This window comes from Falco cherrug, chromosome 7, assembly GCF_023634085.1.
Source record: "Falco cherrug isolate bFalChe1 chromosome 7, bFalChe1.pri, whole genome shotgun sequence".
NCBI lineage: Eukaryota > Metazoa > Chordata > Aves > Falconiformes > Falconidae > Falco > Falco cherrug.
This window is the reverse complement of record NC_073703.1, coordinates 41346578-41490756: the sequence shown is the minus strand read 5'-3', so window position 1 is coordinate 41490756 and position 144179 is coordinate 41346578. Positions and strand designations below refer to the sequence as shown.

Below are 144179 nucleotides of genomic sequence, written 5' to 3'. Positions count from 1 at the left end.
CTGGGGGGAGGGGCTGATCACTGCTTGGGGACTGCTGGGCATCAGTAAGCAGGTGGTGAGCACTTGTGTTGTGCATCACTTGTTTGGGGCATTTTTCCCCCTTGGGTTTAATTCCTCTCTCTCTTTCTCTCTCTTTTTCATTACAATTGTTGTTATTTGTTGTTGTTGTATTTATTTATTTATTTATTTCAGTTATTAAATTGTTCTTAACCCATGAGTTTTACCTTTTTTCCTATTCTCCTCCCCATGGGATCGGGGGGCTGAGCAAGCAGCTGTGTAGTACTTAGTTGCTGGCAGGGGCTAAACCATGACAATAATGCAGAAGCACAAAGCAGGCATATTACTTATAAAGTGCTTCCTATATCACATAGGCATCCATATTATAGAAGAATGACCTTATCGCCTTACACTGTGAAAGTAAATTGCTGACTTAAAGCTGCTGATTTGGAGGGCTAATTGACTCCAGTCATATTTAAACTCTATTGCACAAACTCAATAACAACTTCAAGTTAAAAAAAAATCCTATGTCCAAAAATATTAAATGGTCACAGCCTTTGGAAGCAATTAAGCAACAACACAAAAGAAAAAAATGTAAAAGAATATTAACAGTATAGTAACAGGAAGAAGAGTCTTCCATCCAGGTGGTGGCATTGCCAGCTTCCAAGGTGCCCGGAATAGCTAAGTGGAGGTGTGACTTTTGGCTGTGCCAGAGAATAACAGTGAGCGCCGCAAATAAAACCATGGTTTTAAGGGCTGTATACCTAAAGGAAAAGAAAACCTAGACAGGAATATCAGTTAACCTCAGATCTGCCAAGCTAAGGTAGAACAAAATAATCCATTTACTGGCAATAAAGGCAATGTTCTAATTGATAATTTTTTACTGAAGTTGAGGCAGCTTGACAGGTCGTGGCCACAGCACAGGTGCTCCTGACACCCACCCTGGGGCTGATGGACCCCGATGTGCCAGCGGGTCTGCCCCAGCGTGGGGATTTGGAGAGCCTCCTGCAGCTGCTTGGGGCACTGACAGATGCTGTTAGCAGTGGAATCGACAAGTCTGTCAGTTCCAGCCAGCCACACCACAGACTGTGGAGGTTTCAGTTTGCTGAAAATTCGCAAAAGTGTTGGTTCCCACCCAATTTGGATCACGACCAGGTTTTTAAGAAAAAGAAATTAAAAAATTTCCCACGACCTCACTTTTGGCTGGTTCTGCTTACTACTTATATGCATAGCGCTTCATGCAGGGACCCTACGCTGGAGAGAGGTCAAAGGCATTCAGTAATATACAGAATACTAAGCCCAAGATCCAAGAAAGAGACAAATGCAGATTTGCCTTAAATCAAGCAATTCAAATCTTGGTTTATACTGTTGAAACTTAATCTGTAGCTCACTCAGTATTAGAGCAATGGGGTCAAATAATTGAAGTTTTATATTTTTTAAGCAAGACTGAATTTGTTAAATATAAAAAGCCATCAGGAATATTTGAATCCTAAACAAGATTTTGAATAACATCTATCAATTTAATTGCTTAATGAAAAAGGCCTCAGCAAGAAGACTGTGCTTTATTTTTACACTAATAAAAAGACATCAACTGGTGGGATAGCAATCTGATGAAGTTATATCTATTTCCAAAACTATCTGCTTTAAAAAAAAAAAAAAGGTTGTAATCATGAGGCAAGATCATCATGCTCAAAAGAGATTTTTCCCATCACGTACCGTGTTCTGCGTGGAACAGCGATATCTCTTCCACCCGAAACATGTTCTCCAGGGACAAGGGAAAGAGAAGGACAGGAATGGGAAGAGAATAGGATAAAAATCAATCTCTCATGAAGTACACAGATGTTAAGAACATTGTGTTTCAAATATTACTCCAATCTCTAACTTCTGGGATCAGTACGAGACCTCTAGGGAGGACTCTTTAACCCACATCTGCCTGTTGCCAGTTGTTGGTATTTTTGCAATATTCCTTCTCAACAGCTGCTTCTGACTGCTGTCAGAGATGGAACCTGGTCTACTGCTGCAATCTGCAATGGCAATTCCTACATTTCACAAATCACCCAGTTGCCAAACGGCTGCATGCCCTCGGCAGCTACGGAACTGGTACATGCGTATCTCATTAAAACAAGATTCTTATCACATCAACATTATAGGATTAAATATGTGGAATCATAGTTCAGTTCAGTTTCCTAGTTGAAGAAACATCTTTGTGGTTTTGACTGTCACTCAGTGAGTATCTTGCTTTCAGTGTTAGAATTAAATCTGGACAGTGTTTGATGTCACCGATTGAATTAAATCCAGCCTACTTTTGATTTATACTTTCACTCCTTTATAGGAACCTGAGAAGGAATTGTAAACTTGTAAGTAGGGCTTCTGCCCTACAAACTGGGAAAATTACTGAAAACACTGAATACTGACAGAGAGAGAAGTCCTTGCTAGGATGGAATTAAAGGACAATTGTGATCATCGTCTCTAGGACTGAACAGACACAGACCAACACGAGTGCACAAGAGCAAAATGGATGCAAAATGCTGAGGATTTAAATGAAGCTTAACTACGGTGTGTTTCATGTTCTTTTTTTGCTGAGATAAATGAGTTACCAAAACCCAGTAAGTTTGGGCAAGTAAAAGAGGCAGTGCAAATATCCGAAATATCCGATGCTCATAATTTCACCCATGAACCACGCAGAGGAACATTTACAGATATACTTGGCCTGTGACACCCCTAGCAGAGGCTAACGAAGCAGGGGCTGCTGCAGTGACGGTTCACAGTGTCCCAGGCCAGCCCCTGTGTCCCGTCCCCCCGCCCCGGGTGCGTGGCTGCAAGGGGGGGGGGGGAGGGGCTGGGCCCGAGACGGCGCGGGGGGGGGGGGATGCCCAGCCCAGTCCAGCCCAGCCCAGCCCAGCCTCCTCCTGCTTCGCAAGGCATCTGTGCCATCTAGCGCCTGCTCTGCCTCGCTACCCAAACGTCCCACTAGGAGCATCCCGTGGTTGTGGGAAAGACATTCTGGGAACTAGTTAGCTGGGTAACGCTGATGAGTTTAGCTGGGTAAAGATATACCTGAGGCAGGAGATGCACAAAGTCTGTGGCATCCATAGGCACGCAATCATCGAGTCATTAAACATCAGGGAGAGACGAACGCAGGTAAGTTACTTCTTTCTCCCCTTTCTGCTCTCTTTTCTTGATACATGTGAAAAAGAAAGTGCTGCAGTTTTGCCCTCTGGGAACTATGCAATGAAATTCCACTCAGAAGGCATTCAAAAATCCCTCAATGTCTTTTTAAGTGCCTCAGAGTGCTTGGATGTGTCCCTCTGGAGAGAAAGTACAAAGATTCATTAAAACAGATGTTAGAGTTGTTACTCCAGAGGTAAATCAAGCATGAAGTGCCTTAATGTTTGCCTTTTCTCTAATTAAGCCCCTACTTAATCACATCATAAGGCTCTATTCAGATGGGTCTTCAAGAGCAACATGGCCAATGGCCTCTGCTTATCAGAGCCCCCAAAACCCTTACTCACATATTTGTAGCATACTGGGGGTCTTCAGTACAAGATGTCAAAACTATGTGACCAGAAGAGAGCGAAGGAAAATGGGCATCTTCAGTGCTGGTGGTTCCTGCTGTAGCAGAGAATTTTGTAAGGGTCATCTAGATGTTTTCATCTAAAAAGTCACCATAGTTCACAACACAGAGGAAGGCAAAACCAAAAAAAAATAAATAATCCCCCCAACCCATCATTGCCAGTTAGCCTGACTTCAGTATAGCTGTTCAAGCAAGACACCAGAGTTCCGATTTTTTCCCCCCAAGCCAATAGAAATAATAGAGCATTTTATCTGACATCACATCTGTATGGCTTCAGAAGACACAAAAAGGCTTCTGGATTACAGAAAAGTCCTTCCTTGATGTTTTCAGAGGACCAGTACACTCTCTGAAGCATGCAGCCTGCTGCCTCCTATGGGAGACAGGATCCCAGCCCGGGCAGGTCTTTGACCTGGCCAGACCAGCTGTCCCTGCGCCCTGCCTGACATGTGCAGGACAGGAGAGTCACTTGCCGAGTGAAACTCCTGCAGGCAGCACTGACATTTTCATGGGAACCTAAAGATCTTATCGAAGCTGCTATGTGCAACAGCCTGAAACTTCTTTAATGTCACGTGATGTTTTTAGTATGGCTGAAAAAAGCCCCACCAGGCAGCCGTGTGCCAGGCCAGAGCAGCTGAGCACATCTGCAGGGCAGCAAGCAATGCGGCAGAGATGCTGAAGGTGAGCACTCCGGCCAGATGTGGCAGAGATGCTGAAGGTGAGCACTCCGGCCAGATGCGTTTCCCCATGCTGCTGCCACATGCCTGCAGGCTGCGGCTCCCTGTTACAGCAGGATGGATCAGCTGCTTGACCAGACACTGTTCCCTGCATAGAAACAAGCGAAGGAGCAACAGGCAGTTGCAGGAAATGGGGTAAAATGTGGGCAAAGGGAATACTCTGAGAAATCTGCGAGTCTCGAGGAAACTTTCCTGCTGGCAACTATGACCATGGCTAGCAGAGCACAATGTAGAGCAGAAACAAACCCGACTGCCCCAGAAAACCCCCTCCTCTCTCGTTTTCTGCCAGTGTTTGGGTCTGTCCCAAGCCTTTCCCCGGCTCTGCCTCCGGGTGCGGGTGCGGCGGAGCCCAGCGGCTGCCAGCGGTGCGGCCAGCTCAGGCGCGCAGCTACCGCCTGTGTGCTCGCTGTCCAGCGGGGAAACCTCAGCAGAGCTGCTGCCTTAACTCTGGATTGACAGGAGGAAAGGCCAAGCTTCGGGCCTCTCGGCTCCCCTAAGGTGCTCCTGCGTGCTTGGGAAAAGGGCTGTGCGGGAGGCTCTTTGCACAGACAAGCTGACAGGCAGGTCGAGAGAATTTTGCTTGGAAGGGGAAGATACTGAAGGGAAATACCCAAACTAGGAACCCCCTAGCATTAGTGACTTGAACAGCATTGCCTCATTGTGAGATTTTTTTATATATATCATGTTAACTAGAGACATTTTAACAATTTAGATTTTGCTCCATTAGTGTTTCCAAAAAGTGAATTATCAGCAATGTAGTTACTGTGAGTATTTAATTGTCTTTTAGGAGCTCTCCTTGTCTTCTCAATCGCTGCAATACAAATGACACCTGGCAAGACTTGGGTTTAGTGCAATAGCTGAAAAAAAGAAATATGCAGAAATCTTCAAATGTAAAAAGAAGAGAGGGACTGAGAGGGATTTATATATTCAGCCATGGTAGGAACCAACAAGAGACAGTGATAACTCATGCTCTATTATTGTGATAATGCCTAGGGGAGCGGGGCAGAAAGGTGGAATGCTAACTGTAGCCAGAGGTGAGGGACTTGGATTCTGAAGTAGAACTAAGAGGAAAGCAAGGCTCTTACCATATTTAATTTCCTTCTTGCAAGGAAGAGGTAGGATTGCACAAGGAGAATAACCACCGCTTGTGCAGCACCATCACTCTGGTTAAGTTTTGTACATGGGACAAAACAGTATCTCCTTGAGAGACCTCTGTATGAAACTAATACAGGAGTTAATCCCTGTACCAGCTCATCCCTCAATGTGTCCACTGCTGCAATGTGCTGTGCACTACATAAATTAACAGCAAAGTGAATTTGTTTACTGAAAATTCAGCACTGGCTAAGAAAAGATGTACTAGCAGTTTTGCCAGAATGGGTAAAGCCAATGGCTAAAGCAGAGACCTGCTTACTTCTCACAACAGCAGCAGCCTTTTGAATTTGAAGGCCTTCTTCCAGAACCTGAGAAAAGTTTTTGAATGATCGTGGCAATTTTGTGCAAGGGCCAAACAAATGCAATGCCTGATATTCACCATTCAACAGATAAAGCCAGGATCTTTTAATGTTTTAATGAGAAAGATGTCTGCCTATTACCTAGGCGGAACACCGCCTGCTGAACTCTCAGGGTTTTAAAATGACAAATTATTTGACCCCCAAAGGGGCTCAGGCTTATGTGGGTTGGACAATCTCTTGCTTGATGCTTGTTAAGCAACCGGCACACAGGAGCCTGGTCTGCATCTGGTGGTTCTGGCTATATTAATAGTATTGGACCAGTAACTAATGAGAGCTGTCAGAAACTGGCAAGCACCGCTTGTAAAGCTGCCGCTTGAACCCAGTCCCCCATGCCCCAACACTCTAAGGTATTTGATCACTTTTTCTAAATGAGTGTTTACTTTTCACATTAACTCACCTGAAAAGTTATGTTGATTGCTTAAAAACAAAGCAGAGAGAGAACATGTAGTTCTAGCAATTGCAAGGCTACAGATGTTTTTTTCCCTGAACTCCCTCCTCCCTAACTCCTCCGCTTTGGCCATTTGGTAGAGCAAAGCACATTCACCAGCCCTGTGTGTGCCTGTGCATTAGTCCTCTGCTGGGGAAATGATGCCATATATTCAAGAGCCTGACTTGCTCTTCAGAGCATACAAAATGGTCATAAATATAAGTACGCTAAAGAGCAGGAATGTTTATTTATGGCATTGTTTGCCCAGCAGTGGAACCAGTGTCCTATGGCTGTTTGTTCTTGCACCATAGCCCTGCTCTGGGAGGCTGTAATTCATCGTGAACTGAATTCTAGTTTCACCCTCTCAGTATGAGGAACAGTTTAATTAAAAATGCAGGAATAACAAAGACAGCTGCCATTGACATACAGTAAATAAACCTTTCTCAGTCAGACCAATGCCTTACAAGAGGCAGTTTTCCCAGCCTACGTTTTTACTTTGTTGTTTGGTTTTTTAAAAATAATAAGCCCCTCTAGTATAATGAAGTATAATGGAAAATGCAAACATGTTCATCATTGCAAGCAGAAAGCTGCCCCTGGCTATTGGTAACACGCAGCCTTCTGTGTACAGAAGAGTGCTGGGATAAATGATGGTACCCTTTTCTAATAAAACAGCTCCTGATAAATGTTACTCAATGTTTATTTTTGTGCTATTGTCAATCATATTTTAAATAGGAGAAAACAACATGGGATTTCAATTTGATAAAGCTGTCCTGGTTTTTATGCTCCAAATATCAGGTCTTGATTCCCTTCTTTTTCTTTTTTTGCCAATGAACAAATGTAATTTTTGTTGTCCTTGGGTGGAAACTAAGAAGAAGAAGGGTAAGTCAATATCAGAGATCCTGTTTCAAGGCTTAAAGGAGGGTGCATTTTTTTTGGCTGACATTTAATTGAGATTTTCTTGTTTCTTTTGAAATGTGTGATGACAATGTTTTTTCCAGCTCACATTTATTTATCATTTGGTAAGTGTATACTTCATTTCTTTAATGAATGAGACAACTCCTGGAGGAAGAGCTAATGACAGTACTTTGTTCTTATATAAATATATGTAATTGTATTAGCTAAAAGCTAGGTCACATTGTGTATACTTGTATACACATATATAATTGAATGATGCAGTAGAAAATAGACTTCTGAAAACTTCTATGATGGAAAGGACATATTTTCCAATCAAGTTTATACATGTATATATGTGCAAGAATAAACTTTTACCCCATCCAGAACTCGGGAGATTTTGAGAATCTAGGAAAACAAGGAAGAAAAACAGCGAGAAGTATTTCAGCAAATTTAATTCTTGCATTTTTTTTACCTTGCCAAGAAAACCACACTGTGAGGTCACCTCAGAATTGAGAGGATGGAAATGACCTCACTTGAGTCAGCTTAAAAGTAACACTATAAGAAACAGTCTGAAATGACTGTGCCTTATACCTTGCACCTCACAACACTGTTATTACCAATACCGGTACAGAAATCTAACAGGGTTATGTTTCTCATGTTATAGAAGAAATCTGATTAACTATTCTTCGGTCTGAATAGTCTTGTTTAGCATTGTTAGCTCAGCACTAGTAGCTAAAGTAGGTGAAGCCTCAGGCTTCAAAAGCTGACCGAGAGTAAACTTTCTAATAAAACTAATGCTGCTAACACAGAACTAGCCGAATCCAGCAGATACGAGTGGAATGAAGAAGAATAAGGAATGAAGAAGATAAAACTTGCTGAAAGCTCATCCAAAACTCCTGGGGTTTCACCTGACCTTATTAAAATGTCAAAATTGTGGAGCTCCTTCAGAAGGGATGTGAGTTTATTGAAATAGTCATAACCAGTCACCATAAAAACAAAGGGAGGAAAGCTCATAGCAATCAAGTATTAAATTCCCAAGGAGGCATAAAAAAGTATTCAGAAACAAATTGATCCATTTGAAAACAGGAGTTTTATGATAATGCAGTGTCCCGTATAATACCCCTATTTTATGTGTATGCAAAAATAGGTTAGGCAACAGAGATCCAGAATATTGGTTTGTACAGGACATCAGAGCAATAAATGAACATGTGTTTGTACCTCATTTGGTGGTTCCAGACCCATCAACAATATTATTACAAATTCCAGCCTGGGCAAAATACTTCACTGTTATTGATTTAATAACTGCATTTTTTAGTATTCCTATAGCAGAAGACATCCAGCATCTGCTTGCATTTATGTGGAAAGGCCAACAACTAATGTGGACCCACTTGCTCTAAGGGATCACTGGGTCTCCTATGATATTCTGTCATTTGCATGAAGGCAGCTTGGAAGATACTACATTACCTGGAGGTTCTATACTTGCACGATATGTAGATGATTTGTTACTTGCTAGCAATACATGTGATAATTGCTTGAAAGATGCTATTTGCCCATGTACTGCTTTAGCAGGAAAAGGTCACTGTGCATCTTCCAAGCTTCAGCTGTGTCAGCAGGAAGTAAAATACTTTGGATTCATATTAAAAGGACAAAGATTAGCAGACCCAGAGCAGGTCCAGGCTATTGTAGAAATACCTCGGCTGGTAACAAGAAAACAACTGCAAGGATTTTTAGGTGCAGCAGGGTGCTGCAGACCCTGGATACTGGGGCTGGAGGGCTTAAGGAAGCCATGGACAGAAGCTACCAAGGCAGAGGAAGCGGAGCCCGTACAGTGGTGTCCGGAGAGAGCAAAGGCTTTCCAAACTGTAACATGAATTTTAGCTTTAGCTCCAGCGGGTGAATTGCTGGATTACGCCAGGTCCCGCAGCTGTCAGCGCGGGCGGGCAGGGGCGCGGGCGGGCAGGGGCGCGGGCGGGCAGGGGCGCGGGCGGGCAGGGGCGCGGGCGGGCAGGGGCGCGGGCGGGCAGGGGCGCGGGCGGGCAGGGGCGCGGGCGGGCAGGGGCGCGGGCGGGCAGGGGCGCGCTGCGCAAAGCTGGGCGCACAGCGCCCCCCCGTGGCTGCGCGCTCAGCGCAGCGGCGCCCTGTGGCGCAGGGACTCCCTCCGGCCTGAAAGCGATAGCAGCCACAGGGCCTGTCACAGAAGGCAGCAGACCGTTAGTCCTGGGTCACCCAACAACCCGTGTGTGTACTGCATGAAGGACAGCTGATCCTTAAGCAACGAGCTACACCAGCATTGTCCCCAGAAAGAGCGCATCGCTACGGATTACTGATTTTAAACGCAGCTAATACTACTTTGAAAAGATGTCACGTTTTGAATGCAGCAACCTTACTGTCTGTTCCCTCTGATCGCGACTGTGCTAAGGCAGTGTTTCACCCCAGCTGCCTACAGCAAGACCTGCAGGATCAGCCTCGAGAGAACCTAGATCTAACCCTGTTCTCTGATGGATCTTCACACTACGCAAATGGAAAACACCACACAGGCTGTGCAGTGGTGAGAAACGTAGAGGTACTTGTAGCAGAACCCCTACAACCCTTGGTGAGTGCCTGAGGGGCTGAATTAACTGCATTGGCCAGGGCAGCCTGGTGACATCACCAGCAGGTTACTACTTATACTTACTCTAAATATGCTTTTGGAGTGTGTCATGCAATGGGTACGCCATGGAAAGAACAAGGGGGTTCCTTACCTCATGGGGAAAGAATATTTCTGAAAGAACAGAAATCCAGATGCTGTTGGAAGCTGTTAAGCTTCCAAGGGAAATGGCTGTAGTACCCTGTCTAGCTCAAGCCAACGGATCCAGCAAAATTTAAATAAATAATGAATTGGCAGATAAAGCAACTAAAGCTGCTGCCCGCCAATGTATACGTGAGTGTCTACTGTAACAGCTCACTCTGATGATGATTGGCCAGAGATCAATAATCCAGCCCAAACACAGGCACAGATTACTCAGGAAGAACGAGCTCAATGGGAAAGTTGGGAAGCTGAGAAAGATGAAACTGGAATTTGGACTATTGGGGGAAAACCCTTTTTATCAAGAAACTATTTCATGACTTTGGCTAGGTGGTTTCATGATAAAACACACCAAGGAATGACAGCAATTGTTAGCTAGATTGAAAAAGTGTGGGCAGCCCCCAGAATACATACGGCAGTAAAAAGGATTGTGAATTTTTGTTCCACGTGTTGGAAGTTTTCCAACGCAAAACCCAAACAGGAGGTGGGAGGACAACCATAAGCATACTTCCCATTCCAAAGATTGCAAATCGATCATGCTGACATGCCTCCTGCGAGTAGATTTAAGCACCTGCTAGTAATCGTGGATCAACTCTCAGGACGGGTAAAAGCTTTTCCCACCAGGAAAACTGATACTGCAGGAATTGTCAAAGCACTCATAGGAAATCATTCCTGGATATGGAATACCTGAAACCATAGAATCCAATAGAGGTTCTCATTTTTCAGTGGGAATACTAAACGCTATCTATGAAAGTTTACTAATACAGCAACAACTACACATTCCATATCATCTGCAGTCCTCAGGAGAGGTGGAAAGAATGAATAGGACTCTCAAAACTAAATTTGCTTGAACTTGTAGTCAGGTAGGTTTGAAATGGCCTGAAGTTTTAGGAATAGTGCTACAGGATATTACAAAGACCCCTCGCCAACATTTAGGGTTGTCATCAGCAGAGTGTTTGGGCAGGCACTTAGCTGTACCTGGGACCTTTGTCCCTGCTAGGACCAGCCTCTAAGTTTGAGATGAATGAGTCACCAAATTTGTATTTGGGATACAAAAATATCTACAAGAAAAGAGGGCACAAGCCAGATGGTTTCAACCAGTATGAGCTGGAATGGCAGCGTATGACATCCAGTCTGGAGATGCAGTAATGATAAAAGTCCACTTTTGCAAAACAAAGCTGCACCCTAAATGAGGGGGTCTGTATTGTGTTACGAACTTCTTACTTTGCTGTAAAGCTTTCAGAAAAGGATAACTGGATTCACGACTCTCATGCTAACTGCCAAAAGGTTATCAGTTAGATAGACCATCATCAACCCTGTGGGACTTTGTCAATCCTACCTCAGAGACTGAAACTGGAACCATTTGAGTTCATAAAGGCTGAAGGAAATCCCAGAACCACATCATTTTTGTTTTCCTTCTAGAACAAACTGGACCAGGGAGTCGCCTGCTTCTTGACCTAGCGGACCATCAGATACTGGAAATCAAGGACAGTGTCCTGTTTGGTGTTTCCACCATCCTTACAGACTGGAAATCACCCCAGGCTCAGTTCCAAGAGGGAAGGATTTGAGATGGCATTAGCATGTCTTGCTTTCATTATCCTGCAATAGTTGTGGCCCATGTCGTCCTGGGTGGTGTATTAATAACTGTTATAGAGGTCATTGGGAAAACCGTCATTGAGGATGGAGTTGGGGAAATATAACCAGAAGAGGCACAGCCAGATACATAAGCTGCTGCTGTGTATGCAGGTGGCACCAAGTGCCCAGTGAAGAAGTGTTAGCCATAAAGCTCAATTTTTTATTATTAGATTATCTTCTATAGCTTCTTAAATAGGAAATAGAGTGCTTACCCTAGTTCTGGCATTAACCCTTCTTTGTATAGATGTTCTGATTCTTTTTCTTTTCTAGAAACTCAAGGACCAAGGAAACAATGAAAAGAGAATGAGGTAACTTCAGAAGGTTGTCAGCCCAGTGACAGTGAAAACCAGTGAGAAATCAAGAGACCACCAACAAGAACTAAGTGATTGGACTTGGGGATCGGTTGCTGGGTGGTATGAATATAATTGAGGGGCACGATCTGGGGTAGGGGTCCCTCTCTTGAAGCACCCAGCTTGAGTTGTAACCTAAGAACGAGTAAAGAGGAATTAGAAACCTTCATTCAACTTTACATTAATCAGCAGAACCCTAGTGTCGGACCTGTTACGGCGGCCGGTGCGCTCAGATCCATAACACCTGTCAATACTAAAATTGCTTATACTGGTGTAGGCACTCTCATAAGGAAAGGAAAATAAACTCTACTCCTACAAAAGCATCAACAGTACTGATTTATTATTGATGTAATTATATCAGTCTAAAGACCATCAGACCTCTACTTAGCCCAGTGGTACCAAAGCCCATTTATACTTTGCAGTGCCCTTTCCCCTTTTCCAACCCAGGATTTGGGTCTGTGTTCTGTAACTGCAGCCTTCGCCTACAGAAACTTGGCAGTTCGTAAAATCTAAAGTTGGTTGCTCTGGAAACAGACTGCAATTTCTTCCAGCTTCACAGCAAGAGCTGCTGAACTCCAAGACAAGCGTAGCATCTCTGCTCAGTTGCTTCCCCAGGCCGATGATTTTTCCTCAGGAGTCACAGATCATTTCCTCCTTCTTACCCATCTATAAGGCCAGCCCCAGGAGGAGCTTTTGATTGACTTGAGGAAACACTGAAGCCTTGAAGTACCTTTCACAAAAGGAAGCTGGCACAGGACATCTCACACGGGCCCAAAAAATACCAGACAACATCTGCCCGAGTATCAGAAGGAGGCATGGAAGGGATCTATAGAGGATTATAGAATCAGGACCATTTCCTAAAAGAGAGCCCTTCTGCTTGGCACCTCCCTTCTCCCCATCCTATGACCTCTGACAACATCCTACGTTTCTATGAGGACTATTGGATATTACTTACATGTTGCCTGCTTGTCAGTCTGTTACTAGTCACTGAACTCTGGTCTTCCGAGCTCCATCCTTTACCCAGCCATCATCAAAATATTTGGAATTGCTCGGGCACCCAAAACACACCCCGCTGGCACAGGACAAAGCTGTGGGTGTTTAACACCCAAGAAAGCACCCCCGTTTCTTACCAGATTTTCCTCCTAGTGTCAGGCAGTATGAGGTGAGATCATCAGAAAGCATCCTTTTCCCATCTTCTCTCCCGCTTGGGGACCTGGATGCAGAGTGACCACAGTACGCACGTAGTACCCAGCTCTTTCTCAGTAAGGTGCAGATTACCTTCCCTACGGCACGGCAAGGCAGCACTCCTGCTTCGGCTTTGCTAACTTGCTGTTCTACTAACGCACAGGGGAAGAGAGAAAGAAAAGACTAGGGAAACATCAGGAAACTGCTGTCTTACCTGCAAGATCCTGCCCAAACCATCTCCTCAGCAGATGTCTTGAACAACATGGACTCTTTATTCTCTTGATCGGAGTATAACAGACCAGGAACTCTGTGTCAAGGATGAGGTCAACCGGCCCCATGTATTCACAAAATAAAAACGAAGGCTCAGAAGCTATTAGGTTTCCGTTTTCTGGTATGTAGTACTGGTTTCTCTGTATCAGCTTGGCCCCTACCAACACTGCTGAACTCACGCTTTTATTATTGGAAGTTGCTGTGACAGCCTAAATAGACTTAATTAGTCCTTTAATTAATGCGTATTTTAGTAGATATAAGCTGTCACAAAACACCAGATTACTTGAGGCCTTAGCATAACTGCTGTGCCAGCAGAGCATTATAGAAACCATTCAATACTATGTATTTCATTAAATACTAGAATGAAATTGCCCATATGTACTTGATGTAGAAAACTTCATCTCTAATTTGCACCAGTGATACACATGCAAATGATCAGAGCTGGAGAAAACATTCTCCTTTGCCTTCCTCTCTTCCTGCAGTAACCTAGTTCACATTAAAGGAGGGCAGCCAAGCAGTAATATTTTCCAGTTTCCATTTAATAATTTGTTTAAGTTAGCTAAAGCAAATATAAGGTTTTTCCTCTAGGTAGAAGACTCAGTATCCTAGTAAGATAAAGACAAGGCAAAGAAGACAGTCACAAGAGAGCTTTCAGTGCTAGACAAGTATTCTTTTTAAGACACGGAGATATTTTTAGGGTCCAAGCTCTGCTTGAGCTCCTGTGGGGGTGCAGCATCAGCAGATTAAGCAGTGAGAACTCATGCTGAGCTACATCAGAGGCTGCAGGAGAAAACCAGTACCAGAGTATGCCCCACAGGCGAGCATGGAGAAGGTGAGGAGGGCAGAAGTGTCATGGTCCATCTTGAAGAGACTTAGCAAGGCAGTGGACTGGAAGTGAGAACTAACTAGGTGGTTAAACACAGGGAAACAGAAGCAGCTGAAAAACTTCACAGCAGTGATGGAGAGGAAGTAACGATACTCTCATTGTCCACCCAGCTGAGCTCTCCTCATGATCATTTGGAATTAGAAATTGCCAAAACTGTCCTACCTTATGCAGGTTTTCAGACAGTGGAGAAGATGCAGAGTTCATGTCAGAATCCAGCCTTGATTTTGCTGATGAATTGTAAGCAAAAATACATCAGAAGATGCAGAAAGGTCCACCTGGTCTTCAATCCCTTCAGGGATGCAAACCCAGTGCAAGTTCCCTTTCCATAATGTAAGAATGTGATTAAAATGGCACAGAAAAGGAATGAGGGCATGCTTGCCTTTGCTTAGTTCCTTTCTTCAGCTTTCCTTACAAGCAAATTTATTTAAATTCTTGGTTTTATTTTTCAGATGTCACATTAACCCCTAAGTGTGTCATCTTTTCACATGGGTGAGGAAACAAAAGCTTACCAACTCTTCCCCCAAAAAACCTTACCCCCTCTACTCAAAGGGCATGAGACAGTATGTTGCAGGGAGAGCTTCATACATAATTGATAAGCTCTGCATGCTTATGATTAAATTCTCACAGCTCTTCTTCAGTAACGCAAGGAAGCAAGAGAAAAGCCCTCCAGAGATGGGGGAGGGGGCTTCACTTATTTGCATAGATGAAAGTGCAGAGTTTGCTGCTCTTACACAACCAGCAAGTGGTTGGAGGGGGCACTCAACTCCACACATTTCTCTTTGACCAGCTGAGCAAACTGGTACCTCCTATCACAGCAGTGACACTGGTTCTATTCTGTACTGTATGAGACAAAAACTCAGCCCAACGTAGAGCTGGCAGGTCAAGGTTCCCTGTGCTCCCACCAATACAGAACCCACTGCCATGCCTCAAACTTTTGGGTGCTTTTCCGCCTCTCCTTGACCGCTAAGTGCAAACAGCATCAGCTATGAGGAATTCAGAAATCTCAACTAACTGAAAACAGACACAGGCTTTGGGTTTTATAGCAGATATCATTTAACAAAACTTCAAAATATAATTTTCTGAAATATTTTTTATAATAATTTAAAAAATTGTTTTCCCAGGTCAGGTTTAAATGATTTAAAAGCACAATTATTAGGAAGTACTCTTCAAAAGTGACATTTCACAACATCATTTTTTCCATTAAAGCAAAGGTCATGGTTCTAACGTGTTCAAATACAGACTTAACTCCAAATATTAATTAAGAAAACACCAAGTAGCAACACTTCTTCCTCAAAAATATACGTATCTCCCAAGGTCAGCCCATTGCCACCTTTACTTTTTTTGCACAAACTAAAACATATTAACACAGGACTAAGGAAATTAGACCCAGGAGAACAGAACAGAGAAATATTATCATCAGAGGAGAAAGAAAACTGGGAGAGATATCCATAACCAGAATTGTAGACTCGCTGGTAACACTACCTATATTCGCTGCCTTTCTCACTGAAGTAGCTGCAGTAAAAGCCAAACCTCCCATTACCACCAGTTCAGATTCTATTCAGACTGTATACAGCCTATCTTTGCCTGTCCTTTAAGGACATGAAAATTCAAATTAAGTTTTATCATTACAGTATGCCCACAGTGAAATTTCACCCAGTAACTTTTATCAATCTCACAAAAAGGAGTAATAAACAGAATTATTTCAAAACTTATTAACTTCTATCAATACAGAGAGTAAGAAAAAATAAGTATGAGCATAAGAAAACAAGATCCAAAACAAGACTCAATAGTAAGTAACCAACTGCACGTTAACAGAGCCTTTTAAATCAACATTTTCCTTTGTGCCTGCAAAACCAAGACACAGGCACCATCCTCTGATACTACGTGTCTTCTAGCTGAGCTCCTCCATAAGCAGTGACAGCCTTGATAAGGGTTGTCCTTGCTTCTGTCACTGAGTGATCTTGCTCAGTTACCTAATTTAATTTTATTGATTTCTTCTTCTTGGCTTGTTGTTTGGACACGGTACACAGAGCAGATTCTGAAATGCCCACTGATGTCTGAGGCACAAGTAGTTTTCCAGACTGTGTTGGGTACTTCGTTTTCATAAGGACTTTAAACAGTGGCTGGGACAACATATGTTTTAGTTGTTTTTTCATCCCCTTCAGCATCTTTTGCTTCTGGCTTTCTTCTTGCTCACTAGTTTTTCTTCCTTGGGGCAGAAATCAAAGATATAGAAAGTTACAAAAAGACAGTAACTTGCACTGGCCTCTTCAACCAGGCTTTTGTAGTGCTAGAGGCAGATGCTAATCTCATCTTTCTCTCTCTAACAAGGTCATACAACTCCCATACAGTCTTCCAGTCATCTATGACACTTTTAGATCACCCAGGCTGTCCACAAGATAACAAGATCAAGAAGAATCCTGACTACTGAGTAACTACAGCCCAGGTATCATTCTGCTAAATCATTCAGTTGGCTCTCAACCCAGAACAGACTTGGGAACAAAAGAAAAGGGGGCCTAGAACATAAAGTATTAACCCAGGGCTTCCATCTGGGGCAGAAGATTCTTCCGAGTATTTCATTCCTTTAGGCATGCCTCATTTCAGCAACTGCAACACAGGATGCCCTTTGTTTCTTATACATAAAAAACAGTTAGGTGCTCAGATTTAAGAACATAGGAGAAAGCATAACATAAGAAAGACTTGAGATATTTTAATAGGGTCTCCTGAACAGGAGAGAATAAATGATATCAAGGTTGCTGTAATGTAAATTGAAAGGATATTACTAAATCCTTTGTAACAGCATCAGAGGCATTTCATTTATGGGAGGAATGACCAAGATTTTATTGTCTCAAACAAGCTACAGAAGAATCGGAGACTGAATACATTTTAAAGCATGAATTTGGCAAGATTCTGGGTGGCAATTACAAAGTGCTTTGCTTGAGAGCCACAACTTGGACTGGATGTGCTGTTTTGGAACTCACGCCAAAGCACAGCATACTCACATTATGTCAAAACAAGACAGCAGAGTGCTAATTATCTGAGAGTGCTCCTGCAGTTTGGACAGAGCCGATTACTGTTTGCTTGCAAAGTGGCTAAGAACAAACTAGTCCAGCCACGAGTCAAAGGAAAGAAAAAAATTAATATGAACATGCTTCAAAATTAAGGCATCTGCATATTTAGCAGCTAACAGGTTAGAGACAGCTTAAGCTGAAGTGACCCAGGCAGCACCCCTATTCAGCATGCCTTCAAAGAACTGGTAGGAAATCATACCTTTAGCTCCTAAAATTTGAACACAACGCGGTATTTTACAGTGCATCTAAACATTGCAAAACTTCACGGCATTGAACTAATAAGTACCTGTATTTGCACAGCCCTACACATTCTCTCGGGCACAGCCTGCACAACATTGAATTTTAAAAATAGAAGAAATCATTTACCTCTAACAGACCACCAAAAACCTCGGCAACTTAAATGTAAGTATTGGCCATTTAGCCCACACAACTCAACCTACGTAAGGCTCACATAATTTTTGGTGTTTGCTAGTGCTTCCTGGGTGTTCCCACACAGAGCTGTCAGGCTCCTGTCCTGATGCCTGACTACCGGTGGGGTGGGAGAGATAAGCAGAAGTGGAGAAACAGCTTTTTCTTTGACACAGAGGGGGCATATAAGGCTGTTAAGATTACCCTAAAATATTTGCCGGAACCTAAACAGTTCTTGTCTTATGACATGTGGACTTGCCTTTGATTTGCCAGAATTGTCACACCTCGCTCCCTCAGCTCCAGGACTAACTACTGCACGCCCATCCTGAAAACACCAGCACCACCACATACAAAGTAATGACACTCCTTTCCTTCCCCTTCTGTCCTGCAGGTTTTAAGAGTTTCTCTGTCATGGTGAGGCTTCTTCTGGATACCAGAAGCAGCTATGGGATCAGCTGAGCACGCCCTTAAACAAGGATTTTTACTTGCCCATAAACATGTCATCATCAAGATCAATCTCAAGAGCCTCTGCTGCTTGCTGGAGCCACGAGTTGTGCTGCTTTGCTCGACTGTTGAAAAATTCTGCCTTCTCAATCTGCCGTGCCAAATTCATCCGCTCCTGCAACAAAAGTACATTTTAGACAGTATGATCAGGTTTAAATGTGGGTCACTTCACCAGAATCAGTGTTTCAGAGCATGCATTCCAACGCAACTGAGGTACAGAGACACTTTTTGGTGTCCCAGCAGATGTCCCATGTCACAAAGACATGTAATCATTTGCTAAAGGGTTTTCCTTCTTCACATCCATGATAGAATCTGACTTCTAAAACATCTCAGCCACTAAACATGCCTGAATGTTAAGCGAATCATTGCAAACACTTCAGAGACATCAAGGGCAAATCATGATTTAAATACCTATCATTTCCAAGTTACATATTTACATAGCACAGCTGGATCTTGAAGTTACTAGTCTCGGCAATAAAGGACAACCACTAGCTTCATCCTACTCTGAAGAAGTGCCTGCAGGCCATATGGAAGGAGTTATGTTCTCAGAAATGCACCTGCATGTTGTTCAGGCACAGGACAAAATGTCCTGTCCTCCTTCCCTGCTACACACAGGTGGAACAAAGACGTCCAGCAAACCTAACCTGACCTGCAGCCTTCCAGCTGGGCCAAGCTGTCTCAAATAACTAATTCATTATGCCAAGAAAATCTGCACTGACAGTAAACAATAATGAAACAAAGTTCTGCTGTTTGGAATGTGCCTGCAGTTACACAAAACAAACCCTGTGCAGTACACCCTGACCACCTCAATTGAATAGTCTGGTGCTACACAGTTAACAGCACCAGACAGAACTGCCAGGATAATGAAGATGCAGAGAAAGAGGAAATTAAAACATGCAGTGGTCTAATAAAACAAGTCAGTCACTTCTTACATCATTACAAGAAACTTTACAAAGAAACATCTTTGTAAAACTTGAGTCCACTTTCAGTCTCCCCTCTACCCTGGTTCCCCAATTCTACTCCTCTTAAGCATGAAATCCCTTCAGACTTCTCCTGAACTTGAAGGCAGGCATGCAGAACCAGGGAAGGAATGTGCCAAAGGGACATAAAGAACCAGCAGCACTATTGGTCCCAACTACAATGGCTTTGTGATTAAGCCCAGGGCAAAGTTAAATGAGACCTGACCATATGAAGGACCTAGGAGGCTGAAGTCCTGCAACTACAATTACAAAGACATCTTTTCCGGGGAGAGGAGCACTATTATGGATAGAAGAGAAGATTGTGAGATGGTGGCAGGAAAATTTAAGTATGTAAACAATATTTATTTGCCCATTAATTGATAGAGCATGATAAGAGCCAAGAACTAGTCGTCAAGAAACACAGAAGGGACCTCTGAAGAAACACTCTAAAAACAACAGATTTATTTCATTAACCAGAAACATTTGTGGGGGGGTTGAGGGAAAAAAAAATAAAAGCCAAACTCTCTTTGTTACTACCAAGAGGAGAAAAATGAGTCTGTGGAAGCATTTCTTTGATTTTCTTCCTCTTTCAGGAAGCTGCATCTCCTGAAAGATTCACACTAAATACCCCATTTACAGCAAGCTTGGGCTCTGAAACTTGCTGACATTATCCCCACGGTGAGGATACCACTGCTGCCACTGGGGCAGACCCTGGGCTCAGTCCAAGCCAACTGGATAAGCATGAACCAGAATACTATAAGGAAGGTATCCGTTGCATTATCTGGCTGCTTGCATTTTTCTCCTGTTCTCAATGATTGTACAATATTCACACACTCCAAACCCAGCCAGATTCCTTTCAAATGCAATATTTAAATATGCCCCATTTGTACATGGCTGATGTCACCCAAACTGTTACAGAGACTGCTGAGACATGAGAAGTAGAAAAATCTGTGGTGACCAGATGCTTTCTGAAATACGTTGTTTTCTAAATCCTAACTACTGTCTATCTTGTGAGTTCATGAATGACCAAATTCTCCTTAAAACGGGCAATAACCTAGAAAAATGAAACACACGTAGCTTGACAGGGTTCAATGGCAGCTGTGGCCTCAAAGTATAGGAACTTTTAGAAAAGCAGAAAACTCACTACTTCAACTGAGGCAGATGAAGACCACTGAAGATCTGCGGACCTGCTACTGTTCTCTAGTCTTACTAACACAAGAGGCTATAAACAACGTACTTAACAGAGCCATCCCTGCTCCCCAGCCACAAAACATATTCCCTTCCCTGTACTGTTTTTGGGAATCTAGTCAGAAGCTCCTCATAATAACATTCAAGAAACATGTGATGTTTATGTTTGAACACTTTTCTTGGGCTAGTTATTGAGGAGAAATCACAAATATTGCTTAAAAAAAGATAGTGTGATCAACTTCATTTTCAAATCCAGGTCCTGAAGAGTCGATTTCACCTGAAACCAGGAAGAAAGCGATGGGCAATGCAATAATGTAAGTAAGCAAGCACCTGCTCAAGTTGCAAAGAGATTGTTGCTTCTTTACCTTGACAGAAGTCATGCACTTGGTTTCAACTGGAAAAAATGGCAGCTCTTCACTTTTCTGCAATGTTTTATAGATTTTCCTAAAATTCATCAGGTCATCAGGGCCGATGAGCAATAGGCTAAGGCCTTCATTGGCAGCTCGGGCTGTCCTGCCACTTCTGTGTACATACAACTCAGACGTACGAGGGACCTGCAAAGATTCAGAGAAACCATTAAGCTGGGCATGGAAAGCTAGCAGCAGCCTGTCATGCTTTTGCCAAGAGGTTGCCAGAGAATACTGGTTTTTAATATACACATGGAGCATTGCATGTAACATAGCTGAAGGTAACCTAAAAGATGATGTCAGGACACATTTTTTGTTCTCTGGTCCAGTATTCTTCCTTGCACAATCTTTTGTGAGTCTCTCCTAACTTCTGACCCTCTGTCATTTCCTTGCAAAGCAGGAAAAAAATTGTATGTGTCCTCAGAGAGGAGCTACAGGGCTGAGTCATTTGACATCTTTGTATACTGAAGTTAAGCAAAAAACAAGGAGAATGATATCTGTTACATCATTTCTCATATATAATCATGCACTCATGAAGTGCTACCTACTACAGTCAGTCACTGCAGCAATGATAGCCTTAAGTACAAAGCACTAAGGAGAGTTAAATTAATAGTGATTAAATCTCTGTACTTGGGACTATACTATACACAGGACAGAGAATCACAGCTTTATAGTGTTCAGGGTTTGGATCAGCAAAAGCTTATTTCAAAATCAAAACAGTGAAAGAAAAAATATTAAAAATATTTAACCTGGTAGTGGATGACATGCTGCACATTGGGAATATCAAGACCACGAGCTGCAACATCTGTTGTCAGGAGGACACAGCTGAGAAAGTGAGAACACTGAATGAACATAAAACTGAAAAGTAAACCATTTGCCAAGGAACATGAAACACAGCAACCTAGAATTCTACCACAGCATTTTAAAGAACAGATTTGTACTGTATCATCTGCTGGAAATATGCTGTTTGTTTGCCCGTACAGAAAAGGGTACCCAGTATTACAGAGGCAGTCTTGAAACAGCAATTCTTAAAAGAAAAAAATGCAAATGTTACATTCAGCAGGTCTATTCTGTTTCCAATAAAGAATTTCACCACCTTGCTTGATCCTGTTTTCCTATGCTTTTATTCTCTCCCAGCTCACAGGAATGCTAGTGCAAATCACTATTCAATGACCTAATCCAACCACCTGGAAGGCAGGTATGCTCACTTTCATTACCTTTTACAGTGGTCTGCTCAGACTGGGTTTAAACACATCTTTAGCCTGACATGACCATACCATTAACAACACAGTTGATCTTTTGGCAGGACAGACAGGTTATTACAAGTTTCACCAGCTGAGAAAAATCACATTATTAACATTATAGATTTAATTAACAGCTTTTTGCAGCTGAAATATCTTCTACCAAGTTGCCCTCAAATAAGTTCTCTCAGTAGAAATATAAGGGGGGGATTCTGTTCTGACAATTAGTATTTCTCCTTTAACCCTAGAAATTAAGAACTCAAAAGAAGTCATTCTTCTACATAAACAGCCTACTAGAGAGATTAAAGTCTCCCTAGGGTATGAAATAATTAGTTTTTAAAAAATCTCCCAGAAACTGAATCAAGTTACTTGTAGGTAACAGCAATTTGTTAAGATTTTACGGCATCTGACAGCATACTCTATTGCTACAAGGTTCAAAGCAGAAATAAACAGAGAAAATTCTACTGCTTGCAACCTGCAGGAGGCTGTGATAGATGGTCTCATAGATTTCTTCTTGCCTTGAAAATCTGCAGTCTCTGAAAACACCCCATGTGGCCTCGGCCAATGCTGTTGATACTACATTTTGCCAAGGGATGCTGCAGATCTGTCACTGCAATTCAACCTCTCTTCTCTCTGCCTAAGTCTATTACCACGGTACAAATTTCCATGCAGTCTGACAGCACACAGCACTTCACAGCAGGACTACGCTGGGAGGCTTCTGGATTATGGAAGCACTGAAACCACGAACTTCCTCTCAAAGGCCATCCCAAAGCCAGCAGGAAACAATAATTCTTAAAATGGCAGGATAGGACTGCCTGGGTAAACCTGAGCGCCCACTGCTGCTGAAAGGCACAACTCAACTGCCCCTTCTCTTGCATTGCTGTAGGATACCTTGACCCAGACGAAGCTATTTATCTAACTAAACCCACAAAGCCCTAACCCAGCAAAAGGTGGTTAGTTTTCTGATGGCTTAGTGAAATGAAACAACTTACAGCAGGATCAAGTGAGCTGCACAGCCAGGGCACAGGGCAAAGAGATGTGCAGGATGGTTATAAAAGTATCTGGCTGAAAACAGGGCAAATGACAGCTCCTTCAGCAGCAATGAGCTGCCAGATGACCACAAGATAATTCAGGCTCAAAGGGACCTCAGAAGGTCTCTTGTCCAACCTCCTCAAAGCAGGATGAATTATAAGTCTGGACCAGGCTGCTCAGGGTTTTATCCAATTGAGCCTTAAAAAAAGCCTCAACGAATGAGCAGCCTGTTCCAGTGCTTGTCTGTCTTCACAGAGAAAAAGTTCTTTCTTATATAGCCTGAACCGCACGTTTCAACTTACACACACTTTTCCCAGGTGACATAAGCCCAGTGCCCTCAGCCTCTCCCCTTGCAAAACCAGTGCTTCCTGACTACCTTGGTGGTCCCTCACTGAACTCACTCCAGTTCACCACCTCAACCATCAGGCGAAATCTCATCCTTAATCGTTAATAACCTGGACTCATGAACAGGGTACTCACATCCCCAGCTAACTCCCTCAACCTGCTCCTACTCTGAAAGACCTGTTCTCTCTCCCCACTACCCTTTACATGATTTCTTTTTTCTCTACTAGTAAGTAGAAAATAACTCACCTCTCTCGCTCAGCAAACCTTTCCAGGTTTTTCAGCCTTTGCTTTTGGTGCATGTTGGCATGCAAAGGAAGAGGATCACAATTTAAGATTGTAAGGAGAGAAGTGAGGCGCTTTATGCAGTCTATGCTGTTTGCAAAGACCATGGTTCTTCCTGGGTACTGGAGAAGGAAGTAATAGAGATAATAGTCCTTCTCATTTGTATTACAGTGGATTCTGGTTTCTGTCAGAGTCTCAACAGTAGCCTCTTTCCTTGTTAAGTCTATTACTTTGGGTTTGCCCTTTATTCCTACTTTTTCCATTAACAATTCTAGTTTGGTCTTCTTGTCCATCTTTTTAGCATTCTTCTTCTGTAAAACTCTTGTGGGAGTCTGATGGACTAAAGTCAAAGTGGCAGAAAAAACGAAAGTCTGTCGTTGAGGGTTATACTGTGAATCATTTAAGATTTCCAACAACTGAGACAGCTCTAAGAAGTGACCTTTCTCAACCATTCGGTCTGCTTCATCAATCACAAGGCACCTGTCAAATAGAAAACACACAATAAAAATACACTTGTGCAGATAAACGCAAATCTGCTACACTCAAAAAGAACTTTTCCTGCTAAACATGTAAGGGAAGTTTTGCATGTAAAACCCAAAGGAGCACCAGGTATGCTGGGGTAGCTACAGCAGTCTTCCACATTTCCTTTTGAAAAATGAAGTTTCTAAAAGAAAAATGAGGGTTTTGCTACTAGCTTTAATTGACATTTCTGCCTATCAAGATAACCAGTGTGCACGTCGATAAACACTCTGGCAGAGACATAAGTTCTCTTACATAGTCTAAATTATTTAATCAGTTAGTAAATGTAATCAGTACGCAGTGATGCCCCCTTCAGTATCCAGCAGTTAGCCTAACAGGCACCTTTACCTGAGCTGCCGAAGATTTGAAAGATGTGGGTGTCTCTCTTTAATTAACTCCCACAGACGGCCTGGGGTTGCAATTACAATTTCTGGCTTCCGATTCAGTAAACGTTCTTGCTTCTGTGCAGCCATGCCTCCAACTAGAATTGCAGTCTTAATGCCTAGAACATATAAATAATAGTTTTTATCTCACTAATTTATCAGTGAATGTCTTTACATACATCCAGACAAAGAAGTATTTTTAAAGTCTCTACCACAACTTTCAGCAAGCATTTTAGCCAGGAAATTTCAGGGTGTTTATGTAACACTGAACACACACACCCCAATTCCCTCAATTTTACAGAAAAATCCTCATTATAGTTAGAAGCCAAAAATATTCTTTTAGTGCACCCATTTTAAATAGCAGGAAGAATCGTGTATGTCCTCCATACCTGTTAGCTTTGTTTACCTGTACTTCAGAATCTCCTATTTTGCCAATTTTATCTGCATGAACCAGCGTGTTCCTGTTATTCATAACAAGCAGGCCCCTCCAAGAATAAGACTGAGAAATGCTTGTCAAGCTAGTAACTGCTCATTTGCTATGGAACAATCCCAATAATCCAAACAAGAAGGCTCCCACCCAAGTAATGATTCTCTGGAGCGCACATTAGCGCAGACCCTCAGTTAGCTTTAAGCAATTTGCTCAGGTACTAAAAGGTGTTTAGCAAGAGAAGCACAGACTCCGCACACGGCTTATTTCACTCTACTCTACAAACATACGCTAGCCCATGACAACCTCAATGCCACCGTGCAAGATTCCTCCAGTATCTAAGATACCACTGACCCTTCCTCCCCACTACCTGCGGAACGCCACGCTTCCAGGTGGGCATTTTTTTCAAAGTGACTTTGAGACAACAAAGAAAGCCTACATCAAAACATTTTCTCTTGCTGCTACAATGATATATCACTTGGACAGCAGATTTTTACTCACAAATACCACTGCTCCTATCAGAACCGTACTGACATAAATTGATTATTTCAGGCTAGGAGTTAAAATTAGCTTTGTAATCAGTTGTAGACTGATGAGCACAGCAGGACATAGAGACACCAAAAGAAGGCTTTTAAGCACATCTCACACACTGCACAAATATCCTTTTCAATAAATAAACAATTACTACTGTTGGAGAAGTAGGGAGTTGTTTCCCAATTCTCCTCAACTTGAACAGTTTCACATCCTCACTCACTCACTTAACAGATGTGCTGACCTCTGGTCTGGAAAAGAAAGGTACAGAATGGAATTGCTTTCATCAGGCTTGTCACCCAACAATATGCTGTGGCCCAACTGCCACATAGGTGAATCAGACAATCAAGCAGTGCCTTCTACCCTCGAAATTTATGGCCATAATTTAAGTTTTTTGATAGACAGATGTATTTATATATATAGTTTGATCTATCTATTATCTACATAGATATATCTGTCAAAAAGGGAAATTATTTTTTTAATTATATATATATACACTCATAATGAAATTATTTTTTATAGATAACCTACATTACTCAAAACCAGGACAAGTTAGCTGTGACTGGGTATCTAGTGCCGATTCTCTGTTGCTAAAGGACTAGTCAACAGCTATTTCAAGAAACATTTTAAAGCAGAATATCCCACATTAACTGTTTACTTCCACATGCATCTCCTTGAAGAATCTCAATGCATTTCTCAAACATCAGTGACTATGAACCCTAACTCTTCAAAAGCCACCCCAGTTTTATGATGCAGAAGAAGCTGTGGCATGCATTCTGGCTCAATCCCAATGCCAAGATCCAAACACAGCATAATTTGGGACATGGTCCATGGGGTCTACATACCTGTAAACTTTGCAACTGCATCAATGTGGTGTTTTACTTGCACAGCTAATTCTCTCGTGGGAGTAAGGACCAGTCCTAAAAGAGGTCTCTTTTCATGGGAGCCAACAGTATGTGCCTCGTCACCAGAATCAAAGTCAAAATTCTCCAGCACCTTCACACAGCCTGTTGTGAAAGATGCATCATCTTCATCTCCGCTAACTTCAACCTGCTGATGGATTAGCTTTTCCACTTCACCCTCACTTTCCCATCTTGTTTCTTCATAATGCTGATGGGACTCTTTAGAAGCACTGTCATTTCTGCTTGTTGAGCTATTTGATTTTTGCCACTGCAGCACAGAGTGAATCATTGGAATTGCAAATGCAAGCGTTTTGCCGCTTCCTGAAAAAAAACAAACAATAATAATAATATAGACCAATAAGTCATTTATTTGAAAAGATGAGAAAAGCATCATCTAATCACATACTGACCTTGAAACATACAGTTGTAACAGACACAAACTCTTGATCTTTGTAAGACTAGAAACTTGCAGCAATAGCATCTTTTCTCCTGTTCCCTTTGTACATCTCCCTGAGGGCACCAATAGCATGCTCCCCAGGGAACAGGTATTTTTCCAATCTCTAGCAGGTCAGGCAGATTCATTTGTTCTGAAACTGTTTTTTAAAAGCTGCAGTTGCAGCCAAGATATTTTTAAAGAACTGTATGCCCGTAAGGAGAATACCATGCCCTAATTGACAGTTCTGATCAGTGTTCTCCAAATAAAGGAACAGCAAATGAGGCCAAGGGCAAACTGGAATGTACTTGAAGGATTCACTTTCATCTTCAGTTTACAGTACCATGTTTACAACTTTCTAAGAAACTGTATTTTGAAATACGCCACCATCTAATTTCCTGATCTATCACAAGCTCACATTTTCCAAATCAAAACATATATATCTGATTTTAAACAGATAATCCACTTTGGAGAGAAGGGGGCTGTGAAACACAAAAATGCTCCCCTGACTTTAATTTCAAAGGTTCACTGTCCCAAACTGCAAGTCACATCCATGCCACATATTCCCTTCTGAACTATCTGTCATGAATAAAGATGTTAAGCGAAGTCTGGTAGACACATCCATCCCAGTTAAGGTTCTCATAAATATCAGCTCATTGGTCACAAAAGCAGCATCCAGAGCACAAGACACTATTACACCATTCCTGCAATAGGCCACTGCTGGCAAGCAGTCCTCTGGAGATCGCATCTCAATTCCTTGAGCATTGTTTGTCCGTTATCACAAACCCATTATGGTTTGCCAAATTCAGCAACATGGAATTTTGCCTATTTAGGGGAGAACCTTAGTAATAGTTACTATACAGCTATGACCACCGGCATTATCCTGACCAATACTGCTGCAAAATCTCCTCGTATTCACTTCCCCACCTTTCTGCATGTCTGGGAGATCTCATGACTTCTCCACTTGAAGTAGAAAACATTTATAATCTGGATTTGCAGAGCACTTACGCAGTAAGATTCTGTATTACCAGAACATCTGTTTTTAAGGTGAAGAACACTGCTGATCTTGAGTTAAATGTAATACAGTATGGTTGGTGCAAGTGTCAGTACTGCACTCAAACTAGATTATGGCTGTGATAATCACGACTATTCTGCAGGCACTAGATTCACCCAAAAATTAAACAAATAATCAGCTCATGGGGCACATTATCTTCATGACACATGAATCACACACCACAGCCAGGCCTGCAAAACCAGGAGAAAAGTAAATCTTCGTATATCTAGATATTACAGCAGCTCAAGCCAATTCATGCTCTTTTAAACAGTTTTAGATTGTAAGATTTTACAGTTTGGTTCCTTAACCAAAAACTTCACTAGTTCTGCAAGGTAATGAACAGAGCCAGTTAGACCTACTGCAAAAACGATAAGCCCTGACATTCCCTGTATCTGATCTCCACAGGGATCCACTGCCGTATCAAAATCTTGCCGTTCTCCCCTACAGTGCTACACAAGGGACTTTCACCTGACACATTCCTCCCTCTGTCCCAATGTTAAGAGACGTTGCAGGGTGTAGAAAAAAAAGAACTGGATAGCTTCAGCCCCTTCCAGCTTGCAGCGCTTCCTAACAGACAGTTGTCTACATCTTTTCTCAAGTTTCTCCAGAACACTGATGATCCACTGGGCTCTCTGGAGAGAAGAACCTGGCTTTCTCTCATGAAAGAAGAAAATAAAAAGAGCAAAACACAGCCCTACTACCTCAGGGTAATGTGAAATTAGAGAGCAACAATACAACCTCCCACCAACTGTGCCTCAGCGCTGCCAAAATGGCACTTTTTGCAGTGCAAGAACACCATTTTAATTTTCAGTTCCATTTTCAAAAACATTCCCTGCAGGGTTTTCTAATCTTATTAAAGCTAATAGCACCAGCCTAGCTCTGATTAAAATAAAAATGCAAATGACTGCATATCTTATTAGTTACTATACCTTCATGCTCAAAAGCAGTAAATGGCTTTACAAGACAAGCAGTGAGATAAGGCAACAGGAACAGATGAAAAGAATGCAAAGGAAGCCTTTAAACCAAGGCAGCTTCCAATCATGCTTCCTATTTTTAGGGTTTTTTGGGAAAGAGACGTTGCACTGCTAAAGATGGTAAAATTTCAATGGTACGAGCAGCAAAAAAAAGTCAGAGTGAACATAATGCTTTGAGACTTCACAGCATCAAGTAAAAAAGGAGCTGTAACAAATTTCATGAAGGCTCGCAATGCTCAATGACAAAGGCATGAGCTGATCACGAGATGGACAAGAGACAATACCTCTCAAGTGATCAAGGTAATACTCACTTCAAGTGCAAGCAGCGAGAAGGGCTGGTGACAATATACAGGCCAAACCGAGACAGAGCACAGGGTGGGCCTGTTGTGCTACAACAAAGGCCTAGGCCACATTCATGCCTAACGCGGTACCTAGTATTTATTTACTGTTCCAAGCTACTACTGAATCATCTTCAGAGGAACCTAGGTCTCTGCTTTGCCTTGGCACAGGGACATCCACAGGAGTTAAACTGCTGGAAAAATGACCCTGTTTGTTTCATTAATTCCAGTCTTTGCAGTGTATGACTTTGCAGTTCCCAAACTAGGAAACAATTTGAGAAACAACAGAAAAAGAGACTTCTGTCAAAAGCATAAAAACTCATTGAGACTTCAAAGCTTTGCACAGCGTGTTTTGTAAAGGTGGAATGTCCCGTGTTTCTGAGTTAGAAAATTTTAGTATTTGCCAATGAATCATTGCTAATATGTTGGATATGCCAAAGATACAAGCTCTTCTCCTACATATAAATGCTGCTTCTGCTACATAGAAAAACTCGTAAACGTGACGTGCATTTCAATAGGGTAGATGGGAAGTTCCCAGCATATACAACTGGTTTAACAGATCTGTACCTGTTTCGGCAGCACCAAGAACATCCATGTTATCCCGGATGGCAGAAGGCAAGGCTAAGGCTTGAATAGGAGTTGGAGCACTAAATCCCAGGTGGCTCAAGGCACGCAACACTGCTTCAGGTACAAACAGGTTTTTCCATGCAGACACATCAGCTTTGTGATCAGTCGAGGCAGATAAAGCTTCTGTTGTCCAGTTTTTAACTTTTTTAGAAGTAGGTACTGATGGAAAAGCTTCCTGAGCTTGAGAAGCCTTTTTTTTAGCTACCTTTTTTTTCTTTGGAGCATCCTTTCTGTCTGAAGTGCTCTCAGCCACAGGTCCATGGGCCTCACAATCTGCTGCTTCGATTATTTTGTTAGACTTTGCCTCTTTATCAACTGGCATATCAACTTCTGCTGTGTTAGAATCATCACTTTTATCTGGTTTGCTTCTTAAATCCTTGTTTTTCTTTTTCTTTTTGGGAGGGACGACAGGTTCTTCCTCCTCCTCCTTAACTTCTGAAACACTCTCAGCCTTTCTCTTTGTCTCTTTTACTTTCCCTACTTTGGAAGAACTTACTAATTTGTACTCTGTAAGTTCCTCCAAGCATACTATATCGCCGAAGTCCTCATCCCCAAATAGATTGGGGTCGATTTCCACAGTTTTCCATTTTCCTAGTACTTTAATACCTTTTTGTTTCGGTTTAAAGTGCGATCTAAATCTCCCTCCTTTTCTGGTCTTCATTTTTATCTAAAAAAGAAAGTGTGGGGGTGGGGAGCAGCGCATCAGATCAAAAATAATCAGGACTACATCGATGACTCAAACAAAGGGGAAGGCACAAGCCTTTTTGCCTTTTTTTTTTTTTTTTAAGAGCGTTAATATGAATGTTTAGCTATTTTAATATTAATTAACAGCATACAGCTACCACAGGCCAGGCCTACAGCCTCGCCCCTGGAACAGCGCCAGGGATAAAACCAAACCCGCCGGATAACCACCCCCCCCTACTCCCCGGCCCCGAAGCGCTCCCGCCCTGCCTGCCCCGGCCGCCGCCTGCCCCGGCCGCCGCCTGCCCCGGCCCAGCCCTCGCCGCCGCGCACGGGGGCTCCGGGCTCCTGCCGAGACCCGTGGGAAGCCGGCGGGGCCGCACCGCCTGCAGCCCCAGGGCCCCGCCCCCCACCCCGGAACTTACCGCGCTCAGCAGCCCCCAGACCGATGCACAGAGCGCCCGCGAGGCCCTGCCCGCCGCCGCTAACGGCACCGCTAACGCCGCCGCGCGCCGCGTGCGCCACCGGGCGCCGCCATTGCCACGCGACGTCACTCCGCCGCGCCGGCGAGCGCGTGTCCGGGGGCGGTGCCGGCCGGCGTGAGGCCGGGGCGGCGTGCGCGTGCGCCCCCGCGGGGGGCGGGGCCTGCGCAGGCGCGGGGGGTGGGGCCCGGCCCTGCTTACCCGGCGGCGCGCGCCACGCTGGCCGGCCTCGGCGGGGGTCCGGGCCTGCGGAGCGGCCGCCTCGGGGGCGAGCGGCTGCGGTGACGCGCCCCGGCTGTGCGGGGAGGGTGGTGCCGCCGGGCGGGACGGGGCGCCCTGATAGTCCGGTGGCTCGGCCCGCCCTGCCCCGGCCCGGCTCTCACCCAGCTGGGCCCTCGCCTAGCCGGCCGGTGGGGCGGGGTCGGGGGAGCGTGGGTGGCCGTGCCGAGAGGCGGTGTGTAGCCGCCGGTGCCCGCCGTTTCTGTCGGAGGTGAAGCGTGTGAGCCGGCCAGCGGTGAGGGCTGTTCTCAGCACGGCCTGACTTCAGGGGCTGTAATGGCCCTAGGAGCGCTCTGGGCTCCTACCGGTGGCGGTGCGGGCGAGATGAGGGAGCCGGGCCGTCTAACGTGTAAGCAGCTCAGGTGAGGGCGTGAGGGCACTCCCGCTTCTCTCCCGTCTTGGGTTACCGGAGAGTAACGTCCCCTTGCTAGCGTTACTACCGACATAACCCGTTACTGCAGCCCAGGTGTTACACAAAGCGAGCGGCAGGCAGTGGCTTGCAGCCCCCTTGCACTGCCAGTGCTGATGGTGGCAGCCGCATCACCATAAAAACATGGGGTTTTTCTAATCAGGCACTGATTATCTTTCACGGGAACATCAGTAGCTGTCGTGCTGTTAGCACAAATAAGACTAAGGTGAAGATTAGACATGCTGCTGTAGCCTTGACTAAGAAGGAATAGCAAAATGTGTTTACCTTCCTGCAACTGAAAATTTTCTTCTGGAATAGAAACGTCTCTATAGATCATTTGTGTGTTACTGTGTGCATAATAAATCTAATTCAAGACAAAAATGCATAAAGGGCCGCTTAAATTTCAACTCTGAAATTAGCAGATAAGGTTGAATGTCGTTAGCATTGCTCATTCAATAAAAAAACTTGTTATTCATACTTGCTCATGTGTTAATGTATTCTTTATTATTCCCTGTTTAGAAGAGTATTGTGGGAAAATCAATGCGATTTGGAGAAGAGTTGCAAATAGCTATAGAAGCAAGCATACCATTGAGGTCACAGCATGATTTTTTTTTTTTCCCCTCCCTCTGGTGTGATCAAGTGCTTTTTGCAATTTGATCTGGGTGTAGAAAGAGGACATCAGAAATTATATGCTATGATAATGGGAGATTTTTACTTCTGCTAAAAGATTGGCTGGTACTCTGATACTCTGAACAGCTTCTTTTGGGAGTAAATATGGGGAAGAGAGGAAAAAACAGGTTTCTAGGTGGTACAGACCAGGACAGTAGATTAAGGTGCGATTACACCAACAATTGCAGTTATTTCTTCTCTGTGGTATCTTGGTTCTGTGAGAATATAGGAAAACAGAGGGTTGCTTGCTTTGCTTTTTATTGTTTTTTAATATGGTAAGGCTAAAGGCAGAAATAAGCACATTAAATGTTTTCAAGGACAGCTTCAGGTAATCATTGTTAATGACCTGCTAATGCGTAACATGAGTTGCTTCCACTTCATATCCTCATGTGAGCAAGGCTAAAGAACATTTGATGCTTTGTAAGAAACGGTTGAAATCAGTGAGAATCTCAAAGGAAGTTCAGGGAGCAGGATTTGATACGGTAGCTTTAACACTTCAACCAGCAAACCTTATTTATGTAGTACTGAACTGGAGATAGCAATGACTGATGGTGCTAGCTCACTGATAGGAGCTGTGACTGCATCTTCATGTCCAAGTTTAGTTAGGGGTCTCAGCAGTCGTTATGCATTCCTTCATTAAAAGTATCTTTCCTTCCAGGTTGTGTGGATTCAAATTTGTAAGTGACAGTTTTGCTGGTTTACAGTTTTTCCATTTTATCTCTCTCTCTCTCTTTTTTTTTTTTTTTCCCCTGGATATTAGCAGAAACAAAGGAAACAGATTTCTCTCAAATTCTGGTGTGGCTGACTTAATGTTGATCCCAAATAAAAAGTAAAAAATCTCTCCATATATAGTTCAGAATTTGTACCTCTGTCCTGAAAGAAAAATTGAATATGGAAATGACTTGCCAAATCATGCTGAATTATGTTTTTAAATGTAATTACTGACATATCTTTACAAGGCATAGGAGTATTCTGATTTTTTTCCTCAAGAATCCATTTGTGGATGCAGCTGGCTTTTCTTCTTGATCAGTATGGAGCTCTAGATGCTATTTATAGACTATTTATTACTAAATCTTAATTTGAAAGAAGGCACATGCCTATTTCTAATGAACTTGGAGGTTCAGAATGGTCTTGCCTACATTGAGGCTGTGACTCTTCTTACTGCCATGGTATGGACTTGTGTAAGAGGCATTCATTTTCTGAGTTGCTTTGAAAAAGGATAACTGAGGGAACTAAACATTTCCTTAGTTTGAGAGTAACATGAATCTTTCTGAGCTTTTGTAACCTGAAATTGACACAGCTTTGGTATGTTGTGACACAGATTTGTCAAGGGGAAGTGTGCATTTGTGTCCTACCAAAGAGTCAGCTGTTACACTCTTGGTAAATATATTTCCGTTGCTGACGATGCAAAGCCAACTCTTGCATCTATCCACGAAAAATGAAACAGAAGTTTGCTTTACCCCCCAGGACGTTTTTAGATCAACAGTTAATTAAATACCAGGAAATTGTGAATTGAAGATAATAACAGGTATTAATAGTTAACAAGTCATGCCATTTGTCTGCTTGCATAACTCATGGCAGTACATAAATATTTGATTATTTTATCAACGATTTCCAAATTATCTATGCCAATATGTCTGAGGGCCCAAGAGAAATTGAGGGATTTGATGTCTTTATTACAGAACTTTAGCTGTCAACTGATCCTTCTGTCCTTCCCAGCTATAAGCTTACAGTCCTGCAGATCAGTAGCCCAGAGATTGTCATTTGGTCCCTACTGTGCAGTGTTAGATACTAGATATCGTAGTTTGCCAATTAATATTTTTCTGTTTTGTAACATATAAAAGATTTCTCCTAAGATAGGTCGATCCAGAGACCTTTGTGACCAGTACTGGTGTTCAAGCAGCTGAATTCAGTGCCAGGAACAGCTGAATCTGCATGTGAGCAACTGATGTAGGCTTTCATTCAGTAATCAAATTCTTTGGTTTCTCTCTTGTTTTTTCTTTATCACTTGCAGTAAGATCAGTATCTGCTTAACTGCTGATTTTAATAGCCACTACTGCTAACAAAAGAATGTCACCATACTGTGATTTATATTAATACTTACGGTGCATTTTGCACATGAAAAACATATGGTCTGTGGTGTACTTGATGCCTCCTGTGCTTTGTAGGCTGCAGAATCTGCTCTTCTATCTTTTCTGGCATGCCAGATGAGTGAGGCTGGTTGTCCTGGTTCTGAAGCAGGAAGGTAAAATCTTGGCAATCTCAGGCTGAAGGCTTTTGTTGTCATATTTAAAAGTTCTGGAATACTGTTCTAGGATCTGACAAGATCTTAGGACCATAAAAATAATAACTCTAGGAGTTATTTATTATAAAATCAATAACTGGTTGTTAACTGGAGGAGAATTTTAGTTTGGATTCTTCTTTCTGTCTTCTGCAGCGTTCTGCAACATTTTTCCTATGTTTCTCCAGTTTATTAGTTCTCTATTGTTAAAGCTTATTTGAAAACGTATACCCCATTGCCTGTGCTGCTTTTTTCTTTTACTTTCTTTGCTCTTTGTTCTAACTTTGCAGATGAGTTGCTTGCTTACCTCTGTGAAGCATTTTTGGTATATAATAGGCTTTGTCAAAGACATAGTGCTGCTGCTTTGGCTAATGTCTTCACAAAGCCAGAACAAGATAATCTCCAGGCATGAGATTTAAGAGTACTGGTACATTTAACTCTAGTTACAATAGCAAAGACCTTTTCAAGCACAGATATATCAAGGTAAAGATTTTTCTGTGTGACTGAAGAATAGCAAAGACACGAGGGGAACATTTGCAATGGTCACAGATGCAGTCAGATGCAATAAATACTTCAGAATGTATTTTGAAAGGAAGAATGATAAAGGGAGTTATGAAGAAAATAGGAAATGAAACAAAAGGCTGTACTGGTTAACCAAGGGGAAATGGGAAATCGGGCCATGTTGGTGTGTTACCGTGATAGGGTGACTGGTTTTCTGGGCAGAAAAATAAAGTTCATCTAATCTATCTGGACATCCTCAAAATATTTTTTATATGAGAAATGATTAAGGAATAGGAGAGAACTTTGAGGTGAAGGGAGCTGGCTAAAGAGGAAGGGAAATGCATGTTTCATTTGGGGGAGCGCATCAGTGTGCGTATTGACAGACTGACCTGTTGGGTACATGGAATTTACTCAAGGAGTTTCTTAAAGTCTTTGGACTAATCTTATTTCGTTAATAACTGTGATACAACATTAAATTTACTGATGACACAGTTATTAATACAGAGAGGAATTATGATATCAGGCAGAATGAAATGACCTTGAGGACCAGAATAATTGGATGAATTTACTCATACAAAGTGCAGTACCATTCAGCTAAGGCTACTACTGAGAATTTATACAATTAAAATGGGAGTTAATTAGTTTTAGATCACTGTGGATGAGAGTATTAATCAATCACAAGTTAACTGTGGGCTGCCAGTGTAGTATATTTGGTAACCAAATTCCTGTACAGAAATTCATTCTTCACAGGAGGCATTACTTTCCTGGAATTTTTACTTGCAATACTATATTCCCATCACCTTAATTCAGGAGGGGTGAAGTCAAACTGTAGCAGATACCAAGGGGACTGCTGGGGTGATCAGGGGAATGAATGAAGAGCCTGTTTTAGGAGTGAAGACTAAATGCTGAGCTTAGCTTGTTTAACCTAGGATTAGAGCAGGCATGGCTGCAGTCTTTAAATATCAGGAAAGGAAAAATAGTTTAAAGGACAGCACTGGCACAAGAAGAAACTCAGTAAACTGGCCAACAGTAATTTTAGGTAGGAAATCTGAGGTTTCTATGGCAACCAATGAGTAAAGATTACTTGAAGGCAAAAAGTTGTTAGTTTTAATATAAAGTTTGACATGCATATGACAGATAGTGTTCATGGTTGTCATAGCGAGGAAGTGGACTCATCGGCTATCTCTGTTACGAATATAGCAGTGCCAGTCTTGGGCTGTGAGGCAGACTGGCGTGGCTTGGCCATGTCTGTACTGGTACACTCTTACCTCCCAGGTTAGTGTGCTGGCATCCTCACTGCCTGTGGCGAGGTGCCTGGGTGGGCATTAAAGCCTGGCCTGAAGGAGTTGAAAGATTGACCCTCAGGTCCCGTACCATGCCCGGTATTGTTTAATCTGTTACTGGGTCCAGAGGTGTTTTCCCTTCCCGGTTCATTGTGAAGGGTTGAGAAAATTCCTGGTAGACTGTGATGTAGAACTCCCTACTGATGGCACTGAGATTTTTGTCATTACTATTCCTATTTCTAAAATGTAAATAAATTCTGCTTTACGTGAATATTTGAAAAAATAGTAAACCTGGACAAAAAAAATGTGCATTTTTTTACAATAGGGAATAATTCACTTAAACTTCATAAAGTTGTTTGCTATTAGATCCTATTCTCAGGGCAAAAATCCAACAAATAGCTGGAAGACAGGAGGAAAAATGGTGCTTTCTAGTTACTTTGTTGTTATTCTGTCTTTGTGCATGTGCTATTAACTACTTTTGGACAGAGGGTAGCAGATTAGACACTATAGAAAGAGAACATTACTAGTTCTTACAGAAAGACATGAAGGACACAGTGACTGCAATGTTACAAATGTTATATATTATGTAAAAACAAAAAAAGGATCTTTCCTATGTTCTTGTAAAACAATCTTATTGGAGGGTATTAAGTTAGAGGAGAGAATACGGGAGACCAAGCTAAAGAAGATGAAAGCACAGTGAGTATATTCCAGTGTTCTTTCCTTTATAACCCTTTTAATGATATAGGTGTTCCAACGAGATGACCAAAGTGGCAAAAGAACAATCAGAAATTTTCTGCAAATGACAATAGTAATATGAAGCAACAGTTTCTTAGCAACAAACTGGAAAAAACCCTAAATAATATTTTTTCCTGCTGAGGTTTGTGTATGCTACGTTCCAAGCATTGTTCTGATGTAGACCCAGATTTTTGTGTTTCGTTTACATTAATGTTCTTACAGGTTTGCCTTGACATGAAGATTTTCCGAAGAACCACTGTTTGTGGAGACATTCTTACCTGGAGTATGACTGGAATGAAAAATCTTTTTAAGGTTAAGGCATTAGATGGAACATTAAAGCTGCATTTGTTAAGGGTTTGGTGAACTGTAAAAAAAAAAAAAAAAAAAAAAAAAATGAAAGGGGCAAACCATTGCAGGCAGAGGATGCTCATTTGGAAATGGTGAGTGACCACTGATACAACTCTGGCTGTTTCTCAATGGTGGTAAACAGACTGAATTGAACTTCTGCACAGTTTACGTGCTGAGTCCTGAGCCAAACTGTGATTACACAGTGCATAATTACATAGTGTACTTTACGAAAAGGTTGGTTGATATTTTTCTGTGGAGTATGAAATTGACAGAAAAAAGAGGAAATGAACAATTATGTGTTTAATTTTGACCTTTACAGAAACTTTTTGGTAGTCTAAATTAAAAAAAAAAAAGAAAAAAAAAAAGAAAAGATTGCTTTCAAGTTGACCTAAAATATATTGCCTTTTTTCCCCCCTCCAATATAATCCAAAAATATTCTGCTGTATTTTTCCTCCTTTTCTGGTTTTGCCACTCCATAAGAAATTCTGGCTTTTAACCTGGATGGAGTGCAGACATTTAGCCTGAAAGCATTTCTTGGCATGTCTTTCCAAATCCCCCCAAACCAGTTCCTTCATATTCCAGCTGATTCGGGCATTAGAATACATGCTGAGACTTCCTAAATTTTTAACTTCTCTGTGAGTAATTTGATTTACAGGTTAATTCTTTGGGAACATGGAACAGTTAGGGGAAGAATCACAGCCTTTTCAGAGCAGTTTCCAGAAGGCAGACACCTAGCTGCTGGGTGGCAAAGGAGAACTGTGCATCTGTGCAAGACAAATCCCTGCACCTAGGAGTCCTTAGGTCAGGTCAGTGTACTTGAAGAATCCTTCGGGTACAAAGTCCTTCCATCTATTTCATTATTTTTGATTTCATCTGTATTGCATTTAGTTTATTGCTTTCAAAGGCACAAATAACAGGATTTATCTTCTTCCCCTAGGGAGGAGTGCCATTTCCCCAGGTGCTTTGCAGTTGTCTCCATCAAGGGAGGATTATTTAAAATCAGCCCTGTTTTGGCTTCGCAAGCTTACGTGGCTCCTGTGTTAAAATGGAGGTTCCAGTTCACTCTGGATTTCACAAAAGCAGTAAGAAATAGCTCTTTATTCTATTACAATAGCTGTGACAAGGTTAGAATGAAGCTGAAAGTAGAGCTTTATTTGGGGGAAGAGAGTAGTGGAAAAGGGAGGAGCTGCATGTAGCCACAGTGGAAGGGAAGTGATGCGTGACTTTCATCACAGATGAGAATGACAGACCACTTGGGGTGAATATGCCTGCAGATTTACTATCAGAGGGGATTAATTTTTCTATATGTGGTTTTGGAACAAAATATGCAAGCTTTTTTATTATTTTTTTTTCTCCTTCTGTCTGGCAAATCTGTGGGTCAAAAGGAAATGTGTTTATATTGAATCTGGGCAAGATAATTCCTTCAGTGATCTTTATTCTGGTCCAGTATTCAATTTACAGAAAATAATTAATCTTATTTTTATTCTGCTTTTCACATTTCCAGGATATTTGTAAATCTCTTTGACAAAGCTTCCAATTTTGAAATTGATGAGATTCATGCCTGCCCAGTGTGTCCTGGGCTAAGTTAGAAAGATTTTTAAAGGCGTTAAGGGAGCTGTTTACGTGTTTATAAAACACCCTCCTCTTTACTGGCTTACAAAATTTATGTAAAACATACTATGATAAATCAGTCTAATTATGTATCTAAACTCCACATTCTTCAGTCTTTAAAACTGAGTTATGAAATACCTGATTTGAAAACTGCAATGAGTTCGTAATTCAAGGCACACAAAAGAGAATGTCTTTGGTCTCATAAAACCTTTACGATTCATGGGAAGTATTTGCAAGGTGAAATAACCACAAGTTGGCTGTGAAAGAACTTGCAAAAAGAATTTTTCTAACTGAGATTGGGATTGCAGTATGTCTTACTAATACTTAGCATTGGCCGAAGCCTGCATGTCAGGATTCTGAATTTGAGAGGAGAATGTTATATAATTATTCGCCGCCCCCCCCCCCGCCCCCCCTTGTGGAGCTAGTTAGTTACCTACTCTGAGAGGACTTGGGTTCAGTTATAACTATTATATTTGCTGTCTGATGATGTTCTCTGGTTAAAAGGGAATAACGCAAAGGAGATGTTCAAAGTAGTATTTCTTGTTCTCATTCATCATCATGCCCTGAAAACTCCAAATGGTTTTGGTTTCCTATTACATAATAGTTTAATTATTTATATGTACTTTGAATTAGATTTTTCTGCTAGTAATTCTGTTATACATTTTAAATTAATGGAGATGCTTTAATTTTTTACTGCTTTAGTGGTTTAACTGAGCACAGGGGTTTGGCCTAACAAAGGCTCTATTTGGTATGCAGAGAAGTAACACATAAAGGACCACATTTACTTTTTGCTAAATAGAAGCTGAGGTACTTACCAATCATAAAATAAAAGTTAAACAAATTCTGGGCAATATACTACATAGTATTATCTAATCCTTACAGTTTCTGGAATTAATTTTATACTTTATCAACGAAACTCACTGGGTCATGTGGGCATTTCACCGTAGTAGTGAAATGGTTGTGCCCACTGAAATAGGCCCTTGTGAAATATTTACGGGGGGGTGTGTGCGTGTGGTGTGTGTAAACTCCTGGTGTGAGTGTGATTGCTCGGTTGTGTTCCATATGATCATTGCAAAGGCTGCTGTCTTCAGGCCTGGAGAATTACTTAGCTCAGTAGCTAAGTGAAGCTCTGTGTGTTGATTCTTGTCCTGCATGCCTTTTGCATTACTGAGCCACCCCAAAGGAAGCCGTCACACTAAATTTTTAAAAAAGATTTTCCATGCTTATTTGTTCACCAGTCGGGGCTAAAAATGTCATACCTTTATTCTGAAATAAATGCTCTCCCTTGTAGCCCCAGTGTACTGTATTTGTGAGCCAGAACGCTAAATCCTCTGGCATCCAAGGCCTAACTGCCTCCATTGGGGAGGATGTTCACGGAGACCTGCCCTGCTGGAAGTGCCAGTGGTGTGTGACCTGTGCCGGGGAAGGGCTGTAACTGTGAGGCGCACGAAGTTGTGAGGAGTGGAAGCGACACCTTTGGTGTAGAGTTGCGGTTTGCTGCCAGGATGTCCAAAGCTTTTCTTTGGGTTTTTTTTATAGATTAATGTAAAAGCATTCACCGGGGAAGGAACCCGCTTTGGACTTTTCATCAAAACCAGCGTGTTTATAGGTTCCACCTGGGCAATTCTGCTCTGAAATAGCGGTGACAGTGGGGCAGGACTGGTGAGGAGCTCCAGCACAGCTGGAAGGGGATGCTGCCTGAGCTGGGGGGACGGTAGCAGTGGGGATACGGAGCCCCGTGGGCACGGCTGCAGCAGGCCTGGGAGCCGGCGGCTTCCGGGAGGTCGTCGCCGAGGGAGGGGGGAGCCCATAGCTGGGAAAGAGGGGCCCGGCGGGCGGGCGGCCGGGGCAGGCCAAGGGGAGCCCGGTGGGGGCGGCCGGGGCAGGGGGAGCCCGGTGGGGCAGGGGGAGCCCGGTGGGGCAGGGGGAGCCCGGTGGGGCAGGGGGAGCCCGGTGGGGCAGGGGGAGCCCGGTGGGGCCCGGCGGGGCAGCCGGTGCCAGGGGGAGCCCGGCGGGGCAGGTGGGGCAGGCGGTGCCGGGGGAGCCCGGCGGGGCGGCTGGCAGCACCGCGGGAGCGCGGCCGGCGGGGCCAGGCCCCGCGCGCGGTGGCGGCCGCTGAGGGGGCGGCGCCCTCCGCGCGCTCGGTGCCGCCGCGCCCGGGAGCGGCTTTGCCCCGCGGAGGCCGCTGTAGCGCCGCGTTGCCCCGGCGACCGGCTCGGCGGTGCTGGGGCGGCCCCACCGCGGGGGCCGGCGCCGTGCGGGCTGCGGGGCTGCCCCGGCCGGGCCCGGGAGAGCCGTCGCGCTCGCCCCCGCGCCGTCGGGGAGGGCGCCTGGGGGGGCTGCGCCGCGGGACGGGGGCGGGGAGCGTCACTGCACCGCAGCAACCGTCCCTCCTCCCGGGGTGGGGGGGGGGCGCGCAGAGGCGGCACCCGCGCACCGCGGCGGGGGGCTGCTCCGCTCCGCGCCCTGCCCCGGTGGGGAGCCAGCCCCGCAGCCCGGGCGCTGCGCGGAGAGACGCCGCCGCCCCCTCCCCGGCCCAGAGGCGGCGCCGTCCCCCTCGCCCCGCGCCGCTGCGGGCAGGGGCGGCCCGCGAAGAGGGGAAACTTGGCTCGCAGCTCCCCCCGCGCCGGGGCACCGGGGGCCGCGCCGGGGGCTGCCGGCACCGGGGGCTGCGGGCGCCGGCCCCGCTGCCTGCCCGCCCGGGCCGAGCGGACAAAGTTTCCCGGCGGGAGGCTCGGCGCGGCGGCGGGCGCTGCCGCAGTGTGTGCGCCCGGCGAGGCGGCGGGCGCGGCCGGGGCGCCGGTCCTGCCTCCTCCGGTGCGATGTGAGACTCGGGGCGAGCGGCGGCTGCCGGAGGCTGTAGTGTTACATGCGTCCGATAATCCTCTTCTCCAAAATGGATTTTAGTCAGAGCAATTTATTTGGATACATAGAAGACCTGCAGGAGCTAACTATTATAGAGAGGCCAGTACGCAGGAGCCTGAAGGTATATACTTCAAAATAGAACGATGCTTTAAAATCAATTTGAAATTGTGTCTGTTTGATTTATGCACAGCTAACTGAACAAGCAGTTTATTTTTTACGGACCAGAATAGTAAAGATTGTTTTCGGTCATTTTGGAATAAACGGCCTCGAATTCTATGTAGCAGGGACTTAGTATTTTCCCTGTAAGAGTATCGTCCTCGAAAAAGAAAAGAAAAAAAAAAAAAAAAAGACTAGCTTAGGTCTTTACATTAATTTATATGTGATTTGTTTAGACTTTAAGTGATTAATAGTGGTAGCGTCAGACATGGAACTGTACTTCTATTGCATTCCGTCTTTTCCTGGTGAAAGATTTATTTGATTGAATTTGAAATACTGGCTGCAGATTTCAGGGATTAAATTCAAATTGCACGTGGAACTATCCCTGGTTGTGTGGGGAGGAAGGGGATGTTTTAAGAAGATTAAAGCGATGAAACAGTAAGGCATTGTAAACTCATAATCTCTATTTCACGCTTGACAGACACCAGAAGAAATAGAAAGATTGACAGTTGATGAAGAACTCGGTGATATTGAAAGGGCTGTTTATCTACTCAGGTATTTCCTAACATTACTGTGAAACACTGCTGACTGTTGTGCTCACACAGAGCTTTTTTAGTGCTTTACTTTTCACTATTACTTTGTCTTTCAGTAGTAGGTTTTTTTGGTGTTTGTTTTTTTTTTTTTTTTTTTACTTTCTGCTCGTTTAACGTGTAGGCAACAAAAATAAGTACTGTCATGTAAAAAAATTGCATAGAATAGGATGCCTGCATACATGTATAAACGTTTCTTTTCTGAGTTTCTAATATGGCCCTCACCACACTGAGTTGTACTTCATCTTCTTTTCCTCGGCAGTTGATTTTGCAAGATTCCCTAAGTGTTAACATTAATGACACCAATCATTCAGTGATTTCATAGTCACTCTAAGGCATGAACAGTTATCACAGACTGATAACAGAGCTGTTTGATCATACTGTATATGTCTGGGCTTTCGGAAGAGAAAACTTGAGGATTAGTTTTATAGTCCGTAGGAAATACAATAGAAGATACTATATAAATACTTCCCTGTGTTCTGGTGGTGTTTTATTTATTTATTTTATTTTACTTCTTTCTTCTTGTTCTTCAGGATATTTACTGGCAGCTACTTGAATAACTTTAATTTTGATAATTTAAAATACAGATCTTTCAACTACTGTGTAAGTCATCTTTGAGAGTACAAATGTTCTGAGGGATTTTAATTTGAGTTTGCATTTTTAAACAATGCCTAGTAATTGGAGAACCAGCTGCAGCTCCCTCTCAGTTTGCTTATTCTGCTATTTAAAGTGCTCTTCTAGTCTATGCTTGTCTTCAATGGTTAGGGTAGATATTCTCAGTGCCTTAATTTTCTCTTTTTGGGGTCTGTGTCATTATTTTTAGGTAAGCATTTTTCTCCACTGATACTACTTTTGATACTGAGTTTTGTTTATTTTTTCTTTTAATGCTTAACTTTATTAAATAGTAGATTTTAAAACTTGCATTGCTAATAGTTCCTGTAATCAAAGGAGTCTGTTGACTCTAGGGAAATCCAGAGGAAACAAGTCTGCACGTGGTGCATATCATTGCAAAGGATGCATATCAATTTTAGACTGCAATCAGCATAGTTTAACTTTTTTTTTCCTTTTCCTATGTGGCAGCAAATTTCTTTGCTTTTTCCCAATTAAAGATCATGTTTCCAGCATTATGTCTTTATTGGATCATTGCCTTATTAAAGGGTAAAAGGTTCCACTTCATATCTTTTGTCTTACTAATTGCTTTTCACCCTGGCCTTGAACTCCTAACATCTTCATCTGCTTTCTCTCTACTTGAGCAGCTGCTCTGGGGACATAATATTTTTTTTCTTTGTGATGAAGTTTTCATTTTTGTCTCTGCATTGTCCTCATTGCTGAAAGGTAACTTCGCTTCAGCTTGCCTTGATAAGCTTTTCATAAGTCAATCGCTTACTGTGATTGTCCAGGTATGTTAATACAATAATCCATTGGAAGCTTTTGCTGTTCAATAGCGTACTGCCTTCCCTGTACTAGAGTTGAAAAGCTGCCTGTAACGCAGGTAGTATCCTTTATATAATGTACAAAAGTATGTATTTTTGGCTTGTGTGGCATTTTTGATCTATTATAATACACTACCCCTTCCTGTTCCTGTTTGACAACAATATCAGCCTGGTCTTTTCATGCTTCAGTTTCTCACACAGATGCATTATTTGCTGTCCTTCAGGTTGTCCCTTATGTGGGACTCTCCTTGATTTTATCCAAAAAGACACTGCCTTTTCTGAAAATCTCACCATAAAAATTGCTTTGGTGACATTGAAATGAATTGTTAATGATATCTGTATTGTGCCCCATTTGGAAAGGATGGTGCTATCTCCATATACATTAAGAAATATACAAGAACAATAATAGAAAGAAAATCTCTTCACTATCTAGAGGTAGTATCAAAATACTTAATGTTGTGTCACATTGTCTTTTATATTGTCATTTATGTAACCCTAGTCTGCAGATTGGAGAATTTTAATTTACTGAGGAGGGTGTCTTTGGTATTGCTTGTATGGTACTATGGGGCTGACTAATACTGAGAGAACCTTTGTATAATACAGCAAAGCTAATGTTTACTAATTATTATCTGTGAAAATCTAAAAAGAGCCCTCACATTTTAATGACTTTCATTCTGAACAAAAAACAGCCCAACCACTTTCTTCTCTTTTCACACCAACTTTTCCCTCCAAAACCTGCCCCCAACTTCTCTTCCCCAGCCTTGAATTTAGATACCTTGGTCTGCTTATATGCAGAGTTGTTGCATGTTTAATAATGGATACTTGCTTTTTCTAAATTTCTGCTTCTGAAGTCTTTTACTGTTGTAATCTGAAAACAAGTACATTGACATCTCCTAGTTGAAGAGAATAGTACTGCCTTTTACTGTCTGAGGTTTTTGATGCCTGAATAGTGTTGGTGGTTTGGTTTGGCGTGTGCTTTTTTATGTTTGAGGTGTTTTGGGGTTTTTTGTCTTTTTTTCTTTTCTGTGGCTGATACTTGCTATACTGTGTATATGAGAAGGTATTAATTCCCCAATTCTCATCAGTTTTGTCAGTCCATTCTTTTTTCACCTCTTGTATTTACTTCTCATTTGCCAATAATATTATGGAGTTTCTGGCATGCTCTTCTACTTCTTGATATTGTAAAATTATTTATTCTGCTCATCTAGTATGTATTTGTATCTATCTAATGATTATTTTGTATTTCCACCGTGTCTTGTCTGGCTATATTTAGCCATGATGTGTTGTTATAAATTTTGTAAATTTCTGTTCATTGTCTGAAGTATGACGTGTCTGCAAATGTTCTTAGCATGTGGTGAGTATGTCTACACATTAATCCTGTTTGAGATCTCACTTTCATAGAGATGTGGCTTCATTTTAATGAATTTTCTGTTGTTACCTACCAGTTTGTTTTTACAGTCTAAAGTGCTAATTGTAATTTTGATAATCCTAGCAAGTTTCTCTATTTTTTTTAATTATTATGTTTAGGGGATGACTTTGCTTTCAGTCTCCCTTCCTCTGCCAGTACTATCCTTCAAATAACTATGTATTGAGGTAGTTTGGCAAGGTGATCTAGGTAAAGCTGATAATTTTCAGTCAGATTAGTTTTCAGCTAAATCAACTCCTTGGTTTGGCTCATCATGTGTATATAGAAAGAGTTGTGCAAGGAAGAGGAAAGGACTCGGTAGGTCTCCTGGTGGCCAGAGTCACTTTAATATGACGTAACCATGGGTGAACTTCAAGTTTAGATCATTGTTGCCCAGAGTACTGTTTTAATTAGGTAACATTCTGCAATTAGATTGAACAAGTTCTAATTTAATAAGAATGCGGTAGCAAATTGGACTGTCTTTTGTTGTAATCTCAATTAACCTTGATTCTGGTTGAGGAACTGGACTTCCTTAGACCAGGTTGTTAAGGATGTTTTTTAACTTCCCATTGGAATCAATTGGATTTAGGTACCTAAAAAGGGAGAGGCATTTGAATGTCTAGGATCTATGTTTTACAGCTTAAGCTGGAGTGCTTGGTGGTTTTTGGAGAGTCTAACTGGAATCACTGAAGAGTTGTATTCTGACTGTGTTTCACATGTTGCTGGCCCAACAGAAGAAGGAGGAGAGCAAAATATCTATGTGCATCTCAACCACGTCAGTGTCAAGATTGATGGCTTATCATAATACCATCAGCAGATTCAGACAAGCTGCCAGACTTTGCACTAAAGTGACTGAATAGTTTGCGTTCCACCTGAGGGCATGGTGACCTTTACCAAGACAGTGGCAATAAGCAGCTCAGGAACAGTAATTTTTATTTCTGTTACAAACTTTTGCCTGTAGTCTTAGTTTCCATGTTTTCTGATGTTTGATTGATGTTGCTACTTTTATATGTCTTACTCTAGATCACTTTTCTATGGCATACAGCCAATAGCAAAATATATATTCTTTGCCCGATGTGAATCTGGTTTGGGTATAGCATGCACACTGTGGAGTGGTTTGTTTTCTGAGGACTGAGTAGATTTCCCTAGGGGTTTTACATTGTTGTGTGTGCTATGTTATTTTGTATTCAGCTACTTCCCATTGCTTGTGTCTGCTTAGTGTTAGAGCTTCCAGGCCTTGACATTTCTGTCACACTCAAAACAACAGGGCAATAATGAGTTGTCAAGGTGGGAGATTGAATTATTCATCCTTTTGGGAACATACTGTACTTTGGTTTTGGAGTGATCCTATCTCTAGAAAACAAAATCCCCCTCCAAAACATTTAGCACAGGTTTTGAAGACACAATAGATACTTTATCTAGGTTGAAAGGAATTCAGTGCCTATAAACTTAGCATGTGTTAAGAAAAAACCCACACCCTGTACTTTATTGTAGCCATCCTTGATTAGCTAGAATATTCCTAAATTCTAAACATCCTTTTATACAGAATATGTTGTTAATTGTGAGTGTCAAAACCACTATTTAAAAGATTTTTTGATTTTTCTTCTAGTTTTAGTTTTCATCATGTTAGTTTTGGAGATTTTCTCTGTAGGTGCAGACAACTCACCTTTGATTCTAAACAGAAGCTTTAGTTTAAATATAACTTTAGGAGCTGGTTTTCTAATGGAAACATTGTCAATTTTATTTGTGCTACATAAGCATGAGAACTGGCTACTCTGACTACTTCTGAATTTCTGGCCCTGATGCATACATAGAATACTGAAAGATCCAGCTGTCATGCTAAGTGCGTTGGAGAACTATTCTTTCAACTATAGTGCCAAGCTGTAAATATTAACATAAAAAGTATTTCTTCAGCCTACATGCGCACACACACATATCTTTTATTTTGTAAATTACAACTTCAGTTTTATAAAAGTTTCATTCCTGATGGACTTAGTTGGATGGATTAATTAGTTGCTTGGCCTTGACTCTGTTATGCAAATAAATTATGTATATGAAATTTATTCTTTTACCTTAAAGTGAAGGGTGTACCTTTAGTCTGCTGGAATGACACTAAGTCACATAAATGCTTTTGTTGATCCTGTTTGCTGAGTAGAAACTACAGCTGACAAACCAGCTGTAAATATACAGACCAGAGTTAATATAGTGCTCTGAGAAATCTTAATAAAAAAAAAAAAAAAAGACAAGGAGAGAGGAAAATCTTCATTTCAGTTCTCTTTCTTGGGCCAGTCAGTGTGGGAAGATTGCAGGGCCAATCCTTTCCCCCTTGTAGTGTTTGTGCTATGGTTTTGTCCGTGTACACATTGGGGGATTTATCTGAGACAAACCCTGAACATAGTTGTTAGTTTTAAAACAGGTCGACTGTGTGACCCAGGACTTTGTGCACCTTAAAAACGACCTGTTTCAGCACAAAGGACTTGAGTAGAGTGTGGGAACAGTGCTCAGGAGTGGGTGAAATAGCTTTGAGATTTAGCACTATGTTTGTCTGGCTTATCATATTCTTGAAGCTAAGGTTTCCTCGTGTGTAGTTTACAGTCAAAGTAAGTTGAACGAAGCTTTTCCTATATCAGAAAAAGCAGCTCTTCTCTCCTTTCCTTACATGACTGTGTGTTACTGGCAAATTTTGTGTGCCAGCACTGATGTTATTGCAGCCATGCAGTCTTGGTCAGTTTAGGGAACCATTGCTAATTCTAACAAATTTTTCAGGTACTTTCTTCCAACAAAATGTGCAACTGCATGACTGCTCATGCTACTATAAGCTGGAACATGAGCAGAGAAGATGTCACAGCTGGTAGATCACTCATCAACAGCAGAACAGATTTAGTTCAACTTACTCTAATATTGAATCTGTACTTTGAATCTGTGAAGTCAAGTACTGGTTGAAACGACCAGAGAGTATAAAGTATCAACTGCAGTGTATTTAATGAACCCTTTGACATTACATGGATTTCTGGAAGACTACCTGAAAGCTGCAACAAGATCAGTGGTGGCTCTTCCTTATGCATTGTCAAATTATCCTCTGGAGATGATGTCAGTTACGTTTATGTTTCAGAGTATGTTTCTATAAACAAAGTTGAAAGGACTGTGGGTTTTCTTGACTTCTAAAATTTGTTCTGTTGCCCTGGGGAAAACCGTATCATGCTCTCCTAGAGAAGATCTGCATAGGAATATCCAGCTAAATATTTACAATGCTTCTTTCTTTCTACATGTCAAATCACATACAGGAATAGCATGTTTCTCAGCAGGAGACTGAGTCTGTTTTATTTTTGTTTAGATGAGAACTGGCATTTGATAATAACTTTAACAGTTGCACAGTTCATTTTGTGATAGCACATAATTAATACATAAGTATAATAATTCCCTTTATATCACCTTCTGTGGAAAGTTCCAAGTGTTTACAATGTTTTGTACTTGTGAGGAGCTTTTATCCTTGTGCTTGCTCAATGTTACTACTTTATGTTTTTATATCCTTTGCCTGCTTTGGCAAGAAATAATAGTATTGTACCAGTTTACATCAAGACCTATGGATGCATCGAATGGAAACTGCATGAGGATGTAGATGGGAAAATATAACGTTTTGTATTAGAATATATCAAAGGTACAAACCCTTTAAAAAGCAGGTGAAGCTGTCCTTTTATGACAAACCTGAGAACACTTTCACACGATGGTGCCCTGATGAATGTTGCGTGCTAGTGACTGAAACAAGAGTACCTAGCGGATTTTCTTGCAAATTCCTTCTTGTATTTTGAGGACTACTCTGTTGTAGACATAGGAAGCCCTTCACATGGCATGTTCTGGTGCTTCCATGGCCCTGCATTCTGACTACTTCATTTGCTGTCGACAGAGAGAAGCAGTGGCAGTTAGTACTGGCCTAGCTATTCTTCCCGTAAAAGCAGTAGACATTTCAGCTTTGTGAGTATAAGGATAGTAACGTGTACCATGTGTATCAAAAATCTGAGTACTCTGAGACTTCCAAATAATGATTCTTAATGCTGATATACCACATATTTTTACAATAAGAGTTGTTTTAGATACTCCTCTGAATCTCCACAAAATGAGGCAGATAACACATTATATAGTGTTGGTTCACATTGCTGCACTTTGAAATTTTGTGAGAGGGGAACCTGTTTTACTGAGGTGAAATCCTGATCATAATTTAAGGACTTCAGGAACTAGGACTTCAGGAACTAGGACTGCAGGCCTGGGCCTGTGTCTGTGCCTCAGCTGATGTGCTGTGACAGGAATAATTTGGAATGAGACAAGAAATAGCTTCATCGAGATTTAAAATTAATCCTGTTCTCTGGGGTATACTTGTAGAACTGTTTTATTAAGCTATTTTTAGAGTTAACTTTAGTAATAATGTTTTGTCTTTGCTCCACCAGCTGGTAGTCTAAATGCCAACACCGTGGTAAAGTTACACTGGATCTTTGTCAAGCTTCAGAGCCCAAAGCTTTATGCCACAGGAAAGAAACCAAGATTATTTATCACTTAAACAGAAATTTTTATACCAGGAAAAGGGAGTGGGAATATAGACAGTTATTGAGACTAAGCAATTCAAGTAGGTCTCCATTATTGATTGAAAGCTTCTCCTACGTTGTTAGGAGCATCATTTTAATCTTTCAGGGCCCTTTTTTGTATAAGAAAAATTCTCTTTAGGTCTTGAAGACAAACTCTAAAATAAATTGGAAGTAATTTCTATAGTGAGGATTTCTATTGGCAGTGCCTGGCAAAACCCATATTACAGCTAAAGAACCAACTGTTTAAAGTATACACAACTATAGGACTCTGCCTCAAAAAGAAGGTGGCTTCAGATTCCAAACCTGATGCCGCAAGTGGCATCTAGCCAGAGTAACGTCCTCAGGGAAAGATTTTTAGAAATAGGCCAGCGATGAAAAAACAGGAAGAATCTTTTCATTTGAACATGATAGTGATAGGAATGCTACTTAAGTAAGTTCTCAAAACTCACACTTTGAGAGTTAACATGTCACTGGTGTTCTTACATCTTGATTCTGCCGTGCCCCCCCCCCCCCCCCCCCCCCCCAATTACCTTTCTAGATCAGGTTGTGTATGGGTCTTTGCAGTCTGAACAGTAGAAGTATCTTTTACAGGCTTTGAAATGAAGGGTTCTCTAACTTTTATGCCCTAGTCTGTTAAAACTAGTTTTACATGGCGCTCACGTTTGTTGCAGTTCTTGAAGTTTCTCCTCTCTCCATGAATAACCTTGCGGGTCTCACGGAGACACTTTTTGTCTAGATGGAGTCTTTCTCATTGAATGTTAATTCCCTATAGCCTACCAGATGAGCACCCCTATCCATGGAAGAAAAATGTCTTTCTGCTTTATGAGTCATAATAAAACAGAATGAGAAAAGAGACAAAGAACCACTTGGAAACTTCTGCTAGATCTCTTAGATACATCTGTCTGAGGCATGTTTTGTTGCCTCTGGCTGATACTTTTACACAAGCAGGAAAATGTACCAGATATTTCTGGTACATGTTATTATTTGAATGGATTCCTGATGATGCAGGTATTCTTACCTAAATTCTACCATTTAGCTTCTTTTGCATTCAAATAAATGTTTCAGTGTGTTTCTTTTTGCAAAGTGTTATCCTACGAGGGGTTAATGTTAATGAATAAATATACCATGCTCTGGATGTATTCCTCCATATCTTGGTAGCAGTTGTTTCGGGAGCAGTTTTCTTTATTCCATGTTGCATGACTGTGGGTTCTGAGAATGTGTACAACTCACATGTGCAGATTAGCTGCGTCATTCCTTGTCAGTCCTATCAATTCACAGCAGGACCAAGAGGAATTACTGTACTTTATTGAACTTTTATTCCAACTTTTTTTATTTCCAATTTCCAATATTTATTTATTTCCAATTTCCAATATTGTTGGAAACATCTTGCCCATCTACGCCTTATATAGTAATAGATTTTAGATGCTTACTCCTTTTCTAACAGACTATGGATAAACAATACTTCTCAGTCATTGTATAATTCCAAAATTACTCTTTATTTACAGAAATATGCTACAGTGTGATTTCAGTCCCAGTGTTTTCCTGTAATTCCTACTTTCTTGTTCTTCCACTGTTCTTAAATTTACTATAACATAGGAAAGTCAGATTCAGGCTGTGTGTAAGCAGGGATAGATGAACTGACGTGAATGGAATTGCATCATTTTAAGTGTGTATGAATCCAAGGTGAGTGTAATAACTAGGGGTCTTGTTTTATTGACTTTGTCTACTTAAGGTAGCTGGGAAGGTATTTGTAGGACTTCAGACTTTTTTTTTTTTTTTTGTTAACCTTACATTTTCTGTAAGATTATTTAAATGAAGGTGACCAGCATCACCAAGTCAAAACAATCTATAATGATGAAGAAAGAGTGAAGCATCAAAGAGCATATAGTCTTACGTTCTTTCTGTTGGGAGTGTGTGTGGGAAGAAGTAATTTATCTATTCTTCTTGTCCTTATCCATTTTCCAATAAACTTCCAGTTTAAGAGAATTCTGGCTTTGCAAATAGATCAATACAGGTATTTTTTTTATAAGGTATTTTTCTCATGGGTTTTTGAAGTTGTCTTCTGCTTTATTGTGAAAAAAACCCACAGGATTTTTTTTCTTTCCCCAGCATACCTTAAATTGGAATAAAATAATGTGGTTTTATGTTTTTAAATGGTAACGCACTGTAACTTTGAATAAAATTGCAAAATTGGCATGTGGTGTTCTGTGGTATTACAGAAGCATGAGGAAGGGTACAAGCAGAAAGTCTTGGAGCCCGTGTTTTTGCTTATGAGAATAGCTTTGTATACAAATTGTCAATTATGTCCCTAGTAAAAGGTCTACGTTTCTTGAAGTAAAAACAGTGGATTAATTTGGGTAGGTATCAATTAGCTTCCCCCCCAATCCGATGACTACTGTTAAACAACAAAGAACACTAAGCACTGGAGCCATCAGTTTATACTAAGATTAAATAGTTGTTCAAAGCTGTCTGTAGAACTCCAACACATTTCTCTTTACCAGCTGGAAGAAGAGCAGGAAAGTTGGATTCAAGCTGGGTCAAAGCATTGATAACTCAATTGATATAAACAGAGCTGCACAGTAGGAGAAGCACTGTTGCACTCGGTGATATTATTGCATTTTGCTTGCTAGGGGTTATATCTACAAAATGGGATGATTTACTATTTACCTGTTCTGTAGGTAACACAGCATAGTGTTAGACGAGAAGTGCAGTTGACCTGCAGGTGGTCTGACTTTCCAAAGTAGTATATACTCTCTCTATATTCTCTTCTCCCCACCCCCACCCCCCAAGTGTAATTGCTTGGTAACTTCTTTTACCAAGAGTATATTGAGAAAGCTTGACCAGGGACAGTAAGGAAATGCTTTAAAAATGCTAACTATAGTTTTGTTGTAATTATGAATTAATTATATTGTCTCTGACAAAATAAACATGTAAAAGAGAAACCTGAAGGGCATCTGCCTTAATATATGTATTTTCTTGGTAATATTACATTGTTGGGCAGGCCTGGAGATAAAAATGCTGGCTTTAAAAGGAGAAACAGAAAAGATGCCATTTTCACTGCTGAAATTGTAACTGAGCTTTTTGAGGAGGAGGATTTATGTCCATATTAAATAGCAAAACATGAGTCACTGCCTCATTGCTGCTTGTACCAAAATTCTTCTGTTATAAACAGTTAATCTCGTTTATGTAATTTCATTTGAAAGCTCAGGATTAGGATACCTATTTCTCTGCCATTTGGGAGCTAGAAGTTATTCAGGGTATAGTCTTCAGGGCAAGATTTAGTTTTATTTTTGCTTTTTACAGCTGCATCAAGTGCTAACAACTAAATCAATGGAGAAAATAATGATGACTACTTAAAATTAACCTGCTGCTTTAATGTAGGTTTTAAGACAAGAATATGTCTATTTCCTCTTACTTTTATCACCATGTGAAGCCAACAGCAGGTGCATTTTGAGGGTTACTTGCAACTTGTTTTGAACCTTGCATGCCTGTTGTATTACACATGAACAAAATAGTTGTACCATGAGTTTGTAATAAATGATTAGGTGCATACCGGTATGGAAAAATCAGCTCTTAAGGGCAGATAAATGCATTTGTGCTTTGATCACTTAAACCATTCTACCTATTTTAAAACAGTGTGTTAGAGAGTAGGTAGATCAATAAAATTAATATCCAGATCTGTGTCCTACTTTTTTATTGCCAATTCTGAAGGCTTTAAGTAGTTAATTTTCCAGTGCCTCATCTTACTTCCTGATTAAATGAAGAAGATGGTTTTGTTGTTGGCTGTTTTCTTTTTTTGTTTGTTTTTGGTTTTTTGTTTGTTTGTTTTTGTTTAAAAGAAGAATTGGAAAGTGGCAGCCTCTGGATCTATTGTGTATAATGTCCCACACCTATAAGACCCCTGAACTGAAAAAGATTCTAAGTAGACTTTAGTACTTGTTAGGTCATTTGAGGTGTTCATGATTCAGTTTGCGTGCTTTTTGGTAACAGATGCAAGTATTAGGGTTGAGGTTTCTTTATTCTGTTGCTGCTGTTGAGTCCAGCATACAGAAGACTGGTTTTATTTTTTGCCAAATGCTGTTCCTTCCCTTGCAAGTGTGTACATCTTATTTTCCTTTTCTTTGCCATCATCCCTATGACTGGTGGTTTGCCTTGAGATCATTATCTTCAGGAAACTACACACTGAGTGAATACCAGTTAAGATGGTTTGTGTGATACCTGTAAAGACTATGCTGGCCCTGTGATACTCATACAGAAATTTGGAGTTTTGGATGCAATGTAATATTGATATTCTAAGCACTGTGTGCTGTTTTTAAGGTAAATTCTACCTGTAGATATCCATTTGCATGGATGATGTATCAGACACGAAATAGAAGTATTATTCATGCAAATAATACATTGTCTTAATATTGCACAATGAATTTGGGCTAAACTTTTACTGTCCCACACCTTTTAGTGATCAGTTAATTCTGTTCAATTACCCAAATTTTTGTTTTGTAAACAAACCAAAGGGGGGATGGTGGTGGTTTGCAAATGGTATTGTATCAATGGTTGCCTTTTTCTGAATTTTTTCTTTTTTCTATTACTTTTGCTTTCGTAGAAGGATGTTGTTACTGACATAGTAAATAAATAAGCCAGATATTCTGATGGTTAACACTGGTTTGCTGTGAAGGATCTATGCAGTTGAGCATGTTTGACACACATTCAAAGGGAAGAGGTATTATTTTCTTCCAGAGAAGATTCTGAACTAATTTTAGTAAATGTGGGTGGAATTACTGGTAAATGCTGTATTTATTCTTTCCATTGCAGAATGTCAAACTTGTTTTGGGATAATCATGCTATTAGAAATAAGTTAAAATATGATTATGTGAGGAAAAAAATAGTCTAACAAAAGGCTACTCAAGATCATTGTAGTGATTTTGAAGGTAAGGAATGTTATTAGGATTATAATTACCTAAAACTAGTTGGGTAGGCAGGAAGATTCTGATCATGTGCTTATAATGATTTTGACAGGAATGTAAATACAGATGAATTATCCGTATGTATAATACTCATTTGTATCTGCTGTTTGAAATTATTCTGCCAGAGAGATGGAAATATGCAAGACTTGTGTCATCACTTCAATTTGTTTATGATGTTAATTGTATTATCTGGTTTGATTATCTGTCCACTCCAAGCTGTATGCCATCAATGGAACAAACAATGGCATGACTCTGACTCTTTCTTCATTTTAACCTAAGGAGCTGAAATTCATCCTACTTCCTAAAGTGAACATGAATTAAGTAAAGCACTTTTTTGTTTGACAGAATGTGAATCAGCAACAGCTTGGAATTGAATTAATTTTTAGTTATTTGCATGTTTACCTCCAAAAGCTGCCTTTGATCTGTGGTTGCTTCTGATACGTGAGAAATCACTATCAGAGGTATCTGTTTGACATTGTATTGCTTATGCATGTAACTGAAGTAGATGTCCAATACTACTTGAAAATATTTGAATAATGAACAGAAGACAAACAAATAAGGCTTTCCACTCTCAGCTGTCTAAAATCTAGCTTATTTGAGGAGTAAGTTCACAGTTTTGTGTTTGTTTTCTAATTCTTTTTTTTTCTTTTGAGTCACCAGGCCCTTTGAGTAAGACAATAATAATTTGGCAGAAATTTAGTGTTACCTGTTTGAAATCATTTTGAGGTCACAGTCAGATTTCCTTGGTTGAGAAAAAGGAACTGCTTCTGCAGCTAAAGCTTGAAAAGACTTGCTAAAATTTTAGATATTTTTCAGTGCTTACAATTTACATTGAACCATGAGCTCAGCTTGTATTCTTACATATGATACCTATCTACTTACAATGTCTCTCTATATAACTATATATATCTCTATATACAATATATAGATACATTTATCTTGCATGTGGGGAAAATGCTGTGAGCAATAGCTTCAAACCCCTGGGTTCAGTGTCTTTACCCTTTTTTATTTTTCTTGTGGCTTTTCATTCATTCACTGTACTTATACACTGTACTTTCATTCATTCTGTACTCAGCGTTATTTACAATGTTTCTACAGGTCTTTTACATTTACATTTTCTTCAGTCCAGTCTGTGTGATTTTGAAAATGGATGGTCAACTTATGTGCAAAGTATGGTTTTTGTACTATTTGTCTATGTTATAGTGGTTGATGCAGCAACTTAGATTTTTCATTCTGAATCTTATAAGCCTATTTGAAAAAGTTTGAATTTTTTGGAAGATAACTCAAAAGTCCTCCTTGTACTTTAACGCTAAGAATGTTATGGTTATTTCAGGCTTTTACCATGGTCTTCAATATAAAACAAACTCTTGCCTATACAGAAAGGCTTTTTTTTTTTTTATGAAGCAATGCAAGTATAGACAAATAGACCAGTAACAGTTGCTTTCCTAACCTTATGATTTGTTTTTCCTAATGGTACCCAGAGGAATTCCTCATTAAATTAGTATAGCATAGTTTGGGTTTAAATGATTGAAGAGATTCATAGCAAGGTGAAGGGAAGTGTTATCCTCTATTAGAGCAGTCAATAAATCTTGAAAAAATAGGCAATTTTTTTAGACCTGCCAAGGAGAGGTGGAAATGCACAGATACAGCTTTCTCAATCAAGAACCTTTAAATATTCCTGAGAAGATTCTCGTCAACTTCCACAACTATCAGAGTTGCTGTAAAAAAAATAATAATAATAAAAAAATTGATACAATGTGGAATATGTTATGGTCAGAAAGGATGATAATGCATGATGAAAAGTCACACAAATAAGTAATAAAGTGGAAGCTTTGGGATCTATTCATTATGATGCCCTACAACTGTAAGACCCATGGGTGGAGGAAGACTCTAAGTAGATTTTAGTACTTGTTAGGTCATTTGAAGTGTTCATTTTTTCATGCCACCATTAGCTAACTCAGTGGATGAAATGTACTGGTACAAAAAATAAGACTGGAGAATGAAAAGAGATCTTGTGTCTAAATTAGACTAGAAGATAAATTTAGGTCAGCAGAAGTAATTTACCCTTCTAGAATTTGGTTAGCATCTGTGATTATTTTTTTCCTCACTTTCTGTGTAGAAAAATTACAGGCTTTGTACTTTCTCAGAAGATGACTTATATCATATAACGCATGCTGTGAAATGACAAATCTTGCTGAAAGTGGAAATTATAAATTCTGGGTTAGTGAATGAGGGCTGGGCAGAGGAAAAATAGTATCAGCTACTAGCTTGTTTTTTTTATACCACCTAGGAATTGGAAATTATATTATCTTCGTCTTGGAGTGAAAAGGCTGGTTTTACATTTCAAGTTTTGCTGTCTTTTATTTTGACTCTAGATGAATTCTACCCAGAGACCGTACAAAATGCAATATGCGTTATAAGTCCTCTAAAGAAGAGGAAACACTTATCTTCTAGCAGATAGTAATGTTGATACTAAGGTAATATTTGAAAGGAAAAATGTTTTCCTTTGAGGCACTTTTTATATTCTTGAAACTCTTCTTAAAATTCAAGGGAGAAAGTAATTTGTGTCTGAACTCACAGAAACTGATGGTATTAGGAAGAATTAAGTTATTGTATCATTATAGTACATCTGTTTTAGCTCAGGAACAGAAAAGAGTATTTGTATGAACTGGACATCCTTTCTGTCTCTGACAGTTTTTCAGCAAGCAAACAGAACGAAGAAACTTCAGTTGATCAGAGTAATCCTAGCAAACAAGGTTACTATGAATACAAAACTACTGTGCAGCTAAATCTTGGATTTCCATTCTTGTTTTAATTGCACTAAAAGTTTCATGTGTAGTGGAACACGTTCAGATATGTACTAAGATCAGATTAATTTCTTTTTTTTTAATGTATAGATCATGGAGGTTTTATTCAGATGTGCTGTAAAATGATCACGATCACATATATCTGAAGTAGAAGACCAGGATGAGGAAGTGGGTTTGAAAATTACGTTTTAATAGAAAAGGGTTACAGTGTCAAATGAGGTGTTCATACTGCGATATTACCAGAACTTCTGACTTATTGAAAATGGATATATCAAGTGTTACATTTTCAGATTAACCTTATTCTATCTTATTTTCAGTAAAATTATAGAAGCCTGAAAATAAAGTTTCTTCCCTTTATTTGCTCTGGCTAGACAGGTAACAAAGGGAGGGAAGTGTTAAAAGACAAAGCTGCTTATCGCTTCTTTGGCCCCATTCCAGTCTTGGACTTAGTTGTAGTCTGGTTTATATACCTATTCTAGAATCTTGCTTTTTATCATATATGTCATACACACGAAGGCTTGCATACATAAATGTTATACTGTATTAGTACATACAGAAAAAGGCCATTGACTTCTAGGACAATTTAAATCAGTTTTGAGGTTGTTACATATGGTGCCCAGCTAAGTGTGGTCTTCAAAAGTTGTTCTGATAGTCAAGGAAGTGCAACATAGGGTTTAGGAGCCCCAGTATTGTATTTTAAAATACATAAGATTGCTTATGTGTGTGTGTCTAAATGAGTAATGTTTTTTAAGTTCTTGTAATAGATTTTCTTCAGAAGGAAGCCTCTTTTTTTAGCAGTTACTGTACAATGCCAGAAATGTTAAGTAGTTTGATACATCAGTAAACTGTTTTTAAAAATACAGCCTAAATATTTTGTGTATCTTTGCAGTTTCAAATCCTAGTGCAGATTATCAGGTAAAACATAATTTTGATTCCAGATACTTTTTTGATTTGCAACATGGTAGAAGATAATGCACGATTTTGTAAAGCACTTACGGTCTATAAAATCTTCCTTGTAAAATATAGTTTCAAGACTGAGAAGCATGAGCTGTGCAAATATTAACAAAGTCTTTGTTCAACTGAGGCACTCAAATGAAGTTATTTTAAAGAAATGACAGATTCCTCCATGGGACTGGGTCTGTTTATAATACACTTGTTACAATTTATGTCAAATAGATGTTCAGACACTACCATTATATAATTTATGTTTACAAAAGTATAATTGAAATGTAAGCACACATAACATGAAATAAAAGGAAACTTATGACTTTACAGTGGTATTAAGAAAAGATTGTACTTTCACAGAAAAGTGTGAAATATGGTACTGACTGTACTTTATCAAAGGAGTATTAACTTTGAAACAAAATGAAAATTGGTCTTAAAATAATTTATCGATATTTGTGATTTTAAGAAATTTTCCTATTTGCTAGGTTTTTTCTCCCTTTTTGTTACCAAAACCCTTAAAATATGCAATCAAAGACAACATTAAAAAATAAAACTTACAGAAGTGTTAGTTTTTACTTAGCAAGAGCAGTACATAGAAAGCATTTTAATAAATTTTAAGTCTGTGTCTACGTGTCTGCATAGGAAAGATTGCTATGTAAAAATCTTCACCATAGAAGTCAAGAAGATTGTCTAATTCCCGAAGTCTTATGGGCCAAGCACTTTTATGTTATTGACAGAAATATTTATCAGGATTTCTAGTTTTCCTTGGCAACCAGTGTATTGCACAGAAGAACAAAAATCCTGGAAGGAGAATTGATATTAAATCATTCTGAATGGGCTAAATCCTTCACATTCTGAGCTTTTATACAAATAGGAAATTAAGTTTAGTATTTATGAATGACAGTCAGAATAGTTTAGGTGGCTGGGGACTTCTGGAGGTCATTTGGTCCAATGCCCAGCGCAAAGCAGGGCCAGCTTCCAAGTCTAATGTAATTTGATGTTAGATCAGGTTGCTCAAGACATTGTCCAGATGAGTTTTGAATATCTCCAAGGATTCCCCCAACCTCCAGGCACCCTTTTTCAATGTTTGATAATGTTCTTTCTGACTTTCTTTTTCCCAGTACCTGATTAGTTATTGAATACTTTATTATTTTTTTATCATGTTATTCTAATCAGACACTCACTGAGGTTGGTAAATTTTTACTTGTGTTTTCAATGGATGCAGGTTTAGACCAACACAGAACATTTTGGAATCTTGTGCTGAGAATATGTCACTTATACGTATTAACACTGTAATCCCCTGCAACCATCCATCAGAACTACTAGATTTGTAAAACTAAGTTACACAAAGCATGGACTTCAGTGGTTGATTCAGCAATGGCTATTTAGCAAATCATTTTTGCTGAACTGATATCGTTGGCCACAGTGTTAAAGTCAGTTCATAAACACAGTGCTTTAGTTAGAGCTTGGGTAAACATTGTACCTCAGTCGTCTTTACAATGCCGTATTCTGCTCCTGTCACTGTGTTTTGCAGGCTAGTGCAAATGAAGGTGGGGAGAAGAGAGATATATGTAAATTTATGTTCTCTTTTTCAAACTCCTTTGTGGTAATATTCTCTTGGGGAACATTCAGTGACTAATCTTCTTTCTTCATACTGTAGAAGGAGCTGTAGTCCTTCATTCCCTTTCCAGATAGAAATGTTCCTAATTGAGTACCCAGGGACTTTTAAAACTTGTTTGCTCCTAATTTGCAGAATCTGTTTTTGAAAAATGATTTAAAAATGAAATTCAAATTGAATGTTTAAGCATCCATTTTTAGTAGCTAGCTATTTGAAATATAAGAAATCTTATTGTCTGCCCTGAGCTTGCTGAAAGTTTGCAAACCTGGAAACACCCCTCCTGAATGTAATCATAGTATAGTTGTGGTGTAAAGGGACCTCTGGAGATAATCTAGTCCACCTCCCTTCTCAAAGCAGTGTCAATTAGAGCAGTGTGTTCAGGGTCTTGTCCTGAACTCAGGATTTTGAATCCTAAGGATGGAGACTCTACCAGCTGTCTGGGCAGCTCATTCCAATATTTGAGCAGTCTGACATAGAAGAACATTTTTCAAGTCTATTGATTTTTTCTCCATTGCCTCTTGACCTGTCACTGGGCACCACTGGGAATAATGTGTGTCTGTCTTCTTTAGCACCTCACGTCACATTTTATACATATTAAATAAGACCCCCAAGTCTTCTCGAGACTAAAAATCCCTGTTGTCTAAGCTTCTGCTCAAATATTAGGTACTGTAATCCTTTAATCATTTTAGTGGCCCTTCAATGGACTCCCTGCCATCTGTCTAGGAGTTTCTTGTGCTGAATAGAGAAGAATAATCACCTCCTTTGAGCTGCTGGTGATGCTTTTCCTAGTGTAGCCCAGAGTGCTGTTGTCTGCCATTGCCACAAGGACACATTTCTGGCTCCTGGTCAGCTTGGTGTCTACTAGGACCTCCAGGTCCTTTCCTGCCAAGCTATTTTCCAGTTGGCTGGCTCCCAGCCTGTTCTGGTGCACTGAGTTATTCCTCCACAGCTGCAGGACTTGCATTTCCCACTGTTGAACTTAGTAAGATCCCTGTTGGTTTGTCGCTCCAGCTTGTTGAGGCAGCACAACCATCTGGTCTAACCAACCCCTCCACCCAGTTTTGTGTCATCTGTATACTAGCTGAGGTTACACTCTGTCCCATCATCCAGGTCATTAATGAAAACGTTAAACAGTATTGCCCCCAGCATAGACCCCTGAGGTAAACCACCCATGGCTGGCTCCCAGCTGGCTGCCTTGCCGCTGATCAGAACCCTTTAAGCTCCATAGTTCAGCTGGTTTCCAGTCTGCATCGCTTTCCATTTATCTAGCTTGTACTTCATCAGTTTATCTATGAGGATATTATGGAAAATTATGTCAAAAGCCTTGCTAAAATAAGTTAAAATGGCTTCCACCATCCAAGCCAATGATCTCATTGCAAATGGCTAAGTTGGTTGGTCAGGTGTTCAGGTGTGATTTCCCCTTCACAAATCCAGGGTGCTACTCCCAGTGTTTTTTTTGTGGTTTGTTTTTTGTTTGTTTGTTTGGTCCTTCTTATGTTTGTAAATGGTTTCTAGGAGGATTTGCTCCAGTATCACGGCAGTCCCAAATAGAACGTAGACTTCATTTTATGAGGGTAGGAAAAACAAGTAAAACCAAATGCAGGGGCTGGAGGGAGAGGCTTAATGCTACGCTTGCACTTGAGAAGTACCAGCTCTTTAACGAGCAGTGTATTTAGACCGGCTCTGGTACTGCTGGCTGGCAGCGAGCAGCTGCTGTTGCAGAGGCAATAAGCATTAGGACAAAGTGTTCAGGCGTGAGAGCTTTCCCCCCCCCGCCCCCCCCGACTGAGGATTCCCATCACCGTAAAGTCACTGGGATCTCCTGTAGGATGAACTCAGAAGATGAGTCCTGAAGTTTTATATTTAAATGATATTATCTATGTGGATTTTTGCTAGCACAAAAGAGGTTGAGCTAAATTCTTTCTAAGTATAGGGCTGCGTTGATTTCTTCTATAGTTAGCACTGTTAAGAAAGGAGGAGTACCTTCATTACATTGAGCTTACTGTGACTCTGAATAAAAGATTTAGCATTTATTTTAATATATTTATTAGTACAAAAATGTTTAAATCTGAGCATTTAGCAATAATTCACTATAATCCTGAATCTCTAATATTTAAAGAAAATCTATTGGTGCAGTTCCTTTGGTAGAAATAGAAGAAAAATCTTCTGCAGTTGGAAAATTACAGGCTGTGTAGGTGTTGAAATGCCTCCTGCTTCACATTCTTACTTGGCAGCAAGCCAGATACTAAGCATTTCTGCTTTAAAGGGAAATACTCCCCTTTTCTTTACATTTCCGATGGATAAAGGTTGCATTTTGGCTGCATTTTTTAGCAGTTAGGATTTCTTCCAACTTGATACAAAATGAATAGAATTTAAAATTAAATAGCTTCTCCAAGTTACCTTGACCTTTTCCATTATTGCTGAATATTACAAAGGTACGCAGCTTTTCCTTGCAAGTTGTATTGTAAGAAGTTGTGGGCCTTATGTATGCCATGACCCTTTTCTACTCTGGGAGCTCTATATTTCTCAGTTCTGCTTTAAAAGCTTTGTTGGAATTAGTATGTGATAGTCAGAGAAATCTGCCATAAACATGAAATACTTTAATATTCATGGTTTTAAGTTGGATAATAAAATGGTTTTGCATAATGCAAAAATATTGCAAGCTGTAAATAGATCAGCTATTAATCATTAACTTAAGTCTATTTTCAGTAGTTGACAGAATACTGTCCTTTTCACTGAGTTTAGATGTTATTTGGAGATGTGTGTTTATTGAAAGAGGTCATACATGTTTATGAAATAAGACTACAGGGAAGCTAATATTAAAATCAGTCTCAAAATCTGTACTCTTATCCATTCTTTCTGATTTTGAATGGCATTGAAAAGGGCTTTGGTGTAGCTTTGCCCTGTCAAAACTTGTCAATATTCTTGTGTTTACAGACAACAGTTACAAATATAGAGGGGTATATATGGTAACTATCCAGAAAATTGATTCCTAATACTTTCTGAGAAAATTGTATCAGCTTAATTTTACATCTCTAGTAGTCTTAACAGAGGATTAAAAAGCTACAAAAATACTGATCCATTTTCTCAGTTAGAATATACACTGTAAAAACCCCAAACGTGCAGTATTGGATTTGTAATTTTCTGTGTTCCTGAAGTAAGGTTTAAACCAAGAGAAAAAGATAACCCATATTCAAAAAAATACAGGAATTGGTGATTGTTTTTATGCTCTGTCAAGCCTTTTCCTCTTGACCTTGAAATAATATATCTTAAATAATTTGTCTTGTTTTCAGCCTGTTGAGGGTTTTTTTTCATTAATATTTTTACTATTACATTGTGATATTGTTAATTTGAGTGTATTTTAGGGTTTTTTTACATCTGTGTTGAGCTCCATCCCCAGCTATAATTTTTGTTTGCTCTTTATTGCTGTAAATGTATAGGCACAATAAAAGTGAAGTCTCTGCTCTGGGAATGATTCCCAGATTTTGCTCAGCAGGTCAGAACATTGCAGCCCTGATGTCAGCAATGTGTGAATACCCTCAGGACAGTATTCACAGCTTTCTACTCACTTGTTACTCATCTTAGTATTTATGATTGCTCTTCTCTTTGGTTTCTTATCTTTCTAATATTTAAGGTGTAGACGGTCCATTGGAAATAAGACAAAAATACTGATTCCTGGCATTCGTGGTGTGTAGCACCCATTTAAAACAGTTATTGCCATTACTAAGTGTGTGATGGATCCTTCTTGATTGCTCTGGAACTCCGGGAAGTAGGAATCTTTTATTTCGTCCCACATTAGTTAAGTGCTATAGTCATACAAGCATTTCTAAAGATGTTAATTCAAGTTCAGACTGGACATTAGGAAAAGGCTCTTCACAGAGAGGGGGGTTGGTCACTGGAGGAGGCCTCCCAGGGCACAGCACCAAGCCTGTCAGAGTTCAAGAAGTGTCTGGATGATGCTTTTAGTCATATGGTTTAGTTTTAGGTAGCCCTGCAAAGAGCAGGGAGTTGGACTTGATGATCCTTATGGGTCCCTTCCAACTTGAGATACTCTATGATTCTAATATATTACTACATGAGAAATCAATGGGACCCCTTGCAATGGTGAAGCTAAGGATAAGCGTGAAGGCCAGTAGGACTAAGGCTTGTCAGGCGTTTCTGTGGGCAGGAGCCATCATTTACTTACGGTGCAGGTGCATGCAGGAGAACTAGTTTTTGTGTCTGTTTTTATAGCTGGTAGAGGGAAATGCAGTTCAGAAGCACTGTCCATCTCAGCTATTCAAGCTGAGATAAACTGCTTTTGATTGAGTCCTATTTCTCTCCATTGATTTTAAAGGAAAATTAGACACAGATACAAACAATCTAAGATCAGGTTCATTCTATTATATATGCTCTTGATACATGCTTTCAAATTACGGGAACTTTATGTTACTCTGTACAAAAAATGAGATGTATCTGCCATCGCAAGTTTGCCCCTTTCTGGGAGGGGAAGGTTTTGTTGGGGCAGAGGTTTTCCCATGTTAAGACCCCTGTACAGAGTGATAGTTTGTAGTTGATGAGTTAGGTAATTACACCTGTCTGCAGAATAGAAACCTAACAGAGATGTGAACTGGTGGGTGTGACTCTCCACCTTGCAAAGAGAATTTGGATTCCTGAATTCCTGCCTTCTAGCCTGTGCTTAATCTTCCAGGACATACTGCCTTCTAACATGGAAAATTATCTTTGCGGGGATAGTGAAGAATACTTTCTTTCAAAAATACACTGAAATAGTTTGCTAAACATGATTAAGTTAGTCTTGGTGATACCTAATTGTTGTTTGAATGTTTTTACTCAGAAATTATAGTGTGCAAAGAAAAAAATCTCTCTGGTAGGATACTACAGTATTTCTGTTGGGATATTTTAGTCTTTGTTGATTTTCACCAAACCTTTTACTTTTGTTTCTTACTTTTTATACAAACATATCTTCATTTTAAAAAGCATATTTGTATGCATTTAACCAAATAGATCTAAATTGGCCTGCTTGACTGTACCTATAATTTCATTTGATCTTCTGAAAGACATGAATGCTGAGGATGGTGTAGAATATTAATGGAAAGTGTAAAGATCTTTTCAACTCTAAATGCTGCAGAAAGGCTTTACATCTTAACTGTGAATTCCCTAATATACTTCAGAGGCAGAACACAACTGGAAGGTGGTTGTGCAGATCTACAGTCCTGTGACCAATTTATGTACCTGGTTTCCTTCCTGAGCTCATATGTTTCACTAAGAAAACTTGGAATAATGACAGAATAAAAAGTGGTATATGGGAGTATTTAAAAGTAGTTTTACTATGATTTATCACGTGTATAATCATATTGTATGTTTCATTGCAATGTCACACAAAGAAAAATGCTTGCATGTGTACAGTTGAACATTGCATGCTTATTTAAAAAATAGCTTCTTAGCTGTTGGAACAAATCTGAATTTGTTTAGCACAATGATTTTATGCATTTAAACAGGAAAAAGATGTATTGATGTTTAGTTTTATTTTTAATTTTGGCATCCAGACCCTTTCTATTTCTGATTCTGTTCTAGAAATTTATCCACTTGGGTATTTTTTATTTTTATCTCATACCTTCATTGCTGCCTACTGTTTCCCTCCCATCCTGCTTTTTTTTTTTTTTTTTTTTTTTCTCCCCACTTTCAATTGCAGGATACCACTGAGACAGACAGAATGAGGAGAAAGGTACAAGATCTGTAATCTAACCAAGTTATTGCATCCTTCTTTAATCATATTTGTCAATGTACATCTGATTATACATATGGCTTTTTCCCTACAAAAAGGAAAAAATTGTAGACTTCTGTTAAAATGTTCTATGTTGATTGTAGTTTTCGTTTATGTCTTCTGTTTGTCCCCCTCCAATGCTTTATCACTTGTACTGTTATAATAGAAAAGCTTCCAAAAAAACACTGCCTTCATCATCCAGTTTGAAAAGATCTTTCAAGCATTTCATATTTTTTCCCAGTGCTACACTAAAAATTGAAACATTACATATGAGAAATGATACATAACAGCTTTTATGGTTGATATTTTTTAATGCTGTTTTCTACTACATATTACATTAACAAAGTAATGCTTCTTTTGACTTACTATATGAATAACCTGGGTAGTGTGGGCTTGTTGTTTGTTTGGTTGTGGTTTTTTTAAGTGAAAGCTGTGAACCTGTAACCATTGTAGAGACTAACATATTGTTTGTATATATTTTTGGAAGTTCTGGCCAGGATATCCAAGGAACAAGTGTGGTGGCAAATCTTCCGGTCCTGATGCGACAGAATCCTGCAGAAACACTTCGTCGGGTTTTACCAAAAATCAGAGTAAGTTGGTTGAAATGAGGTTTGACTGTATCTTTTTATGCCAGTACAAATATTTTAACAAAGGTAAAAAAAATCCCACTTTTATTGCAAACTCACTCTCTAGGAGAGGTATGTCCAGTAGATCTTCCATATTAATTCACTGGATTTACAAAGTATGTCAGGTATTGTATTTTTTGAAAAATGTTACCACAGGAAAAGAAAGCACAATTAGTACTATTTACATATTCTAAATATTTACCAGTGTTTTGACAGCTTTTTGAGAACTCTTTTTGAGAACCAGACTGTAATAACAGTTCATTTTGACATTCTCGATCTCCTTCCATCCAAACAATAAGATTTTCATTCTGCTACCCAGAAAAGTATACTTTGCTTTTAACTGTCTGAAGTTTCATGTGCTGCCCTCCCCATGTTTAGTAAGTCACTGCTAGCTGTGGTAGATGTATGCTGGCCATGTAATGTTATACAGTTATTTCACATACGCATATGTTTGTATAAAGGATATTTGGGTTGTTTAACCTGGAGAAGGCTCCATGGAGACCTTATTAAGGCCTTTCGATACTTAAAGGGGGCTTATAAGAAAGATGGGGACAGACTTTTTAGTAAGGCTTGTAGTGACTGGAGAAGGGGCGATGGTTTTAAACTAAAGGTGGCTAGATTCAGATTAGACATAAGGAAGAAATTTTTTTATTATGACAATGGTGAAACACCGGCACAGGTTGCCCAGAGAGGTGGCAGCTGCCCCATCCCTAGAAGCATTCGGGCTCAGGTTGGATGGGGCTCTGAGCAACCTGATCTAGTTGAAGTTGTCCCTGCTCATTGCAGGGGCATTTGATTATATAACTGTTAAAGGTCTTTTCCAAGTCAAACTGTTCTGTGATTTTAAGGCAGATAAATAGGTCTATATTTCCGCTCTGCCCTGGCTATGACCTCTTGCCTAGAAGAAATGAAAAAGTGCATTTAATGTGTGGTTTAAAGCAGCTTTGGCTAAATAAGAACAAACTGCATCGCAAACACAAATGCAGTCTAATAACTCTAAAGCAAAATAACTCTAAATAATTCTAGTAACTCTAGGTAAGGTTACAACAGGAATTAAGACTTTGGTTATGTTAGCCTGCCGGTTCAGAGTGGGTTTCAGTGATTTTAAATGCTACCAGCTGAGTGGAAAAATACACTGGGTTTGGATGTCAAAATATCTGAAGGCTTATTTTGGTAACAGCAAATTTCTGAGTTTTGTTTTTATTGGATCAGTGTATTGTCAGTCTTCTACTGATACTATTGACAATTTTTATGTGATGAAATCAAAGTTTTTATTTAGAACAGTCTCTAGCCTGGTCTCATGCAATTGATCACTTTGGTATAAACCTGGTTCCAATTTATACAAATTGTCAGCTAAAGGAACATTGTGTTTGTTCGTAGATGTTTGGCTGTGGTAACTGTTTGAATGTATGTGCTTTCTATGTGAAAAGACGTAAAAATCAGCAGGGTTTCTTGTAGAAATTTAATTTTCAAAGCGTTGAGTTCTGTTCATAATGTTATGGACAGACTCAGTTGCCCCATGCCTTTTTAGAGTTACATTTGACATTTTCAGTGGTGTGATTCAGTCCTGATTTTATCAGGACACTTTGAAGAATTTAGGTTCCATTCCGCTCTCCTCCGCCCCCCCCAAATTTAAAATTCTTTCCATTGTTAACACAGTTTGCCAACGGGAATGTTATTTTGTTGTTACAAACAACTAATGCTTAAGAAGAGTATTTAGATCACTTTAGAAATACAGAAAGAGTTTAACTAGTTACTGACTCAAACTAAATCTGATGATCTAAACTATATTGAACTGAAAGTTTCAGTTCTGTTAAGAATCTCCTCGGTTGCATTGTCCTGTCTATCTCAAGCACTTTGTGGATGAGAAGAAAAAGTCTTCTGTAGTAGCTGGTGTGAGTTTTCTTGCTATATCTGTATCTGATTCTTGTTGCCAGTTTGTAAGAAACTATGTAATTATATTAGTAGCAGAGGTGAGATGGCTGAGTCACATGCTTATGTTACACGGTTTTCTGTCTACCAAGGAGATGATTACTAAATGGTAAAATGCGCCTGTACAAAAATGATACATATTTGTTACAGTAAATTCTCATTTATATTTCATTGCTTTCTTTGCTGAAGTTTTGAAGAAATTAATTGCTTCTTTCATTGAAATGCTGCGTGGATATATATCTCTCAGCTTTTTTTTTCTTCTACTTTTAAGGCAGCTACCTTAACATTATATTAATTCCAGTATAATAATTCCAGAAAAAATGTCATATTATGAAAAATTAGTTGGTGTATTTCTTACTGCTTGTGGAATTGGTCTTAAACTGAATCCTCCCTCTGTCTTCTAATCTTAAGAAAAAGGCTGCTCAAGGGACAACTCAGTATTTGTGAAAAACTAATTTAATGAGTTACATTCTGCTCATTTGTTATGGATTGGTTGACTGAAAGATGAGGAACAAATATGTACATAGTTCTCAGCATGATTATTTAGCAAACATTTTTCTGTACATTATTAAAACACATTCCTTGCTGCATAGGAGTCTTAGGTTCTGTGTGGTAGGGGTACTTGGCAATATTCCGTGCACTGATATGTGCTGATGGCCACCCAGCTGAAAAGCTGCTTTGCAGAAGAGGACCTGGGGGTCCTGGTGGACACCGAAGTGAACATGAACCATCAATGTGCCCCTGTGGCAAAGTATCCTGGGCTGCTCTGGACAAAACGTTGACAGCACTTTGAGGAAGGTGATTCTTCCCCTCTACTCCATCTTCTACTCTACTACACCTGGAGCATTGTGTCCAGTTCTGGGTTCCCTGGTACGAGAGAGCCATGGACATACTGAAGAGAGTGCAATGAAGGGCCGTGAAGAGGTTTAAAGAACTGGAGCATCTCTTCTATGAGGAAAAGCTGAGAGGGCTGAGACTGTTCAACCTGCGGAAGAGAAGGCTTGGAGAGGAACTTACCAATGTGTATAAATACCTGAAGGGAGGATGCTCAGAGGACAGAGCCAGGCTCTTTTCAGTGGTACCCAGTGACAGGGCAACAAGCAGTGGGCACAAACTGAAACATAGGTTCCCTCTGAACATCAGGAAATACATTTTCACTGTGAGGGTGACCAAGAACTGGCACAGGTTGCTCAGAGAGTTTGGTGTCTCTCTCCTTGGAGGTATTCAGAAGCTGTCAGGACATGTTCTGGTTCTAGGTGGCCCTGCTTGAGCAAGGGGATTGGGCAAACTGACCTCCAGAAGACCCTTCCAGCCTCAACCGTTCTGTGATTCTGTGAATATCAGACATCACCTTTCAACTTCATATCATCTCCTGAAACTTTTGTGATCCCAGGATACTCCTTAAGATGAGCTGTTCCAACTTTTGTCTGAGTATTTGAATTCAGCAAATGGCCGAGAAACAGCAGTCTTCAGAACCGAGGATTAGTGTAGACTGTTTAAAAAACATTAAAGTACTTCAGGTTATCATGGTCTGTGTTATAAGTTGCAGATCAATAGGGGTTTTGTTTAAATATATATGTGTGTGTGTGTATAAAAAATGCTTTGCAAAAAAAGAATGACTTGAAGTTGCAAAGTAATTGAAAACCCTTTAACTTACACCAAGTTTCTGGAGTTACTGCCATGTGTTATTCTGATATCTATAATGCATTCTTTCCTAAACCAACCTACTGGCTTAAAAAAAAAGTTGCTTTCTCGTTGTTTTTTTATTTATTTCCTGTTTAACATAATGACTCCATTTTTGTCTCTGGTGTTTCTGCTTTGAGAGCAGAGTCCTTCCTCAAATGAAGGAATAATAAGAAATGCTGGGGTTTTCTTTACCCTTATTTGTCAGGATATGGAGAAATTTTTGCCTTTGCCTGTGTTTAATAGGATGTCTAATATGGGAATACAGTTTTTGATTCTAGTCTTAGTTTTTTTTATATAGGGATGGAGAAAAATAACTAAAAGGATGATGACTATTGTGATCAGGGCCTAGGGCCTGGAAAATATTTGTACGGTGGGAGCTGGAGCTCAGTGTGTTTAGATCAGGCAGTACTTAATTACTTTGTAAAAGTATCTTCCTGCATAATATTAAATAGGACATGTATATGAAGAAGGAAGAGTTAGGAACTGAAGATAGAAATATTAGACATGAAGCAGACAATAATAAATCTGTTCAATCTTTGAGCAAATAACTGAGAAAAGTAGTGTATTTTTCAACTTGCAATGGAATTTAAATCCAAACTGATTGCTTTCCTAGATGATAAATTAAATGAAACTTAAGTTAATGGGCTCAAGGCAGAGGTAAGAGAGTGAAATATAATGAAGTCAGTCTAAATCTAAGTCTTCTTTTCAGATTTAAGCTTTATAAATTGAAACTTTCTGGAATGTATAGGAGTTAAATTTCTTTCTGTGGCTATACTCTTATGGAGCAGGTTCTTCAATGGTGCTCTGTTATCTAATATTTATTTAATCTGTAATAGAAGAACAGTTCTGTTCTGCCCATGTTCACTGCACTTTTAACTGCAAAAGAGTATCTGGCATCATTAACCGCTTGACCTATTTTTTTCTTATCCTTGTTTTTATTGGACGAATAGTCCAGACCATTAACTGGAAACTGTTATAGTCTATAAAGGCATAATTGAACTCAACTGCGATTGGAGTCTTGCAGATGTAGTCTGGCATTGCAGAGAAATAAGCTGACTTAAATTGCTAGCCTTGGCTTCACTTCTGTAGATTGGGAAAAATCATTTGTGAATTCAAATTTGCACATGAAAAACAAGTTGTATAGTAGTTTCAGGGTGCTATTTATTTGAAAGTATTGTCACCATATAACTGGATAGGGAAACTAGCCTAGCATACTTGCAGAAAACCCAAAGCAAATGTAAATACTGTTTTGGTTACAGCTGAGGATAAAACAGATACAGGAAGGAATAAATGAAAGTAATATTCTGGCTGGATACGTTACAAATTTTTATTTCACTTGCCAGAAATTGGTAAGTCTGGTTACTTTTATAAATAAATGTAGAAAATGATATATGCAAATTGCTTATAGTTCCTTAAAACCTAATTAAATTAAAATTATATCAAAGACCCTTTATGTGTTTAACATAAGGGTTTTAGGACTGAGTTGAATGAAATCAAAAATACAATGCATCAATAAATATGCCAGATCTAAGTAATGATTAAATTGGGTGTCAGTATTTTGGTTATGCTAATAAAATAAATATGTTGTATATCATTTAGATGTTAACATAGGAATGAGATTATGAAATAATTTTAAATTCTACATTTAAAAATAAGTGACATCCTTGTATGGGTTCTTTTGCATAGAGATCCCCACTCTGGATTTCTGCATGCAACTCCTCATGAACCTTGGAAGTCATTGAAATGCAGGTTTAGGGAACACTTAGACATTCTTATTGGCATTTCTTGTTGTGCCACCAAGTGGCTTTTTTCAAACAATGTTAGTAGTATTTTCCGTGTTTTCCATCCTTGGGCACTGCCACCAGAAGTACTGGAGGGAGGTTGCAAGTGTCTATCTGATTGACTAATAAAGAGATTTTTCCAAATGTTGTGATTGCAGAAAAATACGGCTATTCCTGTTGAGGTGTACACATCAAGCCTCATTTAGTGCTGCCTGATAAGTTCTAAACTAATTTTCGCAGTTACTTATTTTTCTAATCTATCAGTCTCCCCTTGAAAGCTTTTCTTTTTCCCTAGTTGATTTTATAGTTTAAGAGGAGGTGGGGTAATTTTCATCCTCTCTTATACCAAACATTGATTTTAAGGTCCATCCTTATTGTACCTTTGAGCTTCTGTAATCTCCATTATTTCTGTGTCTTTCTAGTCCTACATCAAGATTTCTGTCATGTCAACACAGTTCCTAAAACAATTGACTATGTTTCTGCTTGCAGCATTCTTTCAAGAGAATTCTATCGCTGCAGGACATAAAGTGCATTAAAATAGAAGTAAATTTTCTGCTTTTCAATTAATGGAATAAGCCAGGCTTTCTAAATTTTGCAGGTTTTGATGCCTGAGTTTAATCCGTAGACATTAGGATAGTTCAAGAACATGCCAATACACTTAAATTCCATTAAATACACTTGTCTGAGATAAAGAGGAGAAGCTTTTTTCCTCCAGAATAAGAATCTGTGAAGGGTCCATGTATAGAAAAATACATTACTTCCTAAATGAATTTACTTCAAATAAGTTTAAGTCCCTCAACTTGAGTTCAGTGAAACTGGAATGAGGGGATCCATATATTTTCGTATGTGGAAACATCAATGAGTTTCTGAGTGCAAACGTCAATGCAGGCAGGCATGTAAGCAATCTAGAAATTTACATTTCAATGTCTCCCGAGGTCCATGAGGAGGCACATCCAGAGAATGTGTTCTCACACATGATTATCCAGAGTTGTGTGGATCTGTGGAGGAGACTATTTGGAAACTTTATTTGATGGTAAGTAACCCTGTTTGCATTGCATACAAAGTGAATACGTACATAGAATTGAATTCAGCTCCATTATGTTCTGGTCTGCAGTGGTGTCTTAACATCTACAGTAGGTAGATAGTTCTTTTGATTATTTTGGAGATGTTCTTTTGAGCAAGTGTAAGCCAAAATCCAGAATAATATGCACATTGAAATTACAAAACTGGTAGGTGTCCTTATTCTTGGCTGTGGCTGTTGTAATAACAGTGGAGGAACAAGGACAGAGGCAGGCTGTGGAGATAACAAAAGCAGTTTCCATGGCTATTGAATGCAAATGTTTTAGCACACTTTGATTGGTAAGCTGTGCAATGCTGGTTTGTTTTTTGTCGTTTGTTTTTTAGTTTGGGTTTTTGTTTTTTTTTCATTTGGGGAGCAGGGGCACGGAGAATGCTTTTACAAATATATACAGCTGTAAACTGAGGCAGCTGTTGAGAGATAAGCAGTGGTTCTCTTTGAAACCAGATAAAATACAATTATACATTTGCACACACAAGCTGGTTTACATCTGTGCAATGAAAACTTGTTGTTTAACTTTGAAGTAAGCAATGTCTGCTAAATAATTTCTCAGATGTTCTCTACAAACTGTATTTTCTCAGCAAAATACCTCTGCTATGTAATACTCAGGTGCACAATGGATATTTTCTTAATCTGGTCTAGGCTGATTTTTAAAAAAATTAAATATAGCTTATCCTTGATTTTTGATATGTGATCTGCTGAAAAAACGGTTCATCTAAAGCACTTAAAAAAAAGAAAACCACATATATTAAGTGTTAAATAGGAAGTATGTGCTTTAAACTCTTACTGGGTTTGGATAAAATAAATGTATTGCTTTAGTGGTAGAATAATGCCCTTTATTTTCTCATGAGATAGAGAGAGACGTTTAGAGAAGTAAACAAATGAGATGTTCATCTAGCTGATGTACATACTTACAATGCTATGTCATAGATTGCATCCTGCAAGGTCTTTGGTGTGTGCATAAATCTGAAGTATAAATTGCCTTTTTTCTTTCATTCAAAAAATGTAGTAATATTTCATTCCCATGTTATCTTTGTTTAACTTTTGAACCGATGCTTTGAAAGATAGTCTACTTACTTATATTCTTATAGGTTAAAGCTGAGTACTGGTAAATGCTGAGTTACTTTAAATATTTTAGCACATCTTGCTTTATTTTTAAGGGGCTTTTTATACATATACACACATTTTCATTTGTGTTCCACATCGGTTGGCAAGGGACAAAATTTAAATTGCCTTCTTCTACTTTAGTATCTCTCACTGGCTGAATGAAATATTTAATTTAATTCATGCACATAAACAGCAGAAGTGCAGTTGTTGGCTGGTCTTTTTTTACCTCTCATTTTTTAAAGTAGAAAAATTCAGACATGTGCATTGATAAAAATGAAAGTCACAAAAAATATTATAATTAGCTTTATTTTTCTTAAAAGGTTCATGCTATAATATAAGAGATTTGAATATCTCCAAGTAATTGCTGTTAAGAGAAAATAATTATACAGCCAATTTCGTAGTTTACCCAGGTTGTTTCATATCCACCCTTAGAAGTGAATGTAAAAATTTGAATGTTCTTTCAGTGCACTTCTGCACTAAATTGATATAATTTGTAATTATACAGGAGGTGCTGCATGTTGCAGGAGTGGAAATGCAGTTAACAGCTGCTGTTTCATTTTTGACTGTTCTGCAAGAGGAGTCTGTGTCCATTCATACATACTCCCACTCCTTCCTACACATCATTCTCCAGAACCTGGAACACAGAGATGCAGGTCAGGGCTCTAAAACTGTATTGATGACTGCTTACTGCTATATATTTTGTCTCCTTAGTGACCGTACAATAATACTGTGTAAAGCAGTGAGTGCAGTTGTGTGAGTGCAGTTGTGTGACTTTGTACCTAGACCTGCATGAATGAAAAGATTTTTGTATGCTGAGCACTTACAGGCTAATATTTAAATGTAATTCTGATTGAAGCAAACAAAACCACTGTGCCTGAAGGACTAAATCCCAAAGTTGTTACCGAGTCTGAGCTTCTACTGAAGTACTGGAATTTTTTTGGCTGAGAAAATGGAGGAAGGATGGTTGATGATTAGTTTTTCTTGACTACTTTGAGGCTACTTTTAGGATGCAAGGAAAAAAAAGTGGCCTTTTGTAAAACTGGAAAGTTTCAGTGGGCATAAGAAAAGAATATGCTTTGGGGGGCATAAGAAAACATTATGCTTCTAAATGAGGGAGATAATCTTTTCAAAACAAACAGGATCATTATTATTTTTGTACAGGAACAGAAAAGGTAAAAGCATCAGGGACAGAATTTGCTTCTCACCTATCCTACTTCTTAGTCTGAAGTCTTGAATGTTAGTCTAGTGGCTTTTAGATATATAGCTCCTTGAAGAGGTGTGTGTAAAAATTGAGAACTAATTTTGTAAAACTGATGTGTGTTTTATTATACTTGTTATCTGTAGAACAACATACAACCCATTTCTTTCTAACAGGTGTCAGCAATGCATGGCTAGAAACTCTTCTTGCTGTAATAGAAGCTTTACCAAAAGAGACTATCAGACATGAGGTAATAATATTCTCCCACATACGCTAACAAGTTAATAATATGTTGTAAGATTGTTTTTCCCTGCAAGTTTCATTCACTTCAGTAAGATTTGTGGCAGTTCCATGCCTGTGAAAACAGTAATGCTTGTGGAACATACTGTAAGAGAGGAATGTGCTAAAAGGTGAGACAGGAAGGTGACCTTAAAAACAAATTTTGGTGTTCTTTGGCAGATAAAGACTATTTACTGTAACACTTCCACCACACTTAGTATCCTCAGTAAAAGGTTTTTATGTATCCTGTTTTGGTTTACAGTATAGTATCTCTTTCTGTGTCTTCATGAAGAAACTACATTTTCTTTGCTACCGGACTAAAATTCCAATTTCTACTAAGTGGGACCAAATACTAGACATCCATTTGATTGTGTATTTCAGTTGTTCTTGATGTACAAAACCCCAAATGCCCTGCAAAGACTTAATTTTTCACTGTATAGCTCAAGAAAGAGGAAGGAAGTCTGTCACTAAGTCATAAAGTCACTCCTTTTTACTCAGCTAATTTATTCAGTTTTAAGTATTCATATTTCATTATTAAGTTTAAAAGCTTTGCAACAGGCATATTTTATTGTTTTTATAATTTATAACAATATGGAGATTTAAATATATGATTGATTGTGTAGTATAAAAGTACCTATTAAAATAGGGGGTAATTAAAATCCAACACTGTTTAAAAAATAAATTTCTAAAAGGTGAAAAGTTTGGTTGGGAAAAAAAAAAAAAGATAAATTATTCTAGTCACCTCCAAAATCCATTTGTAATGTAATTTTAAAGATGCCGTTTAAGCAAGATGGGGTTTCTCTCCTGGTTTGCCTCTAGGAACACATTTGTAAGTTTCCACCAGAATTTGCTTTGGGAAGATCACAACTGATAAAGCAGTGTTGATTCAGCAGCTGTACAGACACCTGAATTTGAAAAGGGGCCTTTTATGTTACTTGAAGGATGCTTGTATCAGAAAACTGAGACTATTCTAGTTGTTAATTTTTTTTGTAAGTAAAAACCGTAAAACAATCGTAGGTGCTGAGGATGTGAGGAAAGGTGTGTGCTTCAGACCAAAGGTCAACCTAACTCAGTGTCCTGTTTCTGGCAATGGTCACTTCATGGGAGAGACTGTGTCTAGCTCAGTAACTGGAGTATTACTGGACATGGTGTGTTTGCCGTCGTAGTTCAAAGACCAAATAAGTAACATGCAGTGTTGTACATAACTAATGATATGCTTATTTATCCAGTATTGTAGTTAGAAACTTACCTTATATACTAATTTTAGTCTAAGTGATCTGTTTGACCTTACAGCGCTCAGATTCTCTCACCTCAAAATTTCAGCTGGTAAAAGGAGAAGAAAAATGCTTTTAGAATACTTTCCTGAGCTTTACCCTTATTACCCTTTTATAGAGCTCTGCAAGACAGATTGGGTGAGGAACTGTGGCAGACTACAGGAGATAACTCTGTAATGTTCCTTTTGGCCTGGCACCTGGATTTCTGTGATTATTTCTGGGCAAAACTAATAGATCTAAATATGGTGCTCTACGGGCCTTTGTTTCTGGCACCATAGTGGTGATTCGAAAAATGAAAGCAGAGCTCCAATAAAGATGCAGGTTTTCTGCATCTGTACAGAAATGAAACCTCTTCCCTATAGATCCCCACAGTATGCATAAGCAGGAGGGATCATTGGCTCAGCGCTTTATGTTAAGTGGTGTTTCCTGGGAAAACTTATGAAAAAGAACCTTAGAGAGGCTTCCTTTTTCTTTTTCTTGTTCAGGAACATGTTTAACAACTTTTGTGAAAATTAGCAGCTAACAGCTATAAATATTCATATACAACTTAGTCCTAAAATTAAGACACAAGTAGACAGATGTAAAACTGGGTCTGTGATGTGAATCATAAACTGTTATTTGGGCCAAGATATGGTTTTAATATACTATAATTAGCACTGAATATTAAAGACAGGTTTCCAACAGAGTATTAATTTACACAGCCACTATTACTGTTAGTATTGAGCAATTCCATGAAAGGAGTAGATGACATTTGGGATATGCTTTTTTGGATTGTTTTTTTTAAGAAGAGGAATACATTATTTACTGCTCACATCTCTTTTTTTTTTTTTTCTTTTTTTTTTTCTGTTTTCTTTTTTTCTTTCATATAGATCCTGAATCCACTTGTTTCCAAAGCACAGCTTTCTCAAACGCTTCAGTCCCGCTTAGTTAGTTGTAAAATCATGGGAAAATTAGCTAACAAATTTGAAGCTCATATGTAAGTAGACTGTACCTGTATTTTCAGTCCAGAGTATATGCCAGAATTTCTTTGTTAGCGGACAAAAATTACTACAAGAAAAGTAGACTTTATTGCAAAAATTAAATGCTTTCTTTTTACAGATCCCTTTATCTAGATATTAATTAATTTAAGAAAAGTGTTCATTATGTAACTAGCATATTCAGACTGGATGATGTTCATCTGTTTACACCTTCAGTTTGTATGTTCTTCCACAGGTTCTAATGGGTACCATTTTCATGCCATTCTTCCATATTATTTTTCTCACCAGGAAATAAGCCAAACTGTGGATTTCTCTGCAATTTAAAGACAAATTCCAACTTCATCACCTTAGAGTTTCTTGCCATAAAGAAAAGAATTCTTGTTCCTAACTTTTTGTCTAACCGAATTTGACTTGTATATACATTTTTTTGTCAACCTGGATTATATGTAGATGTATCAGGAGCCACCGTTGTTGCCTAATATTATCCCAGCTCTTAGATTCAGTGTCTGTGGGTTTTGGACAGTGTTGCAGAAAAGGGAAACAATGATAAAAATAAATCTGAATAACATCTGCCCAAAGCAGTTGGTATGGAGCATTCTTTGGACAGTTTATCCATTCTTATGATAGCAGGACCATTTCACAACACGGGTTTCCTATCCAGGCAATTGTCCATGTGACTTTTACATTACAAAAGGAATACTCTGGGGGCAACCAAATGCACAGAAAACATGTCTAGCTGAGGAAGTCAGCTCCAATAATGATTTTGATCTGCCCCAGAATGCAAGAATTCAGCATAAGATAGAAAGATAAAAAGCAGGATCGTATGACAAGACATTTACAGTTTCATTACATTTAAATTAAATTTTGATCTTTAAATTACAGTTTTTTCTTCTGTAAAAAGTAACTAGAAGCAACCAAAAGGAAGCCATCTACACCTTTATTTGCTATGTAGACTGCACTTGTCAGACATGCAAAAGTCAATAAGCATGGTAAAGTAGTATTTTCTGAGAATGTTACTGAAGCCTTCAAATCTTTATCTTCAAAATTTATAGAATTCTGGCAGAATCACAGTGGCTTTTATTTATTTGATGTTACATTCTTATGAAAATAAAGTGAAGAATTGGAATCTTACAACAAATTATGGTAGTATTAGTCATTAATAAGTTCAAATAACCATACCCTCTTTCACTACGTTATTTAATATGATTTCTTACTAAATAGGAAACCCCTCATTTCAGGGAACAGACAGTAGCACCATTTCTGCACGAAGCTACATGTTAAGAAGTGGGTGAGAATTTTCTGAAACATACTGCTCCTGTGGTAGAGGGCTTTGCGTGCAGTTCAGAGGGCTGAAGAGACCTGGATCCACAGGTTTAGAATGTGGCAGACTGAGTAAGATTCGTGACACCCTTTCATGCCCCCTGCAAGTGGGGTCTTGGTGTAGGCTCAGGAGACGTGTCTGCCCTTAGGAGCAGGCAATATATAAGCATATCTTCACATTCTTCTTCAGAAAGGCACCATTTTTCCTCATAAAATTTATACTATAATTTTTTTTCCATATTTCACAGGACTCCCAGGTTATTTTATAGAGTATTGAAAAAGTCCTGACCTTGGAATAGAACATGAGTTTTTCTACCCTCTGTTCCAATAGCTAGTTAAAAACAAGGCTTTCTTGGAAGTAGTCCCCATTTCAAAGTATTCTAAAATGCCAGACTCCCAAGACTTTGTACAATTTCTGTAACTTGAGGCCAAATGTTACTGTAAGAAGGAAATTAATTTTCACTAGGATGAGTGGAGGCTGTGCAAGCTGGCTTGAAAATTTGCTTGTCTGTGGCTTCATAGTATTTCTCTTGAGTTTTGCAACAACATAAGGATTTGGATAGAGATATTTTATGAACACTCATGACAGCATCTTGGGCAGTGAAAGGAAACACAATGGCTGGTTCTGCCAATTTGTAGTATGTGTTTTTACTTAAATACAAAATAACTGTTTTGAATTCTATCTGCCATTGATTTAACATGAATGCTTGGAACTGCTTACATAAAAGCATTGCAGTACTAAAGCTTTTAATTTTAAATTAATTTTCTGCTTCCTAAATGTCTCTTGGGTGCTACACACACACCAAAGATGAGGTATTAGAGACAATTAATTGGGATTTGGATTCCATTTATAGAATTCTTTGTATTCTTACAGTGGCTGTTCAAAAATTCTACTGAAGATTGTTATTAAATGAGGACAGCATCTCTAAGCCTACCTTCTATTTTCGTAATTAAAAAAAAAGATGAAATATGAGCAAATTATAATGACTGTAAATAATCCTTTTTCTGCTTCTTTATGGCACATATTTGTCCGATGTACAGTATTCTTTTATAAGTGCACATTTTCAGAAAATTTGCCATGTGTGATAAATTAGTTTTAAAAAAATGCCATTAGAAGTAATATATAGGTAAATTTTGAGTATGACAGTGGATTTTATATATTCTTGTTCTGTATATTAATAAAAGTATTCACATTCTCAGTATTAAAAGAGAGATTCTTCCATTGGTAAAATCACTGTGCCAGGATGTGGAGTATGAAGTGAGAATTTGCATGTGTCGGCAACTAGAACATATAGCTCAAGGAATAGGGTGAGTACAATTTACATAATGGCTTCTCAACACAAAATCTTTCTCTAAAATACTTAATGGTAACCTAAAAGCTACTTTTAAGATCTCTAGCTTAATTCATGTGTACTCAATGATGAATCTGGAGCGTACAGATATGTTCTTAGGAATTGGCTGTTGGCATCTGGCTCTTTTTCCTTTTTCAGATTTTTGTTCCTCTCTGATAGTAAAACTGCTGAACCATACAGTTTTTTGTAAATAATGAGTTTGTTTATAGCATCTTGAAATCATTTCAATTATCCATTGATGTTATTAGGCTTATTTAAAAAGTGGAAGAGGATTATGGCAAATTTGAGCAGTTTCTAATCAATTACTTTGCAGTTTTTTGCAAAAAGATGCTAAAAGTGTTTTGTAAGCAAATTTCAGTTCAGTATCAACTTTTACTCTAAGCTTGAAGACCTTCAAGATTGCACACAATAGGAGTAGAAAAAAACTGGAACTTCTATTTTGCTAAAAAGAACATGTTAACTGCCCATACAGGATTGGTCTCTGAGTGAAATAATATTTTAAAATTTTAGGTCTGTTCACCTGTTACTGTGTCAGGAAGAGAAAACAAAAGCAGTAACAGCTTTTAGAGACCTGAAGAAATTATCAAGTGAGGTTCCCTGCCCTGGTTTATGCAGACGGGATAGATTAGATCTTAGGAGCCGCTCTGGCCTTTAAAATTGTGAATTTATGAGCAAATTCAAGGATGAGGCTGAAACTGAGATGTAATTTGAAAGCTATGGTAAATCCGCACTTCAGTGTGGCTGTGGAATGAGTTTGTGTGTGTGTGTGTGTGGTGTTTGCTTTTTTGATTTTTTTAATGGAGAATTATGTTGTGGCTCAGATTCTGAGTTATTTAAAAAACAAACAAAAACAAACCACCAAAAATTCCTGAAACAATGCAATTTACCTCTCAGCCATGGAATACTGGGAAAGTGTATGTTCAGGCAGTGTTTTAGCTTACTCTATTATAGGGAATGAATATTCACACAAGAACTAAGCATTACTGCCATGTGCTTAATTTAACTTTGTTTTGGTAAGATCATGTAGGATAGTAGTTTATAGATGCCTAGATAAACTTGTCTATATCGTGTACAAAATAATTTTATATATATGTGCTTTAGGCAGCTCTTCTGCAAGGTACTTGTCCTGCAAAAGTTCAGAGAATGTGAATAATGTGAAAACACAATATTATTTATCTCACTAAATAATTTGTTTGTCTTTATACTTACTGTCTTTGATAACAAAACATAATTAGCACAGTAAATAATTTTCATATTTTCCATCTTGAATGGCTTTGGGTTTAAAAGAACTTGTGATTACAGAAAAGAAAAGGAGTATTTGTCAGTATTGTTGATATTTGTAAAACTGAAAATTTAAGACACGTTTTGCCAAACTGAATTACTGAATAATCTGCGCTTGTGTTTATTTTTACTGTGTGTGTGTATCTCATATATATCTTTATGTATCTTGAAACTGGATTCTATTTCATGGAGATTAAAGATGAGTGAAAGAGGGGATTCTGTTTGTCTTCAGAGAGTGACCAGGGTGGTTTGGGGTTTTTTTTCATATATACTGAGTTTTGAAGGGAGGGACCGTTCTAACTGTCATACTATTTTGAAGTTTTTTGATGCCACCAAAATGGAAATCCACAGAAATGCATTTCCAAAGCATCTGTGGTTTTTTTTGCTTCCTGATTGATTTCAGAATGTAGTCCTATCCTTTGCTCCCCTGACCCTTCATAGGCCTTGCGTTCTTGTCTGTCTCAATCACCTTCCTTCCTCTCTCCTCACTGGTTATTGATCAATTCCATGAGATTTTTTTTTGGTGTGTTATTTGAGATACTGTGTGCATTTCCATGGATTCCTCTAACCTTCTCAATTAACCTCTACTATAGTCAAGAGCTGAGAAGCAATCATATTAATTTGGCTTTGAAAATGATTTGTGACACATAATACAGAAAAGTATTTTTTAAAATAATGTAAGTAGGTTATTCTGAGTAAAATAAATTATCTAGGATATACATATAGTTAAAGAATACTTCTTTCAGATATAACTGGAAACATTTTTTATGTTTTAAAAATGTACGGCTGCCTAGATTGTCTTGCTCTGTGGCTCAGTCTATTGAGAACCAAAAAGTGGTTTTAGTGGTAGCTTTTAGGAGCACTGTGAATTGTGTGAATCTGCTTTCAGCAGTTTTGTTTGTTAACAAAATTGACTTTATTATAGGTGGGAGCTGCAAGTCTTGAAAGAAGATAGGTGTTACACAGTGGCAAATGATAGTACTGCTGATGATTTAGCCAGCCTTAGAGTACTGGTTTAATAGAGCTAAATATGTAGTTATCAGTTAGTGGTCCATTGTATATATTTTTCTTTCTTTCCTCCCCAGTGTTGATTTTTAGCATTTATGTATCCATATACACTACTTTCACAGGTTTTTGTCTAGTCCCTTCCCAATGATTTAGATGCTTTAATCTAGTAACAAATGGTGAACTGTCGGTATTTTTGGTGTGTGAACTGTATTGAGGATGAGTAGGCAGTAGGAAAATAAAGACAATTAAATAAACAGAAAGAAGCACATTATTAGGTAAATGCTGAAAGCATAATGTGACAACAGTCCCAATGCTTATTTTTACTATTTAGTGGTGTTACCACTAAATGATATCATGACATTTTCAAATAACTTTATATGAATGATTAATCATCTTTTTGTTAAGCTACATCTTAATCTGTTGGTAATAATAATAAACTCTGTAAGCTGCAAATCACTTTGCTGATTATAAACATTTGAAAGTGTTATTGTTCATAATTGACTTACAAAAGGGACAGCTGCTAGTTGTTTAGCCTGATTGGAAGAAGTATTTTGGGGCATTTTCAGTAAAAATCTGTCATCCTTCCTGGAGGTTGTGATCAGGCCTGTATTAAAACTGTGATTGAAATGACAGAATCTAAACTCTTCATGCACAGTTGCTCAGTGTCAAACATAGGTGTGAATTCGTCATCTTATTTAATGCTCACATAGTGTAATTTTATCAGTCTTTTGCTGCAGTTTTATGTTTTGGGCAGTATAAACACTGAGGGCTGGATCTCTGGTTATTACAAACTTTTGAGGTCCCATCCTTGAAATGTGGTGCTCACAAAAGCTTTCAGGAAGTGACAGGGAGGCAGTACATGAGAACAGGGCAAAATGGGCTTCTTAGCTCAAATGGAGGCAAATTCAAACACTAGAAACTTGCCTACTATAAATATAAAATGAGCGTAACAGAAAAAAAAAAAAAAAAAAAGAAAAAAGTACCGAGTATGTCTTCCCTGTTCTTGTTGATAGTAGGGCTGCAGAAAAGCTCCTTCTAATCCCTTAAAGCAATCAGGAATCAGTTATACACTGGGGCATGGGAAATTATGCTGATTGGTTTCTTCTACAGAAGCTGTACTTTTGCTCCAAGAAGTGAATTTCTTTTCATCTTACTTGTGCCAGTCACCTTACTGCACAAATATTTGTGTCCAAGAGTATTTAACTCTTCCTTATTCACCTCTCTGATTAAACTCTGATTTCAAAGTCAGTCCCTAATAAATAGTGTTCTGCTGCCGATGTTTGAGTGGTGAGGACCATCACACACGCAGACACTGCTAGTAATTACCAAGGCAAAAAGAGAAGCAGAACCTGTTCCTTACTACTTTAAAACAAGCCTAAAAGCTAGTGTTTGGACTAATTAGGAAACCGTGTTTTCTCTGAGCAGTAGTTGCTTACCCTCTGTAAATAAGGAACATCTTTGGAGTGTAAGATTTCCAGACACTTCAGCATGACTCGCGTTTAATCATTTTGGCTGTGGAGCATTGCATTGAGCAGTTTCTACATGTTTGATCAGAAGAGTTTTCTTAGTGACACAGGGAAGTAGCTGACTCCTTTGTGTTTTTTCAGACTGCATTGTCTCTGGTTTATTTCAAGCTAATTTCAATGCCTTTTTGGGGATAAAGTTTCACATTTTAAACTTGCATGTTTCTTTGGCTGACAAAAAATAAAGGCCTCTGATTGCCTGGAAGTTTTTATTTTATTTTCATTTTCTTACAACTTTGTCGAGTTTTCATTCTTAGCCACCCAAAGAATTTCTAAATGAGTGTTTCAAGGAAGAATTCTGTTTTGCTGGAGCAATACTTTTTTCATTACATATTTTCTCTTGACTGCTTGACTCGCTTTGCAGGACAGAACTAACAAAAACTGTGGTGCTTCCTGAATTAGTAGAACTGGCAAGAGATGAGGGCAGCAGTGTACGCCTTGCAGCTTTTGAGACGTTAGTGAATCTGCTTGATATGTTTGATGCAGGTAAGCATTTAATTTAGGCTTACTAGCCCAGTTCTTAATGCTTTAATGGATCTTATAAATGTATTGAAATGCTTTTTGTTCCGTTTGCGTTCTTCAGACATTTCTGTTTTTATTTTGTTTATTGTTTTATCCTTTATATATTTCATGACTTGCAGTGCTTTATAGCACTTTTAAGGAAGGTGAACCAGTTGTCCCCAAAATCAGTTATCTTACTCCAAGTTTCTAATGTAATAAGGTTAAATGGAATGAGTAAAAGTACTGTATAAATGACGGGAATATTGGGTTGTTAGTATTCACTTAATGCTGTCAATACACAAAATACGAATGTTAGCTCAACAGATGCAATTGCTTGTATTTTTTTTGCTTTTAGCTAGGTTTTGCTTCTTAACTGAAGTAAAGCCAGTCCTGACTAAAGGCTGCAACCTGACTTCTGAGCTGAAGCACCCAGACTGGGGCAATGATATGATATTTGTGTGTGTATCAGTAAGTCTTGCAGGTTTTAACATCCAGTGTTATATGTCAAATACACTTGCAAATTTTGGAACAAAAAATATTCCTCCAAGTCCCATAAGCTGCAGTGCGCACAATTGATTGGTTTTAGAAGTACTAAGCATCATCAACTTCTATTTAAATTCCTTTAAACTTGCAGATATATGACACTGAAAGCTTTCTTCTTTGCAACGAGAAAGTATGTGTATTTAATAAAGCTTTTCTGTATTTAAAAGAGAAAATGTACATCCTTGTATCTTTCTCAGCATGCTTTATCTTTCCTCTAACGAACATGCGTATTTCATGCTTCTCCAGGTGTAGGGGTGAGTGTCTGTGTCTTCATATAAGGAAGGAGAAATTCTCTGTTCTTTATCCAGTTCTTTTGGCATAATGGTGGTGGATTACTTACAGTCATGGCTCTTGGGTTCTTGTTGCCAGTTCAGCTCAGCGTTGACCGGGACAAACTTTAGGACTGCTCCAGCACAGGGGAACATTCTGGGTGACTGCTGTGCCTTGTCCTCCAATCAACTGCTCCATCTAGATTTTTTCAGAGGGATGTAGAAGACAATAACAATCAGGTTTTCTGGCTCTGTATTGGTTGGTTCTCTGGTGTTGATTATTTGTGGGTTTTTTAGAACTGGAAATGTACAAAACAGCAAAGTACATGATGGATCATTGCTATAGTCTGTTTCAAAAAAATATTTTATATTGTTGATCGTTGCTCTCGCTGCTCATTATTTGCCACTTTGCTCTTTATACTGTCTTTTTCCAAACTCTCAGTTGTTTATCTTCATTAGCAACTCTGTATTTTGCACCACGTTTCTCACTCCTACTCCCATCTTACTGACTCTGCTACTCCTTCCTGATACATAAGTGAGGAGCAAATATTTACTGTGCAGGAACTTGGTGATGAATTACTAAAATACATGATTGCATATAAGCCATATGGAAGAGTACATAAAGAAATAAGATAATTTTGGGGAGAATACCATAAATGGAGTTTTTAGCAGTTAGTGCTTATATCAGTAAAGTATGATAGTAAGTTAATTTTCAAATTATTGAGCTTTTGCATTGATGCTAACAAGTTTGTGCTTCTCTTTGCACCTCCCAGTCTTCACTCCTCCCTCCCTCAATCGCTGTACCTACTGCTTTTAGCTGTTGAAAAAAGCTTAGAGAAAGCAATCAGGGATTGTTTGCAGATTTGTAAAGAATGTGTTTCTAGAAATTGGTTTTGTGTGGTTTTTAGGTTCATGGCTGAACTACAAAATGAACATTTTGAAGGTAGATGACCCGAAATTATATCCTAGGGTGTCTTTCTCACAGCATCAAGACATTTCTTCACGTTGACCTAAGTATTTTATTCGGCCATAATTATCTCCTGAGTTTTGGTCTTGATCTACAATTAAAAAATCCTAATCCCTTTAAAACTTGAACATTTTAAAATATGATGACTTTATTTAAAACAAGCCAAAGCACATAAATTTCTTTGACAATTTATTCCTTTATTTTATAAGGAGGCAGAGTGCTTGGATTTGGCTTTAATCTCTGAATGATTTAATTTCTTTCCTCTCTCCTTAATTATTTTTTTTCTCTGTGAATTTATTGTTTACTAAAAGATTTTCAATCTCCTCTTCTCAGTAGGTTGGAAAAATTCACTTCCAGTGTATCCAGATATTTCCTTTCCTGTCATGGTCATGTTTGGTCTTGATCTCCCTGTATTCCTACTATTGTAGGAAATCTTATTATAGGAGTATTGCAGTATTCTTTCTCTCCCTGTATCCTCGGTGAATGGAGAAGTTAGTGCCTGTTCATTTATTCTGTCTCAACCTTTAGTGGGGGAATGCCTTTTCGTTAAAAACAAACAACAAACAAAACAGGTAAGGTACTGAAATTTAGGACCTGAGTTATGGTAGTATGTTTGTCATTCTCCATACTTTCTGTTTTCTACCTCCAGTAAGTACCTGCCAAAAATAGTCCTGAGCATGTTAAATGATATTTTCATAACTTGTTATGGAAGTCTACTCTCTGTGCTTTATTTTAGATGTTGATAAATGGCTAACATTAAAAATGTCTTTTGTTTTTCAGATGATAGGAGTCAAACTGTCCTCCCCTTAGTGAAATCATTCTGCGAAAAATCCTTCAAAGCAGATGAATCTATCTTGGTTTCTTTATCATTCCATTTAGGGAAACTGTGTAATGGTTTATATGGTATGATTTAATGTTCCTTTAAAAAACATCTTAAAAATTAGGGAAGACTGGAGAATTTGAAGCCCTTGAAAAATATCCAGATTTGAATGTATCAAATGAAATGATTGTTAGGGAAGGAAAGATGGAAGTAAAACTCTGAAATCATCTATTGCGTAACTATTGGGTTTTGTAAATTTCCTTTTTGGGTCTCCATCTGTTTATTTTTTCTTTTTTTTGTTTAGACAGGGACAGAGGTTTTTGTTTAGAGAGGGACAGAGTTGTTTGTTTAGACAAGGTCAGAGAGGAAATGTGGTGGTTTGTGTTTATTGGTTTGACTGATTTGTTTTGACTCCTTCTTGTATATTCTAGAGCTTATGAGTTGGATGACTAAACTCTTGAAACTAGAAACCTTTGAAAACGCAGTATGATATTGACTGTGTATGTTCACTTCTGTGCTTGATACCCTTTTTGAGGCACCGCACAGAGGTGGCCCATAAGGAACTTCGGGGGAGGAAGGAGACCTAATGGCATGTGGATTCCCAGCTGCAGCTGAGGCCAAATCTGTACCTACAATTGTGGTTTTCACCTAAGCGCAGCAGATCTTTCCTTGATAATTCTGCCCACCACATACCCTCTACACAGAGCTTACCTGGGGAGGGACAACACAGAATCATGGATTTATATTGTAGAAAATTTCTTCCTAGACTCTTAAACCCTTTGATCTTTCTTATGGATCTTTAAAATTTTCATGTTAGAGACTGTCAAAGGGACCATTGCCTCACTACAAATAACTTGAAAGGGCTGTTCCACATGTCAAACTGTTATTTACAGAGATACAGAGCTACGGCAGTCCATACTGGTTTTATCGTGTCTTCCCAGTCATCTTTTCTCTAGGCTGAATAACTTAATGGCCCATTTCTCTTCACTTCTGAATGCTGTCTAGCAAGTTCATATTTTTCTTGAAGTGTTACACCTTGGCAGAGGTGAGCAAAGTGAAAGGGTTGCTTCATGGGTCTTCCCAGCTGTATTGCTCTTTGCATTTTTCAGTATGAAAATCTGTCCCCCCTTTTTATTTTTCCAATAGTTTGACAGTATTTGTTCAAGGGCACTTTTGGTTTTTTTGTTTTGGGTTTTTTCGGGGTTTTTTTTGGTTTGGTTTGGTTTTTTACATAAGTATGACAGCTAGTCTCTCTCTTTCCTGGTCTTGTGCTGGTGATATGGATGTGGCGAAGCATGGTACCTTACCTTTGTCCTAATGGAATAATAGTCTAAAGTTTTAAGACCATGTATCCAGTTTCTGAAGTTAATTTTAAACTCTATCTTGTGAAGAGTAAACAGTCCTCTTCCTAGGTTGATGCTATCAGAATATTTAATAAGCCAAGTCTCTAATCCAACATCTCAAAAAACCAATGAAAATACCAAATAGCACCAGAACTAGGATAGACCTTTCTTTATACATTTGCCTAATCTTGTCAGTGAGCCATGGGTAACTTTTAACTGTTTTTCTAAGCAGTTTTGCATCATCTTTGTAGTTTTTCATCTCTTGTCGCGACGGAGGGAAGACGCAGTCGCTCAATATGAGTGATCAGCAGACTTCGTTTATTGTCTCTTACAGTCACCTTTTATGCCTTCTTATAATTAGCTCATACATATTACAAAAGTTAAGCTCATTATTGGTTAGTTGCCTAAATACCAAGCCCGCCCCTTGTTTCTCTTCTGTAGTTATCTGTTCCCACCTGCAACATTCTTTTCCCACCAAAATCTTCCTGTTACTGTGTAACAAGAGCAGCCAAAGACAGTTATTTTTGCTTTACTTCAGATAAGCTGAGAGCAATGTGCATTTTTGTCCAGCCAGCTGGACTATGTCTATGTGACCCTTTTCAGCTAGCCAGTTATCCACAATTCCCCCGTTTTTATTTTGGGCGACATAGGCTTGGTTGACCATTTTCAATAACAGCATTTTAACACAGGAAAATACACAGCCAACTTATAAAATCTCAGTTCAGAAGTATAATTCCAGAAATACTTGAAAAATAAAGTTAGCTTGAAGCTTTAATTTAGATGCTCTTTCTGTTCCAGTGATATAAAAAGTTTAAAAAATTCAAAGGTAATTTTAAAGTTCTGAACATGGACTAATGCAAGCTCAAAACCCCAAAAGAAACCAAACTGATGTTTGACTAGGAATATTTGCAAATATTTTAGTGGAAAATCCCTGACCATTAACAATTTTTTGTCCAAATAACAACTGCCCTTATGCAACCAACCAGTCCATACATTTTCTGAAGAATACCTCATTGATATCAAAGAATTAACAAAGGGAAAAAATTAGTTTTAAGCTATATACATTCATAAGTGGATTTTTCAATAGTTACATACAGATTTACACACTAAGCCATAATGGCTTGTAGGTGATACACACAAGAATAGTACGTTGCTTATCTGTCTGAATGTCTATGCTAAATTTGACAACTGTGCCACAAGCCAAGCCTACATGGGTGCTGTATGTTATGCACGTTCCTTAACAAACAGAAGTATAATAGACAAATTCCCAAGACCTAGTCCCCAACCTAATTATATTATTTTATAGCCAATTAAGGAAAATAACACAAATGTGCATATCTGCATGTGCACACACCTTTTAGTTCAGAACCAATCTGTGATAAAAGGCCTTAGCCTTATGGCATCATCGAATCTTAACGAGTACAGTAATTAAAAATGCAGTCTTACTGTAAGGGCGATTTATGCTGACATTCCCTCAAATGCTACACGTGAGTATTTCTCACTCAACTGCCTCAAGTTAAAATAGTAGTATTTGTTAATATGTATTAAAAAAAATCATTAATTCTCTACAATAGCAGTTGACTTCCATAACACTATGTAAGCAAAAGAGGCCTAAGATGGGTTTTCTGAATACTAACAATTTATTTTAGACTGTCTAAACTCAGGTCTTGAAAGATTTCACTCTGCCAGACATAGAAACACTGTTGCACTCCAGTTGTGATATCCCTTTTCCCAAGTTGTCACATGCACATCTCGCTCAAGCAACATTATTGTCAAAGTTTCTCTCTGCTACATAAAAGCATGTTGCACTTGTAGATATAAAAGACAGCACCCTTACTTAGATTATTACCTTATTACCTCATAACTCTTAGTATACCTTGTATCTCTGATTTCATCACTTCAAAAATTCACCAGAAGCAGATAAAACCACAGCCTCAGACTAAACTACACCTTAACTGCTGATTCAAATAAAGGCATTCTCTTCAGATATGCCTAATGCTTACAAATAGTGTTGGCTGGTTTTGATCAAGAAACTATTATTACAATAATGATCAAAAATAATAATCCCGTTTGCAAAATGCCTTTAAGCCAGCCTCCTAGTCCCAACCAATTTCCACATTCAGAATACAGCATAAATACAGAATACAGAATAAATTATCTCCATCAAGGCAAAAAGGCTTCTTTTTAAACACAGAAATGTTTGCTAGTTCAAGGCAGAAACCCATTTCTTGTAGGTGACATCTGAAGCTTTTTTTTTTTTTTTTTTTTTTTTTTTTTTTTTTTTTTTTTTTTTTTTTTTTTTTTTTGGTGGGATTGTAATCAAGTCCGTATTTTTCCTTGAGAAGCTTAAGCTGTTCCTCTTGTTTCAGGAGTGTTTCCAACTCTGATTTGTCGACTAGGTCCATATTTCCCAAAGATATCATACATTTCCTCCGCTGTGATTTCATACGGCAGGTTCCGAATATAAAGGATCCGATTGACCTCTGGGGGCAGCCAGATGTTAGCTCGCTTGGCCGCTTGCATTGCCATGGCGCCGATCGGAGCGGGGGGGGTGGAGGGGGGGGGGGTGCAGCCTCGGAGAGAAACCGCGGCCGGGAAGGGGCCTGCCGGGCCGCGCCGCCGCTCGCCGCTGCCGCGGGGGTCCCGGATGCTATCCCATACGCTAATAACCCGAGTAATTCCTTTTTACAATCTATGTCCCGAACGCTCCGCTTTTCTAAAAAGCCTTTGAGCAAATTATACGCCGCTTGTCTGTTCATACCTCTATTTGTGCACAATTGCAGCCTTTGCAGACTTCGGCGGCGCGTAGCAGGCGGGCCAGCCTCTATAGGTGCTCCCGGGCGCGGGGAAGATATCCCTTTCGCCTCCTGCGCTGCTTACAGGACCGCACTCAACTTCTCCGCCGACCGTGGCTCCCGGACTCCGCTATCGGGTCGCCGGGTCCGGACTCCGCTATCGGGTCGCCGGTCCTATGTCCTCTGGTCCCTGTTCGGGCGCCATTTGTCGCGACGGAGGGAAGACGCAGTCGCTCAATATGAGTGATCAGCAGACTTCGTTTATTGTCTCTTACAGTCACCTTTTATGCCTTCTTATAATTAGCTCATACATATTACAAAAGTTAAGCTCATTATTGGTTAGTTGCCTAAATACCAAGCCCGCCCCTTGTTTCTCTTCTGTAGTTATCTGTTCCCACCTGCAACATTCTTTTCCCACCAAAATCTTCCTGTTACTGTGTAACAAGAGCAGCCAAAGACAGTTATTTTTGCTTTACTTCAGATAAGCTGAGAGCAATGTGCATTTTTGTCCAGCCAGCTGGACTATGTCTATGTGACCCTTTTCAGCTAGCCAGTTATCCACAATCTCTCTTTCCTGAGCCCTTATTTTGCTTGTGAATAACGTGACCTTTACTGCATCTTTTGTATTCAGAGGACCTGTAATCCAGTACTAGAAGGAAATGGAATATATTTGACAAGTTTTGCTTTTGCCATGTTGGCTGCCACTCATTTTCTTACTTTCTTTTCAGTATTTACAAGTAGATTTTTTTAATTATTATTCCAGTTTTTTTGAAAAACATGAAAGTAATCTGACCGATCTCTTATTATGTGACTTGTCCTTCCCCTCTCCAACTGTTAAATATCAGTACCACTTTTCTATTCTGATATCTCACTTATTTAAGATTTCAGCAGCTAGTACTTTAAATAGTTTTGAATACTGGAATGAAGCACATCTGACCCTGCACATTTTGAAAAACTGGTTTAAGTATTTACCAACCTGTCCCTTCTCTACTTAAAGCTTAAATCTTTGTCACTGATATTAATTATACTGAGTCTGATGATACTAGTGGAATTTGAGAAAGAAAATAAAAGCATTAAGCATTTCAACCTTCTTGGTACCAATCACTGATAGCTTTCTTTTCTCTCTTCAGTAGAAAACTGCCTTTCATTGATTGTTCTCTTATTAGTAATGTATTTATAAAATGACTTGTAATTTTCGAAGTCATCTTGTTAGTTGCATTCCATTTTTTCTGAGTTTTCTAATTTTATTCTTACACCTCTTTGTTATCTGTAGCAACATGACCTTATTTTTCAACTTTCTACAGGCATGCATTCTTCATATGGCTGAGTTCCATAAAGATTTTAATCAAGAAGAAATCAGTCTTAGAGGAACAAACATACATATTCATAATCCTGCAGTTAATGTTCTGAGTATTTCAATAACTATATGGACAGAAATTAAGATTCACTCTCTTATAGTTAGATGTTATTTTTATGTGATCACTTTTTCTGTATAATGTATGCTGATGATACTCTACTGAGATGAGGCAGGAGGTGGCATAAAGATCGACATATTTGATAGATTTGTAAATGAGATTTGTTTGGGCCATTATTAATAGCATTTGTAATGAAGAAAGTAATTTTTTTTATTATTATTTTTAGGCATTTTTACTCCTGAACAGCATTTACGGTTTTTGGAATTTTATAAGAAGCTTTCCACACTGGGTTTACAGCAGGAAAATGGCCACAATGATAATCAACTACAACTTCAAACTCTGGAACAGGAAAAGAAGTATATTTCAGTGAGGAAGAATTGTGCTTACAATTTTCCAGTAAGCAACATTAATTTCAGGTTAAATAATTTGTGTCATGCCTATAGTTCACTAAATAGGACTACATGAATGATAGAGAAGTTATTCCCAATTGTGCCTTGTTAGCTAGATTCTAGCTCTCCTCTGGAAAGCTCAAGTTGATGGCTTAAAGTAGAGCTTCTCCAAAAGAGTTACCAGAAAAGATTCCTCGTTCCATAGCCTCAGAAAATTATTGGGAACTTTTGACTTGGAGAGTGTTGTTCTAAGAGGTTACTGGTCTCATTTTTTTCCTACACATTTTCTCCAAACCGTTACCACAAGGGCTTTGAGAAAATGGCTGTGAGAATCCCTGGTTTCAAACTGCTCAGAGCTAGGTTTTTGCATTTGCTGTCAACCATGGTATTCCAGGGAGTTGAAGATTGAATCTGAACGGTTAGATTCATGTTTTAGTAATATTCCTGTCTGAATACAGAAAGTCTTTTCAAGTTTATGTGATGTCTTTAAACTTGCCATTCATGTTTCTGTAAATCTACTTTGTATTTCAACATTCTGCATTTATATTTAAAGAAAACATGTTTGTACGGAGAGCCAGTAGACAGTTATTTTTATTCTACCTTTTAAAGACAAGCACCCTGTAGGTAGGTAGACATCTGTTGGTTCATTTGAGCAAAACCAAGGTATGTACACACATAATTATGTTGAAATTCAGATGCTCGCTTTGCTGCTTGCTAAAATGTTTCTTGTTTTTGAAGTCTCCAGTTGCAGCTTCCACTAGTGTACAGGAACATTAACGATATTTATACAACTAAGGTGTTTTTATGTTGTGGTTTTAAGTTATGTCATCAGAAGAAAATCCTGCAGTGTGTCTGGAAGATATGTAAATTCAGTTTAGTTCTCAACTCCAGAACTTGTCTGGCACCTGTGTTTTGACATGGCCATCAGAAATGACACACCTTCTCTTTAAAATCACAACCTGTTATCTCCCAAGTGTCTTGCTTGTTGTACCTCAATGTTTTCACCTAGTAATCTTCGATAATGTGGTCCTTTAGCTATACAGTTAATAAAGGAATTTATCTTTCCACAGGCTATGATCGTTTTTGTGGATCCAAAGAACTTCCATTTAGAACTGTATTCTATATTCTTCTGCCTTTGTCATGACCCTGAGGTTCCTGTCAGATATACTATGGCCATAAGCTTCTATGAAGTAAGTCTACAACAGTTCTTTGTTAGTACTTTTTATACTAGTAAAATAATACTAGTAAATTTATATTTTTTAAAAAAAATAAATTTATAAAATTTATAAAATTGTATTTTATTATAAAATTTAATTTATAAATTTTAGTGAATTTAGTAAAATTATACTAGTAAAATAATAAAAATACTTTTTTTTAATAAAATCTTTTTATTTTATGCCGTTTTCTGCTTTAAGCCTGTTTGTGACTATTTAACCAAAATAAAAAGACTTGAGAAAACCTGTTGAAATGATTTAGTTTTTCAGAAGTGTTCAATCCCTTCTAGCCTGTATTTGTACATGTGTATGTATATGTTAGTCTAAGTTGTGTGACATTTGGCTACAAGAGCCTACTCCTAGGCGAGATTTTAAGGAGCAAAAGCTAGAAGAAACTTATAATGGTTTAGTACCACAAACATAAGCAATTGTAGTAATTACAATATTTGAAGGCTTTCAATGCTATTAGAAAGCAATGAGGAAAAAGGGAGAAAGGAACTTGCCATTTCTGGTCTTGAAAACCTTCTTTAGAACTGTACAGTTTGCTACTATGCTTGTGTTCTGTGGAATATATTTACATGAATCAAATCTAAGTTAAATGCTTAATTTAATATGAAACTGCTTGGAAATTTGTGCAGATGTAAAGGCATATGTATTCTTATTATTCCATCCAGTTTACATTAAGTTCCACTGTATTATTTTTGTAAAATTTAAAAAATGTACAACTGCATAGATATTATTCACTGTATGGGGTGAATTCTGAAAATGAAGATGAACTCTTTCCTGATTGCAGTAACCCATATAGGGAGACCTTCAAGATTTTCATAGTGTTTTACTCGAGCTAGCCTTTTATCTCACTTTGTTGCTGGGGGAATTAGTAAGTTAACCAACTTCTGAAAGCATTTAAATCACTAGTAGAGGCATAAATGAAGCTAAGGTGGCTTTATTTCCACCATTTTAATAAATTTCCCATTCTCATTACCTGTTGATGACTTGTCTTAATGAACAATAATGCAAAGTAATTGTTGAAATTGTAAAGCTAGCATCTAATTCTATGTAATATTTTGTGTTAGGTGTATAACACTTTTAAGGTACTGTCTAAATATAAGCAAAGTATTTTAACTGATTTAAAAAAAAACCAACACTGTATAGTTATACCTTGATCTGAATATACATTTAGTGCTGGTTGATTTAATTTTAACACCATAACTAGGCAACCAATGACAGCCAAAAATGAGTAGTTTATGGCATTAACTGCAAGGTGGATTACTTTTTGTTAAATAAACTCCTGTGGCCATTTCCTTAAAGTTTTGTCTTGATTGGAAGCAAGCTTTTATTTTTGCTTGGCATATATAAACAAAGAAAACTATTAAAAAGCATCATCTAAATATTCTGTATGGAAAAAATCTCATTCCTCATATTTTTCTCATATTTGCTATAAAAACTTTTTAACAGTGTGGAGACTGCTGGTGGTTTTTTTAGAAATTTATATGTGACTTATGAATCAGAGTAAAAAAAAACAACCAGAGAACTAAGGAATGAAAACTTCAGATGAAAAGGTTAGGGAGACTTAAAATTCAGCACAGGCTAAGCCTATTTTTATATTTTATCTTCTGTAAATTATATAGCAGGCTGACTATTCACTCTCCAAAGGAGTATAAAGTACAACATTTGATTATTCTAGAAGGAATTTTTCTAGCCTTGCAGTGCAGTCTTAAAAGTTTTTGGTAAATGTGAAATAGAGTTAATTCTAAAAGTATGTTTCATGGATAGGTAACAGGCCTGTTTCTTTGTATAAGCATATTTTTAATGTGATCCATGGGAAAGTGTACAGCTTTAGAAGGCTGATATTAAACAATTGTTCTGCATCCCTTCTTCATGCTTGCTGTAAATAAGCACATGTAATATAGTTGTTGTAGTGCCATGGAAGTAAAGAATGTTTCACCTTGCTATCTCATTGTCATTTTTTAGGTTGCTAAGCTTTTAAATTCTGGTGTATATGCAATACATAAAGAACTGGTTACCCTATTACAGGATGAGTCACTGGAGGTAATATACTTTTATTGGAACTTTCTTTTGCTTGTTACATTGAGGCAGATTATCTTGATGTTTGATAACTGCAATAACACGGTACAGTAACTGTTTGAAATGATAAACAGCTTTTACTTCTGTTTCACAGATGCTTCATAAAGATGCCAGCCTTCTGTGAATAAAAAGGAGGAAAATAGAAAGGTGTTTGAATTTAGTAAACCCACAGTGAATTTATTAGCTTTTAAAAATAATCGCTCTAAATTCTTTTAATTGTTCCATTATTTATTAGCGTACAAGTTCTATGGAAAGATTTGGTTTTCATACTATATTAAAATAGTCATTGATAACATTCCAGTTATTTGCTTTGTTTTATTTTCATTTATGGACTTGAAGAGGAGATGAAAAAGATGTGTGTGGTTCAAAGATCGAGATTTATAGAAAGAGTTTCAGTCCAAGATCTGGTACAGAATCTGTGAGTGTTTATAGGACACTTTAACTCAGTTTCAACCTGTGTAAAACATGAATCACTTCGCTATATTGCAGACAATATAGTCAGACTTTTTTGGATTGAAAAAAAGACAAATATTTATGTTTGAGACAGAAATCACCATTTCCTCTGATACCACTTATTCCAATATTCATCTTTTTTGTTTTCTGTGTAGGATCTTTAGATGTGGCATAGAAAAATGAGCTTTGCTTTCAGGTTTTTCTTTTGGTTCCCTTTGTTAGACATTTTCAAGGAAATTAAAAGTGTTCATAGCATATCTACTTATTGTTTATGAAATTCTGACCCGTCTTAAAAGATTTCTCATACTGAACACCTGAAAGCTGAGACTGAGCAGCTGGTCATTTTGAAAAATTCCTTGGTAATAATAATAAATACTAAATAATAAAAAGTACTCGGTGCTTTGTCTTACACACCACCTCAGGCAGAATTGGTGCCAAAAATATTTAATTATGTACTTTTCTAGTCTAGTTTCAAGTAGTACAATATTTGAAAACAACATTTGAAAGTATGGTTATTCTATTAATAGAAGATATATATTCTATTTTCATTTATCTACTGGAGTTTTTTGTAAAGCAAGAAAAATTGCTTTTAAGATTCAGCTGACAAATACATATATGAAAACATTCCTTGTGTTTGCCAAGGCTTTTACTTAACTGTCTATGAAATACAGATCTTTCTTCAGTATGAATGTACATTTTCAAATATTGTTTGCTGTGAATAGTTTAGAAAGCACTGACTGTGGTATTCACTTAGATCAAAACTATAGTTTGTTTTCTTAAACTGAAATTTAAGATAAATTTAATTAAGTGTGTACTTAGTAAGGAAGGTATTACTTAATACACTAAAACATCAATTTTAAATCCCAGTCCTCATCAATGCAAATGTATTTAATCTCATTCTTTTTCTTTCTTTTTTTTTTTTACATGGATATGAGAGAACAGTAACGTAAGAGGTGTCAGCAGGGATATGTTGGTGAGAGATAAAAATCGTGTCAAGTTAATATATAGACCTCATTCATGCAGCTTTTCTTTAAATAGGTGTTAGATGCCCTGGCAGGTCACCTTCCTGAAATCCTTGAACTAATGACTAATGGAGGAGAAAACAGTGGATCCGAAAGCAAGGTGAGTATTCTCAGGGTTTTTATATTTTTTTTATTTGCTTTCTAATGAAGGTAGTAACAAAGTTGTTCAGGCATATATTGTATGAAAAGGCTTAGATAGTTAGTTTCTGCTTTGGAAAAATATAAAATTTCTGTGCTGTTTTGACTTTTTGTTGACATTATAATTTTTTAAAGTAAAAAGAAAAGGTTTTGAAAGTTCAGACTTTTTTCTAATTAACCAGAGATTTGCTGAAATAGATCACATTTTGAAATATAATATTTAAGTCAACACAAAAGTTGGTTTCATGCTGAAGATGTGATAGCTAATACCTAAATATTATTTTTTAAAAAATATAGGCAACTGCCAATGGTTGCTGTTTTCAGACACAGCTTCTGCTAGAAGCAAATCTATTGCCTGAAGTATAGGCACTGAATTATGACTTAGGAGATCTATATTCAGCTCCCAACTTTGCTGATTTAATTGTATGAACCACTGAACAACATTTTATTCAATAACTCCTCACCTGTAAAATGGCATGTTGAAAGACCACCTGTTGCTTCAGGATGCTGCTTTGAGCATGCTTCCTAAATGTATAGAGAAATTGAGATATTACAACATAAGAACTAAATCAATTTATTTTCATGTATGGACAAAAGCTGAGAGTGTAATTTTAAAATGGGAATCTGTTGGATGTTTATAGCTGTAAATGTATATAACTGCAATGTCAAGTGTGGCAGTCTGTTTCATTTTGCTTAGTGCTAAAGAGAGTTTAGCTTGGCTACTATAAAGTTTTGCTTCCTACTGAAAAAAGATATATAATTCCTGCTAAAATTAATCAGGGAGCTGGGAAGAATAAATGCAAAAACTGAGAGGCTAGAAGGAAAATGGGGTTTATTTGGTTCGAGAAAAAGACTGGGGAGGGGTGTTATGATGGTCTTCATAGCTATAAAAGAGTATTATGAAGAGAACAGTGATCAGTTTTTCTTTGTCAGGAAGAGGGTTGGAAATGCAAGTGTATTTAATCAGGTATTGGAATAGCTTTTTGACTAGTTAAGTGGAATTTACCGCTTAGGGGAGATTGCTTAATCCCGATCGTTAATTTTTTGTAAGAAAAAGTTAAACTAATATCTGCTGAAAATGATCACAGCATAGCTGATCCTGTCTGAGGAGAGTAATTAATTGACCCCTTAAAATCTCTTTCCTTCTTACATTGTTGTGATGTACTTTTTACGCATAGTAACACAGCATACAGCTAGAAGATGTAAAATTATTTTCATGTTTATATTTTTATTTCTAGTTATTGTCTATTCCTGACTTGATTCCTGCATTAACGACAGCAGAACAGAGGGCAGCAACTTCTTTAAAATGGAGAACTCACGAGAAGTTACTGCAAAAATATGCATGTCTCCCTCATGTCATATCAAGTGATCAGATTTATTACCGTTTTCTTCACAGAATGTTGACAATCATTTTGACAAATGTGAGCCTGCCTGTCTCTTTCACATTGTTTTTTATCTGTTTATGCTATTTAGAACAATGGCTGCCAGATATTTGCTATGTGTAGTACTTAAATATATCAGGGTCTTAAAGTACTGTTTCTCATTGCATGTGGTATATCAGGTTGGGTTTTTTTTATATGACTGAGAAATTGCTCTGAGAACTAACCCCCATTTGAGGAACAAAATTGGATTGACAGATTGTCATGTTTTTCCTCCCACCCAAGATTTCTTTCCTTTCCTTGTGCTTATTATCAGTTTATTTCTAGGTAAATCAAAACTTTTCCCTCTGAGATGCGCCTTTTTCTTGATTCCATACGTGACTTTCCATTGTGTTTTGTTCTATATGAAAGAACAGTTTACTCTAAAAATGAATGATCATTTAGAGCCACTAATCTGAAATTTTACTGAATTTAAATCAAGAGTAAAACTGTCTGTTGTAAGAAAATATGTAAGATTTATTTTCTAACACCTGCAATATAGAAGGTGCCTTCCAAACATGGAATACTTTAAGGTGTTTATGAAATAGTTGAATAAACATGTTAGGCAGAAGAGATAAAAGACATAGGTGGGTCATGAATTGGCCAAACTTCCTTATTCTCCCTTATATTGTGGCAATTACTTCAAAATTTATGAAGTTAAACTTTTTAGCTACTTTTCTGCTTCTAGAATTTTTGTACATTTTTAGTCACATTCCTTCAAGTATGTTTAATTCTGGTCCCTTTGTTTTTTCAAGAATGTCCTGCCAGTCCAAAAAGCAGCTGCTCGAACTCTCTGCGTTTATTTGCGTTATAATCGCAAACAAGAACAGAGGCATGAGGTTATTCAGAAACTGATTGAACGTAAGATGATTTTTCCATGATTACTTAGAGATGCAAGTTAGTTTTGACTGAAGATCTATTTATGGTTATATTTATTCAGTGTAACTTCCTGCTATCATTACTTAGAAGGCAGTCAGTTGCTCCTTTTATCATCAGTCAAAACATGTGTGTATGCGAGGAATGTATCTAAAGCTTATGCAAAGGAATAGGGAAAAAGGCAATGTGGGAAATTGATAATATGCCAAGATCCCTTCAACCCTACTCCCTGAATCCAAAATTGCTCAGCTGTAGGTGCTGCAACATACAAAACACACTTCCTCTGTAGAGGTAAAATTCTCTAGAGGCTTCAACGTAAGAAGTGCTGAATAAATCTTTTCAGAAATGAATTTATGAGTGAGTTAGTCACCTAAGTTAACTTTCTGGTCTATGCTAGGTGTTTTAAAGATAGGTTAGAAGGTTGAATAGTTCCCACTGGCAATCCTTAATGCTTACATAGTAATTCTGCCACACTTATGACGTGGTTTGAATGGCGTACAGGGCTTTGTTCAACACAGTAGCTAGTTAACTTGCTGGTTTTGCTTTTGCAAATGGTTAAAGGGATGGATTAAATTTCTGAGGAAAAAAAATGCTCGCTGACAGAAATGGTCATTGAATTGAAAAGGTTAGGCTTTCACTGAAAGGAAGAATTAAGACAGGCTGAGAAGGAGTGCCTTGTGAGGAGTGTAATAATCATCTTTAGTCAAAGGTTAATGTTTGAAATGTTTACTAGCTGACATTGAAAACTTAACCAACAATATCTGTGGATTGTTATTTTTCAGAACTGGGCCAAGGAAAAAGTTATTGGAACAGGCTTCGGTTTCTAGATACTTGTGAATTCATTATGGAACTGTTTTCAAAATCATTCTTCTGTAAATACTTCTTTCTACCTGTGCTTGAACTTACACATGATCCAGTGGCAAATGTGAGGTACTGTATGAAGAGTATGTAACAGTGTACAGGAAAAAAGCTCTAAATAATATATTACGAAATATAGTTACACGTCTTATGTCTTGTTTAAATAATGGGACTTAAGTAAAAAGATAGATTCCTTCAAAGTGAGCAGTACTAAAGGTGTAGGGGACTACAGGACAATGTCAGGAAACCACAGAAGCAGGTTAGTCTGAATGTTTGGGGGACTGGTTCAAAGTGTCAGTTTTTGGGAGTGAGAAAGGAACACGGAGGCAGAGGAGCAAGCAACAGGTGAGATCTAAGCAATATGCTGTTTCATGGGTGTAGAGAAAGAAACATAACTTCACAGTCTCCATTAATTTCCATCCATTTCAACATTGTGGTATGGAAAGTAAGACACACAAGCAATTCTTTCAGTGGTCTGGGTTGCACAGATTTTTTTCTTTACTAAAGAGATAGGGACCAAACAGTCATTACTGGTAAAAAAGATAGTTGGTTTTTTTTTTTTAAATGTATTTTGTGTGATTTTATGCTTTTAATCATATTCCTGATGTGTGTACTTCATGTTGTCATCATTAACATGTCTAATAATACTAATGCTGCAGAGATTTACATAAGCATAATTTGCACACACATGTGTGCATTCAGTAAGCTTTGCTAAGTAAAGTTGATTACCAAGTGAAACGGTTTAAACAGACCTACTAACTTATTTTATGTCAAATGCTAGCATGCAATACAAAAAATAAGGTTTAATAAACACCTGCATCAAAAGGTGAATATTTACTTTTTTCTTTTTTTTTTTAGAATGAAACTATGCTACTTGTTGCCAAAAGTTAAATCTACTCTGAAGATTCCCACTGATAAACATTTACTTCAGCAGTTGGAATTATGTATAAGGAAACTTTTGTGTCAAGAGAAAGACAAAGATGTCCTGACTATTGTGAAAAGAGTAAGTATTTTTCTTTTCCCGCAGCATTTTATCTTGGGGTTATCACTCAAAGTTAAGATGATCAAACTTACGCCTTCTGTTGATTCTCTTAATGTAAGAACAAAAGACTAAAGAATTCTATTGTTTTTATGTACTTCTGAACAATTAAGAGAACATGTAGTATAGTGCATTCTGTCAAATTTAAGAGTTGGTGTTCCCTTGGTTACTTATGTTGCAGTTATTTCTTAGTGACGGATTCAGAATTTTGGCTCAATGACCATTTGTGAAAAAAATAGCAGATGAGTAAAGATGGGATTAAAGGTTGACAGTAGTAAAAATGATCATGTCTTTGAGGTAGAGATAGCTTGATAGCCTTATTTATTTTACAATATACAGGTAAATGATTTGCTGGATTTTGAAATTTACAAGTGTCTTTGTAATGTGAATATTCATGAAAAAGTTCATCTTTGAGACAGAGCATGGGCATCCCCTTAAATAAGCTTGGAAATTAAGTAGCTAAAGTAGGTGGCTTCCTTTGGCTTCCTTACAGAGCCAGTCTGCAGGAGAGGTTGGATGAACACCTGCTTGGAGCACCCTGGCTTATTCACAGATTCCTGAGCTGTTTCTTTCTTTTAAGAGTTCTTAAAAACTATGACAGTTTTTAACTGCATTGGTAGCATTTGTACAAGCATAGGCTTCAAATATTTAAGAAGAAAAGGCATGTTTAATTATGAATACCACTATTCTAAGCTTCTTGTCTGGACATTTTTTTTAATTAAATGTGCCATACTGTTGAGTAAGGATAATGTTTTGATTTTCTTTATAGACAGTGTTGGAATTGGACAGAATGGAGATCTCTATGGACGCTGTAAGTACTTACTAACTTTAATACTTGCCAAGTACTTTTAATTCCCATTTTCTTGTAGTGATTTTTTATTTTTATTGATTTTATTTTGAAGTTTCAGAAAAGATTTTACGAAAATGATTTATTGGATCAAGAAAAAGAGAGACAAGAACATCTGCTTTTGGAAATGGTATATTTTATAAGTACATTCTGTCCTTTTTTTAATAGTTTGTAGCTTAAATATTAATGAGGCAATAATTTTAAGGTAAGGGAAGTGTATACTGTGGAGACACCCTGGTAGGTTCATAATCTGTGCGTGGTTTTATTCTACACTGTACAATAGGATTAAGTCCTTCAAAGTAATGAATAACTTCCTTTACCACTTAAATTTTACTGTATCAATTAGAAAGGCAAACTGGAATTTCTTGAAAAATACTCATGCTTGATGCATCTATAGTTCTAATATTCCAAGCCCTTCAGTACACCTTTAGGAAATCTTTTTGACAGCACTTAGCAATTTGTCATGCATGTATAACATAATCAATTGAATAATGAAACACCTCAGAATTCACATACAGCTTCCTTAGGCAAAGAAATTAATATCGTAACGTCTTTTGTACCAAGGAAGCCAAAGGAAGCTCTCTGTGTTACAAGCTTTCCTGTTAGCCAGAAAAAAAGCAAGCAAGGCCATTGACACCTTCAGCCTGGCAGGAGGGGGACTTCGTGCAGGTTGGATTGAGCAAAAGAAGATACAGGTTACTTAGGATTTGGAAGACAAGTCTGAAGAATGTTTTTTTAACTTACAAAAACTGTTTATCCCCAGTTGTGGCTGTAAGCAGAAGCTGCAGCAGGCACTTCACCACATAGCCTATTACACCTTCACAAAGCCCAGAGGAGGTTGCTGCAGTCCTCTGTTCCGCTTAGGCTGGAGACGCTGAGAAGCTGACAGGATTTAGAAGAGGCTGAATTTCATTAGCATGGTTCCTCTGACTTGTCGGAATTAAACTCCTCTGTGGAGAACCAAAACAGGTTCAAGACTGTCCAAAAACTGTCCAAGACTGTGACTTTTTCCTCTTTGGGGTTGCTGCAGAGCCCGTGTTTGTGGCCCGCTTTGATGTCGGTCACGGGTGCTCCCTGGCACAGCTGATTTCCTCTGTTCACGACGCCTGCCTCGTGTACCTCCTGGCACCTGCCCTTAGCTCGAGCCAAAGGTTCCAGCTTTGCTCTCGGGACCTGCATACACATATTCCAAGACTTGAACTGAGCTTTAGCATTTTTTAGGTAGATACAATTTGGGGCTGTGGTAAAATAGCCTCCAGTGTGCTCTGTATTATTGTGTATTGTCTAACGTTAATTTTTACCCTTTTTCCACAGCTAGACTTTAGAAAAGCACCTGTATTTTTATGATATATCCCATTGATATAGGCATACTGTCTGTATCAGAAAGGTCTCATTAAGGATTGACTGAGATGTACGCAGTAAATTGTGTTATGTTGCAGTCCCAAATAGATAAGGAGCCATTGAACCCAGTTAGATGTATTTGACTGCTACAGATTTTAACACTGAACATGTTAATAAGTTTCCTTAATTTTAGTAATTGACTTTGTAGATATTATCCAGCAACCTTGACCTGAATTAGTTACCTTTTTTTTAGTTTTTTAAACTCTGGTACTAGAGTGAAATGAAAAAACAGAGTAGGACAATTAAGGTTCACTTGGCACTTTCTATTATGAACATAGTACAGAAAATAAGCTAATATCATATAGCTTTTTGAAGTTGATAGTGTGATATCTATTCACCAAGAATCCTGAAGTAAGTATTGACTTTTGAAATTATTGATGTACCTGTGTTAACACTGTCTTCTGTCTATGGATGTGCTCTCAAAAAGTATTCTGAGGCTAGCTAATATTACCGAAAGGCAAACAAAATTCTTAAACATAAGGAATTGTAATACTTGGTTTTGTTTTGCATAAAGGCTTATCAACTGTAGATGTTAATTTTAGACCTTTAAAAAGTTTGAACATGTGACACACCTTACTATTTGAGAAAAACATCTTAATTGAATTGTATGGTTGAATTAAAAATATTGCCAGTTCTATTATCAGAGTATCTGTGTAGCACAAAAGTTTTACATCATGAGCTGCCAATTTCTGTATCTTTTTAACTAAAAAAACCCAAATGGCCAGGCATAATTTTAATAAGAAATTATAAATGCAAACTTCAACTCTGAGGTTCCTTCCTAATTAAAGTCAACAATTTTTGGTGTGATTTTTATATAGGGATATGTACCTTTATTTCATTCTGTGCTATTTAGTTGGTCCTCTGGATATTTACTAGGGGTTGTACTAATAGAAGGAGGGAATAGAAACTGACTGTTATTTTGGTGATTTTAAACAATCCCTAACTGAAATACAATTTCTTTCTTTTATTTTCCTGAATGATACCTAAGAAAATTATTCAATTTTTTTTAGGAACAGTTAGAAAAAGAGAAACAACAAAATGAAGGAAGATCTACAAATATTAATGATAAAATTTTTGAAAAGAAGCGTAAGTCTGGTTTTTTGTGTACATATTGTTTGTGCATGCATTATTCTTCTACAAAGGTAGAAGAGAAGGGAACAGAAAAGAGACTGTACAGCAAATAACATATTTCTAGAAATTGGCAATAAAACTTTTTGTCTATATAATTTTAAAGAGATTTATGAAAACTGGCTTCATTATGTTAGAAGGAAGACTTTTTGTTAATAAAATACATGACACTTAGTTCTCTGGTATTTTTCATTTTGGGATGTAATGTAAGTACTTGTTTGTGGTATTTATGAAGTGTTAGTAGCACTGGATTACATATTATTACTGTTTACCCCAGGACTCTGTCATGTTATATCCTCTTTCTTTATTTTAAGTTAAATTTTAAGAAAGAAGTATTCATGCTAGACTTTTTTTTAGGTAGAGACAGTAAAACATCATCAGTTTTGGCAAAAAGTATCACTCTATCTGTTCCTGGAAACTCTTCTGGTACATCAGCAGGTAAGAGTTCTTCAAAAACTCTTCTATAATGTTTTGATCTCACATCAGCAGGTTAAAGCCCAGCAAAACTGCTGTTGGCATTTGCGGGCCAGTTTCATCTACTGCCCACAGGAAAAAATTCCACTCCTAGAACTGAATGTGTTTTCTATAGTTTTTAATTTTGTTTTGTTCTTTAGTAAATAAATAGGTGGTGTAAGGTTTATTTATTGTTATTGAAGTATTTAAATCAGTTTCTTCAGCTAGCATAGGCAGAGAAAATGATATATAAAAAACTTTTTAATTACTGAGGGAATGCAATGATATCCATATTGAATTTTTTTGCTACTTACAATTTTAGGCAAAGAAGACAAGAAATCCAAGTTGGTTCGAAGTCAGTCTTTCAGTACTCAAGCACTACATCCAAAATACAGCAACATAGACAAGTGTCCTAAGTATCTTTATTATCTTCATTGCTTACCTCATAGGCAACTGTTTACCTGATAGACAACAGTTATGAAGTTATATGCAGATAAATGTCTGAAAGTAATGATATGCTCACTGAATTGTGACCCAAATTTTCAGCTTTCTGTTTAACTGATTAAGGTATGCAGTTTTGAACTGAGGGAAGAAATACCATTTTAAGGCATGCCGAGGTCTACAAATTCTTATGAATTCCTTTTAAGTTAACGTATATCAACTTTTATTATATATTCAAAAATATTTTTTCAGTATGAACTGCTAAATCTAAACTTTTACATTTCTAAAGAAATTTCAGCATAACTTTATAATTTATTTTTTCAAAAATTAAGAAATAACCTCAAATATTATAAACAGTAGTATGATGCAATTGAGAAGAATTCTTTTCTGTAATAAGGCATTTTTCTTTTGTTTTTTAAGTAAAAGCTCTGCTACAGGATATACATCTTCAGTATCAGGATTGGGAAAGAGTTGTATGTTATCCTTTAGTGGTAAGTAAGTTATAATGTAGTTTACATTAGGTTTTTGTTTAGTTATAGTGTATTGGGGCCCCATTAAGCAGGCATACTGTAAGATATCATACTCCTAAAGAACGCAGAGTAATATACATCAAATATATCTGAGCACTTAAGTGCTAGTCTAGGTGACTTATTTTTCAGATTCTTCTTTTGTTGTGTGTGTTTGTTACACATTTGTTTAAATTTACATTTTAAAGTAGTAAAAGTAAAACGCGTTTGACATTTCTTGATTGGCATTTTGGATGTCATAAAATGGTCAGTCTTGTAATTTGCCTCGACCTGTTTTATGTGAGGAAAGGGATATTATGTGTAACTTCTTTGAATTAGGATAGAGAAACCGCTGCCTGGAAATGCCCCTCTTTCAATTTGCTGGTGGATGTTTGGATGATTAAAGATTAGAATGAGATTAATTGCTTCCTAGAAGAAACTGTCTTTTTCCATTCACTAGACAATTGGCTTAGATGAAATAAGTACATTTTAAGCAGCTAAAGGTTGGCCAATTAAATCCCACTATTTTCTTATATTAAAGGTATTAAACTTCTCTTCCAAAACATGTCTTCTATTTATTTTTATTCAGTGTTTTTTTCATAAAAATACTTGAAGAAATATTAAGTTGAAACCGGTTTCTTACAAAAAGTTAAACTTTGCATTATTGCCATAGGAAATATGCCACTACTCCCACAGGAAAAACAGCTTGGTCCATTCACACTCCTGTGTATTTTTTTCCAGACATAATTCTTTGTCTAAACTTCAACTCTTTATTTCAGATGATTCTTTCCGGACTCATTCTACTGGTAATAGTGGCAATGCTGCCTTCCCTTCCAGTTCTTCTTCTCGCAACTTATTTAACTCAGCTGACCAAAAGACCACTGGAAATAAGGAGAGTCAGTCCCGAAAGATGAGCATGTAAGTGGTTGTCAAGAGGTGAAATTAAGCTTATGGGTAACATTTTCAAAGGGAACTCAAAAACACCATGTGAAATGAAATCTACATTTATGATACTTCTCTGCCCAGATTTTGAAATACTAAACAGGTTAGAAATGTGATGTGTGCAATTATAAGTGTTTTTAAGATTGCATTGCATTCCCTTTTAATTAGTCTTTCACATTGGTTCTCCTGCACTTTGCATTCAGCTGATGAATGATGAGGAGGGTGGAATGGGACAAAGTGAAGGTTAATGCGTTTGATATATAACTACAGTCACTGTGGTTTAGGTGCCTATAGTTTGAGATACAGAATGTATGTGGTGTTAGATGATTTTATTTTTCCTTTTCCTGCTTTTATGTGCTTATATATGTTTATGTTTTACTATGTAACAATTTCATGATGAATTTTGAGAATTACAATGAACTGGTACTGCTACTTGTTATTAAGGCTGCCTTCCTTGCCTTACATTAATCATTTAGATAAAAAAAAATATCCAATGCTAGGCATCTCCCTCAGGCTGGTTTTCTTTAAACATCAGCCTAAACTGTTCACTGTTTCGCAAGAACAAAATGAAAAATTAATTTGTTTGCTCCCGTGTTAAAGCGTAACAATCTTAGAAAATTGCTGTGATGTACACTTAAATCTCTGTAGACTCTAGCAGCTAATTCCCTGCAGATTCCTTTTACACTGTAACTTGTAGTTCTGAATTATTATCATTGGACTGCCTGTAAGTTTGAGTGCTCAAACTGAGATTTATTTTTTTTTCTCTGCTATCAGAAATTTTCTTTCTTAGCCAAGGCAGAATGGAGAAAGGAAAGGAGCCAGCTATAGCAAGAAGTGTTGGGAAAGTAGACTTGAGTGTAACAGCAAGTAGAACTAGAAGCTGAGAAGGATGGGGAGATGCAAGTAGGCCTCGTGAGTCTGAACAGGGGTGAGAGACCAAGAATGAAAGGAAGAGTCCAGAATGCGAGGCTTGCATTCAGCTAATTGTATACATTATATGATGATACAGTCTCTTGCTGTGTGATCATGTAGGTTTTGTTCTACTGGAATTTTACCTCCTTCACTGTACAAGAGAAATTTGATATGAAATTTAATCAAGCTTGCATATAGTGACCTATTGTTTTAAAAACAGCTTTTTCTATGTAGAAAAGGTTGGAAGGTAAGTAGTGAATGAAGGTGAACTGTGTCAAGGCAGGGTTTCACAGCAGAAGTACCTTTAGGTGTCAAATCAAGTTGAACTCTATCTCTGTCTTTGCCAGAGTCTAATGCCTTCATGAGCCAGCAGTGTGCCCTGGTGGCCAAGAAGGCCAGTGGGATCCTGGGGGGCATTAGGAGGAGCGTGGCGAGCAGGTCAAGGGAGGTGATCCCCCCTGTATTCTGCCCCGGTGAGGCCACACCTGGAGTGCTGTGTCCAGTTCTGGGCTCCCCAGTTCCAGAGAGACGGGGAACTGCTGGAGAGGGTCCAGTGGAAGGCTGCAAAGATGATTAAGGGACCGGAGCATCTCCCTTGTGAGGAAAGGCTGAGAGAGCTGGGCCTCCTTAGCCTGGAGAACACTGAGAGGGGATCTTATCAATGTCTACAAATGTCTTAAGGACGAGTGTCAAGAGGATGGGGCCAGACTCTTTTTCAGTGGTGCCCAGACACAGGCACAAACTGAAGCACAAAAATTTCATCTGAATGTGAGGAAGAACTTCTTTACCTTGAGGGTGCCAGGGCACTGGAACAGGCTGCCCAGAGCGGTTTTGGAGTCTCCTTCTCTGGAGACTTTATAAACCCTCCTGGATGCGATCCTGTGCAACCTGCTCTGGGTGAACCTGCTTTAGCAGGGGGTTGGACCAGGTGATCTGTGGAGTTCCCTTCCAACCCTGACCATTCTGTGATTCTCTTAAACACTACACATGGTACTTCAGGCTTTTTATAGGCGATCATTAGATGGTTGCTTATTTCGAAGTTTGTGATTTCAGACTCAGCAGTTAGATTTGTAGGCATGCTGACATTTTCAGCTATCTATAAAGAAAATGGGACATGTATCTTGAGTATGATATACAGTGCTACATACTCTCAAAAATTAGGGGTGCTCAAAACCCCATATGCTTTCACTGTATACCTTTGTTCCCTCTCTTTAAAAGCAGAAAATTAGTTCAAATGTTGTAACATTTTTAACAACCAATGTAGAAATTCCAATTACTTATTCAACTCACAAGGATTTTGGGGAAATAAATGGATTAATATTCATAAGTTCATAATTATAATAATATTATAATAATTATAACATTCATATTTAGATGCAAAGATCAGTTAAACATATTTTTTATATCACAAAACTTTTCCAGATTTCCAGGGTTTTTTATCTGTCACATAAAACTGATATCTTTTGTTTTAATACAAGGGGACAGAAAAAGACCCATGCAGAGAAGTTTGTACCTTTGTCTTCAGGCAGGACACTGGAACGTAGCAGGCTCAGCTTCAAGTCTCATTGTACCATTCCCAAGTGAATACTTTAACAGCACATTACTTAAAAGTAGATATCTGATCAAACACAATGATCTGGACAGTCTCCCTCGTTCAGAAAGTCCCTAAACTGCACTATAGCCAAAAGGATATACTAGGGAAAGAAAAACATTTTTAAAGAAAGAATAGCAGGCTTAGGATGACCTACATTTAGCCCTGAATAAGAGTTTCAGTGTTCTGTGGTCTTATGGGAAAACACATCTCTCAAGTTGGTATAATGTCTGCTGCACTGTAGATTCGATTTCTCTTTTGTAATCTGGCTCAATACCTAATTGTTTTCATAAAAAATTGGAGCACCTTAATAAAGAGATATTGAGATACATATACAGGAATGGTTGGTGGTATATGCATTCATCTGGATAACCTTGCTGACCACAGATATATTTAGGTGTAACTCTCCTTTGTTCAGAAAGTCAGTCTTGGTGTTAAATATACACATACTAAAATACAAAAAAAGTCAGTTTCAAGGAAACATTTTTCTTCTGAGTTGAATGATGGGAAAAATTAATATCCAAATATATGGGCTCACAGAAATGACTATCACTAAGAGAAGAATTTGGAAACTGTACAATAAGAGCTGCAATTGAATAGATATTCATGAGTGTCACAATCTATGCATTCAGTAAGGCAGAAAACTTGTAAAAAAATAATAACTGAGTATATATTTAGACTATATCATTATGTAAATTTCTATATGTGCTGGTTAAATATTGCACTGACCATCTCAGTTCTGGCAAGTCCTAGCTTTTTGTTTGACTCTGCAACATGAATAATGTAAATTCTGCTATACTACTTTTTCTAAGTAATTATGTGTTTGTGAAGAATGGAAGATTGGGGAGTAATATGTTGCTTAATAATTAAAATACCAACGGATATAGTTATTGATTCTTAATTCAAAGTGATGTATGTTTGGAGAAAATATTTAATTGTTTAAGAGTAATCTTTTCCATAAAACTGCTCTGCTGAATATTGGCAGATGTTCACTTTTGACAACATAGTGCAGTTTGCAGGGATGAAGAATTTCTAATTTCATATATTCATGTTGTTAGAGGAACTTGTCAAAACCCAAAGTTACTTTGATGCAGAACCGAGATCTTTACTTACCATACTCATGAGTTCAAACACTTTGCTTGTCCCATTTCAGATGTCTGTGCCAATTAAAATGTTCTTTCTTTTTGAAAATAATGTAGATGTAAACAAAACCCCAAAATCTCAGTAAATCCTGATCCATTGCTCACAAGCAGGTGACAAGAAAATGATCATGAATTCGGTGTCATTTGTAAGACCTTATTTAATACTTAGGCATTAGAAAATGCAAGAATTATGCTGAAGATGCACCGATATAACTTAATGGTGGTATCACAAAAGATGCTGATTGTAAGTACTTTATGGAATAGGAAAGAATCACAAAGAGCACTGGTTGAGTATTTCATCCTACAAGAGACCTTTCTTAAGTCAATTTGCAGAGCAGATGTGCTTTTCTGACTTTCTTCTGTTGAAGAGTCGCCAGTAAGACCATGAATCATCCTAGTGCAGAAATTCACGATTCCTAAAAACTGTGTTCCATTAAGTAGTCCGATCATGTATTATTATGCTATGTAGTTCTGTGATCTTTTTAAATGTTTTCATTTTTATGAGATTAGAGATATTTTGTTTTAGGATGAGAATAGCTGTTCTGCCTCAGTTTACATAACTGTAATGGGACTGATTTTGATATGCAATTGGTTAAAACTATTTTCCAGAACTTTATAGATTCATCAATAAAAATATCCACCATTTCAGAATTTTGCATCTGGCCTATAGACATACAGATAGTGCTTGATTTTATTTCATTTTCAATTAAAACCTGCTTCAAGAATGAGGGGTGCAGGTTTTCCATCCTGTAAAAAATGGGTGTAGATTTATCATTGCATACAAATCAATTTCTTAATAATGAATAAATAAATATTAAATTAATAAATAATAAATAAAATAATTTATAATATGTACGCAGCTGACCTTTAAGGCATCCACATTGGGGTGTGACTATGTTGTAACAATTATATGCGTAAGTATCTTAAAGTAGTGTCTTTCATCCAGTCATATAACTGCTTAGGAAGTTGAGCACAAGATGAAGTAGTTCTGCTACTAAGCTACTACAGTTTTAGTTGCTTACTTACAGCTTCTGATCATGTTTTCCTTCTGCCACTTAAGCTGGTAAGAGTTCTGAGCTCCAGTAGGACTGGCATGTGATTTAGGTGCCATTTCTAGGACAAAGCTAGTTGGTATCCTAACAGTGGTGTATTATCATGAAAGGTTCCATCAGCGATTTTAAAAGGGTGAAACAGAACAGTATCTTGCTTTGTTTGTAAATAGTGTTTTAAAATATGGATGCAAATATTTCCACAGAGTTCTAAAAGTTGAACCCTGTTCTTCCAAAGATCTCTGACCATTACAAACAATTGTTAATTGACATAACTACAACTCTGCAAAAACAGTGTATGTAAAGATTCAAAATTAGCCAGGCTATGAAAAGTTCAGAAATTGCCCAAGTGGCATGATCAACAGAAGACCTAGAAATAACACTGTAAAGAGCTCTAAGCTTCTCCCCCTCCCCACATTTCCCAGATTTTATCTTATCATGGGTTAAGCTGAACACCTCTGGCATTATTTGTAGACTTGAGTAGACTAATTGTATTACCTTAACGATCTCATTTAGAAGTATGCCTACATTAGCTTCTGTAGAAAACTTATGATGAAATACACCCATCTTGTGAAGAATGCCCTCAGAATGTGTCTGTTTGACTTTTTCAGTGGGTGCAGTATAGCAGCTAGTAATTTTTAAGGTACAGCAGCTAGGAGTTTTGTTAAAATGTTGCATGCAATAGCAATTTATTTTGCTATGTTATTTATTAATATAACAACAACATATTATGTGTGTTTCTTCTTTTGTATGAAGAAAAAACAGAAAATCAAACTCTTAGATCTTCTGACAGAAAAAGAAGGGAACCAGAGACTGGTGGAAGCAATGTTCTGGTGTGATAAAGTGGGAGCAGCAGATGGGACTCTTTAATGCCTGGAATAGATAAAATGCATCTTGCAACGTTAAAAATTTTTATCATTGAAATAAAATCCCAAGCTGTAGAATATGTTCCAGTAAGTAATCTAACGGTTGCAGAATTCTTACGTTGTAGTGAAATGTTACAAAATATAACTTCAGCTATGTGCTCTTCACTGCTGCAGCTAAAAGAGAGGATTTTGTTTTCTTCAATTATGCCTTTGTACTTCAAATTCTTGGATTTAGAATGCACATATCCATTATTTAATTGGCTTACTTACAATTATAGCAATTCTTAGCACCCATCTTTTATGCAAAAATAGAAGGCATTGTTATGAATATGAAAAAGTAATCCCACATTTTAAGGAACCTTTAAACCTAATTTAAGACCAAAGTCCAGAACCATTGATCAGTCTATAAAAAAATGTAAACTTCAGTAGCATTGTGCTGTGAATTTGGAGGTAATGTTTTCACAAGTACTAAGTAGAGTTCATAAAAATCCTGTGTACGTTTCAAAGCAATCTAAAAGTAGATGTCTCCAGATGATACAAAAAAGTTTTGTTTCATAATTTTTGTTGTATAAATACTTGTTTTAATTTTTAGTATTTCAGATTGTATTTTCACTTGAACAATTTATAATGATGAATCTAGTTTTTAATCTACTGCTATTGCAAGCTATCATGCTTTAGTGATGTCATCTGCATTTGTTTGTATTAATGCTAATGTTTCTATCAAAATTTGTCTGTGGAAAAACATGCAATTCTATTTTAAAGAGTTCTATTAATGCCAATACTTGAGAAAGAGCCTATGAAGCTATTGTCAGCTTCTCTATTTCAAAATGGAAGCAGCATAAATATATTGATATCAGAAGTATGTGATTTTTAAAATTTATTGGTGTATGATAAAGATGATCTGATCTGTGAATGCATATGCGTGCGTGGTTACTTTTTATAATGTAAAAATATGAATGATGATTTACTCAAAATAAAATGTGGGACAATGCTGTACATGCATGTTCTTGAAACAAAAATTTCTCAGGGCATCTTTTATAATTAAAATAACTAAAACCATTTACCTATAGAAGGTATTTATTTTAAATAGTAATAATGCTAGAGGTATGCTGTCATGTGTGAAGTACAAAATGTGTCTTCAGTTTTAGCAGTGGTTTACTGTCTGAATTCTTAAGCTTCTTACACTGCAGCTGTATTTAGGTGTCTTCTCTTTCTTCAGTCACCAACACTGTTCAGATTTTGTAGAAACACTCAAGTTTCAGTTTGTTCTGCAGCCTGGTGTAGGGTCCTGTAAATCACAGATTTCTTTAAAAGCTTCTTTCAAGTATTACGATGTTTAACATGCAATAATGATGCAGATATAGAGATGACGTATGCTGGCTCCTCCCAGTTTCTGCTTTTGTCTCATCCATGAAGGCACATGCTCCCTGGTCCCCAGGGACATCTAACTCAACGTGTCAGCTACAGCTGCTCACCCATGGGCCACAGGACACTGTTCAATCCGTTCTCAGCCTGATTTCTGCCAGGGGCCAAACTCAGATCAGCAGTACCCAGCTGCAGAACAGGACTCAAAACTGCGTTTGACCCTCAGATGCCTTTACTAGAGCAGTGCAGAACAACCAGTAAGTCCAGAAACTTGAATTCAGGCTACTTCTCCCCTTAATAAGCACCTAACGAATTCTGTATACAGTCTGTCATTTGTTTCTTATTGGCTGTCATTTGTCTGTCATTTTTAACTGATTAATTTATTTAGTGCTGATAACATGTGCTCCACTCAATAATCCTACTGTATATTAAATTTCTGCTTATGCAATATTTAAATGCTCTATTTAGACGTTTTTTGGTCTGCACATCTTCCTTGTACAATATTCCTAGTGTCTCATGTATACTTTCATCAGTCCTTCACACTGTAGACCTCCATCCCAGCAATCTTTCATGAGGCTGCTTACTTCTGGGTTACTTCTGTTGGGCAGCACCAATACTTTGGAACCCTCTGTAGCATTGGTTTTACCTGCAATTCAGAGTAACAGCTGGAGGTCAACTGTACAGTGATACTTGGGTGGCTCTCTATAGCAGCATTCCTCCCATCAGTCAGCTGGAGGCAGGAAGGAGTGTCTTTTCTTTCTGAGTACGTACTGCAATGCGGAGTCAGGTTAGATGCACCTTTGTAGTCTATCAAATACCCGAGTCTGCCTGCTAAATCCTTTTGTGAGTGGCTTACACCAGGTGCCTGGTGGTAGTTTCTGTGGGTAGACATCTGATGGTAACTGAAGTGATTTTTAGACATGTTTACCAGCTTTACCCTGGAATGTATCTTTTGTATCTTCTCTTGTGGATGCATCTCTCTATGTGCAATTACTGACAGATATTTTTGAATCTTCTATGCCAAATGATTTTAAAAACTCCTCTACCTCCTTTTGGGTAGCTCCTCTGTGAAGGCAGTATGAGCAAGTAGAGTAATGCTTAAATCTGTTAGTTACATATAGCTAGAAATAGCTTTTTGCATTGTTTTGTACTTTATGTATAGAACTCAGCTGCTAATTAAAATTTACTAAATGTTAAAGCTCTTGCTGTTCTGTGGGAATCACTGTATCACTTGAATAATGTAAATTGCGTTTAGATCATGGAAATATTTCTCTGAAACATTTTGGCAACACCTTTTGGATTTTAGGACCAACTCTGTGAACAGGTTTATGCCACTTTTATGGAGGCATGTTTTTTCCTACCAAAGTCTGTCTTAGTTCAGGTGTAGAGTCCTGTTACACAGTTCACCCTAATACCTAGACAATAATACATGCAGAAATTCTGTTTTAGGACAGGACCAGTTTGGTGTTATGAAGTAGTACAGATTCGGATTTTCCAGGTTCAGAATACCTAAGGTTTTTTTCATAATTATTTTGTCTTCAATAGAGTATTTTAAAAGCAGGCACATCATGTACCCTGAGAAAATTAGGTGATTTGATACTCTGAATAAACACTTTGAAAGAGGTCACACTTCCAGATGATATGGACGTCATGATAGACTCAGCATAATTTCTGCAGTAATAAAATAAAGATCTTTAGACAGAGGCTGTACATTCTCTTTTAGGGCTTGATCCTTCATTTGTTTTTATAAGCAGCAAAGTCCTGCTAACGTTGAAGTCAGTAGGCTCTTTGCAACAGAAGGTAACATCAGATATCATGCCTGCATTGTTTGTGAATGAGCTTCCTGAATATTACGGCATATGAATTTCTGGGTTTTTATTCAGACTTATCGCTAAAATGCTGAATTTCCAAAGTTCAGTTCTGTGGGGTTTTTAATTTGCATGGTAGATTTTATAAGACATATTTTAGTCACTTTGGGCCTTAATGAATTTAATTTATTACTTGGGCATTAATAGGATGACCTACTGCTAGCCAGAGACACAAAACAGGTTTCACATTTTCATATTTAACTGTCTTTTTATTCTAGTGTAAATTAATAAAATAGAAATAAAGCCTCTTACATACCCCAGAATAGAAACTGTTACCTGTATTCACATTTTTGTTGGATCAACCACCCTGCCAATGAATAGTAATGTTTTAAAAGTTTCTTCAAAAATCATAAAAAGGAAAGGTCGATCCACTTTGATGACAGGAGGCACTGTGAATGCAGTTATTTCTGACCCACTAGCTGCTGTGGCCTCAGTTCCTTCTTCATCCACTTCGATTGCTGCCTTTTGGACAACCTGAAATGCAATGTAGCAATAAAATGTGACAGAAATAAATATTAACATGAAGAGTGTTGTTCCAAGGCATTCAGTTGATGTAGGCTTCTATTAAGGATTGAAATGAGTACGTCTGTGCAATCTAGCTCTGTCTGTTAGAGCAGTAGACCCATATGCTGTCTACTTCAGCAGCAGATGGGTTAGTACAGCCACCACGACCACAATACCGACAGTGTGGATGCTAGTACAGGTGTCATTGTGCTTTTCCACATTTCTGAGCATAGGCCTCACTTAGAGATTTTGTCCTTGCAGCTGGTAGCGTGAAGCAGCCATTGCATCTGCATCTTGACTTGTTTCCTGCTTATTTGTAATTTGCATATTGGTAGCACAGAGTAAATATGTACAGCAACGAGGTGCAGTCCTGGATTGGTCTGAGGACCTTCCCTTCACACTGAAATTGCAGCCTGGCAGGATCTGATTCTTCTCCCTTTTTGTTCTTTCAGCCTGTGTGTACCTCTGAGTAACTCCCCTGTATTTGGGTCTGTATTGGCGAACTGCCCAGACAGCTAGTGCATTCCAAACTCCCAGACTCCTAATTCTAGGAATGACTTAGGTGAAGACAGTTGAAGGAGTTCAGCAGTGTTGAGCACTCTGTTAGACATTCTTAAATAATGAAGCTGACTATCATGATTCATAGGGACAGGACACTCCTCTGGCACTTTGTAGCTGATGCACATACTGCTTCTAATATCAGTTACCAGCTGCTGCTATTTAGGTGTGATTTTTTTTTTTTCCCGTAACACAATAGTTAACTGCTGAGAATTAGCACGAAATAGTTATATGATCAAGAGGAAGGGAGAAAAGTGCTGCAGATTGCCATTGTATTTCCCAAACTGAAAATCACTGCAACTTTATCCATTAAATATTTATTTTTAGGATTACACGTTTTCCCAGAAAGGCTATTTTTTTTAAGCCAGCAGACTTTTGAAAAACTGTAGTTCAGTTCAGTGTAGTTCAGTTCTACACACCTCATACTTGAAGTGAGGTCCGTACTGATTAAGGTGTGCAGATTGCATATACTTGGGACATGGGGTCCTTTCCCATTACTGTCCCTATAAATGTAGATGACAGTCTCTTGACTGGGCTATTTATATACTACTATAATCCGAATAGCAAGTAATTTTAGAAGGCTTACCTGTGAGACTGCTACATATCCTTGATCTGTGAGATGACCGAGATCTGCTGTACGTGTAAAGAGATTTTTAATTCCAAGAGCATGTAGCAATTTCTTCATTTTGTATTTTTGCTCTAGTTTAAACTTTGGAAAGGAAATATCCACTTTTCTGTTTGGAAAAAAAATATTTCAATGCAAAATTAGACTATATGGTAGGTCACTTGACTGCTGAAAGGCACACTACTCAGGAGTTAAGCTTTACACAGAAAAAGGAAGCAAAGGAGCCAAAAATTAAATAGTCTTTGCTGCAATTTGGGTTGATAGAATATGATCTCTGACCTGTTGACTGCCAGAGACTTCTAGAAATCGTTTCCTTCTCTGTGTAAAATACTTCCACCAGCACTTACAGTGCCCTGACACCAGGGTGACACAATAATTTACTGACCAGTGAAAAGAATTGCCACTTCAGGAATTACATTTCACAGGGATAATCTGGGTTTCCATTTTCATATGCAAATTTATTCATTACTCTAGGTTTCTACTGGTAGGAAAAGTTTAATAAATATACTGCGTATCTAGATTTATTTTGCACTTTGCCTAGCAGTGCTAAATTTAAGGAGAGAGAAAGCCTCAGGAAGAATTTGGAAAAGCTAAACTGACTATGCCTTTAGAGAGACGGACATTTCTGAGATGAGCCACTGACTTGTCACCTCAGAGTAGAAGCTTTCATATGCCACTTGGGCTGTGGGTAAGACCTTAAAAGACCTCTACTCTGTAGAAACCTAATTCCACAGAGATGCTAGCATGTGAAAAGGGTTAGGAAGACCCGCTAATCTTTGTTGTGCATTGTTGCTTTGCTGCAGTAGACATGAAAGACATTAAGACCAACAGGTATCAAAACATACCTGGTTTTCATGTTTGCAAGCCAGGATTCCACAAGCTCTGTAGTCAAATGGTCTTCAAGTGAAATGTAATCTCCCTCTTTTTCTGGGATGACAATCAGCATGTGGGCTTTCCCTTTGTAGGGTAGCTTTATCACAGTGCATCTTAAGTTCTCATCAAAACTTGAATTAACTTTACCTGACTTGAACATCATGGGTACCTTTACACTTCTGTATTTGTTTATATGGAAATTCTCCATTTCTGTGAATTTGGAATTAAATGGGTAGACCCACTTGCCTGAGGAAAGAAAGAAATTAATTATGTGCATTCAGACTTAAGAAAAATGTTCAGAAACCCTTAAAAAAGTATAGGATTTTTTATGTATCTAGTTGAAGTGGATGTTAATTGTGTCTGGGATATGGGGATGAAAATTGCAGTATATGTCGTATGTGTGCTTTACGTTTTTTACAGCAGGAAAAGGAGGTAATCTGCAAAATGAATTTCTTCATTTGCAGGGAAAGAAGGGAAATCTTTTTGTGAGGTTGATTAGTTGCCAGTCAAGATTAGAACTGATAATCTTTTTGTTTATTGAATGTCATATGAGCATCTGCCTTTTATTAACATGTCACATTCTCTGAAATTCTGTACCAGCTGTTCAACACCCTGTTTTTAAATTAATTATACAATCTTTTAGATGGAGATTGAGCAGTGCACTGACTTACGAGGTGCACTGGAATGTGACCTCTTCTATACTAATGATTCTGAACTCTGCTGTTACTTTCAAAAGTAGCCACAGCCATGTATCCCTTTTCTCTCATTTTCTCCTAGGGAAAGTAACTTCATCATTGGACAAACTGCACTTTTGTAAATACAAAAGAATAAACTTAGGGAGGCTGTAGGGCTGGGGGATAATGTTCTTTGTCCTCACGTGGGCATTTATTTTAGGGGGGTGTCCCGTGGATGGCACCTGCTGAGTGCTTTGGACTGTAGTGGCTATGATGATGTTTTTTCTGCACAGCATTCCTCTCATCCCCTTTGTCATCCCAGCTCTTTGTCTTTGCTTTTTACCTAACTGGGTGTCTCTGGCTTCTGTATGGCTGTCTCAGAGTAAAGGGTGGGCTGTGGCTCCCTGTCAACTGCCAGGACCTCCTTTTGGAGTCCCTTATCTATCTTCTAAGCCAGCAGACAGAAAGACCCCAACAACAGGAAAAGGAGCATAAGATACTTGGCAACAGAGGACCTCTCCACAGAACAGTCTCTGCTCATCACTGCGATTTTTCCCCTTCACTGTGTAAGGTAATATAACGGAGCATTCTAGTTCCTCTGAAGAAAAAATTTCTTGACTGAGATAGAGAAATTATTTTTTTTTTTTCATAATTTTGCTTACTGTGTAAAATCAGTCAATTATTTTAGGCCCAGTATCCAGCATTCAAAAGACTATCACGATTAAGGCTTTTTCATTTTAATTGGTGAATGAAAATTAAACATCCTTTTTAGTCATGAAGAAGGATCATTCAGAGATGGATTTGAGGTAGTTTGATGCAGAGCTTTTTGTTCTCTCTGAGACTCTGTTGTATAGACGAAAGCATAGAAGAATTTGTGGTTCCCTATCATGAAAAATCATTTCCTATTAAATAAACCTAATAGTCAAAAGTAAATCTAGATAAAGACATAGAGAAAACAGGACATCTGAATTAATTTAAATTTTCCCTGATGTAGCCAAAGCTGTATCCTTGATTCTTCTAATAAATAATAATTTGGCAAAATAAAAACAATTTACCTTTAAAGACAATGTAGTCCACAAGTAGCAGTTTATTTTGGCGGTCAAGGTCTTCAAAAAGCTCTGGGATTTTTCCTTTGGTCCTTTTGTTAATGTTTTGGTTTATGACAGATTTTGCCTGTGTAAAGTTTTGAAAGTCCACTCTCAGGAATTCCATATCAAAGTACTGCTTTGATAAATTGAGGAAAGATTCCTTGAGTCTGAAGTCTTTTTGGATAAAAGAAAGGGTACCTTGCACAAGGAGTAGTTCTTCATTCATTGTGATGTTATCTTTCAGTTGTTTAAACAAAGCTGGTAAACGGTGGCGATCCACTCCATCCTTCAAAGCATGGAGGTTTAGACTTTTTACTATTTGTCTCTGTGTTTCCCCTTTGGCTGCAAGCGTATATGCAGTCATGAGAGCTGATACAGAAAGGGGAGAGATGATTACATTGTTGTCATGTGTCATTGCAATTTTTCTGTAGAGGTTAAATCCAAAATTTGCAGTCTTTTCGGTGAAGTTGTAAAGAGTGAACTCTTCAAGACCTCGGTCTTCAAAAGGCTTAGAGATATTTTCAAGATAATGTAACTCTTCAGAAATACTGACATTTTTATTTCCTTCTAATAAATTATTCTCGTTTTCCTCCTTTGGAATGTTAAGGTTTATGCCAGCCTTGATGAATTCAACACACATTTCACTTAAAAGAAATAGGTAAACTCCTGTTTTCATGTTGACATCCAGTAATGAGCTTTTTTTCTTTTTTTTCTAGTAAAGAAAATGGAGAAATATTTTTTTTTAAAAAGGCAACACAGTGATTTTTTAGTTTGTTCTTCTATTCACAATGCAAAAAGTCATAATGCAGCAAGATGGTCTTTCTGGTTCTTCAGTGTATATACTCTAAATGTAAGATCTCGTTCCTGTTTGAAAGGTCTAATTTAGATCAGTGAAAGAGAGAAGTTTCCAACACCATTCAATGAATCCAGAAAAAAATTATGATCTTCTGATGTTGGTGGTTCCACATCAGAAGTATTCCACCAATTTTCCCTTGCTAACTTGTAATTCCTTTACAAAACAAAACCTGCATTTCAAGTACAATACACAGCTCATAGATGAAAAATCAGCTTGTTTGGACCTCTGCTGCAGCTTTTGCTCCTGTGAAATTGATGTAATCTATAAGCACAAGAATTCTAGGCAGCATGTGGTAGAAATTACATGCTTGCCTTTCATAATTTCATTTCACTTTTCATCCTTCTGCTATTGGTTGTTTATTACTCCATTGAGATCATTCTTGTGATCACATACAATAGGATTCCCTGTTCTTTTGTACTTCTCTGTCCAGCAAATGCTGAAGCAGGTTTGTCAGTGCCATCTCCCCGAAAATGCCATATTTCAGTGTGAAATAGCACAAGGATGAAACAGTTGTTCTGTTCTTAAAAATACAGTATTTTACACAAGTTGTCTGAGCAAAGTTAATGCAGGGTGTCTGCATTATGTCCAACAAAATGTTTGGAGAGAGCTAGGCACATCTTACAGAAGACCTCAGGCAAACTTTAGCATCAGACATTGCTTGTGTAAATTTGCACATGCAAATGCACTTCTCAAGCATAAATGCAAATATGCCCATCTTTCATCTTTCCATCCAAGCAATATATGAACTGCTCTCCCATACAGCAGGGTTCATTTGCACTGTATGGAAAAATTTTGAATGGCCATAATCTTCAGAGACGAATTTTCCTGTTGTAAATTGAACAGGATGTTCAAGACCACCAAGCCTGCACAGAATCCTTTTGTATACCAGTGGCATGGGAATGGATAAAGGAGATGAAAAGATGGAATATATGGGCCATCATTAAAGTAGTAAGTGATTCAACAATCTAGAAAACACATGGCAGCTGTTAACTACTCCTTTTAAGTTAAGGATCTGTAACAGCAAATTACGGTCATTGTATAATTTGTGATGTGGCATATGGGAAAGCTGGTTTTATTTGATTGCCATTTATTCACAGTTCAGCTGAATTTCACAGTTGCCTGATTCAGGATGTGGGAGTTAGTGCTGAAAAGGTGTGTTGATGTGAGTGCTGAGACATTTGGGTGCCAACTCACAGGGTGCTTTTGGCAGTCAGGTGGTGTGCTATTTTCTTTTGAGATAATAGGTCACGTTCTGTACTTGGTGCAACACAGATGGGCTATAATGACTTAATCAGGAGGCAGCGAATCCCTGAATGTTATGCCTCTTCTTGCGTGCATGGCAGCCAGGGAACAGACTAAAATATGCAGCATGCTGTAGTTCTGAATAATTTTCCTTTATTCTTCTTTCCCGTTAGCTCTTACTTTATTTTCATTGAGATTACCAGTGTCTGGATTCTGCAGGACTGGACCAGGGAAGGGGATGACTTGACTTCAGCTGCTGCCTTGCTGGCCAAGTGGCGCATGTGACTTCTGCCAGGGCTGGGATACTTACTCTCCCCTGACAGACTGCAAGCAGCGCTGTCCAGAGCTATTACAGAACTGCTAGGAATTTCTGCTCATTATGTAGTGAGCCACTTCTGTGCAAAGTAACACAGGCACCAAGGTACTGTTTCTGCCACAGTGCTATGCCTGCCCGGGCATCAAATAAGGTCTTTTCCCCTGGTAGTCATCCCTGCTTCAAAGAGGTATCCTTGGACACTGCAGAGCTGGCTCTAGCAAAGAGGCAGGGATTGGAAAACTTTGCTTTTGGTCATATGAAGTCAACAGGAAGGGCTTTCTGTGACAGCAGCAGTCCCTCTGAGAGAGCATCTGGCCTAACTGCTCACTAAGTGTTGCAGAGCACCAGATCTTCCCCATCTTTTCTGGGGACAGTGCAATTTCTGTGTAACATCTGACAGCCTTGCGTTTGGCAGATGCCACTGTTGTGTGTCCCTGAGAAGTTTGGGACAGTACTTCGCTCGGGTGGGCTGCCAGATCCCCTGGGACATGTAAAGGGACTGAATGAATCATATCCTATGGTATGTGATCACAAGAGTGATCTCAGTGGAGTAATAAACAACCAATAGCAGAAGGATGAAAAGTGAAATGAAATTGTGAAAGGCAAGCATGTCATTTCTACCACATGCTGCCTAGAATTCTTGTGCTTATAGATTCCATCAAGCGGTGAGCTGCCTTCCAGAGGGCTCTGCCTTCCAAACACAAAGAGCTTTCAGATTGAAAGGATGGGGCAAACTCAGAAGCCCTTGTTTACAGGCACATCCCAGACCACTTAGCACTCAGGAAGAGTCCTCCCTCAGGCATACACAATTGCTACTGATTTGGGTGGTATGAACATCACAGGAATAGGCAACTCACAATTGCACTGAGCATTCACTGCAAATTTGGGATTGCAAATAACGAAAGTTCACCTTGCAGCAGCTTTATGGCTCACCTTTAGTAACAGTTAGAAATAAAGCATGTCCTCTAAGACTAGGAAAAACAGCCCTGGAAACAATACAGTTATATTTTTGCACATTATAGACTTGTATTTTTAGACCTGAGTGAAGCTTATTGCTGATTTTAGAGAACTCACTGCATGCATAGAGTAGACAGTTCATTAATAAACAGACAAGTGTTAAAGCAAAGTTGACAGTCATTCCATTTTAAGAAACATTTGTTTCTAGTAGTTTCAGATATCAAAGAAGTTTCTTGCTCAGATGTATTTTTCTTCTGAAGGCATTAGAGCAGGAGAAAAATAGAATGCTCATTAAGAACCATTTCAAACGTCACATTTAGAGAATAACTGATAAATATATAGAATTATATATATATATAAAAATATGATAATCCTTCCCTTTATAATCTAAATGTTTCATATAAATCTTGTCTTACCTATTAGGCAGCTCCTCTGTTACTATTCTCAATCAACTATGTTGAAAAATGAGATGAAGATGTCTGTCCCACATAGAAGTTTTGCAACAAATATTTGCTCTTCCGAAGAGTGATAATCTGGTTTTGTCTGTTAAAAATTAACTGCTTTATAAATACCAAGTATTGTGTTTCCCATAAATGGCATAATGATGGAGGGTTATATTCCAGTAAATATGTTATACCTTCCATGAGAAAAAAGAGAACAGTAAACTCTTTACATCCAGCCCTTCAGCACCCCAGCAGGATTTGGCCCCGCACATCCAATCACCCATGAGAATTATTTTACAGGCAGGCTCCAAGTTACTCAGTGGTGGAAGCAGTATCCAATCCTGCTTAAAATACCCACTTTTGTAAAAGAATAGGTCACTGCTTACCAGGGCCAGTGGGAACATGAGGGAGGGACAGAGAAGGTGCAGAACACGTGTAGGGTTGTTGTCAGCTCCCTTGCCCTGCAATTCAGCCATTCCTGTTGGAGGAGAGACCGGGGCTCCGCTCCCTGTTTCAAGAGCATGCCAGCTATTCAGTAACGTATCAGTATGCCAAAATTCACTGACTGATAAGAACTGAGTGGTTTCTCGTATAAAAGACAAAATGGAGAGAGCTGACATTCCTGCAAAAGTTGTACAGAGCTATGGGAAGCAAAAATAACCTTTTTGAATTTTCAGTTTGTCTTGCTTGGACAGATTTGACAGGCCAGTTTTGGGTCTTGAGTATTTTTAGTTGGGCAAGGCATGTTTTTTAAGACAGATAGTTTACTCAGCAATTTCTGTGGTGTAGGCATGATCTAAACTCGTAACTATTTTGATCATTGGCCTAATTCCAAATAAAATATAAACATGGAACTACCTATCTTTCCCTCATGTTCCTAAATTCTTAAAATACTCGCAAATGAAACAGAACATTTTGTTCTGACTTAAATTGTAGAAGAAAAATAATTTAGCCTTAAAAGTTGAGATAAGGGGACTAGTCTCTACTTTTCAACTTATAATATATTATGATATATTATTATACGCAGTCTAAGTGGAGGCATTGTCAGAGCAAAGGATGAAATTTTAGAAAGTCCATAAAGAAATTGGGCATCCAGGACTCTGTGCAGAAGGGCATTGTTGCTGCTGATTATTACTTATATAAAGGTGACAACAGTGTTTGCTTACAAGGTATAAGATTTGATTAAGAAGTGCTTAAGACCTGAATGTAGCCTCTCCATGGTCTAACCAGGTTTGTATCCACGTCACAGGGACACATTACTGGAGGACACCTGCAGCTTTTATGCTCTTAAGAAGTTCAACAGGGGGGGTCATGAAGAGTTGCAGGCTCTAGGTACCTAAATTCTTCCTTGGTTTCAATTATTTTAAAATGTTCTTCCTTTTAGAAACAATCCTGGTCATAGTAGACCCCAAGTGCAGGTATTGTATTAAAGAACGCAGGAATATAAGACAGAGTTACTGACGGAAGGCCCTGCCCTAACATCATGTGGTCTATCTCCTAAATGTAAAAAGCTCCACCGTGAATGCCCCAGTGACTCCAGAACTTGAGTTCTCTGTCCAGATGACTGGACATTTTTTTCTTCTTCTTAGTCTATATTTATTTGTGGTTAATTCAGTTGGATTTGAAATTCAAATGTCTTCTCATTATATGGAAGAAATTTGCATCTGATGGTCAAACAAAGCTGTATTACTGTGATTGCTTCTGAATCCATTTGTCTTCTGGAGGCTGCACTACTGTGGTTGCGACCCAAGATGACAATACAAGGAAAACCTGCCGCACACAAAACCATACCCAGCTTTTGTGCTCAGCAAAATTAGCGATGTTATTTGCAATGACAGTAGCAACCAAGCCTCTTCCTAGCCCTTGCACCAGGACCCTGACACGCATGGTGACCGCTGAAAGCCCTGCCTGAGTTAGGAAGCAACAATATTGATAGTTAATATTCAAAAGCTGAAGTCTTGCTCATAGGTGGTAGGAAAAATAAGGGTTTGAAGAAATCTTAAAGTCTTTGAGTCTTCCAGTTAAATCTTTTCTGGACCACAAAACCCACATCAATCCTATTTTACCTGGAAGAAAAAGGAGGCTGCTATGAGATGTATTGGCTGTGTACAGAGATCTGAGGGAATTGTCTTCCTCTCTAGTTATTCACAAAGGCCTTGCTAGTTTTTCATGCTGGGTAATACCTTCCTGAGAGTATCCTCTACACACTATTGTGAGTAACATATTCCTCCCACCAACTACTATTTATATTGTCAGTCACCCCTTGGATTCAACAGAGCTTTCTGAGCGGTAAAACACCACACAGCATATGGGTAACCCTGCCAAACTATACGTATCCACAGAGTGATTTACTGGGAGAGGATTGCTGGTGTGTCACACTGGCAAAATTGCACTTTTCCACAGTTAAGACAAAACTGTCCCTGAGAACAGAACAAACAAGGGCAGTACACGTGTGTTGCTGCCCAGTTGCGTCTCTGCTGGGAGCTTGTGCCAGGACAGTGCTGAGGCTGGGCAATAAGCGACTGGTACGTAAGCAGCTGAGCTAAAGACTGTCTGTTCATTAACAGGCAAAGCGATTCTGGATGCATATACAGCTCCGCAAAACTTGGCAGTGATTATGTACTCCAGGTCCTCACCAATCTGTTTGTCAAAGGCCCTGTGACTCTTGAGTACCTGGGGGTAGATACTGCAGGCTCAGTTGCTTGTTCCAAGTATTCAGAGGGTTTCTGTTATAAGGCCCTTTCATCCTTTTGCAGTTCTTCTTGTGGGGCTGGCAACACCTCTGCTTTGGTGGCTGCTTTTCCTTTTACTTACTTTCGCCAGTCTGTTTTAGGAAATATTCAGTGACCATGGAGTGACCAGTCATCTTAATATTTGGGGGGGTTTGGGTTTAGGTTCCCTGTGCTAACTGTGGTTGCTTCTAGTCACAAGCTGCTTGGTACAGCAATAGCCCCTGTTTCACATGCTGTGACCCATTTTGGTGATGTTTGTAACTTGACCATAGCTGAGCTTCCAGGTGGGCTGTGAGATATGATGGGCATGATACCAGTTCCAGGAAGGAAACTGGTGATTTAATTAAGTGCATCTGTACCAGGTTCCTAGTAAGAGATTTTCTGGAACCTACTTTCTTGCCTTGCTCAAAAAAGGTAGTAACCAAAAATAGATACATTTCACTCAAGCCCCTGCAAATTTCTGTCCTCAGCTAGTGGATACCCATTTGGTTTCTCAAGGGCAGACACAGGGTATTTACATCTGTCTTGATGGAGCTAGTTGAGGTTAGTCAAAAATACTGTCCAGGCTGGAGTCTGATGAGAAGAATTAGGGTAAAAATTGTTAATTTAGGACAATATTTGGGCTCAATGTTATCTAAACTCTTCTGCTTTTCTTAGACTAAGCAAAATACCAGTGTACCAGGAGTAGCGCAGGAGATACAGAAATAATTTTCAAAGATCTATATTTCTTCTGAAGTCTCACTGTGAAATTACTCATAACACATAAATGAACATGCTCTAACAGGTATAAACCAGCTCTCTGTACAATCTCTTGAACATAATTTAGTTTGTCAACAAGATGATTCATCAAGGTGGCTGCTGCTGTTTCTCCCACTCAGAGTCCAAGTTATAATTGAAATCAGCTGGATGCAAACACCCTAATGGCTCCACACCTACACTTTTTATAAGCCCAACCCATTTCGTAGAGAGCTAGGCCTATGCAGCTGTTCATATGGGAGGATTCCTGTAGTGAAAGCATCTTTAGAAGGTATATATTCCTGCTTCTCACCTGGGGTGGGATGGGTGCGTTACTGTACAAGATGGACAAAGCAGTAAAGCTGCAGTATTTCATATCATAGGGCTGAATTATCTCCTTAACATTTTCAGCTTCACAGTCAAGCACTATTTGTCCTTGAACACAGAAATGAATTTATAATTATCTGTTAATAGGACAGTCTACTATGGAAGCTTTTATAGGGAAGCAAAAATGCTGCAACACTGAAGTATATTTGTGTCAAGAGAAGTACTGTCAGTTTTCAGTAACAGGTAAAACAATCATCCAGGAGGTATGGTGGAAGTAGCATGAATCCTGCTTTATTCCAGGAGATGGAGTAAGCGACCTTTTTAAGTCACTCCCACCGAGTAAATGACATTTTTAAGTCACTCCCACCCTTGTTTCCTGTGATCCTCTGACTCACAGCACAGGAACATCTTCATTCTTGATAACTTTTTTGCCCCGCATTGTTACATACAGGAATGGACAAGCTGCTGTTTGCCTAGTCCCCCGGAGCCAGCAGGTGTCATCCAAACCTCTGTTTCTCTGATGGGAAGAAAGACAATGTTGTGTGTTTGGACATCTGCCCTTCTCTGTGCTGTACAAAGTTTTTATCGTGAGGCAGGACTTCAGCAGGCAGGAGACACAAATCTAAAAAAAACAGCACTGAAAGATATTTCTGTTTTGCTGGGAAGGCGTCTGAAAGTTTCTCCAGTAGATGTGATATGCCAGTGCATTTTTATTCTAAATTCCCCTAAAAAATCAAGTTTAAAGGCAGGAATTACAAAGTGTCTAATAAAAAAGACTGGTATGTCTAAGGGGAAAAAAAATACCCCAACCTTACTATTGCATCTTTAGAGTGGCAGAAAATTTTAACATTGATGATTTCTGATCGCCTGAACTTCAAATATGGCATTTTCCCACTATTCCTTATGCAAATTCCATGTTTATGTGCACTGTGCAGGCATCTCCTTACTGCTGTAATAATCAAGTTGAGTTCCTGTGACCTGCAGTCTTTGTCTGGCCTGATGTAATGAAGAAATCTTTGCACTTTGGCCTCTCTAAAAGACAAGCAAAAGATGCCCTCCTGCACTTGTGAAATGTGCTGAGGTTTACTAAGTACCAAACGTGTGCCAGGTAGCGTTATCCACATTGTCCAGAGTGGCTGGCAAAGAGCTCTGCATTGTGGGGTTGTTGGGTTTTTTTGTTTGTTTGTTTTTGTTTGTTTGTTTGTTTTCCTTTTAAACATGGATGTCAATCCAGTAACCTACTACAGGTCTGGTACTAGTTCTGATGGCTTGAGTGTGAGCTTCCTGTAGGCTGCATGTGGTGGGTAGTCAAAAGGAATTCTTCTTCCTAGAGAAAGTATGTATCTGCCTGGCTGTGCTTTCACAAAGCATTTAAATAAGGGTTTGTTTTCATACAGGACTTGATGTCTTTAGGCTGCTTCAGCACTTTACCTGTTCTTCAATGGGACAAGTCAGTATCTGTGTGCTTCTATTAAATTCTGCATGCTAGTTTTGGGACCAGTCCCTTTTAAAGGCAATCCCTGAGTTTACCTGAAAACAATAAAGCTAAAGTGGAGAAGCAAGGGCAGATAAACAAATCTTTAAGGAGACACGAACATTTTCTTAATACTCTGCATAAAGCTGCGATATAGCAACAGCATAGTTCTTGTGAGTTTGAGTTACAAGGATAGTACGTTACACACTGCTAGATACAAGAGACATCCATAATGATCAGTCTCAAATGTAAGGCCAGAGACACTGGATACTTGTGTCTATCACTTGATCATACATATAATGTCTTCAAGAAACAGACATACTAAAAATCCACTATCAGTTGAAAATTTGTAACTAATATTTTCATTGTTTCTTTCCCTTAAGGAAAAATATTTAGACAGTGAAACAGTTAAATGGGACAGCAACCCCTGTCTATGAGCTGTGTGGGGACTCAAAGACTGTTTTATGTTTCATAAGAATATTGTGTTTAATATGTGGGCAGTGCCAGATGTGAGGTGTTAATTATTCATTTCCTTGATTTAAGTGCTAATGTCACTTAGCAACCTTACTCGTCTTTGAAACGGAACTTTTTAAGGATGCATATACATTGCTAGTGAGAATAACATTTAAGTTAGCAAAATGATTTGGGAAATGGAGCAAATGCATGAATCTCTCTCACTCCTGATGGGAACCAGGGGAAAAGTTTATAGTTCTTTTGAGAGGTTTCCTTTAGACCACTACAGCATTTTGTTGGTCTTCCCGGTTCCTGGTATTTCCTGGCTAAAGTGCCATCCAACTTTGCAACTGTGACACAGTGAATTTTCAGCTTGTTTTTTTTTAAGGAAATTTTGGTTATACTTTCTCTGTCTCATTCTCTCTCTCTCCCCCCTTCTCTCCATTCCATTTTATATATTTTGAATGTATTCTCTTCTGGCATCCAATCTGAAAAAATTATAAAGGTCTGAAACATACCAAATTCATACAAATTTCATGAAATTGAATGGCCTGATCTAGGACAGAGACACTTCTTCAGCCAGCACTGTGGGAGGAGCTGGTGAGTTTGTCTGCTAGACATCAGAGAATCCACACCAGAGCAGCTATGGAAACCAGGTTTCACTGAATCTGTAGGACAGATAACTATTTTTATATACCCCAAAAAAAGTGCACAGGTTTGCTTTTGCCTGTTTATTTTTATGCTGGTAAGTTAGGCCCATCGATGTGTTGGAGGAAAATGAAATCATAACATTCACTTGCTGGATAGAAAAGAGTAGTGAGATACGTTCTTGCTGAGCAGTTTTTATGAAAGTATCCATACCTAGAGGGTGATAGGGCAGCTGGAAGGAGGGGAGAAAAAAGGAAGACAAGCAAGATGGCAGGAAGCTGGGACTTTACTGAACAGTGCTCAGAAATAGTAACCTTCCTTGGAGATGCTCAAAACCTGGCTTCAGATTTCATCAGGTCATGAAGCATAACTGGCCATGCAAAGTTTGTGACTTGGCTAGTGACAGCATTTTGCCACGTGTTTGGTGTTGGCAAAGCAGTCTCTTTGGACACTGACTCACTTGGAGTAGAAAGTTGTGTTCCCACAGGATGTGGACTGTGGACCATGGACCAACTTAAAGCACCTTCACTGTGAGAGCCTCTCTGAAGATTCAGCTGTAAGTCCTGCTTTTCTGTGCTACAGCCATAAGCACCATATCAGCACTGCTCTATATGCCTTTTCTTGGAAAGATTCCCGCTCTCCTACAGTCAGGATTTTGTGCCAAACTGAAGCATTTGAAAGCCTGTAATACATGGTATTATATATGCCTTTACAGAGAGTGGTGTGTCCAGCGTGGGAGCAGTTTTACTTCAGACACTTCCTGGCTCTGTGGCCAGATCAGAATAAGTCGCTAAACACATCGAGGACATCCTTCTTACCTCCCAGAAGGCCTCATCGAGTATCTTCAGTGTTTCCTTCTTAGTCATTTTTGATTGAAAGCACCTATTTTGCTCCCTGTATAATGAAACAATTTTTGGATCCCACTGAAGTCACTCCATACTGAATGATGGTAACCTTGGTCAGTAGCTGATTATAGAATGAATGTGACATTTCTGCATCATATAATTTGTCTTTGATGGGGGTATTCATTTTTCTTCTTGGCATTGTAACGAGCATGGAAGCATTTGCATTGACAGGAGGTTTAAATTACCGTTCACCACCCGTTCTTCAGTCAGCAGTGGTGTCTTCAAGTTCCAGTCATTGTCATTCTAAAGGACAGCCAGTCCTGTGGTGAGACTTCTTGTCAGCCAACATGTCTATTTAGTAGAAGATAAACGTAGGGTGAATATGATATTTCAACTACATTTTTATTAAGCAAGTGGCTATATTTAACAAGACTGCTCTCTGACCAAGAGGAAAACAAGTGCTCTTGGGAACACCAGTGCAGTAATAGCATGAAGTTGAGGACTGTGTATCAAGAGAGCGCTTGAGAACAGGCTTTAGTCTTTAGCATCATGGTTCATACACTTGTCACCCAAACTCATATCTTCAGCTTGACCTTAGTTATCTTACAGCTTAGGCACATCACATTCGTAACATGCATTGGGAGACCTAAGCTTGGACACTAAGTTGCTCTGCAGTCTCTTTCTATAGAAAGAATATAGTCATTGGACCTACTTTGATACCTGTGGTAGGTCAGACCCAGTGATAATCCACCTTGTCTGTACTCCATACAGGCTGGACTGTATAAGCAACTGTCTTCACTTCTAACATGTTCCAAACATCAGGTCTCAACTCCTTCTTAGGCTTGTGTATGAGTAACATGGACTGCATGTGACAAACGTGCTTAGATGCTCAGCCTCCTGCTGTTGTGTACCAGATCAAATTGTTCTTCCCAGGTAATGTGTAACATGGGCTGCAGAGGAGGGATGTCTGCTAGCAGCCATATCAAAAGCCCTAAAGAGAACATGAAAAATAGAGAACTCATGTATTTCATCTGAAGAAAGAAACCTATAAGTTACAAACCATTACAATAATAAAGAGAGGGAAATTAACAGTCTTTTTCAGTGTGGGTATGTTTTATCATTGTATCAGTAAAATTTACCTGACACAGGGCTGTCTACATGAGGAAATAAAGCAGTAGAACTGTGACAGGAAAGTGTTACTACCCTAAATCCTTATGTGGACTTTCATTCCAGCATGACTTCTTGGTTGAGCTTAAACTCTTTGCCAGATGACAAATTTAAAAGGATGTCTTATGCCAGAACAAAAAGTTTTGTACAGAATATTTTCACTCTAAAAGTATTTTGCTTTAAACTAATCCTTTGGATCATAGCAGAAACCTGTTCTTGTGTGCATACTATTTTAATATGAAGGTGGAATTGTTCATCAAATATAATTTTTGGAAATCAGTGCAACTGTTTCTGCCTTTTTGGCCAAAATTCAACATGTGAAGCCTTGCAAAACTCACTGCTTCCACTGCTAGCTAGCACCACAGGAATAGGTATATTGCCCACCCTGTGTCTGTGTGACTCCCACACTTACCTGACTCACAGCTCTTACCCTAGGTGTGCCCAGCCCGGACATGGTGTCATGGGTTCTGAGTTCTCACTGAGAGCTGAGCCACTGAGAACCCCTCTGTAGGAGCAATGATAATGAATACAGCTGGGCCTATAGCAGTATAGCTCGTGCTGCTCAGGGGAAGTGCGATAAACAGTCTCTGTATGAAGCAGTTGTGTAATGACGTAACTGTATTACTTCACTGAGCAAGCTGTGGGTTTAACAGGCCTTGCTCAGGCAAGGACCAATTTAGTAATCGATTGCACATGCTGCAGTTCATGTTGGTAACAACACATCTAGTTCACGTAGATATGATAGATGCAGATGTTGAGGCCAGTCTGCACAATGATACTGAAAAGCCTGCAAGCAAACAAGTTCTAACAAAGGAGGTCGCAAAAGCAAAAGTGGAAGCCAGGCTGAAATTTGGTCCTAAGCACTGGTGAAATGTCAGTGCCTCTTCTCTGTTTCAGTTCTGCTGGAAAGAAAAATAAGCTGTGCAATGGAGTCTTTGCCCAGAGTTTTATCTCCTAGTTTAAAATCAAGTGATAAGGCATGGGGTGGAAGAAGTATGCAAAATCAGCGTGCTTGCTGCAATGCAAACATGAAGGTTATCTTAAGTTTACTCTGAGAGACTGGAAAACAAAGGTATAAACTAGCAAAGCATTTTCTCACAAAATCTCTACTGTGCATTGAGAGTGTCTTAGCCACAATCTCCTATAGAGTCATTTGGTTTAATTATACGAGCGGTTAACACTTTTGTGATCCCAAAACATACAGCAAAGATGAGTGTGTGTGTGTGCGTGTGCATTTGTGTGTGAATCTGTAGGAGAGATGACAATGAACATAGCTAAATGCCAGAACGTCAGGGCAAACAGGTGCAGAGCTGGCAGGATCTGGCCAATGTCCTGGTGCCCGTTAGGAGGGTTTGCTCAGGAATGGTAGCAAATTTCTGTCAGTCTAAGAGCAGGTCTGCAGAAGGAAGCTGAGAAGAAAGTATGCCTTGATGGAGCACAGCACCCAAGGAGGCCTTCCTAGCATGTCAAGCAGCACCAGCACGGCTCAGCAGTGGGGGAGCAGGCAGGAGGGCACAGGGTCCTAGAACCTGTACGCATTCTGTAATCTCAACAGTAATACATTTGAGCTGGGACAAAATCTCTGTTATAAAGCGCTGTCATCACAGTCTCCCAATAATCTAGAAAATGTCCAGATTTTGTACTACCTTGTTGAATGGTCTTGGGGTGTGAGGCTCACATCTTCCTGAAGCGCTTAAGGAACCACTGAGATATATACGCCCTGTGTTGGTCAATGCAATCTGCATTGGTTACAATATGATACACATAGTAGGCAGAACTAAGCTGAAACAAAATGTCTTGAAGTGTCTAATTTTGATTCTGCAATGGTATGGTGATCCCATTTGTCATATCCTAAAAATATGGGGTTTGCTTGTATCAGGTTAGAAGGGACATTTGGATGCCGGTATTTCTTCTGTGGGGCAGATTGCGCCCTCAATGCGGCAGCAAACACAGTTATGCTCCTGACTTCAGACTTCCAGCTTCATGGAGATCTCTTCTTTCCCCTGCAGTCCCTGTCTGTGCTACCCAGGGAAGGACAGCACAGGCAGGGGCATGGGAAGGGTGACACTGGGGCTCTTGCATCATGGCCAGTGGTCCTCCTGTTGGCAGCGAGGCTGGGAGCAGCAGCCCTGTGGCTTCTTCCACCAGAGCTCCTGTTTATCCTCAGCCCTCACCGTAAGGATACCCTTGGTTTCTCATCCCAAGTGGCCTTGTACGTATCCAGGCTTTGCCCCAGCACTGCTGGTCCTGGTGGCCAGGAGCAGAAGCAGACCGAGCTAACCTCCCATGCTAACGTGGAAGGCTGAGCTTTTCTGCAGCTGCCAAATTAAACACATACTTTGTTTCTTGAACTTTGGATTTGTGTTTCGCTAAAATCTGGAATCATTAGAAAGTTTTTCTTCTGAGACCAGAGGAAGCTGACTTCATGAAGAAAAATGCACATGAGATCTGCCAGTTTGGGAAGACTGCTGAGTCAGCCAGGCTTCCCCAGCTGATGCTGGGGGGCTACGTGGGACAGCATTACCCTCACTGCCCAGCGTGACAGGCTGAGCTCATTTCCACTGCAAGGCCACTCCAGAAAGTGTCTCTTTTCCTCACTACTGTATGAAGAACTCAAGATATATTTTGAGAATATATGAAAAATAAATCCCTCTAGCATATATTGCTAAAGCTTTTTGTTAAAGTTTTGGCTGGTATACAAATATTAAGTCATGCTAGGCTTTTATCTGTGGCCAAACATGTTACCTTAGTTAAACAGTTATCTCCCTTGCTTTGAAGCCAGCTATTTCAACACACTAGGTAGTCTGATAATCTCTCAGCTGCATCATTTAGCAGGCAGATAGCTTCTCTGTGTAAAAAACCATAGCACACCCAGGGATATAAAATAATGGATAGAACTAGATCAGGCTGTGACATTCATATGCTCAGATCGACTGGAGAGTGGTCACAAACAATCAGATTCTCACACTGGTCTCCTTCAAGCAATAACCCACACAACCATGTTGCACCTGGCCTGCAACAAGCTGTCCTTAAAACTGCTGGCTGTTATCAGTGCCCCAGCACCAACAGAACCGTATGTTTTGATGTCAGTTCTGGTTAGAGGCTGGGTGCTCTGGGAGCCGTGATTTTGACACATGTGAATGAGCACACGGGCGGTTTGCCACAGCAACTTCTGAGTAGCTGTCACAGGAGGACAGTCACAGTCATTTACAGCTGGGAACATTTGTTTTTAAATAGTTTTTCCATGTAACCGTGAAGAAAATTACCTACTAGAGCTTTCAGCTGTGATTTCACCTCCTCTTGGTGAGCTGCTGTCCCTTGTCAGTGGTAGAGGCATGCTGATGCCTTCCACCAATCTGTAGCTGCCTGGATTAGTCACTGAAGATAAGACAGAATAAATAATGATGAAATCTTATTTCTTATGGCTATCTGTGAAAAAAAAAAAAAAGGTGCTTTTGGTCAAGTTGCTAAATGTCTAGTGACTGAATAACAGAGTATCAGTACATCAGGTAAGGAAGCAAAGAAAAAGGAGACATACTAACGCTTTTGTCCTGCTTTCCTCTATTTCCAGACTAACAAAGAGGTTTTAAGTATTGTCCATGGGACAGGCTTCCTCTGACCACCTCAGCAGAGCGGAGGGGAGCCTGTTAGCCCTGGAGTGGTGACCCAGAAGGTCCCTGGGCTGTGGGTCACAGCCTCCTGCCTGGGCTGCCCCTTGCACCCAGAGGGAGCGGGGGTGGCGAGGGTCTCTGACCTGTGGCCACCCAGATCTTGTCCCTCAGTGATGTGGCTGGCCCTGCACCAGTCTTCCCTACGGTCTTGCTGCCCAGCTGTGGGGAAGAGCTGGAAGTCCTGGGGTCTGACACATGGCAGGGGACCTGTGGGGAGGGAAGGCTAGGCAAAGATCATTGAAGGAGGATGGGGACATGGCTGCCTCCCAGGTCTGTCTCATTGCCTTGAATCCCTCTTCCTCTTCTTGCACCATCTTTTTGCCTTTTGTCCCATATTGGTCCACAAGGTTTTAAATGCTCGGCAGCCGGACGAGTTCAGTGACTGACTGCAAAGGGGTGGGTTTTGAAGGGATGTTTTTTTCCCAAAACGTCAGTTCTGTATGTGCCATCACCTAGGCACTGGGAGAAGGGACCTCTGGGACACTCGTATCACCCTGTGAAGCTGATCTTGTGCTAAAACACTGCCTTTTGGGTAAACCCACGATTTACTCCTGCTTCTGCTCTAAACACCACAAAAGCTGGCATCCGGGGTAGCTTTACCATTCCTTTTCCAGACACAGCATGTGTCTACTTGTGAGTCTCTTGCATATTTCTGCCCCCCTTCCCTTCTCAGAAATCTCTGGGATCATCCTCCCATGGCTGTGCTGCTGCGTGCACCATGTTCTGTGCTTTCCCATGGGTGCTGACATCCTCTGACTTACTGCTGAAACAGGGACTTTTGGTGCCACAGCCTCAGTGCACCCTGGGGCTGCTCACCCGCTGCCTTCCCCTTTTGCCAAAGACGACAAGTTGGACAGGTCTGTTGTCACTGATACATCATTGCATCTGGTGTGGCAGCCCTCCAGGTGTCTCTTAACAGAGAGAAGCTGTAGACAGTTGTGGGGTAGTGGGTGCTGGTGCCTCCTCATTGAAAGCTCCCATTTTCCCCAGCCCTGGGGTCTTGCTCAGTGTCTCTGACATCCTGCAGTAATTACGATGACAGAGAGCAAGTGAGATACTAGCCATCCTTGTTCACATCTGTGGCCTGAAACAGCCCCTACCTTGAGTTTTGGTCAGGGGAACACCATGTTCTGGCAGGACTGTCTCTTCTTGAACAGCTGAGGCTTTGGTCATGCTGCTCCACTCATTTCAGAGATTACCTTGCACTGTGTGGGTATTTTCATATCACATACAGCAAGCAAGAAAGCAATGGGGCTTTGGCTCTACCCAGGTGTGCAGGGCACTCAGTATTACCAGTTTTTTTGCACCCAGTTAACAGAGTAGGTGGCTTGAATTACCACGGATTTCTTATACTCAAAATCCTGTTATGGTGAAAAAACCCATGCCTTGTATGCAAAGATAAGAATTTATCAGCAGAATATTTAAAATCTTAACAGTCTTAACCAAGAATTGTTAGTCTGGTTACAATACTGAGACTTACAATTCAGATTATGTGTTGTTAAAATTAGTACACACAAACTTTTTAGTATCTTCCCCATTCTCTGGTGTTATGCTCACCCTTTCTCTGGCCCACTGGTTCCTCAGGTTGATGGCTTCAGCCCTAAGGGAAGGAGGCGGCAGGATGGCAGCATCCTGCACCCTTGCTGGGGGGAGTACAATGGTGGTGGATGCAACCTCTGTGCTCTGGAGCCTGCCTGGGGTCATTTTTATACATTCGCTGGTGTGCTCTACCCCTTGCTCTTCCTTCATTGGTTCACAGGTCCACACTACGTGTGAGTTTACTACCTGTGCTGTGGTTTACACACACTGGGTACTCAGTCTCTGTTATCCCTCAAACTGGTTTTACCCAGCTTGCAAGGCTGCTGTCCTTTGATGACCAGTAACTGAGCACTGCAAGCTGGTATAGCCCTGAAGCCTCCAATATCATCCTGTGCCTCTACTCTTCAGTCCCCTGCTATCATCCTGCCATGCCTGTACTCCTTCATTTTTCATACTAGGGCCATAGACAACTTCACTTTAAGAATAACTACTTAATATCTCCTAGTTACAGAAATATCTAGATGTGTAAATATGTAAATGTTATACCATACAATCATATAAAGCTAAGGAACAATTTCAGAAAATCAGGTAATAGTACCTGATTGCTGGATAATTACTGTAACAAACAAAGAAGCTAAAAAAAAAAAAACAACCAGGCAGGCTAGGACAAGTCCAAGCAAAGCCTGACAAGTGCAGAGACCTGAGGCCTGTGCTGCCAGTTTAACACAAGGCAGGTAGCTGTGTGACAAGCAACAACTCTGCTGTATTTGCAAAGCTAAAGGCTATGCTGACCCATGTCTGTCTCCATGCTGAACAAGAGATGTCAGACTACACCTGCCTGAAGTGTAAATGTGAGATTCCCCCTTGACTTGTCTTTGTAGCGGGGCTGAGGGATGTGGGGGGGGGGGGGGGGGAAGTGAGGGGAGTTTTGGTTCCCTTCCTCCAGGTACAGCCTTGGATGATAGTGAGAAAAGAGTAAAACATACCCCAAGTGCCTCCTTCCAGAAACAGTGTGTGAGCCAGGGAGGCCGTTGCAGCCTGGTGACGTTGTCCGTGGAGCACGTGGAGGCTGCTGGGCTACAGCCGATGGCATAGCCCGGGTGCAGTCAGTGAGACAGGGGTTTCTGCCTGGCCAGAGGACACCCAGGGTGCCCAAACCTGGGATCACCACAAGCACAGCTGTGAATCACATCCCCACACTCTATAGCTGTGTCGACAGCTAATGAACCTGGTCGTTAATTGCTCCCAAGGTGAGCCTTTGGCTCATTTATATCCACATATCACCCACCGGCCTGAACAGAAATAGCTCAGTGACCTGCAGCCCTGCCTTTCTGCCCAGCCTTCCCGGCTGTGCTATGCCCTTGAGGTGGTCTGTGGGAGGCAAGGAACCCTGTTGCCTCACGCCCTCCATTTCTTGGGAAGGAGGAGAGCAGGACCTGCTGGTGGAGCAGGCAACACAGCCGAGCCAGCAGCGTCCACCGCCCGCATGAACAAACGGCGCCAGTGGGTGGGAGAGGTAAAATGTTAGTCTGCAGGAGGGAGAGTGGGAGGCTGTGAAAAAGATCTGGTGCAGAGAGGAAACACGAAGAGCAAGCGTAATAGGGAAAATCTGTTTGGTGTTGCAGCGACGAGAGCAGGTTTAGGGGAGTAGGACTCGGTGGATGTGGGGGGGAGAGCTGAGAATGGGCCACAAAACAAATGGCATAGCGCAGCATGGACGTAGGCAGGGAGCAAGCTGTCTGCTGCTCTTTTGTGCTAAGTGTGGTGCCTGCCTCTTCTTCCACACTGTCTCTGGCAAATCCTGCAGTGGAAAATCACAGCACGATATCAATACACCAGGAGCTATTGCCTGATAAAGCAAGTCTGGCAGACAGCTCCTGGATGCCGATCTTGACATTGGCAGGAAATCCCCTGCGGGAATGGCAGACACCCCTCATCACCACCGCTCTGTCTCCCATGGCTGGCACACAGGTACCGCATCATTCGCTGTCCCTGCAACCTCTCCAACACATTTTGCAAACACATGGAAATTGTATAGAGGGGAAGCACAAGCTGTGGAGTGACAGTTCTGCATGGCAGCATGTCTGCCCCTGCACCGCCCTCCTACAGCACTGTGCATCTGGGACCTCTGTTTCTTCCACATTTCTTGATGTAAAATGAGGATCACTCTACTAAAATCAATTATGTCAGTTTTTCAACTGGTGCAAATTGGTGCTACTCTAGGGAATTCAATGCATAGCGAAGGATCTCAGCTCTGTGAGCTCTCTCATCCCTAATGTTTACAGGCTGAATACCCGTTCTTGAACAGTAGTTGACAGTAGGAGTGATGCTGGCTAAGACTGACCCTATTGATGCTGCACTGTGCAGTCATATTTCAGGAGGACAAGAAACCTGCACAGTCAGACAGGGTACCTTATGAATTATATCCCTGTGTGGATGTCAGGTCACAAAGCCACCCAAGCAGATGGAGGTGAGTGCAGGAAGGAGCCAGGAAGATGATGTAGTGCACATGCATCTCTTTCACTGGGAGCCCTGCCATCAATGCCTGTCATCAAAATGCTTTAGTCAAAAAACACCATCAAGCACCACATATAAGAGTTAACAGGAACATTTACTATGAAGACAGAGCAGAAAGGAGGCTTTCCTTTTGGCTGTGAAAGGGGAGACAGCCCTTGGCACCAGACTCATTAAAAGCAGGTATGATTTTATTTCAGAGAGGGCACACAAGACCTTGCTGAGGCTGTGTTAGCTTTCCAAGCTGTTTGACTGCTCCCAGTGTGATTCCCATGCCATGCCACCATTTCATCGCCTTAAAAAACCCACAACTGTAGGGAAGAAAGGGGCAACTGTGCTCTTTCTGGTACCTGTTGCCAAGGCAGGTCTGTTGAAAGCAGTCACCAGCCAGCCCTCAAGCCACCCCCTGGTTCAGGCAATCTGCTTATTGGGTGCTCCCTACCTACTTTTTTGGATGTAAAGAGGACAGCACTTGAAATATCTACAATTTTCTAGACCATCATTATATGTTTTCCACAAATCTCAGCTGACAGTATGCTTGTGTAATTACCATCCAAATTCCTCGCCTGTCCATCCAACTACCTCCTCCTTCTGACCACTGATGGTTACATGTGTGAGCAGTCAGCTGCTTGCAAGGGCTAGCTAAGTCTTTCAAATTGGCATTATGTAGTTGAAAAGTCTTTGGGTTCAAGAGCAGATTTGATCCTTCTGCTCTGTTTTGAGTTGCAAGAAACTCAGGAAGATTTGCTGCTAGATTAATAGTAAAAATGACAGAATGTTTCTGGTGGAGAAAGCAGATTTCTTTCTCTGTTGAAGACAGCTTTTCACATTCCCAGTGCTGCCCTCCACTAGAAGCTTCTGTTTCTCGTGACCCTGCATTGTTGATTCAACTCTTCCCATCTCTTGTTTACTTACTTATGGCAAATTACAACCACTTCTGCTTTGTTTGCAAGAGTGTTAATCATTTTACCTGCTATTCTGGCTGACAACCACATATTAAGCAAGAGTCTTCTGTTGTAATACAGATGTCTCTCTCTGAATGCTGGCAAGTCTTAGGTCTTCCCTTGGCTTTCAGTCAAGTAAAAAAGTCATTCTTTGCTAGCTCAATTTAAAACATTTTCCTTGTTTCCTTTTAAGCAAGTGTCTCGATCAATACCAGCAGGTTTTGGTAAATGGCATAGAATGACAACTCTTGCTAAGAAACTATATACTAGGCTGGTACAAATGGAAATAACTCACATCATGCAGTTTCACATCATCTTTAATCAGCAATAGCAAGCAGAATTCATGTCACTTCAACTAGTGATAGTTGGGTTAACTATTTTTCCTATGAAGAGTGTACTGTTTGTATCTCTATCAAAAATCAGCATGAGGAAAGGACGGTTGAATTCAATGGTTGGATGAATAGACAGTGTCAGTATTTCAGCAGCAGTTCCTGCTGCTGCCTCAGTACCTCTCTCATCAACATCCAGAGCAGCCTTATGAACAACCTAAGAAGAAGAGAACAGACAGTCATTCTGGGCAGACAGCAGCCACCTGGGAGATGAATCAGACCCCATTTAAAGCAGCACTGTTTTGAAGGATCCATTGCAAAGTGAGTAGAAGCCGCAGAGATGTGAGCTGTGTTGTAGTCATGGCTGCTCTAAATAAGCAGAGTGATGGAGATACAGAAATGTCCTAAAAAAAAAGTCCCAGGCTATTTTTCCTCTGTCCCAAAGATTGGATGAAGGATGGAGGCTCCACTTGTAAGAGTTTCTATCTCTAAAACTGAGTCTCTAGGGTAGGAGGACAGGCTGTGATGTGCCCAGGAGTGTTACTGGCTCCTGTCAAGGAGCTGGGTCCTCTCATGTTTCAGATACTGTCCAGGAAATCTTGGCCAATACCAGTCTTGGAAAAAACAGGTGTGCAGCAAAGTGATCTGATCTCCACTGTCACTGAGGGCCAAACTCTTCTTGTAAGCTTACTAGCTGAGGCCAGGGTGAGCCCAGCTGCAGGCAAGCTGGGAGCCAAATTTAGCTGGTGTTTCTGGATGCTACCACAGAGGTGTTTTCCTGCATGTTTGTGAAAGAAAGGAGAGGGCCAACAGCCATGGACTTACTTTAGAAACCTTCAGGTCTGGGGTGCCAGTGATGCCAGAGAGATCTGCCTGGTCACTGAACACATCCACAATTCCCATCTTGCTAAGAGTGTTCGTTATTTCGTAGCTCCCAGAAATAGAAAATTTGGGGAAGTAGAGGCTCACCAAGCTGTTATGTAGAAGAGAAACACAGAAGGTAGTGAAATATCCTCACCAACGTAAATGATGGTGAGAAAGCTCTGTAATTCCCATGAGTGTCAAACCCCAGTGGCTTAGACCCTGAGTATACAATAAGCACTAATTCAGTTGCTGATGCTGATGGTGACACAAGCACTATGATTCTTACTACTACTGCTACTAATACTACCTATCTGGTATTCTGCTTCAGCAAATCTGAGAGTGGTCTGCAAAGGAGGACAGTAACAAGATCCCCTCTTCACAGCTAGAGAAGACAAGGTGCAGAGGTGACAGCCCATGCTGCGCAAGCAGGTGAAGACCTGAAGTGGGGCA

The 144179-nt window shown here is 39.1% G+C and overlaps 4 protein-coding genes and 1 long non-coding RNA gene across 12 annotated transcripts in view; 1 reads left to right on the top strand and 4 right to left on the bottom strand.

Annotated features, from left to right (window-relative positions):
* Positions 1-15270: 15270 nt before the first annotated feature.
* On the bottom strand, positions 15271-31128 carry DDX24 (DEAD-box helicase 24). Its single transcript, XM_055716274.1, has 9 exons — positions 30980-31128; positions 29814-30540; positions 26391-26768; positions 24553-24706; positions 23650-24165; positions 21535-21610; positions 20744-20932; positions 18213-18346; positions 15271-16453 (listed from the first exon to the last, which is right to left on the bottom strand). Exons 2-9 carry the CDS (start codon positions 30532-30534, stop codon positions 16222-16224), a joined length of 2400 nt encoding a protein of 799 aa, XP_055572249.1. The 5' UTR covers positions 30535-30540; positions 30980-31128; the 3' UTR covers positions 15271-16221.
* A 10402-nt stretch (positions 31129-41530) lies between these two features.
* PPP4R4 (protein phosphatase 4 regulatory subunit 4) lies at positions 41531-115173 on the top strand. 4 transcript variants are annotated; one of them, XM_055717141.1, is made up of 25 exons: positions 41531-42138; positions 42655-42728; positions 66761-66863; positions 74989-75136; positions 75858-75931; positions 78104-78210; positions 80732-80839; positions 85060-85181; positions 87756-87878; positions 93575-93744; positions 94808-94927; positions 96923-97000; positions 98528-98611; positions 99888-100070; positions 100823-100928; positions 101726-101873; positions 102660-102804; positions 103610-103651; positions 103743-103817; positions 106099-106174; positions 106574-106654; positions 106992-107085; positions 107531-107601; positions 108396-108534; positions 114009-115173. In XM_055717141.1, exons 1-25 carry the CDS (start codon positions 42022-42024, stop codon positions 114031-114033), a joined length of 2613 nt encoding a protein of 870 aa, XP_055573116.1. In that variant the 5' UTR covers positions 41531-42021; the 3' UTR covers positions 114034-115173. The 4 variants fall into 4 exon arrangements, with proteins under 4 accessions (XP_055573116.1, XP_055573117.1, XP_027660752.1 ...); XM_055717142.1 differs by lacking the exon at positions 103743-103817; XM_055717143.1 differs by lacking the exons at positions 41531-42138; positions 42655-42728; positions 66761-66863 and adding an exon at positions 73251-73331.
* On the bottom strand, positions 113930-125561 carry SERPINA10 (serpin family A member 10). 4 transcript variants are annotated; one of them, XM_055717147.1, is made up of 6 exons: positions 125461-125561; positions 121641-122385; positions 119884-120157; positions 119000-119147; positions 117628-117825; positions 113930-114125 (listed from the first exon to the last, which is right to left on the bottom strand). In XM_055717147.1, the coding sequence occupies exons 2-5, from the start codon at positions 122347-122349 to the stop codon at positions 117634-117636; spliced, it is 1323 nt and encodes a 440-aa protein (XP_055573122.1). In that variant the 5' UTR covers positions 122350-122385; positions 125461-125561; the 3' UTR covers positions 113930-114125; positions 117628-117633. The 4 variants fall into 4 exon arrangements, with proteins under 4 accessions (XP_055573122.1, XP_055573120.1, XP_055573121.1 ...); XM_055717145.1 differs by lacking the exon at positions 113930-114125 and adding an exon at positions 115178-115406; XM_055717146.1 differs by lacking the exon at positions 113930-114125 and adding an exon at positions 115413-116129.
* Positions 125562-131924: 6363 nt separating this feature from the next.
* LOC129736550 (uncharacterized) lies at positions 131925-139963 on the bottom strand. 2 transcript variants are annotated; one of them, XR_008733309.1, is made up of 2 exons: positions 137135-139963; positions 131925-133692 (listed from the first exon to the last, which is right to left on the bottom strand). It is a non-coding gene; the product is annotated as an uncharacterized LOC129736550 (long non-coding RNA). The 2 variants fall into 2 exon arrangements; XR_008733308.1 differs by having other exon boundaries at positions 137139-139963.
* Positions 139964-142835: 2872 nt separating this feature from the next.
* LOC102047349 (alpha-1-antiproteinase 2-like) overlaps positions 142836-144179 on the bottom strand; it is a 9672-nt gene continuing 8328 nt past the window's right edge. Inside the window, exons 4-5 of the mRNA XM_027804957.2 lie at positions 143691-143838; positions 142836-143082 (exon numbers count right to left, since the gene is read on the bottom strand). Of these exons, the coding sequence (XP_027660758.2) occupies positions 142888-143082; positions 143691-143838 (343 nt within the window). The 3' untranslated portion in view covers positions 142836-142887. The remainder of the gene's footprint in view (positions 143083-143690; positions 143839-144179) is intronic.

What these genes read in the sequence shown, in the direction of transcription:
- DDX24 (XM_055716274.1), bottom strand. Translation starts at nt 30,534, where the DNA reads ATGAAGACCAGAAAAGGAGGGAGATTTAGATCGCACTTTAAACCGAAA. An exon ending in TCTTGGTGCTGCCGAAACAG is followed by an intron (nt 26,769 to 29,813) that starts GTACAGATCTGT and finishes GTTTTTTTTCAG; the next exon opens with GAAGCGGCAAAACGCTTGCA. An exon ending in TCAAATCTTCGGCAGCTCAG is followed by an intron (nt 24,166 to 24,552) that starts GTAAAGGTGCCT and finishes TCTATTTGACAG; the next exon opens with GTGCCTTGTGATTGATGAAG.
- PPP4R4 (XM_055717141.1), top strand. Translation starts at nt 42,022, where the DNA reads ATGCGTCCGATAATCCTCTTCTCCAAAATGGATTTTAGTCAGAGCAAT. An exon ending in TGACAATCATTTTGACAAAT is followed by an intron (nt 100,071 to 100,822) that starts GTGAGCCTGCCT and finishes TGTTTTTTCAAG; the next exon opens with AATGTCCTGCCAGTCCAAAA. An exon ending in GATCCAGTGGCAAATGTGAG is followed by an intron (nt 101,874 to 102,659) that starts GTACTGTATGAA and finishes TTTTTTTTTTAG; the next exon opens with AATGAAACTATGCTACTTGT.
- SERPINA10 (XM_055717147.1), bottom strand. Translation starts at nt 122,349, where the DNA reads ATGAAAACAGGAGTTTACCTATTTCTTTTAAGTGAAATGTGTGTTGAA. An exon ending in GGACTACATTGTCTTTAAAG is followed by an intron (nt 120,158 to 121,640) that starts GTAAATTGTTTT and finishes TTCTTTCCTCAG; the next exon opens with GCAAGTGGGTCTACCCATTT. An exon ending in CTTGCAAACATGAAAACCAG is followed by an intron (nt 119,148 to 119,883) that starts GTATGTTTTGAT and finishes TTTTCCAAACAG; the next exon opens with AAAAGTGGATATTTCCTTTC.